Source organism: Brachyistius frenatus, unplaced genomic scaffold, assembly GCF_029030835.1.
Source record: "Brachyistius frenatus isolate BFR_SWC_R1_liver_20210118 unplaced genomic scaffold, ASM2903083v1 Contig_58, whole genome shotgun sequence".
Taxonomy (NCBI): domain Eukaryota; kingdom Metazoa; phylum Chordata; class Actinopteri; family Embiotocidae; genus Brachyistius; species Brachyistius frenatus.
Window position 1 is genome coordinate 1225566 of NW_027210657.1, and position 129435 is coordinate 1355000.

The window sequence follows — 129435 nt, forward strand, 5'->3', positions numbered from 1 at the left end:
ATATCATTTTCTTTTACTTTGTTCAATACTGATCTCTTTGCTACACCTGCCATATACAGAAAACAAAGTGAGAAAATTGATATTAGTCAGTGTATTTGATTAATGCATTGTTTAAGTATGTTCAATTCAGGATTTAGATTTTTTTTTTTTTTACACTGATTATGTATGTACCTGTACCATCTGTTAAATCAGTGAAGCAGCAGTATGGTGTTTTCAATGCTACAGGGAATAGAAAGGAATCTCCAACATCCAGTAAACACCAAGATTATATTAGCTGCTCATTTTATCAGCAAATATTACCCACACAAACAGTTTAATCTAATATAAACACCATGACAAAATCTAAATACATAGCTATACCTACTCTGAGTTAGCTATTACTTGGTATTATATATGATTAATGGACCATTACCATGCTGTTCACTGTACAGTATATACATATGTAGGCTATACCTCAAAACAATTAAGTTAACTCAGACCAATATATTAAAATCTAATATGACAATAGAACATGTGTCCACTAACTCATGTTAAAGCTGAACAGCGATTGTTTCTTTAACCATTGATTTAAGACGCTTTGGAGGTTCTTTTAATAGCCTAATGGTTTAAAAAATATATATATATTTAACACCATTTGACATTAAATATCATAATAATATCAATATTTAAGCACATATTTTCAATCAACAGACTGTACCTTTTTCTTGTATGTTTTATGTTTGGCTTACTTTTTCGAAGTTACTATAAATATATTAACTGAGCTGTAATAAAATCTCCTGTGAAGTGCGTTAAAACAACCGGTGGACCTGAGAGATTTTGGGAGATTGAATCAAAAGGAGGGCTAAATGCTGCCCCCTGGTGGTCGTTCATCATCCCTGCCCGCTCTGCTCGACTAAATCATTTAATCAGTAAATTAATAGATGAGTAATAAGCTCTTATGAGTAAAAGTGTTATCATGAAATCAATAACTGTTAACAGACATTTGACATTAACTCACTGTCGAACGCCAATCTAATTTATTATAATCTAATAATAATAATATATTATTATATAATATATTATTATATAATAATATAATATTAGTATATAATAATATAATATTAGTATATAATAATTATATTATATAATAATATAATTATTATAATGATAATATAATTATTATAATAATAATAATTATTATTATAATCTAATCAACTCGGCTAAATGCCGTTTCTTTGTTTTGCGTTGCATTTAAAAAAGTTCTGCTCTTAACGTGTCTTTCCTCCCATGTGTTTTCCTTCGTCTGCGTCCCCATGGCAACAGCGTTACCACGGAGGCGTTGCCACGGAGACCGCAGTTCCATCCGTCCCTCCGTCCTACCGTCTGGGCTGGAGGCGCCGAGACACGCTGCCCTGACGATACGTGTGGGACTGTTCATCACAGACTCTGCAGCTCTGAGGTTGTTGTCCGGGTCCAAACAATTACTGAACGGCATTTTCTTATCAAACCCTGCAGCGTGTCCAAATGTAAAATTAACACTACATGGGCAATATAAATGAATCTGTTGCTGAGGCTGTTTGCCCAATCACACAGTTCCTATGAAATGGTATTAACACCTGCTTCAACAGCTGTTTTTGCAGCTTTTACGGCTTCTAGTATAGAAGAAAAATGTTGGAAGTATTTTGTTTTTGTGTCACACTCAAAATACATATTCACCAATATCATAGCTGGATTAAGCTCCGCTATATGCTCCTGTCAACTTTAACCTTTAACTACGGTTTCAGGGGGAAAATATCATGATTAATACTCCGTGACCTTTATAAGATAGCAAATTTATACACAAAACATACAATCAATAATGTTAATTGTAATGTTATTTGTTTCGCAACCAACTACACAAGAGCTGCTTACACATGATGGTGTCAGTAACTGTTATCCAACACGTGTATGATGTGTAATTACATTACCATGGAGCACTTTTACATTTATGATCACTGTGCTACTTATGTAAAGGATGTATGTAAATGACCCACCTTAAAGCCTGTATGACAGTAATCCAGACTTTATCTATATATTACATTATATATATTATCATATATTATATTTAACTTTAATTTAAAAAAATTAAAAAAAGATTTTTCCCAGCACATATTCTTGTTAAATAGTCAACCCGTCTCATTTAGTGACCCACAAAAATGAAACCATCTGCACGTCACGATCTGGATTTCTATTGCTGAATGTATTTATTATTTAATAATTGATTCATGCTCATTTATCCATATTAATCCTCAGATATATACTGTATGTTGTAGTCTGTCATTTGATGCAAAAACTCCGTGCCAGCAGTGCCTGTCTTCAGCATGAAAGTTTTACAAAGAATATTAAAATCATAATGGGTTTTATGGTTGCAGGCATTTTGATGTTTTACATATTCAACACAAATATTGAGACTTAAATTAGTAAGTTTTCCTTCAAGCGGCACTTTTACAGTTGTGTATTTTTCAATAACTCAACACACGTGACTGTCTTGTCAGATGAATATGAAATCATATTCTACAGTGAGTCCTCGATGTCTAATGTGCTCAAAGAGTTATTTCCCAACTTAATTCACCGAAAAATGAAAAAGATCTGAGCAAGAAAACACAGTAAACAATGTAGAGAATGTGTAGAGACACGTTTTCTTTTCTTTTTTTACAAATTGATACAAATACACAAGATACAGATACAAAACCTTTGACTGCTGAGTGCTGCCCATGTGGTCCAGCATTGAATTGCACCTGATGTGGCAGAAGAAACACGAATAAATACACACATGCAACCGTAACGAATATCTATTAGCTGGAATGCACAAAACCTCCCAAGAGCTGCTTGTGGAAACGGACGACAGAAAAACACATTTTGTTCTTGTGTTTTTTTTTTTTTCAAACAAGTGATATAAAATGAAAACGGGAGGGGAAAAAAAAATAATGGGAAGTGATTCAGTGAAAGGTTTCAATATCTGCTTTTTTCCTCTTAGCAGTGACACACTCCTGAGACCTTTGTGAAGGAAATGGATCAGTTCATGTGAAAAATATTCAAGTCGGCACTCAAAGGAGTGGCGATGGTTATTTTACTTGTGGTCTAGGAAACGGGGAGGGGAGGGGGGGGGTGTCTCGCTAGGAGCGCTGAGAGCTCTCACACAGCTTTGCGGTGGTACTCTGGGGGGGCAACCTCGTAGTCACTGGCACTGAAGAGGGTGGACGAGTTCTTTACCAGGTACCTGAAGGAAATCGACAATTGACTGTCATTGTGGAGCGAGAGAAGTGGCTGCTGCTGAAAGCTCAGTGGTCGTCGTGTTTTAGATTACTTTCTAATTACCAACAAACATCTGGCAAAAGGAATTTTGAACGATAAAAGGGTGAAGCCTGTTTGCCTCTATCTTTTTGTAAAAAAAAAAAACTGTGGAAAACCGAGGAAATGACCATACTGTTGGCAGGTTAAGGCAGCTCGAGGCTAAATCTCCAGTGCTTGCTGCAAAAAAATGTACAAGCTCTACAGAAAATAACACTTTTTACTTCAGAAAATGTCAGACAGCTTGCTTGTACAGTGTTTTAATAAGTTAATTGTCCCTTCTTCTGGACAGATAAATTGATGTGTCTGGTCCTTTATGAGTATGAAGGATAATACGCCAGATGACAAATGAGAATAGAGCTGCAGTAAAATGCTGACGTCCGCATGAAAGGACAGTGTAATTATTGAAGCGAAAAAAAAAAAAACTCTGCATGTTCACAATCCATACATTTTCTAGTCTGATGCTCGAGCTGAAGACTTCAGTTCCATATGAAAAAAAACAAACATCAAAACTCTTATCTTTATTTTTGCCGATAAGCCACGACCTACAGACTGTGCACTTTCTGAAAATGCAACATAAAACGTGTGCTGTAGGTAATGTAATGGTACGAAATGTCACCATTCAACTGCCTGAGAACTGCATTTAGCTCAGTCAGTGTATCTGTGTCCGCAAGTGGGATTCAGAAACAATTTCTGTCTTTGTTTTGATTTTACATAAACGATCAAAAAGATTAAAAAAAAAAATCAACTATTTTCAATATTCATTCTGATAAACTACCCAAAAGTAAGCTCTATCAGTCATAATGCGCCGAGACAGGTGCAGTCAGTCTCGGCAACAACAAAAAAATACTCTCGGGAGCAGAAAATCTATTTCATGTCTTTATGTTTTAAAGCCTGACTGCACTAACAGACTGTGGCTGTAACAAGACATTTGAGAATCAGCGAAACATGACATGGAGTCTCTGGTGGTCGGCTGGGAGTTAAACCTTACTTGAGGAAATCTTGGAGGTAAGTGAGCAGCAGAGCCAGACTCTTCTCGTCTAGTGGAGTGTAGGCCAGCATGGCTCCGATTCGAACTGTTGGTGGAAGAAAACGGATGTGAGAAGCGCTGCAGAGGGAGACGGCAGGCTGAAGGAGATTCAGGACTGATTTAAAACTGTGTGACTGTAAAACTGCGTCAGAAAAGAAAAACGCCTATGTTTGTTTGTCCATTTGTTTGCAACCACAGATTACAGTAAATGTTCTAACTATTACTTTTTATACTCCAGCTGAAAAACATTAAAACCACTGACAGGTGAAGCGTGAAGTTTAAAACAACAACCCAACAATAAATCCTCCATTTGTGAGGATTATCATGTTTAATTGTAATTCATCTGATTGAGAGAAGTATTGATTTATTTAAATGGTCATTTTTGGAGACTGTAATTTGCGGTGCTGTTAAACTGCACTGGGTTATCCTGAGAGGTGTTCCTAATATGTTGTCCCTCTGTTGAAATGAATTGGGTCAACAAAATATTAGGAACACCTCAGAGTACAGGTCAAAATCAGACTGAATAGCAACTGAACATTATAATCCTTGGGTTATCGGTGAGCTGTCGTATTAATTGTATTTAATTTAATTCATTTAATTGTATAATTATAACTGACTGGGTATTTTTGAATTTGTGTGATCAACTGTAAACTTTTACAAAAAACAGAAAGTATAATGTTGCCATGGATACACCGAGTTGCTCTGTGAGCAGCAGGATGAGTCCGGTTTTATAATTTGTAAAATTACATACGCCAAATTACCTATTTATACAGACTTATTATCTTGTAATACGGAGATGAAAGGAAGAGATCATTTCTCTGAGAATATTTCTCACTATAATTACCAGAGCGGTCTTTTGTGACTGCAATGCGCCTCAGTAGTTTCCTAGTTAATTCTGTAAATTAAATACCTGAGTTCCTTTGAAGGTTTAAAATGTAACACTGGAGTATCAAATCTAACATCAATATGACAAGTTAATTTCAAAACCTGTGTTTGCTTAAATATTTGTGAAATGAAGAGTCATGTTTTTAAGAGAGATCAGCTTCATTCTTCCGTAACTGTGCCAACACATTGAGCTCAACATCAGATATTCATTTCTGTTCATCCTCCAACGGTTATGCTATGCTCGCCTATCATTAGATCTTTGTATCTAATGAATAACATCTATTATCAAATGAGCTAAATTACCATTTAGAATCCAGATAGGTCATTTTAGTCATAAGAAAAATAACTGAAATTATCAATAATTTCGTGACACACTGTTTGTTGACCTGAGTATAATTGTGGGGTCTTGTAACTGTGCATGCGTTATTTATGATGCGCACTGTGTGTAATCTTTAATGCCTCAACAATATTGATAGAATAATGTGGTCTGAGATCAATTTGCTGCTTGTACAGTGGAGCTTATTTTAGACAAAGTTTTTTTTACAACTGGACAAAACAGCTAAAAGCAAAGAAGAAAACAAGTATTCCATTTTACAAGACTCACTTTAAATTGTTAACTTGAAGTTTGCCTGCACTTCAAGAAAGACGATTATTTCAATGAACTTTTGAGAGCAATGATGCTTCAATTTGGCTTCTCAGTCGTCGACATTTCTTTTATAAAGAAATAGAAAAGAACAAAAAAAAAAAAAATCAAAAAAAAAATCAAAAGAGTCATAGTTATTTAATAATATAATTTCATTATCTTTTAATAAGTCACTCTATGGAAGACAATGCCTCAGTGTTGGCATGTGTGTGTGTGAGCTGCATGCATGCTGATCGCCTGTGGCGGCACTTAATGTGTAAAACAGAATGCAGGAGTTTCACGGGTCTTTACCAAAGAGACGCAGCAGGTGTGGCGCTCCGTACACCTGAGACATCGGCATGTCTGGGTGTTCAGCTAGGATCTCGGCATACTGCGGCCTCTCAAACTTGTACAGCAGCTGAGTGCCCAGCATGACGTTGAAGTACTCCCGAATCCCCGCCACCACTTCGTTTACTGCAAATTCCCTAAGAGGACAAAGAGTTACATATTTGTCTGAAGAGAGCTGCATTCGGAGGTGACAAGGAACTCTGACCCAGATCTATTTACTTATTACTATTATTATTATTATTATTATTATTTACCTTAAATTTGTTCTTGTTAATTATCTGAGACAGCACACGAATGCACCAGTCCTACAAGACTCCGTTACTGAACAACGACACCAGAGCTTAGATTACAGCAGAGGTACTTTTCATTGTATTTGAAGAAAGAATCTAATTTTAGCGAGTTCATTTTCATAATCCACTGAAATGAATAAAACCAAAACGCAAGTCTAGAAGACAGAAAGAAAGAAAAAAAACATCTATGCAGAGGAAAAAGGAACACACAATCTGCTGTAAAATAATCATAATCATTTAAATGCTATACAATTTCACAGGGTGTAATTAAGGTTGAGGTAAACTGCACAAAACTGTCAGAATCATTTTCTTTACAGGACACCAGGTTTCTCTACTTTGACATTATTCAGAGAACTACGGGGTGTTTACTTACTTATTGTCTGAGTTTCCTTTCGATTTCTTGTAGTTTGCATAGTCCTCCAAGACGGTCTCTACATTCTTCTTAGCGGGTAGGTGAAATAACTGGGAAGCAACGAAAAATTATTATTTTAGTCAAAAACCTTCAGGTTGGTAAAATTGTCAAAACATCAACACTGAAGGTAAATTACAAGGATCCCTACATATTATTTCTTTCTTTTTTTTTTTTTTTTTTTTTAACCAGGAAGTCCCATTAAGATCAAAATCTCGTTTACAAGGGAGACCTGGCCAAGAAAGCAGCTGTACATATTCACAAACATTAAAATGCAGCATACACAACAAAATATACAAAATCCACAATAAAACAGCAAAACATGACCTCTTAAAACTCATGTTCTTCGGCTCACGTATAAAGCGTGTCTCTCGGACTGTGTTTTTTCATCTTTGCAATGTTGCCAAGATCTTGGACATCCTGTCTCGGTACGATGTGGAGAAATCTTTCCTTGCATTTGTTACTTCCAGGCTCCACTACTGTAATTTGGTATCGTCAGGGTGCCGAGGTCGCTCTCTGAAAGGCCTCCAGCTGATTCAGAAGGCTGCTGTGAGAGTGCTGATGGAATTTCAGGAGGGAGGGCATATTTGCTTTATTTTAGACTTTATTAATCCCACAGTGGGGAAATTTAGTCGTCACAGCGGTATAGAAACACTTTCATTGGCTTCACACAAAATCAAGAATAGATTCTGCTCCTCACATACAAAGCTTTAGAAATCAAGCTCCTTCTTACAATACAGATCTTTTTGTACCCTATTATCCCAAAAGAACTCACCGCTCTCCGGATGCAGTCCTGCTTACGATTCAGAGAGTTTACAGGACAAAAATGGAGGGAAAAGACTTTTGTAACTTTTTAAGACTGAGCTCAAAACGTTCCATTTTAATAAGGTTTACAATTACGGCCAGCTAACTTGACCTTAAACTTCCCCTCGTTAAGTTCTCCAGGCATTTGTCACTACTGCCTGTTGTTTTTGACATTTCCTTTAACGTTGATATTTAATTGATCAAGATAATATAACATGTTTTAGCATGTTGTTTTATTATTCCTTGACTTTGATATTTTAATGTAGTGGTTTTTTTTGTTTATTTGTAAAGTATATTGGGACTATGTTCCTTGGTAATTTTGCATAAATAAAATAAATATTGTTACATTGCTCAGCTAATGCCTCCTGTGTATTGCTCTGACTTTGAAACAATGTTAGTAAGTTTTGGCATCATTTCAAAGTCTACCGAATTCTAAAGAAAAACAAAAGAAGGAATTAATCTGCACTTTTAAGCATTTTCTGACAAAAGAATCGAGGATTTTTGTTGATTTTTGACACGTTGTTTTTCCACTCTTTTTTTCATTTAAAGATCATTAAGTTTACAAATGGTCGTTAATTAAGTATTTCCATTATTAGATTTCTCACAGGTAGTTTTTATAAACAAGATACATCAAATATATATACACACACACACATATATATATATCTTCTACTTTTGCTGTGTTGTTTGTTTCACCTGTTTCTGTCGGGTGATGAGGTCCCAGTCGTCCACCAGCCAGGGTTTCAGCTCCTCGGGGATCTTCACCTTCACCTCCACACGGTTGGTGAACATCTCTTCCTGAACACAGAAGACACACACATGTAATCACATCTACAAAACATTTCAAATTTCTGTTACAAAGACACAAACAAGAACACAAAATGAAAAGCTTTACTGCAAAAACTACTGTGTGATGAGAATTTTCCCAAATGAAACAGCAGGAAATTGTGACTGATATCAGCTTCAATACACACATGAATACTGTTATCTTTTGTTGACAGCCTGGTTTGTGTCCAGTTACAGTAATTATTTCTACTCTTAGCTGCATGCTATCGATATTATCTTCCGTTTTCCTTCTGAGGAACATGAGGCTATTCTATTCACCTGAGATGGACCACATTGTGAAACTCTGTGGTGAAAGACCTACTGTGACCCACAGGGGACATCGGTCACAATCATAAAGGGAAAAACTGACTCTACAAAGAACTTGCTGCTTGAAATGAGAAAGATCAAGGACCGCTGTAGAGCCTTTCATTTAAAATGTCACTGTCATTTTAAACACTTTCGGGCCTTCAAACCCCGATATCTCAATATTTTATTATTCTGCTCACACTTCAGGAACAAAGCTCAGCTGGCAGTTTAATGAAATAATCTCAAGTCACATCATCAGTTGTGGTTTGCGTACAAAAGCCAAGTGGTGAAGTGGCTCCCAAACACAAAATCTTTTCCAGCTTTATCCACAAATAAAACGCCATGCCTTTAACGGTCTAAGCAACATAATCGTGTAAATGTGGCTCCACAATGTTAACTGATGATACATACACTCTCCACGGTTGGGTCAACCCGAGCCCTCTTCTTCCGTGGTCCCTGGGGCGGTTCTCCGCTGCTGGTGCCTTCACCCGGCCCTGGGGCTGAACGAGACACCCATCCACAGCTTATGAATTATGTAGAAGTGTTTTAATAAAAGTTCCGTGAGATCCAATTGGAAGGTAGTGAAAGCATTTCCTTGTTCGGAACAGATCCATAACAGGATCTCTAAATACCACAGTGATTTCAGGCATAATGGACGAGCACGTAAACAACTGCTTGTAATGTATTCTATATCCGTGGCTCCCAGAAAGCAGCACTTCAACATATGTTATTTGTTAATAAAAAAAATTCCGGGTGATTTTCAAAGAATCTATCAGCCTCTAATTTAGTCAGAGTCATGAAGTACATCTTACGTATACTGTATTGTTGTTAAAGTACTCACAGGGCAAAAGAAAAGGCAAATACAAGCAAAAATAAATGTCAAAAACACAGACGATGGGATGTCTTTGCCATTTTTAGATATTTTGGTATTAGCTAAAATAGTGCATGAGCCTGTGGTTCAAATATTCAAATGTTACTGTCTAGTTCTGGTGTACTATTAATGAAAAACGTGTTGAGTACAAATATTTTACTTACTCTTCTGTTTCGCCTTTTTCACTTTCCTAGGATGCAAGAAAAGGACATTTTAAGTGATACTATGATATTAAACATGTTCCTTGGTACAGACTAGGGCTGGGAAATATCATATCAGTTTTGTTATATGAGACTAGAGTGAACCTAGTCAGCTGGGACAGCCTCCAGCCTCCTGTGACCTTGATCAGGAAATAGATAATGGTTGGATAAGAGACTCAATATTGTCTTCGATGTTAGATATTGTGTTGTTTTTTTTTCCTGTTTTTTAAAGGCTGCATTACAGTAAAGTGAAGTGATTTTCTGAACTTACCCGACTGTTGTATTATTTGTTTGTAGCCACTCAGTCTTTATATCCACATTATTTGTCAAAAATCGTATTGGGTAAATATTATGTGAAAGCACCAGCAGTCATTCCTACAATATTGTCGTGACATCTGTAGCGAGGAAGTTGGTCAAGTACATTGTGATATTAGATTTGATCATCCAGCCTTAGTACAGACACCACATCCAGTCCAAGCACGCATACATTACTCCACACAGTTTACTGTCAGATGAATTGACAAGAGGTAGGAAAACACGCTGGACACTTACAGATCAACATTTTTCTGCTGCACAGCAGCAATCTTCTTGCTCGGTGCTAAACCCCTCATCTTTCCCTCAACATAATGGTCCCTGGAAAAGAAAAAAGAATTAGTGAGGATTGCTTTTACTGACCATTTGCACTGTCCGAATGTTTTAACTCATAAAGCAGGAAAAAAATAAAAAATAATTTAGGTTTAAAATTGAGTGCAAATGATGTTGTTTTGTTGAAGCCCTGTTAGAAAATGATTTACAAACAATTAACATTTATATAAAGTAAAAAAAAATGTCTCAAAAACTCTAATCTTTTTTGCACAAACAGGTACACTTACTGATTGGCCTTTTGAAGCTCTTTTTGTTTCGCAAGGTTGCTGTCCACATATTTGAGAACTCTGCTTTCAGGAACCCATTCATCCCAGCTGCAAAAGAAATAAACATCTTACACCTTGAAGCTGCAATTGCAAGGAGATATTATTCACATCACATACATACCAAAGGGAAAAAAACAAACAGCAAAGACAGAAAAATCTAACTGTATCTACAGAAAGCTGCTCACTTTTTGTTCCATCCGCTGTAATGAATGAAGTATTTAATCTGCTTATCCTTTATGTTGATCTTGACACACTGAAACGAGGAAACGCACATGGCTGCGTTAGTCGGTGGCTCTGTTTTGCAGCAGTTAATGAACAACCAATACACCAAACAGAGAGGGAGAGAAAGCAGTGACACAAACCTTTGCCTCATAAAGCAATGGCCCATGAAAGCACAGGACTCTTTCACCTGCAAGGAGGGAAAACTAACGTGAGGAAGGAAAAACAAAACAACAACGCACCATAATACACCGAATAACCACAACATGTTCGCGTGAAACAACTCGACATAACACAATGAAGGTTTTCAGCTACGTTGTTTTTGTTTTTTTTAACATAAATGTTTAACCGAAGGAGCACAGCGACTCTTTTTGTGTCACTTTAACGCAGGTTTTTGTTGTTGTTGTTGTTGTTGTTGCAGCCAATACACAGCATTAAACAAGCTAGCTAACCGTTAGCTTAGCCTTAACGTCTGCTTTTTTTTTTTTTTAGAAGATAAAGATTTTTTTGGGGGTGGTGGTGGGGGGGGGGATATGTTTTAATTCAACTCGTTCACATTTGTTAGGCTATAATAACCGGCGACTGGCGAATAACTTCTTTTGTCGAGCAGCAGCAGCAGCAGCAGCAGCAACAACAACAACAAACCCGCCCCCCTTTTTCCAGCCGTTAACGAGGGCATCGTCCGTGTTCAGGGGTTGTTGTTGTTGTTTTTTGTTTTTTTTTCTTTCCGGGTACCGACCTTCTTGAAATTTAGGTTTAGGGTCCTGTTTTGGCGCCATTCACAGACTCAACTGATCGAATCTCTGAATGATCAAATTCGTGCATCGCCAGAGTCCATTTCTTCTTCCAGGCACAAACACCTCCGACATCGGCGCCAGGGCGAAGGAGAAGCCGAGAATGGCCTGCTTTGCTGCGGGTCACCTGACCACCATGAAGCCTCGGAGCTGCGCTGCGTTCACGTGCTCCTCCCGAAACTCGGAAAAAAAAAAACAACAACAACCAAGATTTATAACGGAATATCGAAACCAAAATATATAACAGACTTAGCAGGTGTTGTTTCTTACATTGTAAACACAACAATATTTTTTTTAATTTAATTTGTTTTTTTTGTTGTTATTTGTTGATACCCGAGCACCGATTGCCGTGTTGTTCTTCAAGGAATTATTATTCCGTTTTATTATTATTCACCTTAAACAACTGCATTTTTTTTTATTTATTTTTTTTGGAGGCTTTATCATATTCAAAAACTCGTGAAAGTTGGTACACGCGTCTCTCCCGGTGAAAAACTTCGTGTTTTAGTGGAGTCGCGAGTGGGCGTGGCCAAGGAATTAAAAGTTATCATAAGAATTATTTTTCATCGATAGGTGTGCCCGTTTCAGCCAAAAAGTGACCCAAAAGTCATACCATAGCATGTTGTCCAAAATAATTTGGACTACATACATATATATATATTTTTTTTATTATTATTATTATTATGAGGAAGCAGGGGCTCGAACACCGACCTTCTTGCTGGAGGGGGGGAGGTGGGGTAACAGTACTAACCACTGCACCACCTCTTCCCAGGGGCTTACCTCCATTGTGACAAATCTTTGGCTCACTGCAACCTATAACTCCACCGCCCACAAATATTCATTCAAATGCGACCAAAATTGCCGCAGACATTCTTTGGTTAGTAGATATACGTGTTTTCAAGGGGGTCTGCCGTGATATTGAATATCTTCCTTTAATGTGTAGTGTATGCAAAACTTTTCCTATTTCTCCAAACATTTCAACTTCACTAAAAGTTGAATCACCATCAACAGGCCGAGGTGGAATCTGAACCATTAATATCAACCTTGGTGAAGTCGAATCTTTTTACCTGTTGAGTTCACCAGACTGTCGGTTGAGTCACTGGAAGCTCTGAGTGAGCTCCGTGAAACTCTTTCTCCTGCCGAGTCTCATTCTCCGGCGCCGAAGACAGTCCAGCGGTCTATGACACCGACTCCGAGCTGGAAAACAACCTCATGAAGACAAAGGTTCGCTTAGAGGGACTTGCCCTCGGTAAACCATGAACCTCGTGTGTCCCTCTAAGGGTAAGCCACACAGCTTGTAAGTGCAGTCATACTACTACTACAACAAAACAAACAAAAAAGTCCAAGAGACTTTTTTTCTTCATTGTTAGAAGTTGCCTCCTCACAGTATATAGTATATAGTATAGAGTATAGCCAGGGCGATGCGGCTAAGTTTGATGTTTCGCCGTGACACAGGAAGTTGATGTTTAAGGTCAAACGATGCTCCAAACGTCGTGAAACTTTGCACACCTGTCAGAGGCACCAACTTTCATGACTTTTTGAAGATGTTAAAGCCGCCAAAAAAAAGGCATTTATTTTTAAAGAAGAATAAGGAGCGAGATCGAGCAAAAAATTAAAACCGCAAGCGGGAATATACCGACCCTGTCGTGCTGCACGTCGGGGAGCCGGCGGCCCCGACCCGCTGGATCCCCGACGTGCAACTGGCGAGGGCCCGCAAATCACTGCTTGCAATTTTAATTTGATATTATTTTGCTTGTTCACGTAGGTATATCATCTGGTACTGGATTAATAACACTTACATGGTGTTGCTGTTTCTTGTACTAATGGCGGGCTCTACTGGCTTGAGTGATATCTTTATGTGAGTGACACGGTGCCCTCTGTTGTCCAACCACCTATCACTGTTAATCTAATTTCTATTGATCACAAACTAGCAGCTTCTATGGGAGGGGAATTTCTTTCTACACATGCAGCATGACCTTCGACCTATCTTGGCACCAAAAAAAGGTGGTTTTAGTGTGACGTGTGTGAGTGTAAGATTACCTTCTCCCAAGGGTTTCCAAAATTCACTAAAGCGTTTTTAAAAAGTCCTAGTCATGAGAATTGTTTTCATGTTGAGCAGCAGAGTGAAGAAAGAGGACATTTTTGTGGAGTCACCCCAACAGGGTTTCTCAGCCTTTTCTGGCCGCCAAACACTTTTTTTTTTTTTAGGTCACAAATGATTTCTCATGAACTCTGAACTTCGTGAGTTGTCATACTGTCATGTGAATTGAATCACAACATACTTCAATGTATCCGTCATGTCATCATCTTAATATCAAACTGCTAATCTAATTTTCTTTTTCACATGTTTTGCAATTATACAACAAGCGGGAAGTGACTTTGAATACTAAGATATGTATTCCAAATGATGAAGGCCACTGCAGAGACACCATTTCAAGCCTCTGTGATGGACTATTTTGGTGAAAGATATAGAAAAACCTACTGAGTTCCTACCAGCTGCAACTGTAAACCAGCTTTCACAGCAACAAACATAACCTGAACCCGACCCGAACTCTAACCCTACTGCGTAAAATGAATTACCCTTCCAAGACCAGTAAACATCTTTTAAGCCTTTCAAATCGTGTTTATCAGTTACTGAGGAGGTAAAGTGAGCTGAAATGGAAAATATACACTTTATGTAAAAAGATCCCGGCGTGGTTATTAATGAGGGCCTGCATGTAAAACGGCCCCCAAAAAATAAATGCGTTGTGAAAAATACTCAAGGGAACAGAAAAACAATGTTCAAGACATCTGTCAAACTGATACGACTGTCAAATAAAGCCCTGAGAGCCTTTTACATTTTACTCCATGAACCAGCAACTGTGTTTCACTACATCGCCGTTAACCCTTTAAGCCCTCGGCTAGTTTTGAAATTTTATCATCCACCTTATTTATTTTAACCAGTGACCGCAGCAGACTTGTTTTTTTGTTTTTTTATGGTCTCATGGCCCAGTTAGTTTTATTTTGAGACCCTTTGAAGTCACTAAACTCTATATTTAATTTTACCCTCCGTGCATTGGCCCCTTGATGTTAAGAGCTTACTGTTGACTTTCAAGACTCTCCGAGGGCTCTCCATCCTATTTAGCTGACCTCATTGTTCCATACCAGCCGGAGATCCTCAGACAAAAGGACATTTATCTCCTGAAGCATGGCTGAAAAACAAAGGTTGAGGAAATTAGGTCGACAGAGACAGTGACATCTTTTTAATCTCGCCTTAAAACATATTTACATTAGAGAGCCTTTGCTGATGTTAGTTGATTTTAGTGATCAACTTCTTTTTTTAATTTTTTTAATTTGTTTTACAGTTGTTTTATATGATCACTGTGTTGCTGGATTTTAAGCCTTGTTTGATTTTAAACGTTGTTTTTGTTTTAATGGCTTGTTTTATGTGAAGTGCAATATAAATAAAGATTATCATTATTATTATTATATGGAGCAGATTGTAAGGGTATTAAAGGGCTCTGAGGTCAATTATGTTAGGATAAATTCAATTGAATTCACATCGACCAGCTTATATCAGTAAGATATTACTTATACAGTACATGACTGCAACACAATAACTTATCAGTCAAAAGGACAAGTATTTTTACTTTTGATACTTAAAGTGCATTTTGCTGATTATACTTTGGTCTCGCTTTTGAAATTTTAAATGCATGACATTTAGTCCTAATATTTACGTTGTTACACAATATACTGTATCATCACAGATTTTGAGGATAGTAATAAAAATAATGTTAAATATCTGCCAACTAGCTGATGGCTCTTTGGGACTCATCACCTCGTCAGTCCTTCCTTACAGCATTCCTGATGCCAAAGATATCACAGACAACAAAGAAGAAGACAAAGCTGTCATAAACTGTCTGAACAATTGGAAAGAATTTCAACATATATATATATATATATATAAATTCTATATATATATAAAAATTCTATATATTATATATATATATATATAAATAGAGCTGCTCTTACATTGTTCGTGCCTCTTGCCATTATTCCTCCTGTTAAATTACAGTGTTCCTGTTATAATAAACCTGAGCCAGGAACATGACTCAGTAAAATGCCAGCGCTGTTGAAATTCTTTATATATATATATATATATATATATATAACTTCGGGGAATAATTTTGGTTCACTGGATAATACATTAATAAATCTGCCAACGGACAATAAAACAAGACACTTGGCTCCTTCACAGTTGTGTTTGTGTATCTGTAGTTATCCTATGAAAGTATACACAGTTTGAAAGTTTGAAACAGTGTAAAAGACAGCACTGGAATTAATACTCTTTATTTACCATGCAAAAAATGGAAATTGCCTGTTGAAGGTTTTTGCATCATGAATATCTGTAACATTTACTGAAAGGTAGCACGACAGGAACCGTAACCAGGTGTCTTTTTTTCTCTCAATGGAATATAAATGTACACACTTCATATATGGATGTTAGTGTGATTTTACTTCTTTGCAATCAGGGACAATGATTTATTGTTGCCAAACAAATGTTGCACAGGTGCATTTTGGATGTGTAGATAAATTTATGTTTTCCAACTGTGAAATAAAAACAAAAAAAACTAAGGAAATTGGTCCTTTTGTATTTTATTCAATTCAACATTTTAAATTCAGGTCAGATGAGTCCACAGTCAGTGTCCAGCTGTTGGATGTGGATGGATGTGTAGCTTGTGGTCACATAATATATATTCTGTGTGCACGTGTGCTGCTGCAGCTCTCAACCCCCATTCAATAAGGCTATTGAGCGCGTGCACTGCTCATGCAGGCAGACACTTTCCTCTGATATATATTGCAGTTTATATTGGAGGATTCTTGAATACAAAAATCCATCACAATCTGTTTTTTTTCTCACATGTTCGCTGATTGTTGAATTCATCAGCTTCTGAGCTGCAGGAAACTGCTCAGCTTCACATCACTAATTCATGAGTCAAAACACCTTCTGATAAAATTTTACCACCTTTTAAAGACTTTAGTCATTGATGACTACAGCAGACACACGTGGAAATTGAGTACATTTTTATTATCACACATAGAGGTTACAGATGTTTGCGTATTTACAATAATCATGTTACATACATTGTTTTTTTTTTTGTGTCCAAACTATTGAGTTTATCAGTGGAGCGTAAATGAATGATCCATGTTTCAAAACATGACCTGGAACTTTCGCCACTTTTTTTCAGACAATGAAGGTGGAATCCATGATTTTCTAATCAATATATTTATCTTACACTGGTTACACCTAGACATTCACATATGGATGTAGAAAGCGTTTAGCCACTTTTCAACTGTTCGGTTCAAACGCTGGCACACCAATGCGTCGGTAATTTTCATGCGCAATTACGCACGCAGTGTGGATCAGAGACTCCACATCGTGATTATTTAACAAGCAATGTCACGGTGGTCACATATGTGATATTTTTACAAAAACTAAGAAACTCCTATGCGTGTAATCCTAAACCAGCTACAGTCGTTTTTGTATAGAAATTAGCCACGTTACGCAAGGAATTACAAGACTTGAAGCGCTGATGAATGTAACACTGCTGTGAACAGAATCGAATCCTGTCACTACGTGACTGGTCTTGATTGGGCTTTCTGAAAAGCCTCTTCTCTGTGTGCCATCTGTGCGCACCAAGTGCGTCTTGGTTACTGTTTGTCACCACATTTCGCGCTCTGTTAAATCAACGACAGAGCTCCAACACCACTATTTTCTGTGTGTCAGACCTTTCAGTTTGTTCCTAAACTCCTTCCTCATGAGGCAGTAAATGATCGGGTTCAGGCAGCTGTTAGTGTGCGCCAAACACACGGTCAGTGGGAACACATACGTGTGGACTATGTAGTAAGCTTGGTCCCAGTTTGCAACGTTCAGTTTGACCAGCACACTCCACAAGGTGATGGCGTGGTTTGGCATCCAGCAGAGGAAGAAGGACAGCACGACGATGGTGATAGATTTTGTGACCTGGGATCTCCGTTTGGGATTGCTTGTTTTCAAACTCCGATTGCGGATAAAACGCAGCAGCATGATGTAGCTGATGGACACAATGGACATTGGCAAAACAAAACCTACAATTATTTTTTGTATGTGATAAACTGCTAGCCAATACTGTCCACCGGGAAACCTCAGTAAGCAGAGTTTTTCACCGGTCACGTTGCTGACTGTTGAGAAAATCGACGTCGGCGCAGTCGCCAGAGTCGCCAGTGTCCAGATAATTACGCAGATCCATTTAGCGGAACAAGACTTCTGCACAGTTCTGTTGTTCAAAGCAGATGCTAGTGACCAGTAGCGGGTCACACTCATGGCAGTGAGGAAGAAGACGCTGGCGTACATGTTCATCACGGTGACCGAGAGGATGATTTTGCACATGGCGTCTCCAAACGGCCAGCTGAAGTCCAGCACGGTGTCCACGGCCCAGAAGGGCAGCGTGAGAACAAACTGCAGGTCCGTCACCGCCAAGTTGAGCACAAAGAAGTTCACCCAGGACTTCCTCCTCTCTTGTTTCACCCTGATGAAGAAGAGGACCAGCAGGTTGCCAACCAGACCCGCAGCACAGACGAGAGAGTAAACGAGGCAGATGAGGAACCTCAGGATTGGGCTCCCGTCAGCTGTCACGTCGATATCCTCCAGGTTGCTGAAGAGGTACAGTTCCGTCAGTGATCTGTTCAAACAAACGCTCTCATTTTCTTCAGCCATAATGTCCGCAGCTCTAAGAAACTTCAAGACAATCTAGATTCCGGTGTGCAGTTTATATTTAACATTTGTGTCCAAACAGAATTGGATCTTGAAGAGCCACAACAGTGATGCCATCACAACTCCTCTGTCTGTATGCACTCCTCCCTCCTGTCCTGTCATCTCCCCTCCTCTGCTCTCCTCTCCACGACGCGTAATCATCCTTCATCCCTGCTCTCAGCTCTAAAGAGAATGACAAGAACGCCTCGCCCACCACCCCTCATATATTCAGGCTGCGGGTGGGGCTGAGATGTTTATTGATGAACATTAGGTTTGATGCGATCAGTCTTGTGCGTAAAGGAGGCTCCTCAGAGCGCGAGTGTCTCCCATCACTGTGAAACCCCAAAATAACCTTGTAATTAGCAGTTTTATTATTACTTTATAATTAACTCGTTCATGTTAATGTATTGCTTGCGTCGCAGCCAAGAAGAGACCAGATGGAGTTTAAAAACGAGCGTGCTTGACTGATTTTGGGTTCAACAGCAGAGGAAAAGTCGATTAAAACGACTCTCTGCTGCCACCCAGTGTTCATTTTAAAGTGTAGCACGTTAAACTGCACTATGTTCCTCCAGCAGAGACGAAGCCCATTTTCTAAAATAAGTGGAAACACACAGAGAAATAGCAGAATGCATTTTATTACATCTAAACTTTTCTACATAAACAGGTAACATTCAATAAGTAAACAATTTCTTCCAATGCAGGTAATAAATATTTTTTTTCACTTGGTATATTTGTACAAAGTGACATGGGTCTACTGTACACTGTCTTCTTCTTTCCCTCCTTGAAAAGCCTCTTTTTTTTTTAAAAACGATTTTTACTCAGATCGGAGCTGTGAAACAGAACCTGTGAATGTTGTAAGGCAGTGAGTGCAGATGTCGACTCGAGTCTGAACTTGAGATCATTTTCAGTTGTGTGAGACTCTTTATTGGCCACAGTCATTTTTTTTTTAATAATAGTACAGCTTCCATTTTCTAAAAAATATATAAATTATTTTATTCTCTCGCTCTGAATTGACACACAAAAGCATACAAACGAACATCAAACACCCACGTTTGGATCTGAACTTTCAGTTTTCAGGGTGCCACACAGACATAATTTACACATTGTTTACTTTTCCCTTTTATTTTTGCAGTCATGACAACCAAAGAGTTGAGCTGCTTGTCGAGGTTGCCTGTGGAGTCTTTGAAAACACCATGAAGAGTAACTACTGATAAAAGTGGCCTTATTCCATTCACTTCACTCTGCAGATGCTGGTTTTGGCCCCGTGTCCAAACACATAATGCTTCTGCAAAAAAATGCTATATATATTTATTTGTAGTCTGAAGTCAGGGAGGGACTGAGGTGGCTACAGCCCTGTGCTTATCCATCCCTGCATGCAATATGACATTTTCGAACAAATAAAGCCGGTTTGTTAGAGAGTGAAAAAAAGAAAATCCAACTCACGAACAATCTGCTTGTCCCTAAAACAAACATTTATACGAATAAAACACACAGGAGATAGCGGTGGACACCTAATGAAGGGGAGGAGGATCTGACTTTTTGGTAATCCCATACAGACCCCTGTGTGTAGAGTACTTCAACAGAAACACATTCAACACGGTCTGCTCTGTCACTTCTAGTACGTCATCATAAATCTGCTGCATGAGGACAGAAGTGTCAATAAATTAAATGGTGATCAAATGCACTCAGTTACTGTGACCGTCTCGTCAAGTATCCAAATACTGGTGATTAATACTCAAACTAACGTGATAGAAACTAAAGGATCAACATCTTCATCAGTTTAGCGGGTCAGGTAACACTTTGTAATAAAGTACAAACACACACGCTTCAATAATTCCTGCCGCTCACCATAAAGAAATGATCAACTCACTGAGTCCGTGTGACGAGTCAAGACGGGTTTAACTCACAACACAGCAACCACATTAGATTGGATCTAATGTGGGTCATTGTTGTCGTCTCCAAAATATCTGCTTCTCGCATGATGTTTTTCTGGCCTGTGACCAATCGACCTTCTGTAGCTGTGATTTTACTTCAAGGACGTGTTTTCTATGATGCACCGCGTGCCGTTTGCCTTCAGCGTCGTCATGTAACAACACAAACTAACGTCACATCAGTAGTTAGCACTCTTCTGAGCATTTGTAAACAATCTTAGGATTAGATAAGTCTTCCTTTTTTTATCTAATTTAAGAAAAGTCCGCCTTTTTATTTCACACAGTTCAATTCAAATTCTTGAAACTTGATGAGCATAAATAGTTCAAACTTGTTTAAATAGCGTTTTTAGATGTACTTGTACTTTTTTATGTTGTTAAAATGCAAGAAGGCATTATTTATCAATAAAGAATGATTTTGTGAGATAAATTTGATTGGCTAAAAAAATCTGGGTCACAACTTAATGACTGAGGAAAAATATGGGTCCTGAGGTTGGACCTGGTTTAGGATTCACATCTTTCTGAATTCATAAAATGATACATGAACACATGTTTTCTATGGGCGGGTATCAGTCTCTCTGAAAACAGCACCTGCTCTAACAGAAATACAAAGCTTTTAAACTCAATGCAAACAGCTATTTATGTCATATTTAAAAGCTAGAGGTAAGCGTCTTTTTTTTGTTTGTTTGATGTTGTTCATATATTTTTGGTGTTTTTGTTGTTGAAAAAAAATATGTGTACCAAAGAGGAGATGCGCTAAATCCAAAATCCTCCTACAGGTGCCGGCTGGTAAAACGGGGTGAACAGACAAGACACGTTTACGTCAACAGTTTTCACTGTAACGAGGTGACACAGATTGCGCAGCCTCGTGAGCCGCTCTGTGAGGCTGTACTTTGAGCTAAATGCTAACGTCAGGATGCTTACATGCTGATGTTCAGCAGGTGTGACATTCGCCATCATAGTTCAGCATTTGATAAACAGCAGAGGTCGATGGGAATGTATTTTGTTCCGCAGGTAATTGGGTTAATACATTTTTGGAGAAACTAAAATTTTGGACCTGATGGGTGTGATTCAATTGTCAGGGAACAATAAATATCTGTACAAAACTTCACAATAATCCATCTGGAGGTCAAGTCTTCTGACCTAAAGTTTGATAATAAAAAAAAAAAAAAGGAAAAATAAAAAAAAGGGATTTATATTTCTGGAAGAATCAGTTCTGCTCTTCTTCTCCTGGATTCCAGCTAATATGGTCAAATTTAAATTCATGTATGAGGTAACTGTGAGTGAACCATTAGCTGATGATCCATTCAGTGCTAACTGAATACATAAACTCCCAGGTACCTGATCATTTCTTAATGCTAAGCAACACAAACTCACAATAGTTCATGAATTCATTCATACGAAAATAAATCATCGTGAATCATGCACGTACTGATTAAGCAGGCGTTCTGTGCCCTTGTTATAAAGAGTTACCCGAGTCAGCTCCCGATAAAATAAACAAACGCACTTCCACGATGAATAATCACAAGATAGCTTTTGGAGAAGTTGTGCTGCTGGCAAAGAATAATGACACGTATATTAAATAAAGTCATATCAGCACAGCTCCCGAGTGGCAGTGACTCACACTCTCAGCCGTGGACCTAAACAATTTGTAAAAAATATAATATACAGAAATAAGAATACAAAATAAATAAAATACTGCAACAATGCAGGAAATAAACAAGACTTGTTCCGGAAAAATGACTGAGTCGTTTCAAGAGACGGGGTTGGTTCCCATAAGAAGAAACGGGGAATAAAATAAAAAAATAAAAATGCCAAAAGCAAAGGGGGGGCCGGGCGTTCAGGGGGGGTCATTCTGGGTCATCTACAGTCTCCCACTTAGTTGTGGAGGGACGGGACAGGGGACATGAGGTGGAGGGGACGGCTGTCAGGAGTGATTATCTCATGGTGGTGGGGATAATTAGACTTTGCCCGTCTCCGACCTCTGGAAGTGGAACATCGAAGAGAGACTGATAACGGGACTCTGGGAAAGTTTCAAGGACACCGAGGGGCGGTGGAGGGGCGGGCAGACGGGGCAGGAGGGGCGCAAGGTCTACTGTGTGTCACCTGACCGCAACATGGCTCTGTTAAATAACTGTAACGGAAGAAAGGACCACGAGTGCGTCCCGTCGTAGAATTGTACAATACATTCATGAGAAAACCCTCTCGGCTGAACGACGTCGAGGTGTCCTGAAATCCCCACGTCGCACGCTGACGACCTCGTAGGGAGTTTCAGTTCCAGACAGGCCGCGTATTTTTAAGTCTTCTGGCTCTGTGCCCTGTCTAAACTGGCCTTCTTTAACTGCGGCACTAAACAGCCTGCTTACACCAACCTATGCTTTTCCACAAGTGTTTTTTTTCTCAAAGCTAACTCCCGAGACGGTTAAAAATATCAGTCGGAGGTCGAATCTGGTTGCGGGTGACCATTTAAGACATGAATTTAACTTTCCCAAACGTGCTGCGAAGCACGCACATAAACAGGCACTAGTTAAAAACTTGGTCACATGTTACGGACGCCTGTGTCTTTAAAAGGGCCCGACGCTGCTACGACAGCTCGGCCTTCGCTTTTTAACAGTCGGCTGAGCAGACAAGACACAAAGGGACAGAGTTCACGTGTCACCGGCCGAGACTGAAGAAGTGGACACTTGACTGAAAACACTGTGGCACACAGAAGCAACTGCACTCTGATCTTCGTGACCCTGTTCACGTACCGTACCTTATCTTATCTGATTTTTAAATTTTTTTTTTTGGCATTGTGCAAAAAAAAAGGAAACAAACTCTTCCAGCTCAAAACTTTAAATTGGCAAGTATAAATAGTCTCATTTCTAAATGCTGTATGCCGGCAGAGTCTTTGTAAGGAAATCAAGGAGCGAAAATGAAAAACCAGAGATGGCTACTTTCCACCTACACACTCCCCACAGCATTAACCTGAAGGTCAAAGGGAATGCATATATATCTATATAGATAGATATATATATAGATATATATCTATCTATATATATCTATATATAGATATATTTATATATCTATATTTATAACTGTTTAAATATCATACATAACTTAAAAGCATAATAAAATTATTAGCACATGAATAAACTGTAAATTCAGCGTCTGAAAAGTTCTCATCATTGAAAAGAGAATCGATAAACAATGATTTCAAGCAGGAGAAAAAGAGGAGAGAGAGAGAGAACTGAAGTTTATACCGAAGAAAAGCAAATAGAGAAATTCAAAACTGAATAGAACTAAAAGGAGAAGAAAAAGATAACCACATGGCAACAGGCATATGTATAAGCTTATGTGAGTGGAAAACAAACTCAGTCCTCCACCTACAAACAGCGATTAAAGCAGCGCACTAGACTGAAAATGTCCCCGATTCAACATACAAAAGTAAAAGAGGAAAATATATTTTGTTCTCTGTACACGGTGCCACTCCTTGTTTTTGTAAAAAAAACAAAAACAAAAAAAAAACAACCTTCCTTCTTTGTGTTTTTGCTCAGGTAGCATCTTTCCTGTTTGTGGCAGGTTGGTACCGGTGTAGCAGTGACGTGGGTTCACATGCTGGTCAGGTTTCTGATTTGAAGTCACTGTACCAACACCAGGCCCACTGCTGACCCCTGTAAGTGATGACACAGTAATGTACTCAGGTCAGTCCGGTGAAGGCAACCCTTACATCTGTTGCCCTCTCTCATTATTAGTGCTCCTCTTGAGGCAGTCTCGTCATTACGACTCCACAAACGTTCAGAGTTGGATGACTTGTGTCTAGTTTCTGGATCAAAACATTACCCTGCACTCAGTGTGTGATTGGGTTTGTTACTGGATTGTAGCTGGACCCAGGGTCGTTGTCGTGGCTCATCTTGGGTCAGTCCAACGATATAACGTCAGGTATCCCGCCATAAATAGCTGCCACGGCTGCTTCAGTGCTGCTCCGGCTGGCCACCACCCCGGGATGTGTGAGTGATGAGTGTGAGCCCGAGTGTGTGGAGTGAGTGTCACGGAGGCTGCTGGATGAGATCAGGCTGCTGCTGCTACCCGAGTTACTCGCCCCGTTGGTCGGCACGGTCAGCGAAGTGGCCGAGGAGGCTCCCGATTGGTCGAGGAACAGCTGGGAGGCGGAGGAGGAGGTGCTGTAGGGCAGGAAGCGGTTGAGAAGCAGCTCGTGGTCGTCGGAGGCCGAGGCGGCGGCCGCCGCCGCCATGACCATGTTGTAATGCTGAAGGGCGGGAGAAGCACAGAGTGGAGGGTGTTAGTGAGACAGCTCCAGACTGACGGTCACTGCAGCGTCCAGGCGGTCGGCCTTCAGTTCGCGGTTACACTGAAATCTGTGACGCATCAGATCCTGACAGTGTTGATCGGGTTTAGGCACGAGAAGTGAGGACAGTAATATCAGGACAGGTAACAGAATCAGTGACACCGGCTCTCACAGTTTGGTAGAATAGATGTTCCCGCCCTGCTGCGAGTTGGGAGTTTGCGTCTTCCGCAACTGATATTTCTACAGTTAGATTACGTGGACGCAGTAATGTGTCAACTAAAATAATGGCCGTTGGTTAAGACTGTAGTGAACGTTACTGCCTGCTTATCTTCGTTTCTCGCAAGACCGTGATATGAAGAAAACAACCACAGCAAAACAATATGCTGATGGTATTTAGAATGTATTTTCAGGACAGTTTGTGGTCAATAGCTGCACTAAATATCTGTTTTAAATTGGAAAAAGTATTTTAACAATTTTACTTTTGTCACATTAAAATATTTGTTTATCTTTTTAAATCCATTGTTAATGTTAATCTGATACATTACTTCTTATTCACTGACACAGACATCCCTTTATATAAATCAATCACTTGCGATTTAGTATTGAATGTAAGATACTTTGTACATCCAGCGCCAGTTTTCCAAACACTAGACTGAAGATCTCGACTGTCCCCAATAAATCACAGCATCAAATATAACAGCATAACAACAGTATTTACCCAAATCACAAAAATATATATTTAACAAACTCTTCTGGTATCCAGCTGTGCAGGAGGTTTTGATTTTATTTGTCTTTGTTTTGAGATATCTGATTCTGCTTCCTCTTTGGTGGTTCTCTGCTCCGGGCATAAAAAATACAACATTTAAAAAATTCAGCAGCATCTTTCTGGAAGCAATGTCCCGTTAATCCACAGCAATGAAGCAGCCTTCACAGGGATCGTTTTGTCGTGAGAGAGTAGTGCTCAGAGGGAGGTCTGAGACTAACCAGGGTAAAAGGGGTTTCTGATTCTGGAAATGTAGTTGCAGTTGATTTCTACTTAATAGCGTCTGATATGAATAATATGAAATTCTATTCAGTGCACCGGGCTGGAAGCAGAAATCTCAAGAGGCAGACATCTCAAAAACCAAAACAGCTGGATATTGAAACGCTTATGGTTAGTGAGACAATGTATTTTGTAAGTGACAACTCCCATTTGTCAGACGTCTTTCTCTCGTGTCTGCTTAAACAGAGAGAATACAGCCTGCGGGCGGTAAAAACAGGAACACTGTGTAACAGAAACATTTTATGGGAAATTCCACATAACGTCAGGTTTCAAATGTATTTTTTGGTTATTTCTAAATGGCTGACTCTGCAGGAGGGATCTTCAGTCACTGATCTGGGTACTGCAGAGAGGAAGTTTGTTTTCAAGGGACAGAAAGAGCGTGGTTTGCTGCTTTGTTTTTTAGTAAGCACAAGAAGAGTGCAGAGTCAGTGCTTTTATATTATCTTAAAATTAAACACTATCACCGAAAACAAGAGTGTTTAAACTACAAAGTTCAGCATCATTTTGATGTACATGAGATGATGCATTGTTGTACGTACCTGATGATTGTCGCCTTGAAGAAAAGAGAAGAAGTTCAACTCTGGAAATCAAATACAGTCAGTGGTCAATATTAAAAGGCAACAACGCATATGGAAATACATACATGTATTAAAGTAAATAAAATCCAGAAGCATATACTGCTAGAGGAGTATAATTTTATTAAAAAAATTTTTTTTTAAAAATGGATTGTAACAAAATAATAAAAGGGTGAAATTCGGTTATTCTAAGACTACCTTTGACCTTGTGAACGTATTAAATTTCCCCTGAAGTTCTCTAATACTTATAATACTGCCTTAATACTACCTCCACACTGTGGGACTTTATCCCATTTAGTTTAAATGCTTGTTCTGACTCTGTCTGGGGCTGCTGTAACGTTTTTTTTTTTTTAAATGGCTGCATAAATATACCAAATTACATTGTCATCAAAACAACTGCCCAGTGAACAATGTTATAAAAATTGGGACCTACAGTGGAATTTTAAATAAAGTTAGAGAAAATTTGAACACTTGGGCCTACCATGAATGTGTGGAACTTTTGTCGACCCCTTCTGGCTGTGAGAGTAATTACAAAAACACTGCAGATGCTGGCGGTGTGCTCATTTGATGTGTGCCTAGAGGTGTTTCCCCTGTTCAACACAGGAGCTTATTACGTTTTTCTGCCACACACTTAGCTGCTGCGGCCTACTTATCTCCGTCACATTGGTCACAAATGTTGAACCCCCTCCCCTGCAGCTCTGGCAAAACAATCACTGCTGGGTGACAAAATGCATCACTACCAGCGTGCCAGCACGGGAATGTCTGACCAGACACCCGTTTTAAAAACTCTGCAGATGTTGAAATACAAAGAGATTTATCTGGCAGAGGGGAGTTTAACCCATCATGGCCAGATGCCAAAAACATTTGTGTTTATATACCTCACAGAAAGAATGCAATGTTTGTGTGCTTCTCTCTCTGGAGGTAGATGTGACGTGAGCGCATTTTAGATGATCTTATCAGACCTTATTGCCATCTATGGCTGCAGTTACACCACTGATTGCCAAATACTGCAACTTCCTGTATCCATTTAAACCAAAAAAAAACAACAACAACCCTCATTTCAAATTAAAAACCTTCTCATGTTTCATACATGTTAGAGCCAAATACTAAATGCAATGCAACAAGTTTGTTTGTTTATAGATTTTTTTTTTCTAAAATATTGAAAAACATCACAGCAAATTAATTATTTTTATTAGACGTTCTTCACAGTAGACATTTTGACTTGTCGCTGCAGGAAAAGCTCAAGTGTAATAATGATGACCACATTCAACGTCCTGTTTTTGCACATGTCGGTTTACTGGGACACTTAATAGAACTGAGCCATCATTAATACACCTGTGCTTTCTCTACAATAACAGTTTAAAATGTCTGCCGTGAAAAAGGTCTATCAAAGCAACAAGTTTGGGCTGGTTTTTTTTTTCATGTTTCCATCCCCTACATCAGTGGAGAATTAAGGTTTTAGTAAACATTAAGGATTCTGTCAGGATTTAAGAAAACCCTTCAGATTTCAGGAGGTTGTTCTCAAACAGTGACTTTGTATATTTTAAGGCATCCCGTTCTATTTTCTAGAGGGCACTTAAGGTCATAATGTGTTCATCGGCATTATGTGAACCCGTTTGACAAGGCCTTAAATGTAACACGCGTTCATTCATATGTAAAAGTACCACAGTGCAGCTTTAAATTTGTGTATTATGTATTCGAATGTCATGTTACTTCCACATGGTTGTTTTGAAGACTCTCTCTCTCTCTCTCTCTCCTGTCTGCACGTGTGTCATTACCTGAGAGGTCGTTGGGGGTGTGGTAGTACGGTCGGTAGTCCTGGATCAGTGGGGGGACAGGAGGGATGTAGCTGGTGTCCATCGCTGGCATGCTGGGAGTACGGCTCACAGGGGAGGCCTGGTGGTGCAGGTTCAACACACTGGAGGCGGATACAGAGGAGGAGGAGGAGAAAGAGGGATGGCGAGGAAGAGATAAGGGGGCCACTTAACTCACAATTAGCCTTTTATTTCCTGTCATATCTGTCGGGTAAATCACAGAGCGTTCTGTCTCCTCCGCTGAACTCGAAACACAAACCTCTGAACAAGAACACTCACAAGATTCATTAAAGTCAAATGAGGCAGCAGATGCACTTAATGAATTTTAATTTGGCAGGAAATGCAGCTGTTAAAGTTTCAGGGAGAGTTCAAATGTTCAGTAAGGTGTGTTTTCGGAAAAAGTTATCTAATCCTTCCTGATCCTGAGGGGTTTGTCAAGCATTTAATTCCATCTTTAAATCTTCTATTTGATTGGGATTATGACCGGATGAACTCGAATCCCGGGTTCATGATGCTTTTGTGCAAAAAAAAAAAAAAAGTGAAGGGATTCACGTTTTTTTTCTTTTGCAAATTCACACATCTCATCACACTCAAATGTTTCTTCGGTCAGCACACTTGGGTACCTACTGAGAGCGCTGATGTGAAATGTCAAACGATACTTGTGTGTTCGAGTGCAAAACTCATGAATCATTTAACATCTACACAACACAACAGCCCATAAGAGCAGCTGAAATGATCCTCAATTTCACATTTAATGAGATTCAAACTGTCCTCGGAGATGAAATCACAGTCCCAGGTGTGGGTCTCACCCTTTGTTGATGACGGGTGGCGAGGGCGGCGACAGAGAGGGACATGCCCTTTTGATTGGAGGAGGCAGCGGTGGAGGCGGCGGCGGCGGCGAATCCTGTTCTTCGTCCTCTGAGGAGCTGTCTAGTGTCAAGTCAATCACTTCCACTTTCTTGCTGTTGCTGCTGTTGCTGCCGCCGTGGCTGGACGACGAGGAGCTGCGCTGCTCTGAGCCTGCAGACGTCCGACACGAGCCTGCAGGAGCAGCGTCGTGTATTTGTGTTTGTACAAAAGTGTTTATGATTGACAGACTAGGCAGTAAAAAAAAAAAAAAAAAAGAAACACGAAGCACAGCTCAACACTGTGAGGGTGCTCCAATGCACAGACGGCTCTCATGAGACAAAGCATGTTTGTTACTATAGAGACGGGCAGTTTACTCAATGGCTTTATGATTGATGCTTCACCAAATTAAAACTGACAATGCATAAACAAAGAGGGGACCTAAATGTACATTTTCTCTCTTCTCACCACGTCTTTAATCCTGTTTTTTATTTCCATCCTCTCCACATTGTCTTAATGTAAAAATCACACTTTTTCTTTCTTACCCCACCCTGTCAATACTCATCCTTTATGCTCATATCTCACCATCTAGTCCGTTGTTATAGGAAGCAGAGGAGACCTCCTGCACTTCCTTCTTGGACCTCATGGGGGCCCAGCTGCCGTCCTCCTTAAACTGGATCTCATCACAGTCCATGCAGCTGTTGAGGATCTCCACGAAAAGCCTGAGAACAAACGCACACGTCACACACAGTGGAGGGAAAGTACACGAGCTCAGCACAGTGGAAGAGAAGTTCCACTTTAAATGAATACCATTTCCTAAAACACTCCACATAAAGGCCTTTTGATATTCAGTGATTGTTTGGAACACAAGCATCTGGTTTTCGGAATATTTCTGACAAATTTCTGACGTGACCGACAGTCTCTGCTGTGAAACCAGGCTGACTGGAGCTGCTGTCCTCCCCAAAGCAACAAACCAAAGCTGCCCTGAAGGCCACAGGATGCTCATAACATGAAGAAATTTAAACAAGCTGTGTAAGCATTCCTGACTTATGCAACTGGATCGCAGCATATTAGTTAAGAAACAGTTGGAGTGGTTCATTTTAAAAACCATTTTAATGAAACGAATTAACCGTCACGTTCAAAAACGCCTCTCTGAAGTTCAGCTTGAAGATTCTCTGCGTTCCTAACAGGTCAAAGAGGTCACGTGGAGGGTCGGCCGACGCACCCGTCGATGATGAGGTGCTCGTAGGGGGCCTTCTTGTCACAGACGGGACACACCCAGGTGGGCTTCTTCTCATTCATCTGGATGTACAGTGTGGCGTCAAAGCACTGCAGGTGGGAGCATGTCAGCGCCCGGCATGGGATCATCAGCCGCATCTTCCCCAGCTGCACGGTGAGCACAGACACATGTCGTCAGGGCATGAGGAGGACACACGCAGCAGGAGGGAGATGGGGGATGGGGGGGATGAGGGGGGGGGAGGGGAATGGAGGGTATATGGGATAAATAAATGTCACAGATATGTCAAACCCACATGGAAAAGAGACACGATAGGGGCCGAGAAGACAGTTTGACAGACGGATCGCGTACACGAACATCATGAGCTACGTGCATGAGGGCATGCTGAGTCACATACAGAGAAAAGAATGGACAAACATGTTTTGACACGACCGAATCCCTAACCGCCGTCTGAAATTCATGACGAGCAGTGAGAGTGTTTACCGGGCAGAGCAGCGACACTCGAAGGCTGGTCGTGGCTATTTCACTGTCTGGGTCGGCTGTTAGCTTCTCTTTGACTGCAGAATAAAAAGGTAAAAGACACAAACATACAAGGTCACATTGTCCCACTGTAACTCCACTCTGTAAATAAATTCAAGAGCTCCGCATGCTGTCCGTCCACCCTGCACCTGAATCCACTTATCTCATTTCCCATACGGAGTAAAATACATAAATATATCATCACCTGACTGAATGAAAAACAGAAAGAACAATAGATGTGTTTCAGGCTCGAGCTTAGAGCAGATTTCCAAACCTCACTGCACACAATGCTCACCAGGAAGCATTATTCATTTAAGGAGCATAAATCACATTTCACTATAAAATCATAAAAAGGTAAAAACATGTTGCACAGACTTTATAAAACTATATAATGGCCAGCTAATATCTTGAATTTATGGGGCCGTAGACACAGATAAGTTATTAACGTAGTGAAAAAGAGTTGGGACCCAATTTTCTTTTCTCTTAATACCATTTTCTAAAACTTCAAATTCAGGAAGTCTACATACATCAACTCTGATCTGACACCCATTATTTTCTCCCTAAATTTAAAAATCTGTACACATCACTGCATAAAACCCATTTGAGTAATTTTTTTTAAAACGTAGGATAACATGAAGCCACAGTTGGTTGTGGTGCTGAAAAACTAAACTGTGACTCAAACAAATTAAATTACTGTCGAAACCCTGATTTGTTGCCACTTTCCAGTAATTTGTCTGATTCAATTTATTGGATAAGTTCATCTTAAAAAAAAAAAAAAGAGTTTGATGTTCTTACTGAGCGCTCTGGAGTGGTCTGGGTTTCTGATGCCTTTTGCCCGTAGTCTCTGTAACAGCACCGTGGACGACTGCTGCTTCACCAAGTATACTGCCATGGAGTAGCTCTGTGGACACAAAGGAATACAGACCATAATGTAACAATGTGGAATACAGAGACCTTGATCCAATGACCTTGATCAGCATTACTCAATGTAGCTTCAGATGCTCGCCATCAGAGTAGCAACCAACAGTGACAATTTGTAAACTACCATCTTGAAGCCTCGAGTAATTTTGGCTCTCGCCATCTTAGCTGTTTTGGAGCCAGAAGAGATCATAGTTGGATGAGCTGTGGAGGAGTGAAGGGCAGATCTGACTGAGAGCCCGAGGACACTACAGCCTGCTCACCGTTACAGGAAACCTATCTGCTACCCAGGCATGTCAATCAAAGCAGACAAGCCCCAAACATAGCTCTCTTAGAGGCCTAATATCTAATTAAGGATGGGTTAATTTTCAGAAGGACCACCAGAACACTAATCAGAAGGAGTGAATTTAGCGAACAACACCATAATGATGTGTGGAAAATATTTATTGACATTGTATTTCATGAGAGAAGCTGATGCTTTTTGAATGGGAGTCTATTGGAGCCAGAGTTTTTTTTTTGGAGCCAGCCTCTAGTGGCCGTCGTTGGTATTGCACTTTAATGCATTTGAAAACTGACTTCGCTTCTAATGTCTTTCTAAGATCCTGAGGCTATGTCCATTTTCATAAACAGACTATGCTGCCACAACAGTCTTCCTAATGTGAAGTCAATGTTTAGCAGAGCCAGAGACGGAAGAAGAGTGGGAAGGAAGAACTAGGGCACCGTACACTGATAGCAGGTTCCTCTGTTGTGAGACGTCTCCTTTACTGCCCTCTACCGCCTGTCACCTTCAGGGTTCACTCAGCATGCATCTTCATGGGAATGCTCTCCCGTACGTATTTCTACTCTGCTCCTCCAATTAATGCTGACTTTCTCTTGATTTTCAGCCATGAATAAAACACAATGTCACCTACAGGCCTTCAAACTGAATGTAAAGCTTCTGTAAATAATGGAAGTGTTCTTTCAGTTTACATCTATTTTATAATAGACCGTTTTCTGTTCTGTCATGTTTGTGGACCTTTTCCCTGTCACAGGGGCGTGTGCGTGTGCGTGTGTGTGTGCGTGTGTGTGTGTGCGTGTGGCTGAGCACAATAACTTGTGATGATTCTTCATGCAGCGACAATAATCCAGTCAGATTTGGCAGGTTTTTTTTGCATAAATCTGCATATTAATCCGGATTAACAAAGATTTTCATGAATTTTCTAACAACTTCTTTAAAATAGTGTGTTCATATTAAAACCATCCATACATCATTCAGAGACAAGTGTGAGGATAGATCAAATAATGTATGAACAAATTATGTAATTTGCAGATTTGGGTGGATTGAATTAATAATTATTTGCATGATTAACTCAATAATAAGACAAAATATAAAATGCAAAAAAATAAGATCATGACAAGAAACTGGAGCCCAAAGTAACACAACAACAAAAAAATTGTTATTTTGACTTATTAACCATGAAATATTATACAAAATAATTTCAGAATTACAGAAAGAGAGAGAAAAGCAGGCCAATTTCTAAATTTGGGAAGCTAAAACTAGAACATGTGTGAATTCAATAATTAATCAAGCATCCACAGTGTCATCAATCATTTAGAAATTGTAAAAGGCTTCTCACCCTTCCGATCTCAGCGGTCCACGACACCACGATGGTGTTGGGGACTGTGGTGGACAATCTGACCAGTGAGGTAATGTTGATGGGTCGGCTGGGCCGCTTGGGCTCGACACCGTTTTTGGTTGGAGGAAGGTAACCCTGGAATTCAGAGATAAATATCACAAACATTATCAGTCTCATGAAGATCTAAAGTTTTCAAATCCAGTGGCACGGCAAAGATGTTTTATCGTCTGATCGTGTGGTTGATTCAGTGCTGCTCACCGGCAGGTTGCACGGCTTCCCGTTGACTTTCACGCACAGATTGGGAGGGAAATGGTCTTCCTGAGGACAGCTCGTCTCCGACAGGCAAAACCGCAGCTGAACCTGAACTGAGAAGTCACATTTGGTCCCCGAGATGTCCCTTTAAAAGATAGAAACAGATTTATCCCCCGCACATACGCAGAAACCGTGTACGTTAATGAATTATTTACAAACAATTCCGCAGCCTGCGCTGAAGGAGCCGTGTTAATCTTACATTGAGCTGCTGATTTGCTGAACTTGCTGTGGCGTTAATGCGAAGGCGAAACACGTCTCCTGAAACCGCTGGCTGTTGTCTGACGCTGCAGAAAGAGACAGAGATGGAAGAGGGAGAAAAATAATTAATAACAGTAAATATTACATATAAAAAAAAAATTGAAAAAGGAAGGAATGATGTTCATCATTCCCACATCCACGGACCAACCATTACAACACATAGTAGGTACAGGAAACCACTCTGTTCATTTAAAACGGCAAGAAAACAGGTGTCGACGTGTGCGTACAGTATCAGATAGATTCTCCTTCATAAACAACAGGTTTATTCGGAGGACCTTGAATGCATGAAATGACCACCTGGATGTCAAAACCAGGCCTCACACTGAGGTGAAGAAGAAGAAGGAGAAAGAGTGTGAGCTCTATTTATAGACCCACCCGCAGATGCTGGAAATAACTGGTGCTACTAACACGGCCTCCATTAGAGACACAGCAGGTTCACGACAAGTTTGTGTTGGGAGCTGTGAGGGTTCAAACTCTGTTTTAAAGGAATAGTTCAACTTTTTGGGGAAAATATGTTTCAGTATTTTCTATGAGAGGGAGATAACAAAAAAAAAAGAAGAAGATTAATAGCATCATAGCTAGAGGCGTTTATCATATCTGTAGATTGGGATCAAGGCAAGCCTGAGTCTGTCTAAGAGTTACATACAAAAATATTCAAACAACGCTGTTAAAAAAAAAACTCACTTACTGTTGTATCTCGTTTGTTTTCAAACAGAAATGTAAAAACTGCATTTTTAGAGTGAGTTTTGTACAGGAACGACTTCTTGATGAACAAAATTTGACGCATTTCACACAAAATAACAGCGAGTGAAGTCAGAAATAAAACTAAAAACTCAACAGTTCATCAGTTCATTCAGTGCTGTATACTATTTATAATGAGTCTATTGTTTGATGTTTTTTGAGTTAAAATGTCTGTCATCCATGTCATGGTAAATTCAGGTTTTATCCAAAGGTAAATGTAACATCTTTTATTTTCTTAAAGACATTTTGACTCATCCTAAAGGCTTCTTCATTTCTCGAGTCCAGTTTTGAGGCTGCCTTCAAGTTTTTCCTCTCTTTGGCAAGACACAACATGTGAACTATGTTCTGTTGCTTCACAGTATGTATAATGGTAATAAAGTCCTGAATCCAGTAATTAATCTGTGATTTAATGTTGTTTTTGTTCTTTTTAAAATAAAAAAGTAACTCTGGGCTTTTTAACGCCTGAAGACATATCTTTCTAACAAACAGCAAAAAAAAAAAAAAAGAAAGAAAAAAAAAAGCAGGTTGACACATTAATTTGATACCAAAGACAATCCAGAAGCAAATATATTATATTCTTTCACTAAACCAGATTTGAGGATGTCTTAAACTGCACTTTAACTTTTATCTTATTTTTAGCTTGCTTAAGTGTTTGAATGACTGGTTTTAATGTTTTAATCTGTTCTTCATTGTTTTTAAATGTCCTCTTCTTTTGCCTTATGTTTTGATGCGGTTAATGGATTTATGTGAAGCACTTTGAATTGCCTTGTTGTTGAAATGTGCTATACAAATAAATTTGCCTTGCCTGCCTTGTATTTGTATGGTATTCTTCCCTGCCGCGTCAATTAATTGCCAAATTGCAACTATTTCGAGATTTAGCTTTCAGTATCAGCAATGTGTTAGTCCCATAAAAATCCAGTTTTCTATTTCCACTGTGAGACAAAGAAGAGATGATTAACTTCCTTCTCAACAACAAACAGGTTCAACAGTGAAACCAGCTAAATTCTCCAGAGAAACTGTCTTTGTTGTGCCGGTACAGGCTACAAAAACCATTGTTAAAACACTGTGATACTTTATTCCCTTTGTGTGTGTGTGTGTGTGTGTGTGTGTGTGTGTGTGTGTGTGTGTGTGTGTGTGTGTCGTATTTTGTGAAACATAATTGCTGAATCTCGTGGAAATATTTTCCTGATGGCTGAAGAAGTGAGGAGGCAGGATTTGTGCTTTAATTTCTTAAAACAATGCTGAATTGTCGCAAGTGGCTGCTTAAAAAAACCCACATGTACACACACACACGCGCACGCGCACGCGCACGCACACACACACACACACACACACACACACACACACACACACACACACACACACACACACACACACACAGCAGGATAAAGTACATAAAGGTAATTTCTTTCCATGTTGGCCGTTGAAGGGGACAAAGTCTGTTGTTCCTGTGGATGATTACTGGACCAATCACGTTCCTCCTCTCATCGGCCTTTCTAACAGCCGTTAATTTTCCCAGTAATGACCCATCTCTCACCACCCACACGGTGTATAATTTGTATGTCGTGCAATTTATTGTGCGTCTCTGCTCCTGTGTCTTCTGAGCGGCAGCCTGTGCACTGCAGAACAAAATCATACACGGGTGTGCTTTCGAACAACAGTCTTCCTCCTCTCTGGGCACACAGGTTATAAATAGAAAGTGCTCTCTCACTCTCTCACTCTGTCCTCGCTTGCTCTACCTCTCCCTATCTCTTTCTCCCTCTCCTATCACTCTATAACTCACTCTCTCTCTCTCTCTGGCAGTGGATTTGTTTCTGGTGTTTCAATGTGTGTGGTTAGGAGAGATATGAGAACGGTTGAAATGAGCTATGATTGATGTCTTCCTCTCTCTTGCTAACACACACTTACTTCTACCCTAACACACACACACACACACACACACACACACACACACACACACACACACACACACACACACACACACACACCCTCAGTGGCTTCTTGAACTCCAGTGGTCTAAGATGCATCTTTTAAAAAAAAAAAAAAAAATGGAAAAATGACATTGTGCCACATTTGTAGTGTATTTTTTTTTTTTTTTTTTTTTAAAGCAAAGTCCTTATAAGGCCGCTCGTGTTACACAAAAGTAAAAGGAAGAGTTTGACGTGTTTCTTTTCTTCTGTATGGCTGGAAAAAAAAAGAAAAGCGTATGGTTAGCGCAGCTTAGCATAAACACTGAAAACAGGAGGAAACTGTTAGCCTGAGTCTGTCAACCAGGACAAAATGTGCCTGACAGCTGTGCTAAAGGTCACTAATGAACAAAGTTTGTTCCCCTTTTACAGGAGAAAAAAAACAACAACCAAATAACATAATGGAAAGAAGTGAAGCTTCCACCTGCAGATGATCTACTTTACGTGAGCATCAATAAAAGGAGGGTCTACATAAACTACCTCATAGTGCTGCATGACTGAGTTTATTTTTGTCATAATGTTGCAACTAATAGTAACAGCAGTTATTGCCAGGCGTTGACTTGTGTAATTCATCGGTATGGTGTCTGGTCAATAGGTAACCTGCCTGGTAATTGACAGAGTTCATTTAAGACCACGAGCTCTCTGACTGTTTTTGTAACTCATCTGGTCGCCAACAGAGTGAAGCTCCACACATTAACACCAGACAACTGAGAGAATATGTAACTTAGCACATTATGAACAGAACAAACACATGTCCCTCAGGCTGGTCACTCAGTCAGATGCTGCTTGTTTTTGGTTATGGTTATTATGTTATATGCATTGTAGCTGTATGTTGACTTGACATAACTGGGAAGTATAATTGCTGCTTTATACCGACATATACATTTTGTGTTTGTTTGCACTGCTCTGGCACAAGATCTAACAGAATTTAATTACCCAGTATCCTGCAATTACCTATAATGGCCAAAGAGGCCACTATTATAATAATATAAAGTTAAAATAGTCTTGCTTTTGAAAATAAATAAAGTCTCTAAACCTCTAAAAAAAAAATGTACCAAATGCTCATTAAAATTGCATATTTACAAGTTTTTTTTCCAAGATATAAATCCCCTAATGCTTTAAGGCGGCTCAGATATAACTAACAGTTCCCGCCTCTATCTCCACCGAGCTGTCCGCTGCTCGCCTGCAGCTCCAGCTGGCAGCTCCGACCTGCAAATTGACAGGATTGGTTCCTCGGGTTTGTGATGTATGAAACCTCGTCTGTCTGTATCGGTGTTTTTGAGACTTCCGTTCGTTCACCGCAGTTCCAAAGAGGAAATGCTCTGCCACAGCGTTGACTGTTGATATGGCTCATTGTTCAAGCAGTGATATGGTAACAAGGTTAGAAACTTGATTTTCAATGGAGGGGGTCTTTAAGTTGACGACACCACACACAGAACAACTTCAATAGATGAAGTTTCTACTTCTTCACTGAGATAAGAAATAAAATTAATGATCCTATGAGCAGAACTCTAATTACTGTTACGAACATTTTTGGCACGGCATCCAATCTTATTTCTGTTTAATGACGCTTATGAGAATATGAACATTAATAAATCATTGGGACATTAATTTTGAGATGCAAGCATAATTACATTAAATAAATAAGAGCTTCTATCGGTACAAATCTCCAACCAAGCATCTCAGAGTAGCAGAGGCTCGTTTGACTCGCTGGTTTAAGGTGCAGTCATCGGAGGAGAGGGGGACAGCTGAGGGCACGTTTCTAAAGGTGTAACATGGATATTACAGAACTGAAGGAAAATGTTCTTTTAACGCTGTCTTGAAGAAAATAAGGAAGAGCTTCTTTGCAGTTTGTGATGGATGTCAAGCTTTGAAGCTGCTTTGAAATGACATTGTCATTGTCAGGAATCAAGGATTTAAGAGTGCAGAGCCAGGTGCAGTGAGTGTAAGGTACAAAAACCTGCAGACTCTCTGTCCTTCATGGTACACAGATAGAAACCCCTGCTGCTCCTGACACTATGCTGCATTTTACATTGTTTTCTAACCGTAAAGTGTAAACTGAATGTAAGGCAGATGGTGGGAGGAGTGACAGATGGGAAAATGACCTTCAATAGGTGGATGTTTACAGTGAGGAGGAAGTAAACCAAGGAGGGTCCAAAATATACAGGCAGCTGCCGTTTTATTGGGTCTTGTGTATAAATTATAGAGAAGCATTTCTAATATTTTTTGTGCATCTCAAACACAGGAATGGTTGAAATTCAGTATAATAATAATCATAATAATATTAACTACAGCCACAGTTTGTGGTGCTGTTGAAATGCACTGGGATGAGATATCTATTATGTCTTCGCTGATATAAATGGGGTGGACAAAATAATAGCGACACCTGTCGACAAGAATTCCAGTGTACTATTTGCTGCAATACCCAATATACACTCGCTGGTCTCTATAAATAGGTTAGTTATTTTATTAATGTGTTTTATAAGGAGGTGGAAATGGGACGTGATTGGTTGGGATATCCTCACACCACTGAGCCAACCATTAACAAGGAACTGCATGCTGAACAACTTTGATGTTTCAAATTTTAAAAAAAGGACACGCTGGGTCTGTGATGATAATTACTAACTAAAAAGTGTCAACACTGAATAAACCCAGTACATAACACAAACTTTGTACCCTGCATATTTATGTTTGGACTAGATTTATGTTCCAGTTTAATAGAGCAGTTTTAGTTTCAGTTTATTTCTTACAATACAGTAGTTCTGTATGATTTTTTTCTCTCGTGTTTTTTTCCCCATATAAATGTCTATTATTGTCATTTACCTGACACAGAAGGAAACACAACAATTACATATGACAGTGGATGATATAACACCTGCACTTCCACTTTAAACAATAGAAAGAGGAAGCTCTTGTGTTTAGCTCAAATGCGGACGCTTCATGAATCTGACACCGAACATAAAAACAATCAACTTCAATCTCGTCTTCACTCGTTAAACACAACCTTCGAACACATATTTTTCTGTCCATTGTCTTTTCGCCTGTGTCTCTCTGCTTCTTCACTGACAGTTTCTGCTGCTCTGAATCACCTGTAATACCGCACTGTCATTTGTTGAGGGAGAAAGTAGGAGCGCTTGTTTTGATGTAGCTGAAGTCCCGAATAAAAATGTAGCAGAACTGTTCTCATTTAGAAATGACCTATGATCCTATAGAGGTATGAATTGAGATTGCGTTTTAAATACAATTAATCGTGCAGTCCTACAATATAGTGACATTTTCCTATATTTTCTACAAAATTACATGCCTGTACTAAATGTATTTTATAGTGAAAATAAAGGTTTAAACTAATCAACAGACTCACTTGTGGCTCCCAATGTCAACTGGTTAATGAAGTATGAAATTTCTGACTAAGCCGACTTAAAAAACTTGAGTTCTGAGTTTAGTTCTGGTCCGAAGAGAAGACGTGTGAGCTAAACAGCAGAGAATGTGCTCTATGGCTCTATGGCCCGTCCTCAGCACAACAAAGCCCAGCTGGAGTTTATTAACTTGTTAGTGGCGTTGCTACTTTTTCTCTGTTTGGTACACCGCAGGCACACACACACACACACACACAAACAAACACACACACGTATGCAGAGAAAGACACACACACATAAGGCACAGCAACATTCACAGGCAGAACAATGACAAAAATCCTTTCAGCGTCACTCAAAGCGTAACTACAAAACTAGAAGGATCCACAACAAAAGGTCAGATGTGGATGTCGTGCTCACACTCACACACCCAGTGACAAGTGAAAACTTTCCAGAACAGTAACTCGCTCTCTCCCTAACAACAGTTATTACCTTTTATAATCCGCATCGGGGTGTTGTAAAGTTACATACTGCTCATTTAGACATTCCAGTGTTCATGTGCTGCTCAGACTGCCGTTTAACTTTCCTGGTCGTTTAGCTGGCCCTGCTGTATCTATCAATGTATAGAGTGCAGTAGGCATTTCACAATGTCTTCGTGCACTATAAGCCACGCCCAAGTCGACATAACATGAAGAGTTGAATGTAGTGCCGCTTAGTTTTGAGATCTAAAAGAGACACGGATGTTTACAGTTATTAGGGTTTGGGTTTGTTTAATCAAGGAACTTGTGGATATAAAGATGCACCAACTCAGACAGAGAGAGGGAAATAACGCTGCTTTAAGAGGCTCAGAGGCATGGAAGCCATTTTGTGCAGCGTGTTTATAGTTGAGTGCAGCCAAGGCTACTTTTGTTGATGTTCATTTGCTGTGAGAAGGCTGAGTTGTTTACAGTGAGATAAAGATTTTACTCGGGATCACGCAGGGGTCGGAGTATGAGCTGGTAAATCTCAGGTTGTGTTTTGATGTTGAGTGAGGAGGCGGCGGTTTCTGTAGCGCACATGTTTGGGAACACCACCACCAGAAGGAGCTGCTTATAGCTGATAATGTATGTGATACAGTATCTTTACTGAGGAGACATATTCCTGCTTACAAGCAGAAGCGCAAAACAAGACGTACAAGACAAGTGATTTGAACTGATTAAATGTGCTTGCTCAAGGACACTCCAGCAGGGTGGATAACTTGTGATATGGACTTGAACTCAGGACGTCTAGCTGATCATGATATCCTGTTAGTGGTGCCTTGTGACATGTAATGAAATCAAATAATTAAGTGTATATTTGACGTTTACTCTTGCCGAGTTATTCCCAGATGGCCGAGGAATGACACACTGGATTCGATCTATTTATGGAATTGTTAATGTGATCTTAGATGATTGCCATACCTCAAATTCTTTACTCAAACATTTATTTATTCAAGATCTATCATACTTTACAGTTCCTTCTTTATAAAAGTGTGCATGTAATTAAGCACTTCCTGCAGATCTTTCACAATAAAATCCTCCAAGTAAATTGCAGGAGTTACTGCTTCTGAACTACTGAAAGTGTTTCACCTTAAAACAGCAGCACAGAACAATTCACACATCAAAGAGGAGCAGATCAGGAAACAGAAAGGCTTCTTTCATTAGAAAGCCTGTCTCTGATGACAGCCTGTCTTAAATCAAGGCGTGGTTCTGGTCACCTGTTTCCTATTTGGTTTGGTTTATTGACTAAATTATAAAATGCAGCATATCAGACATGACGGGGGGAAACGGAGATGAAGTCCTGGACTTACTTCCATTATTTGCGCTGGTGTTTAAAGCCTGTCCACCAACCTTTATCAAATGTAATACAGTATTAGAAAATAGTAAGTAAGTGAACTTTATCTATAAATCACTTTACAAAACCAGAGTTACAAAGTGCCGTACAAGAAAGTTAAAAACAAGAAATAACACTATAAAAACCAATATAAAGATATCCTAAAACTACCCAAACACAGAGGTCAAAAACCAAGAATCAATAAAAGCTACACAGAAGGAAAGTATTCATTGAAGGACAAAGTGCTTACAAAACAATAGGCACTAAAATAAAAAGAAAGAAAGAGGAAAAAGTATCTAAAGGCCGCAGTCATCAACTTAATCAGACTGGCTTGCCATAAGCACTGAACTACACATGAAAACTGTTTAAGAGGGGAAAAAAAAAGTGTGTCCCAGACTCTAATGAAAATAATTTGTGTGAGATTCAAAGCATATTTCATCACAACCGAGGGGAAGTTAACAATTTGAGCTGGTGGTGCGCGATGAGACGAGTGCTTTGTGAACCATGTGCTGTGTGTTACTGGATGGATTTTAGTGTGACTGCTCGAACGTCCGTACAGCTGTTCAGTAATCAGTAAGGAATCAGGAATGTGGCATTGCAAAGGAGTTTGGAAATACTGGCAACGCTGTGGTGACATACCTGTGTGTGTGTTATTATGTCACGTTCCCGTTCGATGTAAATGCATCCTTATGTAGTATAAAATCAAACACATATTGTCTCACACACTTCACAGTCACACAATATAAAACAGGCTCACATACAAACAGCCTGACGTGTGCTGAAAAAGTAACTCGCAGCTGAATGAATGCTCGAACAAATAAACTTTTCTGTGGTCGTGCTTTATGTCACATTACTGTTGGTTACATATTCAGATTGTGATCGTCTAAATACAGCACAGGCAACAAAACTGAATTCAGTTACTGGAATGTATTTTTATAAACTGTATGTATTCATAATCAATTCATTTAATTGTTTTGTTTCTGCTGAAGAGGCATTAGAGCTTCATAATACCCAGTGATAATCAATATGATGTATGGAGCAGAACTAGTTGTGCAAATAACACCATTAATGTTCCTAATGAATATTTAGAGCTATATTAAAGTAAACACACAGTATTTGACAGCTGCACAACACGGATGTGGTACGAATATGAACTTTATATCTAAGAATTGTGGAGCTACAGAAAGTTCTAAGAATGAGGGGTCTTTGACTGTTAGTTGGATAAAACAAGCAACAAGCAACCTTAAAGCAAAAATGATTAATCAATCAATCAATAAACCAATCAAGAAAGTCATCGGCAGATGCTGCTTCATCACTCCAAAATCTACTCAAATCATCCTCTGTAGAGAGCTGAATGTTTAATAAGTGTAAAGTTTGTAGTAAGCGTCATTTCTTATTTATAGTGTGACTGACGCGTCAGGTCCTGCCACCAAAGTAAACTGTCGGCAGTGCTGAAGGTAGATTTGTTTTTCTCCCAACTTGACCTTTAAAAAAAGTCAACTATGACTATTACCTAAAACCTCATTTCCGCTGCTGGATCGGCTCGGCTCGGCTCGGCTCACTTATTTTAGTTTTCCATAGGTCGAAAGTTGTGGATAGTACCGGCAACTGTTTTTGATATCACCTTACGAGGTTCGAAGCGAGCTGAGCCGATACTAAAAGGTAAGGTGTCATGAAGACAATGCAGACCTCTGATTGGTCAGAGAGAGTAGACACAATCACTGCAGTACCATGCAAACTCATCACGGTTAAACAGGCCGTATCTTTTATTCACTGAACGGCTCAATTAAGGACAACCTGCAACACCACGCTGTGGTAAATCAAGGAGGTGCAGATGTTCCTCTATTTGTGTGTGTGTGTGTGTGTGTGTGTGTGTGTGTGTGTGTGTGTGTGTGTGTGTGTGTGTGTGTGTGTGTGTGTGTGTGTGTGTGTGTGTGTGTGCTGAAGATTACGTCACTGCAGCATCATGTAGCGTTGTTACTACAGCAACACTGCATTGAGGGGGTCACCATCTGCAGTGGAAAATAAATCCAGAAAAGCACACGGTTGGAAAAGTGAGTAGAGTTGAGTAGAGTACAGCTCATACTGACAGTAAAAACAAATCTCATTTATGACCCCCTAACAATTTTCCAAGAAGTTTTTAAGATCCAGAGTACAAAAATAAAACCATGAACTAACTGAACTTTGACGGCAGCGATGTTCAAAAGACTTTATCAGACATCTCTACCACACGATTTTCCTCCACAGCAATCTGCTCGTATAACGAGTCATTATGCTCCAAATGCTCATCAAACGCGGAATGAGCTCGCATCCTTTTCCTGAAGATATGGTGATTAAATCATGTATAATGCATGTGCACCTCAAAGATATCCATTATGAGTACAGAGGCATAGTTCTCCATGGAGGACGGACAATGATGGAGATGAGAATGGAGCACGACCAGTGAGGTCGCCATGGTAATAAAGGAGAAGCTGGTGCAGACTGTTGACCAGTTTATACTGGCTCGGCTGACTAACCTTTATTCGCCCGACTGATAAGACTCAGCAGAGAACACAAGACCGCACAGAGGTGGGGGGGTGGAAGGATGGGGGCCGGTGAGGGGCGGCGGGTTAATCATAGGGAGGCAGGATGGTGTGAGAGTGATAATAACTACATTTACATGCGCACAAAAAAAAAAAAAAAAACCGGTTACTGTGAGAAATCAGGTTAAGGCAGGAAATCGGAGAACACATTAACAAGCGCCGCAGCTCCTTCGGTTACTTGCAAACCTGACAAACCAGCAGCTGATCAGTAACCATATTTCTCCCCAACCCCGCTCCCTAATGTTCGAAACCATGGCTGACATATTTTAATCTCATTAATGATGTATTCTGCAGCAGCTCGAAGAGTTTTTAAGCATTTGGACTGACGTTGCAGTGAGAGGACTCACTCTGTAGTGCGAGAGCAAGTCAGGTTTCTGATATCAAGCTACATTACAAACCTCACATTTACTGATAGTTTCTACACTTCCATGCATCACTGACTGCGTGATGGGATGTGTGTGGGAAATGGATAGAACACAAATCCAGTTTTATACACCTAAACACTGCCAAGAGAATTCCAGGCAAATCCACTTATCAAGAACCAACAAACCCTCTGCTTATTGAATTAAAGGCTCTAAAATTTAAGGACTTGGTAACTCTTAAAATAGAGCACATCGAAATTCACATAAAGTCAAAAATAAATTACTGCCTTAAAGAGTCCAAAAGTTTTCAAAACGAGGGAAAGCCAACATGAAAGGAATACGGATATAACTCTGGTGAGGGGGTGAATTTATGGAACAGTTGCAGTGAAGAACTGGAAAAAAGAAGTACGAATGCTTAAAATTAATTTAGAGCTGCAACTAGAAAATGATTTCAAACAGATTTCATTATTAATTAATCTGCTGCTACTTTTTTCAGGTACTGTTTGGTCGGGAAAAAAGAGCCTGAGGTATCAAATGTCTTCCGACCAAAACCTACATACAGTATATTCTAGAGCCCGACCGATATGTCGGCTGGCCCGTTATAGCGCTGGTATTACAGATATATCACGATTACTAACTGTTACTGAACATAACTCCAGTTCAGTGAGTACGTGCGTATTTTGTTCAGCGGGGGCGAGAGGTCCCGTTGGGGGGCAGAAAAAGTATTTATTGTTATTAAATTATAAGTGAAGTTTACTGTTTCAGTGCACTGATGTCAGTGGAAACAATAAACTGTAAATTATCCTGACTCCATTACAAATCTTTTCATAAGTGTTTAAAGTGTTTGATGACCACATTTGAGGGATCATTGAGGAAAAAGATGTGTTATCATGTACTGTCAATACAGTATATGTATAGATATAAATAACATTGGCCAATATACTGATATAGGAATTTTTCTATTTGCCCCAAATGTCCAGTATGAGCCGGGCTCTATTTTAATTTACTAAAACGATTCCATGTATGGCATTTTCCCAAAGAAGTTAATCAGTTATGAAAATGGTTGCAGAACTATTAACTAAATAACTACTATTGCAGCTGGATTGTAAATCGCTTTGGATAAAAGCGTCAGCTAAATGAAATGTAATGTAATGTAAAAAATAATTTAATGAGCACATATTAAAAATATATGATCATAATACTGGTGTTAATACGGCAGCCATAGCTCTGATGTCAGAGAGGTTGTGTTTGTAAAGAGGAATGCAGCTTTAGGGTCCCACAGGTAGAAGTGTAGGAGTGCAGGAGTGTAGGAGTGTCTTTTTTGCTGCATTTTTTTTGTTGGTTCCTCCTGTGCCAGATTTCTTCTATAAGTACTCAAAGACCAAACAAATATCACATTTTTCTGAATTTCAGAAATAATCTGCAGTTCAGCTGTGAAAACAGACTAAGATTTATTTAATCCAATTTTAGATACAAGGATTCAGCGACCAAGGAATAATTGTTTAACTGCACAGCGTTACGTCTGAGATGCTTTAAAAAGCCTGTTTGAATCCTGGTTGAGAACGTACCCGGGCAACAAATCAGCTTTCTCCAGCAAAAAAAAAAAAAAAAAAGCGAGCAAAGAAGTGGGGGAAGGGAAGTCCGAAAAAAATAAGAGAGTGAGGGAGAGAGGAAGGGAGGCGAGGCAACAGGAGACACAACAACAACAGGGGAGAGAGAGGGAGAGAGGGACTGAGCAGTAATCAGAAGATCAGACAGAAGTACAGCAGACAGGAGACAGAGTCTGTGAGAGAGTGTGATCACTGAGTGATGAGAGCACAGCTGACAGAAAGAAGAATCTTTCCAATGACGGTGGGAATTATGATTAATTAAGTGGTTTCATTTCTCCCCTCCATTATTATTAGCACAAAGAAGGTCGTCACCTCAAAGCTGCAGCTGATTTCCATCTTTTGAGGTGAAATTTAAGCCCTGAGTTTCGTGTAATGATGTGCAGCGTCTTCCTCTCGGTCTCTCCTCCCATCACTCATCCTCTTTCTCTCGCCGTGCTTCTTCTGAGAACAACACGATCGACATGCATTATTTATTGGAAAGTACATTTCGACTCGCACACACGCAGACAGGAGCGCGCGAGGAGGACGACGCGAGCGTGCAATTCAGATTCAAATGAGGGGAAGGTGTGTTCTGCGGGCACAGGTGTACGCCTGTGCGCTTTCATCCCTCCGCATGCAAATCGTGACCGAGGACGGCCGCGGAGACAGAAGACGGAAAGGACGGAGCGTGTGCAGGAAATGGATGGAGCGAGGAAGGGAGAGGCAAGAGGAGAAAAGATGGCGTGATGACAGAGCTGCAGGCGCTGTGTTTGTACAGACATCTGCAGGCAAATTAATCACGAGGTGGTCTCTTACTCCATTAAAATGCTAATGTAGGAAAATCTAGACATTTCCATATATTTGCAATATATCCCAAAGCCCGAAGAGTGTTATTATGCTAAGTGCAGGCTGAGTGCTGGATGTGGACCTAATGCCGTGACAAATCTAACCAAGATAAAGCCAAGATTAAAAGTCAGTTTAAGTGGTGAACTAAAGGGCAGACAGGAAACACGACATAACGCTGAAACGCTGCACCTTCATGAAGTAAGACAAGAGAAGATTCTGGATATTTCAACTTAAAAGCTGTGAAAAAAACGAGTTTCTAAAGCGTGTCTGAGTGGTGGCCTCCTAGAGGAAGAACAGTTTAGGTTATTTTACATGTAAGCCTCGTGATTTGTGTTCGCCTCCTGTCTTTGGCTCGATCTGTGTGGGCCAGCTGGGAACAGGTGAGTTAGCATTTATCTGTTCACCAATCAGGATAATGACATTTGAATCTAAATCTGAGAACAGTTGGTTGTTTGTTTTTGGTGCCACTTTTGATGAAATCTGATCAAACCAAACCCACACAGCCCCGATGAAGCGGATATGAGACGTTTTTGACTGTTACACCTGTCATAAAAAAAAAAAAAAAATCCCCCCAAAAAAGTATTTTCCAAACATAAACTTTGATTGTTACACACTTCAACATGTAAATGTAATAGAACGGAGAGAAAACAAGTTTTTCAGTGCGTGCAATTCTTGTTATGAGAACATAGCAGCAACTGGCAAGGAAAAAATACACAGTTGTCATTATCTTTGGCATAAAAATGCCTGAGAGTAAAAAACACTTTGGCAAAATAAAAGATAATTAAATACAATCGAAAGGAAACAGTTTTGAAACTCACATGATAAAGATCTTCTCTAATTCAGGATTCACCGAGCAGGAAGTTAACATGTGATGCTGTTAAGTACCGCAAGTGAAGAACTATTTTCCAAGCAGCGCTCGAGAACGCCGCCTCAGCTAAATAACTACGTTCCTGCCGGCACGCGCTGCTGATGGTCGACATGCAGTGATTCATTTATACGCGATGTTTCCGCACTGATGTAAAATTGGTCTCGCAGCCGGATATATCTACGTACAATGAAAATGTGATGACAATTCATCATGAGCCAACGTCCCGAAGCAAATTCCATCTTAGCAGTTCATATGAAACAATATGAATATCCAAATAAGAGCCGTTATTCTTCGGTAATGCAGACTGGAATTATGCAGCAACTGGTTCACTCTAATAATGACCTCAGAAAGCACAAAAAGAAAAATATTTCATATGATGGTTAGAAGCTTGTGACTACATGTACGCTTTCTTACTAATCAATGGAAATAAACACCCAGTGAAGTGTTACCGCTGTTAGGTTCAGTCTTTGAACAACTGCAGGAGAATCTGAGAAGGAACATTTTCCAGCTTTTACTTTTTTGGATGAAGGAATGCGTAAAGCACTCAAAATATTCCCCCACACCCTTTGTGAACTAGCTGTGGCCTTTGTCTGCTCTTAACTCTCGTGAGAAATGTGCAAAAGATATTATTGCAGTAACTTTTCCGTGACCCGTCAACACATTAGCAGGCAGCACAACACACCGGCTCAGGCAGGGAGCCTTTTTATGCAACAGAGGAAACGAAAATGTCAATGTTTTCAGTGGCGAATGCCGCCATGATTATTATGGCAATAATATAGTGATATAAATACACACTTCCTCATAGATTTTTTTTTTTTTCAGCATTTTCACATTTATTAGATAGTTTGACGAGAAAGATACGAAACGGAAGCATGTGTGGAGAAGGTAATAGGACATGTAATTACGTTTCCTGGCCAAAATTGAATGGATGTTGTAGCTATATATTACTTTTACCACTAGGTGAGATGTAATACCTGTATTTACCTAAATGTAGATTAAATATATATCTGGCACATTGAAATAACAAGTGTCTTTTAAATTCAGCTAAGCATATTATTTATAAACTCACGGTTCTGTTTCAAAACTCTATATTAACATCTGATGAAAGGATATTTTATTGATTGAGCAAAGATGGGTCGCTCTGAAAAATGTGGCATCTTGTCAAAAACTAATCAAATTCTTGTGAGAATTCAATATTACTCACAGAAACTTGCAATATTTTTGACACCTCCAGGGCAGCGGACACAAATTGTAAACACAACATTTTCACATGACATCATTAAAGGACGCTTTTTTTCCTTGTCGCTCGGTTTTTGGTCTCTGCCTGAGGCAAATATTTGGCTCTTTAGCTGCTAAACGCTCGACTATGTTTACTTGGTAGTTGCTGACTTGGTCTGTCTGCTGTTTGGCGCTGAGCAGGCGGTGCACTGTGGTTTTATAGGGCGTTTTTTCTGAAATGATGCCCGCTGTGACCGACAACAGCTCAATCATTACCGAACCAAAACGACAAAGTTGCAGCTTAACAGCTAAACGCTTCTTTGGAGCCTCATCGCTGTTTTTCTTTTATTCCAGTTCTCATTCGGTACAAAAACGTCTAAATTATAAAGCCATTTCAACTATTTTGAAAGCCGACATCGCCTCTCGCACAAAAAAACACGCTCGTACACGTTTCCTCACCTAGACTGGTGGGCTTGATGAGTTCGTCCAGCATGTCGTAGAAGGGCAGCCGCTGGAGCTTGACATCTGGGTGGACTGGGTGCAGCGTGGCCGAGGTGGGCAGGTGGTGCGTCAGCCCCGTCAACTCGTGTTTCCCAGGGCCGAGCAGCGTGAGGGGCAGTAAGGCAGCAGGCGACGGGGCTCCGCCGTGACCGGCGTGACCCTCGTACGCCAGCTGTGTCAGGCCAGCGGGCAGCGCTGCGCCCCCTCCTCCGACCACTCCAGCTGTGGCCGGGTGGTGCGGCCCGGGCAGGGCCAGCTCCGAGTGGGAAATCATTTTGGCGGGGAAGCGTCGTCGGTAGAGCTCTTTGATCTTCATGTGCACGGCGGGGCTGCAGCCGGCTTTCAGCAGATGCAGTGCCTTGGTCAGCAGCTCATGCTTGCGTCCGTGTTTGTTGCGCCCAGCGTAGCCCAGCAGCACCTGCAGCTCCGACACCCGCAGGCTCATCACCATTTGCTGCGATTGAGGAAGGGATGAGAGACAGGATGAGAAATAAACTCTTGAGTCGCAATGCCAATACCAGTTGCTTATGACTAATACAAATGACTAATGCAAATTGGGGTAAATACCAATCTTAGCGGCAACTAACAGGCAAGTTAAATTTAGAGAAGTAGTTGAAGTGTGTAATAATCCTTCAAACCAAAATCTGTTACTCAGCCTGGACCTCCTGTATCACAATTCATTGTCTCACCAATCCCTGAGGCAACAGACTCCTTTCAACTCAGCCCCCAGCGTTTTTCTTCCCTCTTTAAGTCTGAACATTAACTAAACTTGTGAGACTGTTTAAGAAAGGTTTCTCTACGGGGTGGAACTTGAGTGAAAAGTGCAGCAAATCAGGAGAATATCTGAATCAAGCCTCTCTCTGCCAGTCGAGGTGATTCAGAGCATGTAGTAAAGATGCTGTGCAGCTACGACCCTCTGGAGGTGTTCCAGCTACCGTGTTGAGAAACAGGGCCGAGCCGGGACACATTAGGCAGGTTTACTCTGTAGGACTTTCATACATACAGACTCAAAAGTTGTGGCAGAGTTGGGTTGCTTGTTCACTGTGAACCTGGTGCTGCAGCCTCGAGTCGCTCGATGAGCCACAAGATTTAAAAGACATCTAGTGGCAGTACAGGGGAATGTGGAGAACAGCTCAGTGCGAGCAAAAACCAGGCAACGGTCGACTGCTCTCGACTGATTCCCACAAAAACACAAGCACAGAGATGTTGTTGTTGTCTTCAGGAGGGGAGAGGGAGAATCGCTTCCTGTCTTGATATAGCACTGCAATGCCTACCAGTGTTGCCCATTTTTTTGTGTGATTGCTGTCTGGTATAAGGTTAAACAACATAAACAGTCGGAAAAAAAAAGAAGCATTTTTGCACTCAAGAAACAAACCGTGCAACAGGAAATTAAAAACGTCTTTGTGTGTTAGTACAGTAGCTCTGTGCAGAACTAAGACGGCTGTCCAGTCGGAGCAGAGTGCGTAAATCAAACGTTAAACGTATCCGACAGAGCTACAGATTTACGAGAGTCCAGAGACGGTCTACTACAGTCTACTACTTTTGCATGAACAGTGTTAGTCTCATTTCGCATTGGAACATTTGGGGATTGACGGTGGATGAAGACACTTGGCTGCTTTATTTTCAAACGTGTTCAAGTATGAAAATAAAAACAGAAAATAAAAGCGTAATTAGATGAGTTGCATTACTATTCTGGGGTTTTATCAGGCTTGACATTGGTGCGCTGTCTCTCGACAATACCAGAGGCTGGGCTGAGTCTGTACATTGAAATACCTGAGCTCGGCACAGCTGACAAGTTTGCCTCAAACACTGTACAGTTCTCCTCCTGACATAACAGCGTTTCATTTCACCGCAGTGCATACCATAAAAGTCTCTGTACGAGAGGAGCTTAATTCTCTAACCTGTGTATGAGAACAGCACCCATACAAGTACAAGTACACAAAGCACTCACAGTGCAGTTTTTGTTTCAATGCAGCAAGTTTTTTTTTTTTTCTTCTTCTTTTTTTTTTTTTTTATTGGAATGAGAGAAAAAAAAAACCTTTAACCAACAAAGAAAAGATTTTCTCCAGCTCAATGTGAGGCTGAAGCTGCACCTCCCAGGGGGTCGTGGGATGGAGGAGCTGCAGCAAGAGCACGGGGGAAAAGTATTTAGCTTCAAGCCCAAACTACAGCAAGCACAAGCGGTATGCAGTATGTATAAACCAGTATGTCTAAGTAGACTAACTTTTAACGTCAGGTAAATCTTCAGACTTTAAGTAAAAAACCCCAGTAACTGTACGTCAGCATTTCCTGCAAAAAAAAACCACGAACATCCCCAATTAAAAAAAGAGGGAGGCACTGAAACGAGTAAAAATCTTAAAGGAGCAGTGTGTATGATTTCAGGCAGTCCCTGACATTCACAAACGCTCCCGGCAGGGCCAAAGGTTTACAACATTTGAATGATTGAACACAAAATGAACAAAGAAACCACTTTTGCTAATGCAGGAGGAGGAGGAGGAGGAGGAGGAGGAAGAAGAGGAGGAGGGGAGATGAGCTGCAGATGTGTAGTAGGCTGATGGAGGAGGTGTGTGGTGAGCACAGAGCAGGCAGAATGAATGAACGCTGACTCAGTGATGAAGCGTGCTCGTCGGATGGGACAGACGGAAGTTGTGAACGAATGAACACAAAGGGGATCGGGACTGGATCTGGTTCAGGAGTCTCCAACCAGTCGATCACCATCTACCTGGAAGAGTCTAGTAGCTCAGATGAATAAAGGTTGGAGACCCCTGATTTTAGAAGCACCGAGCAGTAAGGTTGCAGATTACAACCCCCTGAACACCTTTTGCCTGACCCTCCCACCCAAGCTCCTCCTGAGAGCCGGCGTTTGATTTGTCCCTTCTAGGCTACTATAGAAATGGTGCAATACAGCACCCTGTAAACAAGAGGACCCGCACCTGGTGCAGACCTGAAGTCATTCTAAGAGGATTAAAAGTGACTGCACACTCAGTGTTTCCCACACATTGACTTAACTTGTGTGGACCGCCGAGGTATATTGACGGCTGCTCAAGTATAATTAGTTACCCATTTTAGCAATATTTCCCCCCCAAAAATTTGTTATTTGTCAGAGAGCAGCACGCCATCAACATGATCGACTAACAAGCGGCCAGTCTCCCCTGGCTCTGCTTCACCGCGTGTCTGCTCTGCACAGTGTGAGCAGGTGTTGAGCTCTGTCCTTTGTGAAACACGCAGAGATCAGAGGACAGAAAGAAACGGGTAAACGCATAAATTAGGTCAATAACATAAATACAACATTTTTGTCTGGAGCACAAATAGGAAACATAAACTAGGCTTAGGCCAATGCTTTCTTTTTGTTTCTGTTTCATTACTATTTGACGGAAACAAAGACATACAGCTGAAATGTGAGTTACGCACACGTTCTTTTATCTAACGGTGTAGGTGGGTGAAAACGTTCTTATGAACCCTCAGCAGCCATCAGTAGCATCCATTAACCATGCAGTCAGTACATGTTCCTAACAAAGCTACGAGACGGACCTTGAAGAAAGAAAAGTCTTAGCTGCATTGCACGGGCTACAAAAATGAACACAAACTGTATCTGCACACGATAATCAGATCTTTCTTTCTTGTTACTAACACACAGACACAAACCTACAGGGCAGACTGAGAGAGTCTTGGACAAACTTCCTCCCTTCATCTCCTGTAATGACAGAGCAGGGATAAAAAAGCACAGACGCACACAAACACACGCCCCTTAAATGACAAAGCACTCAAAACTGTTGGTGCCCAGTGAGTCCATTTCCGTTGAGCTAATCAATTATATACACATGTACACACGGCGGTTATAATTTCTATGTACAGAATATGTATTCTGCAGTGTCCATACAGAGGTTTAAGCCTTTCAGCCTTCAAAATTGTATTTTTGCTTGTTATAATGAGGCATATTCTTCTTGAGCTACACTGGGGTTCTGCATTTAATTGACATTTAAAATGACATATATGAAGGCTGTAGGCTATTTCTTGTGACCTAACCACAGCGGCAGATTTTTACACTTGAAAAATAAATATTAAGAAGCACAAAGGCCACTTTTTCATTGCTGGAACAGATTTCATGTAACTAACGATCCTCCTGTTTGACACTGATCCCGCTAAGGTTATTTTTTTTTTCTCCTTTAATATCTTCAATTAGGCCATTTGAACAATAAATGTTTTGAAATGAATATTGGATCTGCATATCAAATTTGACATACATTAAGAAAGACATACGCCTTACCTCACACATGAGCTTTTGTTTTGCTTTCTCTGAGCACTTTCATCATCTTTTGACTTGAAAAGCTGCCGAGCCTCTGTTGTTTGTAATGTTGGAGAGGACAGAGCCGTTCTCTACTTCGATTTTCTTTTGTGTGAGGGGCCCAGTTGTGAAAGAAACTTCTCACTACTGGATCATTAAAACGGACGTACGATATCAACAGTGAGTCTGAACGGAACTGAAACCCCGAAAGTGTCGCAGTTTACAGTAAAACCTGTTTCACTTTTGTACATCGAGCTTTCGGTACCTGCCAGTGCCGCAAGTACAACCGTTTTCTGCTTCAAATAACAGCATGACACTTCATCTGAGGCCATCCAGAACCCGTGTTTGTTCTGCTCTGTAGCAGTTTTAGTCAGAGATATTTTTTAGGATTTGTTAAACTTAGTTAAACATAGAAGAGGATCTATATGAAGACAAAGAAAATAAAATATATTGTATTTGTAAAATGTGAAAAATAAATTACTAATAGGCAGAAAGAGAAGAAAAACTGTAGTCTTAAAGCTATTTTCCTTGTCGTGGGTTTTACCTTTCCACTGCCTCGGTATGTACAGTAAATACATCCAGAAGTATGATAACAGCAGATAGGAACTCCACTGTAATGTTAACATACTTTCGGATATAGAAAACCTTGGCATAAGCATGTATACGTATGCACTATTTGCATAGAAATAGCATGAAATGAAAAGTTATATCATACTTTCTGTTTCATTTGATTTCAAATTCAAAAGAAACCAAAAACTTCCTTTTTACTCTACGGTGAGAGTTTTGGGATGACCCAGTTTATGTGTTTAGTGCTGCAGGAAAGGACCATTTTACACAATCTGGGCTCCAACCAAGCTTCACACTGCTCAAAGTGACAGAGCAGAGGCTGCTGTTTACAGACCAAACACTGCATCTTGTGTACAGCTGCCACATATGCATAACCATACGCGCACAAACACACACACACACACACACACACAGAGTTGTGTTTCCAGCACTTCAGAGGACATTACACTGATTCGCATTCGTTTCCTGAAGACTTGTCCTAACCCTAACGACTAGTTGCCGAACCCAAACCATACACCGAGTCATTTTCACCCTAAAATGTCATGATTTACGTTGAGAGTACACAAAAGAAAGTCAAGTCCCCACATTGTGACTTTGCAAACAAATGTATGTCCCCACTACGTAAAGAAAAAGTACACACACACACAGGAATACACATTTTACCAGTCAAGACGTAGACCTGTTTTTTGTCACTACACACAGTACACACAGTAAAGGCAAAAACCAGGAGGCAGGCGTCCATATGTGAATGTAATTCTGATGCCTTTGGTCTGATCGATGCTGCAGTTATAAAAACACATCAGTCAAACACAGACGGCTCCTGCTGCAGGAAGCTCAATCACAGGTGCAGCACGCAGGCAGCAGCTGTCTGTCTTTGCATTTTCACAATTCGGGCGTATATATATTTTTTTTTTTCCACAAAACAATAATCTGGATTTGAATTCAGTATTATTTTGGTCACTATCCCAAGATTTGAACGGCACTCTGGGACTCAGCTCATTGGTTCGACCCAGCAACTCTCCTGCTGGCGACAGAAACGACCGCTTCCATGAAATATGCATGTCCAAGACGAGAGGGGGGACGTGAAGAAATGATGACACTGGCTGCCCACCATTTTTCTCTCTCTCTCTCTCTCTCTCTCTCTCTCTCTCTCTCTCTCTCTCTCACACACACACACACACACACACACACACACACACACACACACACACACACACACACACACACACACACACACACACACACACACACACACACGACACCCCCCTCCCACTCTCGCAACACAGCAAATACACAAACACACACAAACAAACATGCACGCACACACGCCAACATTGCACTCACAAACACACACAAACACATGCACACACACACACACACACACACACACACACACACACACACACACACACACACACACACACACACACACACACACACACACACACACACACACACACACTTCCACCACACTGCGGATGTGTAACATTCCTCTGAAAAAGAGGGAAAACAAACAGAGGAGTGAAAACAGTGGAGGGAGGTGTTGGAGGGGAGATAGATGACCAGTTCACTCCTCTCACTCGCTCCTTTTCTTGTTCTCTCTTCTGTCAATCATTTTCCTTCCCAGGACAGGTGGCCTCCATCAAACTCCCCCCGTTTTACCGACCAAACACAGCATCTGAATGACACGTGGCTCCCAGCTTATTTTACCGAGTGATTTATTTGACAAGTATTTTTTTAAGGGGAAGGGGGATGGGGAGAGGGAGGGGGTTGGGGATGGGGATGGGGATGGGGATGGGGAGGGGGATGGGGAGGGGGATGGGGAGAGGTTATTCAAACACAAACAAAGCTATTTCTTAATGATGATCAACTGATAGGGGAAAAATACAACTTTGTTTGTCGTCTTCAGTGAGTCAAAAGCCACATTTTCTGATCATCTCTCAACAAAAGTGACCGGAACAGTTTACCATCAAGCTCGACAACGAAAACCTGTACAGGCTCACATTTAAGAAGGTGGAATCAACAAATGTTTTAGCCTGGTACTGCCAGACCCACATTAACTTCATAAATATATGGATCTGGCTACGCTCCATTAGGGATTGTGTCCCATCGTTGCAGCCCAATGGGCCGAGACCTCAGGTTAATTCTGACACTACTGGAGCAGCCTTTAACCAATCAGCACTGGCTACCATATGATGTATGCTGTAAACAACCATACACTGTGTATAAAACTGGACGTAGCCTCCGGGTCTGAGAAGTGTTGCCGATGTGGAAGTCCCTCAAACTGGCCCGTTGGCTCCAGAAAGCCTCCGGCTCCATAGACTCCCATTCAACTTCTCTCATGAAATACAAGTCAACACATTGTTTCCAGATGTCATGATGGTGTCATTCGTTTAAGTCCCTCCTTATTATTAGTTTTGTGGCAGTCCATCTGAAAATAATCCCATCATTGTTTAGATATTAGGCTTCAAATGCTCGACTGCATCGTAAACACACTTAGCCACGCCCACCGGTCCCTGATTGGTCCGCCCTTCACAGTGGCTGAGGGAACCTTCATGCAAACAGGGTTTCTAGACTATAAACACAGAAAAGATTTAAGATGTGAGAGATAGGCAGGTGGAGCCAGGCTGTGTTTTGACTGCTCAAGGATGAATTTACATGCACTTCATAAAGAAGCAGTGGCTTGTTTAGTCATGACACTGTTCAAAGCATCTGAAAGGAAATCATTGTTTTAAAGTAATATCAAAGAGGCATTTTGACATTACAGTGTCATAACATTAGTAAAGATTGGGCATATGTTGCTTGCTGCTCTCTTCGAAGACATAACTTTGAAAAGCATTTTAACTTTATACTCAACACTTGCTTAATTCTAAAACACAAACATCAGCATCCCATTATTGCCATTTCGACTGCAGTGAAAAGCCACGGTTTAAACAAAGCATGTTTGTGAGAGAATGTGCTCCATTGTATTGTTTCACTGACACAACTTGACATGTAGGTGCAAAGGGAAGCTGCAACTAAAGGAGGGCAGTAAAAGAGGGAGAGAGGATACAACACAAAGAGATGAGCTGGAGGTAACAGGGGAGGTCTTATACACTACACACACAGCACAAATATCAGTGTGGTTTTTTTTAAGCCAAAGTGAAAATTGTTGCCTCAGACTTACCAGTCTGTGGGATTTTTCACAAATATGAGTCCAGTAAATTTAAATGTGACCCAAAAAAAAAAACGATCAGGATTTACCGCTGTCGACTTCTCGTCAGAATGAGCACGAATCTGACCAACACGTGACATTAAAACTGAAACCTACAGGACCAGAAAAACAGGTGAGAAGCAGCAGCAAGGATTGCTTCACCGGCCGCAACTCAGCTGTCAATCCATTCAAATAGGATTGACACGTACGGTTACACAGGGACAGGGACAAGGTGGAGACCACGGATAAGCTCCGATAATAAGACAGCATAGATTAAATGTGCAAAAGGACATCCACAGAAAGACAGCAGCTTTGGAGATGTGTTATTGTCGGTTGAGTCCAAATTCATTTATATGGAGAAAGGAGAGCAGTAGAGCACGGAGGAGGAAATTCTGGGGAGGTTTTTCTTACAGTGGTGGAGGTGAAGTTGTATTTATCAATGAATTTCTCAACTCTGAAATGTATATAAGGAACGTTCGATGCAATGAAATCCCTTAAAATATGATTGAAGTGACAGAAGTCCATCTGTCAGCAGGAGGAGGATCCAAACCATACCAGCTGCCTGTTAGACCAAAGTCTGAGAAAGTCCCTCCCAAGGCCCTGATTTAAATCCCATAAAGCACCTTTGGGATGCGATGGAAAAAGAAACAGCAGCTTGTTGGTGCTCCAGTGCGAATTAACTGAAAGCTGTGCTGGATGAAACACGGAGGAAACTTTCAGCCCGAGATGTTGTCAAGCACAAAGAACAGCAAACTCATCGTTACCGTGATCTTTGCTGAAGCCACTGTTAGGTGTCCCAAACATGTTTGGTCTTCATTTGAGCTATTTATCATTTAAATTATGGATTATTTATATTTTTTTGCAATGAATAAGTATGTTTGCGCTGTATTTCTTTTTAATAAATGTCATTAGCTTTGACATTGTGTCGTCTAATGCGCCGAAATTCACATATTTTTAAGTCCAGTTTAAGCGTCTAAATCTTTGTACTGCTGAGCGTCGTGTCATTTACCTCCAGAGATAATGACATGACGCTCAGTGGAGGTGCCTCCAAATGTTGTATTTAAACCACAAAATTCAACAGCTAATAACAGATGAAACCACATGAGAATAAAAGCCCAGTTCAACTGCACTGTCTGAGCAAATAACATTGAAATCTATTTACAGAAGGTGCAGCACTGTGTAATGTGTACTGAGACGTGCTGTTTCCTCTTCCCAAAACATCTGTAGCTGACTGACCAAACTGCCCCTGAGACCTCAGGAAAAAACACTGGACGAAAACACTGGACACCTGACTTACAAACTAACACAGGTAAAACAAATTTTTTTTAAAGTCTTACGAGATATTTTTCCATCTCTGTTTGACAGTTCTGTCGTAGAAAAGTGTTTCAGATATGGATTAGTTAAGGCAGTTTCCAAAATATAAGCTTTCAGGTATCATTACTCTTGAAAAAAAAAACAAGTTGATCACGGGTTGGTCTTCTGTGCTGCGATAAATTCAATATTTTCTACCAGTGCAGTTGTCTAATAAAAGACAGAAAATAATCAAATGAGAATAAGTAAATTGTGAGTTCAGCTGTTTTGGAAAAAAAGTACATTTGACCACAAAAAGCAGGAAGGAGGTTTAATGAGCTGAGACTCAGAAGAGTAACCGAGCTGATGTCGTCTGTGATGCCGTTTGATTGTTTGCTGACTAGAAAAGAAGGAGGAAGATAATATTTAGTCGTATCCTGTTGTTTCAGCGGTCCAGTGTGAAAGAGGAGGTTTACTAATTGTCCAAAACATGGAACCGATAAATGTCTTTTATAGAATTAGCCACTACATCGTGGAGATTTTTTTAGCCTTCAGTTTGAGCTTGGTTTCGATGATGGTAACTGAACAATGTCATCTCGCCCAATATGTTTAGATCAGAGTTTCTGAGTTGAATATAAGACTTTTTCAAGACCTTGTGAACGTGCAACTGAATGCCACTATAGACAGTAAGACAAATAATTATTTACTGCATTATTATATCACAGTTTTAATATTCCCCAGCGGTAAAGGAAAATAATTCCTCTGCACTAAATTAAATTAATGGACATGGGCCTGCATTATCAGAATAAAAAGGATGAATTTATAAACAATTTAAAAATCATTCATCTCATTTTGATAAAACTGGCCTGTTATGAGACATTGAGTTTCCTAACTCCCGCAGCAGGCACTAGTTTAAACGCATATATTAGGTCTGATGGGCAGAATAAAGCTCCACACAAAGGACTGAACAGCCTCCTTCAGCAGAATCTCATTTACAACATTTTACAACCAACATTACTGCCAGCGAGAGAAAAAAAATATTCATGAATTTTGCAAATTAAATTCGAGACATTTTAGACTCTTCTAAGGCCTTTTTGAAGGAAACTGAATTCAGTGCTTCTGAAGACCTGCAGACAGCGAACAGATTCTCGTCAGACTGGACAGCAGTATGTGGGGGAATAATTTGCTGTGTCCAGAGCTGCTGAGAATGATGGATGGAGGGATGATGGGGGATGGGGAGGAGAGAGTAAAGCAGCTGAGCCTCCAAACCGAATGAAATTCTCCACAGCTCCGGTGAAAACATAGGGAGGGCGAGGAGAGGGAGGGCGAGAGGAGGGTGGGGGGGGGAGGGTCAGGAAGGATGGGAGGAGGGTGGTGGTGAAGCTGGAGGTGGCAGCTTAGACAGATACATCAGCTGAGAAGATCCACACATCTGTGATGGTCACACTGCTAATGCTGCACTGATGAAACGCTGAGCTTTGTTTTATATAAGATAGAAAAAGAGTGTGGACAAGAGCAGATGCCACGATCACAGTTCATACAATATATTTTCTAAATAAGTAACAGTTCATCCATAATGTAAATATACTCAGGCATGGTTTGCAGACAAAGCAACTGCTTGCAGCATCGACACACTTTTAATAATACGACCTAATGCTTCCCCAACATAGGAACACAAATATTTCTTGGATTATTTTACGTTATGACCATCTGATTTAAGTAAATCCAGCTTCTTTTAACAGTTTTGTTCTGGGCGGTGGTGACATTATAAATACGATAGACAGGAGCCTCAACCACCACAGCTACAGTATATGGTCTGGATACCAGCCAGAGCTGCTGCAACAGAATTATCTCTGCAGGGACAGAAATGTCTTATCAGACTGATCCAGAGTCTAAAATGAAACTGACTTTAACTGCAAACTTTTCTGCCCTCGCTGCCCTTTATTGTCTTGATAAACTGTGAAACCAAGAACATGCCTCTCGCTGTTTCTCAGGGACCAAATTGAGATCTTCAAATGTCTTGTTCAGTCTGCCCAACAGTCCAGAAACCAAAGAAATTTGGTTTGCAATGATGATGAAAACAATTCTTGTAAGTCCTCACACTGAAGAAGCTGGACTCAAAGATTGATTTACTTTTCTGTTAACTAATAGCTGCAGCTCCAATTTCAAATAAGTGTAATCTTTAGCTTGGTGATTGAAGTTTCCTTTCCAAAATGCATGTTGGGAGTTGTAGTTAACTTGCCTCAAGTTTTATGTCTGCAGACTTGTCCCTTCAGATATATTTAACAAGGTTACTCAGATTTTGTACTGTTGATTCAACAGGAAGAGCTTCACGCCCGCCCAAGCCTTGGAAGTGCCCCGGATGTCTGTGATCGAATACTGTCTGCAGAAAATTAGCTGGAATTTTACTTCCTGGACACCTGAAATAACACACATCCTACTTCTTAACTCAAAAGGCAGTCAGAGCACTAAACAAAACAAAACAAAAAGGCTTATCATTAGAGATGTTATTAAAAGACCTCGACACGTGCACAACTTACCCCAACATGCAAACCAACTCTTGCATGCTCGGTGTCTTGTCTCTCTCTCTCTCTCTCTCTCTCTCTCTCTCAAGACGCACACTCACGCATACACACCGAGTGACCCTCACCTACACCGTAAACACACCTGTTAGCAGGGTCGGCTGCAGCGGAGCCCTAATGAAAGGAAACAGGCAGCACGGAGGCCCATTTGATGAGGACAGACAGGTTGGAGCTGGCCGGTGGCCGAGCTGCCCTGAATGGGCTGTTTTATCTGTCAGGAGAAACACCCGCCTCCAAAACTGCAGACCGGCTGGCAACGAGCTCCACTTTCTGAGAAAGTCCTGATCAGTGCACGTGACCAGCTCCACATACTCTCCCTTGTGTTATGATTTATTTTCCAGAGCACCGCTCATCTTTTATTTCTCTATTTTAGGGACAGTAGTTATGTCTGTCTGTCTGGGTTTTGTTTTAAACTCTACCTCATCTGAAAAAAATGACTGAACAGCCTAAACTGTCCACCAGCTAAGTAAATATGTGTCCACGTAGTCCACTATGCGTTAGGCAATGAGAAAAGTCTTAATCGACCAAGTGTTGATTAGTTGTTTAGTCGCAGGAGTAAAAGAAAAGATGCACCTCGTGAGAGGTGTTATATATAACTTACAAAACCTTTGATGAAGGCGGCGTTGTGGATAACAGGTGACGTCGGACCAGCAGACCTTCGATTTGGAAAGTGAGCGACTCTCACATGTGAAGAGGAACATTAGCAGCACGTAGCTGCAGTATCACGGCAAAGCGTGAAATAGACACACTCGCCCACGACAGCAAAACGTGAAATAGCCACGCTTCGGCATCTCTAGGTGTGACAGTTTCAAGTTTTGTAAGCGTGAAACTTAACTTACATGCAAATGAAAGTAACGGAGGACGATGTGAAGAAGTACAGAGGACATTTTTCAGCGGCATCGGGAGGCAGGAGGGCCGACCTGATGGCATGAATCAAAGACTGCCATGCAGGAGTGAGAGGTTCAAATCCAAGCTTGAGCTGTTTTTCGTTTCCTAACCCCAACCATGTTTTTGGTCACAAACCCCAACAATGTGGTGATTTCCTAACACTAACCATGTGTTTTTTTTCTAAAAGTTTTATTTTCCTGTACATCACATGGCTGTATGCACGCAGAAGGTTTTATTTTCCTCCACTACAGGAAAACGTGAAGCTGTCAAGCCAAGAGAGACCAAAGCGTGGCCGTCTAAGGTTTTGCTGTACTGGAACAGCATGTCTATTTCACATTTTGCCGTGACACCGGGTTGTTGCAGCGGTGATTACGTTTCTGAAATCAGCCATAAAGTGTGCAGATAAGTTCGAGTTTCAGTAAAACAGCTCTCCAAATGTTGTACGCTGCCCGAGAAAAGAAAAATACAGATACAGTTCATGCAACGTTACGAGAGTGTCTCTGCAGCTACAAGCCGGGCAAGAGACAATCCAACGGATCGGCTTGAACGGATAACTATTAGCCGACAAAGAGAGTCTTTATTCGGGGCAGCCCTAATTATAATATAATCAGCAAATCAGATCTTATGTATCAGGAAGAGGGTTACGAGGGTTGCAACATTTATTTTCATTAGAAACCGTCTGTTCATTATCTCTCCTCTTTATCTGTTGTTATAAAAAAAAAAAATCTGAAAATCGTGAAACAAATCCCATCAGAGTTTCCCAAAGAATGATCAGTAACAGTCCAAAACTCAACGACATCAAGTTTAATATCACAGAAATCATAAGAAAACAAGAAAATATGTATTTTTGATAAGCTTGAACGGGTGCATTTTGCCAATTTTTTTTTAATCAAATAATCAATTAAAATACTGAACCAGTCTATAACTTTGATGCGGATTAATTTGATTGTTCAACTGAGTAATTTATTGACTAATTGGTCCAGTTCTAATCAGTCTTGGTCTAGACTGTATGCCTGTTCGAAAATATCAAAACAAACAACATGCAACAGAAATCCTAAAGTAACAAGAAGGTATTTGATATATATTCTGTCTACAGGTAATTATGACTTTTAGTTTTAAAGTCATTTTTCTTTAATAATTGAGTCTTATTTTTTCCTTGTCAATCTTAATATATTTTTCTTGTATATGTGCAGTTGTTTATTGCTGTTATTAAGTGTAAATTACCCTCAAGAAATTACAGTGTTTAAACTTATGGTTTCATGTTTTGACGTATTATTTTTCAGAGCTCAATAATAATAACATTAACAAAGACTTTGTTGTATTCAAGTGTCGCAGTAAGTCATAAAAGTGACAGGGAACGAGCATGAGCAAAGCGGGGCGCCTCAACAAAACCTAATTCAGCCGTCAATACTTTTAGATTTACACCCGCGTTATGTCTTCAGTAGTTTTATCTTAAATTTAATCACACAATCAGCAAATACACACGTTCACAAAGGGGATAATACAACATGTGCCAACAGGACAATTAACCAAATACACCCTTGCCCCCCCCGCCCCCCCCCCACACACACACACACACACACACAAGCAGCCTTCACTAAACATTTCAGTTATCATGCAAAGTACTTCAGTTCAATTGAGCACACACACGCAGAGGGAAGCCACAAAGACGTGCATGCCACAGAGGTATGACGCGCACGTGTGTGTGTGTGTGTGTGTGTGTGTGTGTGTGTGTGTGTGTGTGTGTGTGTGTGTGTGTGTGTGTGTGTGTGTGTGTGTGTGTGTGTGTGTGTGTGTGTGTGTGTGTGTGTGTGTGTGTAAAATCTCATATGCACCGTCCAGCCACATGACTATCCTATGACGTGTGCACAATGACACTTTCTGCATGTGTGTGTGAACAAATCTGCGAAGAAGCTGAAGAGCCGAGCAGCTTCTAACCTCCGTGTTGGAGGGTCTGACGCTGAGTGTTGATAACGATGATGGACTCCACTTACGCTGAAGAAAAGATAGGTTACAAGATGGAAAAGGCCTGGAACAAATATAGCCTGCATAGGAGTAAAAATTTAGGTGATGCTTTTTGTGGGGCTTTTTTTTATTTTATTTTTTTTCACACTGCCTGATGTGACACAGAACACCCTAAATATTTTTCCTCCATTCATGACGACACTGAGAAGTAATGCAGTGAAACACAAGTCTCCCGACCACGCCTTCATACTGACTCAAACTTACAGCCTTCAGCAATATGATGATTTTATGCTTTAAACCTTCAGGAAAACATCAGCAGTCCTCTTGGTGCACTGAAACATCCATCTCTGTGGAGGGAAACATGTGGATGGTTTTTAGGGCTCAATTTGCAATCAATTTCCTAAAACAAACCCTCCAACTGTAACTCCATGAGGAAATCTACCAATTACCAGACACAGTGGTGGGACAGGGTCACACTGTAAGAAAATGCAAGCGGAGCGCAATCAGCATCATCGGAGTACAAACTAACACTTTCTGACAAGGATCTCATGTTTAAGCTGTAGCAGATGTCCAAATTATTCATCCCTTTTAGGCCTTCAAATAACAACAGTGTGGTACGGTGTAGATGGGTATTATTTAAAATACTCTCAGATTAGGGCAGAACAATACCTGTATTAGAGAACTGGTAGATGTTATATAGAAAAACCTTTTCTTCTTTCTTTACTGACTCAAGACAAGCTGCTGCTCAAAAGCTTTGCTGGGATAAAATCCAAGTTTCTATTTCAATCAAAAACTGATCAACAGATTTGATGCAAGCTTGGACTCGTTTTCAAAATTCTCTGCCAGTGTGGACGCTTTTTCACAAGTATAACAAAAATGTCAAGGTTTCGATAACAGAGCCCCATTTAGAGGTTTTATTGTGAGCGTTCTTTAAGACTACAAATGTTGAACTTTTCCGTCGTGCCTTTGTCTCGCTGGTCTGCATTACAAACAGGTGAGCTGATCACAAGTGCACATGAAAAAAAAAAAATCAATGAAGAGTAAACTGAAGCGCTCGTGTGCCCACTCTGTTTCTCTCTCCGTCCTCAGTATACATTTTATTAAATGATATCTAAACGTCAATATGATTAAATTAAATTTCCATCCCCAACAAAGGTGCTCTGTTCTCCGGAGACCGGCAGCGTCCGACCAGAGTTCGACCCGGAGTCGCAAACAAACGTCGGCTCGTGAGCGCCAACCGTTCAGACCGCGTCGGTTTAACCCGTGTCACGGCGTCGGACCGGCTCAAAACCTCCACCGGTGTTCTCCATAGGCGGCGCCGGCCCTTAAATCGGGACCTTTAGCCAACCGACTTGGTTTCTCTTTGAGCTCCACATGTTTGCTAGCAGAGGGGGGGGGGGGATGTGCTGCACTTCTCTCGGTGTTGAGGAGGTGAACAGTAATGCAGTTCTTTGGAGTCCCTGGAGACTGGGAGATGGTGAGGCTAATAATGTTGTGCCAAGCAGTTTCTGCAAAGGTTCTGCAGGATGTGTGTGTTTGCGTGTGGGTGTGTTGAGGTTGTGTAGGCGGATGGGCGGAGGAGGGGGGAGTGGGAAGGGAGGGCGGGGAGGAGAGGGGGCACACTACCTGGCCATTATATAAAGCTCCCACTCTCGGCTAGAGGGCTCTGTACTGAGTGCCAGCTCCCTCCTCATCCTCCTCCCCTCTTTGTCCTCCCATCCCCCCACCTCTTAGCCTTCCAGCTTCTCTGACTCAGGCTTAACTCTGAAATACCTCCGCCCGTTGTTTTTCTCTCCCTCCTGCCTCTGTTGTATCAAAACCACTGTGCACATTGTGGATCAAACAAAAGACGGAATTTGGGACAAAAAATATGGCCGAGACTTCTCCTTCCCCGAGCAGGTTCACAACAAGCCGCCCGGCTGGACTGAGTTCAGAATGACTCCTCTTTTAATCATTAGTACGTGAAATGCTGTGCCACCACACCTGAGACTACTGAGGTCTCGTCCCAGCTTGCCGCGGGGCAGATAGTGAATCTGAAACCGGGCCCCTTCGATGCTGAAATGGCACAAGTTGTGATGACAGAGGCGTTTGTGATCTGGCGCCAAAACGGTGCAGGTACATGCTGCTGGTAGCGGCCAAACGACACGGTTTCGTTGCCATGAAGGCGGACAAAGACAGCTGGCGGGAAAAGCTCTGACGAAGAATCGTGGTGGCAAAGTGGCACCAGCAATTAAGCAGGAGCAAAACGCCTGTTTGATGATCACCCACCTCACCCCACTGTTGAGGAAAGAAGGAAGGAACAAGCAGCTTTTTTGAGGCCGAGGACAAAGACACTGAGACACCAGAAATCTCTCTGTACCGCCACGGTGAGAAAATGAAGACGAGTCGAAAGACACGAAGGCGCCGCACTCGCCCTCGACGCTGCACCCTTTCCAATCCTGCGGAGCTGGCAGGGGTCGGCAGACAACAAGATGAAGAGGAATAGTAGAAACGGTAGCAGCAGACTGCAGGCTGTGCAGCAAACACGCCGGTGGTCGAGTCGGGAGCGCAGGCACATTTCTACGGTCAGAGTGGCCTCGCTGATGTTGGGCTGCACCTCACGACTGCAAATGCATTGCTTTGGTCCGGTCCTGGGCTCCATTCAGAGAAAGGAAGGAAGCCTCGACGGGGGCACCGGGCCGAGGCGCGCTGAATGAAGCCTCCCGATTCAAAAATCCGCTCCGCCTCATACCTCGCAACAGCTGCACGGCGGCGAAAATGTGCCGCAAGTTGTGCAATACGGTGCGGAAAAAAGAGATTTCTGAAGAGAAATATAATAAGGGGGATAAAACATGCTGAAGATACAGACTCTGTTTAGCAGCTTTCCCCCACGACGATAAAATTAAAATCCTTAAAACTCGTCAAATCTGACACTTGGTTGTATCTGCTTCTGAATTTAAGCCGTTTCAATCCCTGATTTCCATATTCCTGTTGTTTCTCTCACTTTAACAAGCACATAAAATGAATATGAACTTAATATTTAATTTAATCCATTTATCCTTACTTGATGGTTTGGCATCTCACAAAAAGCCCAATACGCAAGTTAACACGTTTTTCGGCGGGCTGCTGCAGAGCTGATCTGTCTCTGCCAGATCTACTGAAAAGTGTAAAAGTCATTTCTGGAAATACTTTGCCTCTGAGGCAATACTGATTGACAGTAATAAGACTTTCATCATGATGGTAGATTTGGGAGAATACTTAGAACTGCAAAGAAATGGACATCTGACAAGAGTCAACATTAAGTGGCAGTTGTACACGAACTGTCATTTATGCTCTTTCTCTATTTTATTTTGGTTTTAATGTTACTTGGTAGTTGAGTGTCAACTATGGCTGCACGATTCTGGTCCAAATGAGAATCCCAATTTTTTTTTTTTAGGGCTTCTCACCGAGATCACAATTTTTTTTTTTTTTTTTTTTTTCAATACTAACGTTTAGTGCACTCATTTACTTGGTACAAAAGAAAACTCAAAAACAAAAATGTAATGGTGCTGGATACAGGTCCAGTGTTATGTCAAGTTCTGCCTACCTGCCAATAATTACACTTACCTCTCGAGATATACCTCATGTTGAGCCACTTTATCACAACAGTGTGAAATTTCACACATTTCATAATAGCCTAAGTAGAAATAACTGTGGATGTATGACCCGGCAGCTACAATCAGCTCTGCTGGAAAATGCGTGCACCTCTAATCACTCGATAATAACACTTCAAATCAAAGGACGATAGGAATAAAATGGTTTTTATCCCATTTGTGTCCCTTCTTGTCTCCATTTTCACTGATCAACTAATATCAATAATAAAATATCAAACAGCAATCTGAGGAAATCTATTATTATTACAGGCGTAATAAAGCTAGCACGGGCTCCAAGACATTACACTGGGGTTTTCATTTGTCATGGTTTTGAGCTGCTGGTGCCACGCAGAGCTGATTACTGCACAGAAATGTGCATAACAGACATGAATATGTGCTGAATGTAGAATAAACCACTGGGCTATGATTCCACAGGTGAGCAGTGAACCACCATCATCAAAATAATTTCACTTCCTTCAATCTTCCAATCAGAGCATACGAATCTGTTTTCTTACAAGTTCAGAGGGATTTTCTGCTCACGGAAAATCCCAAAGGATTGTTTGGTGAATCGGTGTCTTGCGAAGCGTTTCCTCAGGTTACAGGTCACCGGAGGGGCTACGGCATGCGATCGTTGTTATTATTAGCCATTAACCGATCAAGCTGGCTGCTCGCGACACAACACAAACATCTTTACCAGTTGGTTTCACTCTCGCCGCGATCACGTCAACACCTGAGACAGAAGGACGCAAGTGTCCTGAACTGACATTCAGCAGATGCAAGAGGAAATGGTTTTCCAGGAAAGGATGAACACACCTGGGCTTGTGCCGAGTCCCGCAGGGCTTCTTTTAAGTTAATGACTTAATGACAACATTTTATTCAAATTTTTTATTAAATTGACCTAATGAAGACATTTATTGACTGTGCTGTTTGGCTTTCTAACTAAATCCATGATATTCATGTCAATAGATGCTCCTCAAAATGCTGCCTGCAGAACGCTCGAAGGTAAGTGCCTCGAGATAAACAGCTGGTTGCACTAAATCATGCACCATTAAAGCATTGTAGAAAAAGGTGGCACAACAAGATAATCACATTAAAAGGGTGTCAGTCAAAGCTCGAACTGTGGAAAATCACGTTAAAATAGTGATGGAAATATGACATCCGTGTTCGTTTCATTCTGCTGTTTTTGTGCAGACGAACTCGTGACAATTGTTGATTTGTTGGGTTTCTCTCTATAATGTTGTAAAGTTCTGTTGTAAGGACTTTACGGTGTTAAGTGCCTCGGACCAACTTGTGCTGTGATTTGACGCCAAGTAAAGAAAATTGAATTGAAAGAATCTCAGGATTATGTGCAAATGATTGGGGCTAGATCAAATACTCAAGATAATGTCGTAATCGTGACATCTAAAGGTGGGACGTGATTGTTCTGTGCACTTTCCTTGAATACTTCTTGTTTCCTTTTATAAAGGCTGCGACATCCGGACAAACACCCTTGAATACACACAAGAAATACAACATCTTAAATGTCGATATTTTACTCTATAGTCACACTCAGCATAATGCAATAATCAATGTCTGGTCACACACACCAAAATATCATTAACCATCATCAGTTAGGCATTAATTATCAACGTAAATTAAAATATGTTTCCGTCCTGTGTTGCAGAAACTATAAACAGGAATTTTCTATGTGACGGCAGAAGTTTCAGGAAAAACCTTCTTCCTAATTAACTTGCAAATGTATGCAGGAAGGTATCCCAAATCTTTTCTAAATTATTGTTTCTATTTGGGTTACCTAAAGTTTAGGTGCTATCAAGCGTTATGACGTCTAACATACTGCACCAAGATACAATTTAGACTCCGGATAGATTGGAGAATACCGGCCAGCCCTGATGAATATTATGCACAAAAATGTACGCCACGCTGCAGCAGGACAGAAGTGAATTATGAGTCACAAATTACAAAAGTGAGAGTGTAACAAACTCTGCACAATAATTGAACAAAGCTGCGGGTAGAGAGATTTATTAACTTTGAGGCGAATCCAACAAACACGTCCCAACTCCAAAAGCCTGCAGCAGGATAAAGAAATATTCTGTGATGGCTGGCTTTCCACAAGACATTTCTTATTCATGTTTCGCTCTTAATTCACACCTAAATCTCTGATATTCAAAAACCTGCCAGGAGGGTGGCCAGCGACTGAAATGCACGTCTCCCTCTTCCAGTTGGAAAAGCACAATTGAACTCCAAACTGCTGCCTACCCATGTCCATCTCAAATGTGACATGTTTCCACGGCAACAGGACCGGGTAACAAAATCACCACAGGAGTTAAGAAAAGCTCCGTCTCCGGAGAAACCAAACAAAAGTCAATGGCCGCGGACGACGTGTGCTCTCACGGGGCAAAATATCAGACAATAATAGAGTCTGACTGCGGCTTTGAACATGCAGAACATATATCAAGTCCCCTGATGTGACAGAGCATGTTTGTTATCTCTATCTGGCAGCTGACCTGGTAAACTTCACTGAATATTGAGAACAGGGAAAAGGCCAATAAATCTTCTACAACAGTTTGTTCCAGCTGGTTCAACACTAAACACCTCTGACGTCTCTGCAACACACAGGACGTGCAACATCTGTATCATGTTTCGCATTTTGGACTTCACGCCATCTGCTCTGCGCCGCCGCGCATCTCAACTCTGGCAAGATTTCTACCTTTCCGGGAGCTTTCACGTCTCGGATGGTGCTTTGAAAAGCTCCATATCGAACTCTTAAGGGCGAGCGCGAGAACAGATCGACACCTGAACACCACAACTGCAAACACACCAGCATGTGAGAACGCCCATCATCCACTTTCGTCAGTTCCCACGTGAGCGTCTGCTTCTCTTTAGACTGAAAATTAGCCGACGCGATAATGACAATGACAATAAGAGAAATAGGCAGGTGTTGAAAGGATGTAAGGGAGCAGGGAGAGGGCCTATATCATTAGGGATTAACCTAGCCACAGGCTCTACAAATAGACTGTCTCCACCTATAAGCCGCCAGCGCACAGACAGTTATTTGTATTGCCAGGTTTCTGCTGCAGCGGCTCCGGAGAAGAGAGAAGACAGTTCAAAGAAGCCGAGGCGGATTGGGGCTCCTGCGAAAACAAAATGCGATGCAACAGGACGCATTTGGGGGGCTTGGCAACATCAGAGGCTTTCACGAGCACAGATTTTGCCGGCGATGACTGCAACACAGCTTTATGCACCAATTCACGGTATAAAGTATAATAATACACAGCCTAAGGGAACCTTGAACAAAACACGCAGCTCTGCGAACCAATATCGGCGCCGCCGTGATTTCAGGGAGGTTTTTACGCCAAACTGCTTCATTTGGTTTTGGCGCCGGCTGCTCTCAAAACTTGAATTCAATCGGCGAAGTTTTATGTGATTGTTTTTGCGAGACGTTGACAAGAAGAAAAAAAAAAAAAACATCGTGATTTTCTTTTTAGCGACTACCTAATGAAGAAAGAGTCACATGCTATCACTTCCTATGACAATGAGCAAAGTAAGCATCACAGAAACAGCCGGCAATATTTTAGTTCTCATCTTTTTCTTTTTTCTTTTTTGTTCTCTGAACCTGAAAACAAAATCATTCCTGAGCAATTAAAAGCGACTTAGCCTTACAAAACAGACCGTCTGTGACTCATTAAGAATAGGCTGCATCCTCTGAAATAAATCATTTTTAAAATAATAATAAATCAACACGTGCTGTATACACAGAAACAAAGTGCAATCCACAACTGGAAGGATGTATAAAACACACGTCATTTTGTATAATGAGACCGACCCATGGGGGTTATCTTGCTAGCCTGCTTCTCTTGAGAAGACAGAATTTCCCATAAACCACCACTACTTCCCGTTTTTGCTGTTTTCTTTGGTTTACCGTCGAGGGGGTTCGTTTTGGTGATGGGGGGGGGCCTGCTGACGGTAAACGCAGAGTTATTTTTGCGTCTACCACAATGTCATCAGCTGAGCTTCTATTGAGAAAGCTTACGTGTCAAAATCGTAAGAACTTTGCAAATTGCAAGTCCCCAAAAATATTGTGGAGGCTGTTTGAATTTGCATGAATTGATTGCGATTTCCTGAAAAAAAAAAAAAAAAGTGTACTATACAATCATGAGCCAGAACAGCATGACCACCCGCGCCTAAAATGCCGTCGGTCATTCGGAGGCCTCGCCCGTCGTATCCGACCCCAAGACGTCAGCATCCGTTTAAAGTCGTCTGATTATTACGATCAGGTATTTATTAAGTTGCTCAGCTGCCAACTTCTCACACATCCAACACGTTCTCCACGTGCATATAAGAAACCTTAGCGTGCAATATTTAGATGATTAATAAAAGTGACTGGTCGTGATGTTTTGGCTGAAATATGAGGTGAAATGATCGGTTTACAAGTAAAACTTCCAGACGTGTTGTGCGTTTCTTCTTTCTGGAGTATTTTTTGAACAGTTCATCAGATAACAGCGGGAGCTTGAAGAAGTCACCTTGAGATTGAGGACACAGCGGAGGTGTTTCTTCACTATTTTCTGATATTTTTTTTTTAGACGAAAGCAATAAAGCAGACAGGTCAAAAACTATCGTGTAATACAGCTGAATCTACGAATTCATTAACAGGAAGTTAATCAGCAACTCATCGGATGATAAATTAAAAACTCCAATCATTTTTCACAAAGATACCGATCGTCTTCTGGTTTCAGCCCCTCTTATGCGAAACTCTGCTGCTTTTCTTTGCTTCTTATGGGTGAACTGAATCTCTGCGTTTTTGGAGAAACACTATTTCCTTGACAGTTAATAGAAGATCTTTGAATCTATAAATAAATAAATAGATCAGTCGATAACAGTAAATGTTACCATGCGTCTTCCCCTTTCATGAATTTTCTCACTGCCGTGTGTTTGAACCCCGAGAAGCTGCAGCACGAGCAGCCGAGAGCACGACATCACAGCCAGTTCGGTGCTGATGCACCGAACGAATCACCGCATGGTGCAGCAGAGACACATTCCTTCATTAAAATAACGCACATATTTATTTCAGGTGTAAAACAGCAGTAAAATGATGATATACCGGAGTTACTGCGGCTGATTTATTCATTTAATCATTTTACGTCCCAAAGAGTATATCCACATATTAAAAAAAAAGGGAGAGAGAGGAGTGGGGGGATAAATAATTTGGAATAATTCTGAACATAAACATGTTTGTTTTTTATTATCATTAATCTCTCGTTGATAGATCAGTTTTACTGGTGTGCAAATGCATCTTGGCTCAATGCATCACAGCCTCAAGACCTACTGAAAAGTCAACATTTCTGCTTACATACGTTAAAACGAAACAAAGCATAATTACACATTAGTCATCAACACTGACAAGTGTGTCAGCGTGCTGCATGAAAACGATGACAAGCTTATAGTCTTAAAACGTGCCCTTGTCCTAATCCGGGACTCTAAAAATAGTCTGAGTGAAGGTTTAAACTGGGGTTTGCAGTGAGCTGAACTGAACCAGCTTCAGACATTTGCTCTGTAAGTGACAAAGTTCTCATCCAGACAGGATTTATTCTTCAATTTAATCCGATATAGATACGCGTCTGCTGCTTTGTTTTCTTTTTCGAGGCTTTCATTTTTTTCAGCAAATAAATTTAAAAAAATGTGACATGGTAAACATGAACAGAAGCTTCAGCTTGAAAGGAAAAAAGAAAGATAAAATTGGTAAGACTTTGGTCTTATTTTCAAGTTGCGTCAAAACTATCGTGGGTGTACAGTGAATCAACCCAAACTGTGAGCTGACTCTATTTTTACACCCTAATCAGTACGTTGTAATGTGTCGTCTGATGTCTTCGTCACGGTTTTGAGTGTGTTCACTTTCTCTTCAGCAGCATCGAGACTGCGTTCAGTCAATATAAGGTGTCCTTCGATTTTCACACTTAAAACGTCGATACATCTGTTGTGAAGTCACCATCATTTGTGCCTCATAAACCGGAGAATTTGCACGTGACTTCTATCTGTGGCTAAACAACAAACAAATACAAAGAATACAAAAATAAAAAGACAAAAAAAAAAACATCTGGCTTGTTATCATGCGAGACGTTCAGGGAACGACAATCAATTGTGGCATAATGTGAAGTGTCTTGGGAACATCTGTAAACCGCAGCATCTATTGACAGTCTGCTTGTGAGGTGTTTAGAGGAACATCTGTAAATTGTAGTTGTATAAAATGAGCTGGGTTACACTCTCCCCCTCAAAAATGCATGAAAACTAAAGATTTATATTGTACTGTAATTTTCTTTTTCCTAAAATGGATTTTATAAAATTGGTAATAAAAAAAAAAAGTTTCATTAGGCAGTTGTTAACGAAAACCTTTTAACGATATTGAGCCCCAGTTCGGAGTCTCTTTGTAAATCCAAATATTGCCTAATCTTTTGGTTGCAGACTCTGTTTTCTTATTGAACAGTGCACTGACTAAATTTTTTTTTTTTGGTGTTCAATTTTAAGTTGAACTCTTTCAATTCACGGGAGTCATATTGATCCCAGAAACGCTGCAGTCAAACCATCAATTCCTCTGAGAAGAAAAAGTCCACACCAGCATTTCAAACAGATTCACTGCCTTCTTTTGTAGATCTAACACTTGAGCAGAGATCTAACGAATACTCTCATTTGGGACAAAAAGAAAGAGTACTCTTCAAAAACTATGACCCCCCCCCCCCCAAAAAAAAAAAAAAAGAAAAAAGTAATCACACCAAGTCAACAAGCAACAACATTCAGAGTCTTTTCTGCCTCACAGCTTTTCCAGGTGTTGAAATTTGAGTTAAATTTCCTCTGTCAGTCCGTTTGCTGCTTTTCTGGTCCTCGGGAATTCATAGGTGATAGATGACAATTATTAAATGTACACTTCACTTCTTTTGGATTCGACACGAAGCCCTGAGGCCACTTCGTCACATCCTGCACCTTCTACTGTTGTATGATGCTGCGACCAATATATCATTGAAATATAAAAAAAAAATATGCATCTATAAAACTTGAGGTATGTGAAGCATCATCAGCACTTTATCATTACCGCTCAGTCAACACCAGTCTAGACAAGAAACCTCCTCCATCTTTCATTTAACAGGTGCATCATCCTACAAATCTCACATTCATGATCTATTATCTAATATATTATTCTATTAAAAAACAGGGATAAATGTCCAACGCACTTTGCTGGAGCTCGAAAGCATATTTGTGTGACCTGCAGTGAGAATATTCAACCAACCGTAGTCAATTCATTGACTGACAGGAAATCAATTGGCAGCTATTTCAATAATCAATTCATCGTTTCAGCCAAGAAGAAATGTGAAGAGTTCCAGCTTCTCCGTTTTAAAGGATTTAATGCTTTCAGCGTTCGATGTGGGAGTAAACTGGAAACCTTGTGAGCTTTTAGATAAAACAAGCAGATTTGTCGATGATTTGGATTTCCGACTTTTTACTGGCTACAACAATTTGTTCTGACAATGAAAATAACCCTCCTGATACTAAAGCCTACCTCCAAGTAGAAAACACAAGACTGTGAAAATAAGAAAAAGCAAAGCACGAGTTTGAGAAGTTGCCCACAAAGAACTGCACAGGGGGAGAAAAAAAAAAAAAAAAAAGCTAATTATAAACAGAAACTGGGGGGGGGGAGAGAGAGAGAGAGCTTCACACTAAGACCACATTTGGCTTGTGACCAGATGCAGAGGGTGTAGCTGCAAACCTGCAGCTGCAAACCTGCTCAATTCACTGTGAGCACAGCAGCTGGCACAAAGGAGCAGGTATAGATCCGTAGATCCCGGACAGCCAGTGGGAGCACGCTGGATGAGGAGGAAGGGGGTGGGGGGAGGAGGAGGAGGAGGAGGAGGCTAAAAATAGCCCCGAGACTCTGATCAATAACTGCTAGATAGGCTCCCAACTGTGCTCCACAAAGCTAAAAAAATAAATAAATAAAAAAATCAAACCACAGCAGTCAAACAGACCCAGAGAAGCAGGTGCATTCAGGTGCATTCACCCTGACGGCTGCTGATGTTCACGGGGACCGACAGCCTGAAGCAGCCGCCGGTGCACCGTTACAAGGAGCGGTCCGTTATACCGTATCAACAGGTAACGGGAGTCACAGGTGTCTCTCTCCCCCGGACCCCCCATCCCACCCCCACCCCCACCCCCACCCCACCCCCCCACCGGACCGGGTAACGTCACTTCACCTGCGGACAGACTCTTGCTGGGACAACGATGCGCGGCATCGATATCAAGTTTATAGTCATAAATAATCTGCCCATGTGGCGTGTTTTCAAACATGAAACCGACAGCGTGACGCCGCCGTCACGTTCAAACCGTGAAAAATAAAAAAAAATTAAAATTAAAATTAAAAAAAAAAAAAAAAAACTCAATTTTCCCTGAAAAAGAATCCTTCAAGAAGACGCGCAAGAGACAGCTTGTCAACCCACGGAGGAAGAGTCCGGGTGTGAAAACAAGACACGGAGGACGGGTTTGAAGTGAATGCCGCCCTGCAGGAGCTCCAGAAAACGGTCCGCTTCAGCCCGAACCAGCGCGTCTCGATATCAACATAAACACGCTGGTGCGAAGCTTTGGCGCTCGCGGATTCAATCAAGTCGCGGGTGCGTTTTGGGCGCAAAACACCAAATCCGACAAGATCGCGGCCCCCCCCCGAGGTTTAAGTCGCTCAACGACTGGAGGGACTCGACAATCAAACGCTTTGGAACCGAGTAAATTTATAATGATTTCAGGCTGCGCCTTACCTTCAGTTCCGCACTCTCCGCCATCTTCTATTTTTTTGCGCAGGCGTGCTGAGGTGTTGTCACATGATTGGGACGCGCAGAGCGCCGCGTGAACGCGCGCACACAGCGACAAACGGTGCGTTCAGGAACACGAGCGACGGGAGGAAAAACGGCAGCGTCGAACGTTGTGGAATAGAATAGAATAGAATAGAATAGAATAGAATAGAATAGAATAGAATAGAATAGAATAGAATAGAATAGAATAGAATAGAATAGAATAGAATAGAATAGAATAGAATAGAATTAATTTACTTTAAAATACAATACAATATAATTTCAATAACTGAGCTTCATTTTATGGACCTTTTAATGAGATTATCAAACTCGTAAAAGTAAAAATTTTGACTTCAATTAAAATTAAAATAAAAAAAATACCAAACTTCTTCTGACCTAAAAATGCAGCATAACATATATATATAAAAAAAGTTGTTTTAGTCAATAATTTGCATTTTATTATTTAATGGGATGTTACATCACTTTTTTTTTCTTAGTTTTGGTATTTATCAGGGGTGCAAACAAACAGTCCATCGTTATTGTCTGTACTTAACAATGTGGTACTAAATTCTCCTGATTTCAGGATTTTTCTGACGTACCTCATCGAATGTCTCACATCAAAATGAAAATTCAAAACTAGCTGATTTCCTATCCCGTGAGCCCTGTTTATAGATTCGTACTTTGTATGACCACGACTTGATTTTTGTCAATTCCTAACATTAATCATTCCCAAAGATGAATTATTTTCACACAAAATGAACATTTTTATGAACTTTTCAAAAGCTGCTGTACTTGCACTCTGACCTTTGACCTGTCTAGTTCCACTTTGTCTTGATGAATCAGATTTAAGAGTTGACCCTATCATACAAATACAACCTGGCTCTCATTTGTAATTTTACTTCATTTTCATAAAGAAGCTGTCAGAAGAGAGAGACATTTTTGAAAGTTAACCCTCGTGTTGTCCTCGGGTCAAAATGACCCGCAGCTGTGTTCAACCGAGTTCTATTTTATTTCTATATTTTAATATTTTTTGGGGATCATTGGTCATCATTCTTTAAAGAAACCCTCACAGCCTCCTTGTCACCAATGATCCCAAAAAATATGAAAATAAAATAGAACTTGGTTGAACACAGCTGCGGGTCATTTTGACCCAACGACAACTCGAGGGTTAAAGATTTTCAGGATAATTCTATCAAAAAGTCTGATTTTGTTAGTGTGCACGAGCTGAATTTTTTGCTGAGCTCGTAAAAACTGCATGAAAACCTGAAGGAATCTGATCCAGGTATTAGTACAATCGGTAGTCAGTTTATTAGGCCTAGCTAATATTAATCAGTCTAATACAACAGTCCTGCAATAAATCCAACCTTCATGTCTTCGAGAATCAAATAAAACCTGCAGTTTTTGGTGGTATTGAACTGTACATTACTGGCAAGTGTTTCCATTATTTTGTCCACATACAGGAGCGAGGGTAGGCGAAATATAACAGAAACCTCTTCCCGTATAATGTAGCACACTTCAATAACACCACAAGCTGCAGCCTCCAGAATGACCATAAATTCATCACTTCTTAAAAACAGTTCAAATATTCACAACATTACAACCTTCACGGAGGCTGGATTTATTACAGGATTATAAGACTTCAATTGTTTTAGGTGTATCTGATTACTCACCATCCTCTACGCACTTGTGAGCAATAACCGGATCAGTTTTTGCATCCAGCAGGAACAACAGAAAGATGAGCAGCATGTCGGTCAGGCGCAGCGTTAGACAACTTAAGTGAAAACACCTGTGTGAATGAACTATGGTTGCACAATTTGAATGATCCCGTTATAAAATATGATTCATAACTATTCATTAAACCAAGTTAGAACAATAAAATACTGCTCATATCTAAATTCATCAGTCGTAATGAGTCAATAATTTAAAATGACATGAAATCGAGAGGGCTCACTTTTACTTGCAATACTTTCAGTACATTTTTCTAAATAATGCTTTTATTAACCCTCGTGTTGTCCTTGGGTCAAAATGACCCGCAGCTGTGTTCAACCAAGTTCTATTTTATTTTCATATTTTTTGGGATCATTGGTGACAAGGAGGCTGTGAGGGTTTCTTTAAAGAACGATGACCAATGATCCCAACAAATATAAAAATATAGAAATAAAATGGAACTTGGTTGAACACTGGTGCGGGTCATTTTGACCCGAGGACAACACGAGGGTTAAGTGACATTTTGAATGGAGGGTACATAGAGTAAACATTGAAGTACTTCTACTCACAGTGAAGTATCTAAATACTTCCTCTGCTACAGCAGTGGGTAAACAGAGTAGTGGCTACATTTTGACTGATCTTTTCCTTGGTAACTCATCCTGTGTTTGACACATCCAGGTCAGTTTAGTTATGATGGAGAAGACCACTAGCTGCATGCTTTCTTTTGTGGCTGAGGAAGGAGCTTCCCGAAGGTTGGAAAAGCTTTTGGAAAGTGAATCGTATTCAGGACTGAATGTCAACCTGTGCTGCATGATTTTATCTGATCTTTGATTAATCTGTCTCTTACCTTGGCCAACTTTTTTTTAATTGCTAAAGTGCACATTCCCTTCAGTGGGATAAAATGAAGCACTGTCAATGTGTTCTTCGGTTGCGTACCCTTTTATAAGATTTGAACAGCAATACTTTTGATGAAAACCTTTTTTTGTAAAGTATATGTACGATACAAAAAATGAGAATGCAAAACAAACCAAGCGTCGTGTCCCTCGTAAATTGTTTCTATACATTTCAGCCTTGCATTTTACAATTAGAGCACTAAAACAGTGAAACGGTGGGATAAAATGCCACATTTTTGGATTCAACATATTTTAATTTGACTGCCAGAGAAACATTTTTGGATTCAACATTTTTCTCACCAGAAGTATGGTAGGTAGGTATATACTTTATTAATCCCCGAGGGGAAATTTTTTTGGAGTATGGAGAGTTCACTAAACCAGAAAACAGAATTAAGGCTTTAACTGAATTACTAAAATCTGAAAATGAAAATGTAAAACATGCTAATGTTCATATTCATTTGATTACACTTTAATCTCTATACATCAGTTTTCAGTGGTCGGATTAAAAGGTGTAGTGCAGATAAAGTCAGTAGGTGGCGCCCTATCACTTCAAATGAAGATGAGTTTATCCTCCACATCCTCGTCAGTGATTTTCCTCTGTAGTCTATTTGTTCTTAAGCAATGCTGCTTCATATAATGGTTTTATATTTCTATAAAAAAAAAAATCATTATTACACCAAACACATTAAGCTTTGTGCCCAAATCCATTATCAGAAAATGCTCGTTCCCTCGAGGTTCACACAAAGAATCTATTGACAAACTAGTTCTGCTGCTTGTTTCATACAGAAGAGAATCACAGAGGTTTCATTATATCATTATGTATCGCTGCCATCTGTTGTATTGTTGACAGCCAGTGATGGGACAGGTGTCCACTGACCACATGTTTATACAAGCAAATAATTAATCACCAAGGCAGACTGCAAATACTGGGAGACAATTGTCCAACAGGAGGATTAAATATTGTTCTTCTTTTAAAACGTTTGATAGCAGATGGATTTGGATGTGGATGGATGATATCGGTTTATCAATTTACAATATACATAAAAAAATAAAGATTTATGGGTGACCCCAGTGATACAAAGTAATTAGGAGTACTCTTATTTTAATTATGGTACTACCCGTGTTATGTATCATATATTACATTTCAAAATATATGAATGTGGTACTTTTTTCCTCCTCTTTATTTTACAGGAAAAGTTACTTTTATAATTATAAAGATTATGATCAGTTTATAAAACTGGATGAACTTTTATAGATTGAATTACTCAATCAATATAAAGGAGCAGCTGCGACACTGACAAGTGAATGCATCTATATTAATGATCCAGCAATTTTAGTTAAATATCACACAGGGCAGCTATTCGACATAAAAAGTGTTTACTTGTGATATTTTCAGGACGTTTTTTTTCACTTGTATTTACATGTATTTTGTCCACCGTTGGCTATTTCACCAAATTAAACCTGCAACAATAAAAAAAAAAAAAAAAGTACTTTATCATATTGAGGCAAACGTCATACAAACATCGACTTCTGTCCTATCGCAGTCCTGCCTGTTGACAAGCAACGTTTTCCAAAAAGTGGATCATTGTATGTGAGAGAGGAGAACATACTGCACTGTTTAAAAATCACTTTCTTTTTAATTTACATATTTTCTTGTCTATATTTGTGCATATAAATCATTTTATCATCATTTTATTGCTTATTAATTTTATTCTTATTTTTTCTCTTACATAAACTTACAGGTTCAGCAGGTAATATAAATATATACAATTAAGTTGTTGTGGTAATGTGTAAATTGTGTATTTTTTCATGCAGTTTATTACTTATGTGTCATACACACAACAGGCACCAGTGTGTGCAGCAGCATGGGAACGCGACACATTTTTAATAAGCCACATAAGTGTGGCTACACATTTTTAAGTTGCATTATGAAATCATCATGAAATAATTTATCATCACAGAAGCCAGCAGCATCCAGGCTTTTTGTCTTTAAACTCACAACAGACCAAAATCACTCGAATAATGAGGCATTTTTTTCCACATATCACCATGGATGGATTACTGAACGGGACAACTGGACACAAGTCCAAGAGGTCAGGTGGCTACAGGGTCCCCAAAAAGACACAAAACAGCAAAAAAAAAAATGAGATGCAAAACTTCCCCCCAAAAAATGAAAACGACCACAAAGAGACACAAAATAACCACAAAAAAAATGCAGTATGATGACAAAGAGACACAAAACAACACAAGAAAGGTGCAAAACTTTATAAAAAAAAAACCACAAAATGACCACAAAGAGATGGACAGTGACTACAGAGATGCAAACCAATAGCAAAGAGATACAAAATGACTGCAAGGAGACACAAAACAACCACAAAAAGATGCTAAATAACCAGAAAAAGGTGCAAAACAATCACAAAAAATGCAGTATGATGACAAAGAGACACAAAACAACCACAAAGAGATGGACAGCAACAAAGGAGATGCAAACCAACAGCAAAAAGATGCAAAGTTACTGCACGGAGACACAAAATAACCACAGACAGACACTGAAAAACCACAAAAAGATGCAAAATAACCTCAAAAAGATGCAATATGATGATAAAGACATAAATGAATCACAAAGAAATGCAAAATTAGTACAAAGAGACACAAAACAATTACAAAAAGGGAAGAAAAAAAAAACCATGTATGCAACTGTGTCATTTGTAGTTGTTTTGCATCGAGGGTCTCATTGTCACATAATCCATCCATGCTTGTCACCACCTTTCAGCCCTCATCAGGTTTTATGAAGTATCAAACAGCTAAATGAAGATAGAGAGAAGCAGCCAATCATGTCCACTGTAGTTCAGTTGTGTCGAGCTGTGCAGGCCTTGTTAGCATTCAGTGGGAATGAACTTTGCCACGGAGGGCAATTACATTCAGAGAAAATTAACATTCATCGTGTGTCAGTGACATTATGTGAGTATCTGTCTCAGTATGAAGCATCCAGGGAGCCAGAGCCGTGTAATCAATATCTATTAGTCCTCCCATCAGAAGAATTAGATTTCACTCTTAGATCAGCCTGCTCCCCCGACTCCACGTCAAACATTGTAAGTTGACTGGACGCGTCATGCACTGATGTGGCCGCCTAATGAAAGAGATCATGTTGAACTCAAATACAATAAGAGGAAATATGATCTATGTGAGGAGGCGTTGTTCTGCGCGGAGGCCAGCAGGTGTCAGGCTCGCGTCGATGAAAGAAACCAAAAGGTCAGCAGAGAGAGTGGCTTTCACATTTTATTCATATTGACATGGGTACATACATAAATGGGAAAATTATAGGTAAAATGTGTCAGAAACCAGGATTTGTTTCTTTTAAATCTGCTCTTTGTGGGTTTTATTTTAAAATCACAAACCAAATTCAGCAAATGAGAGAAAATGAAACCATTGGTGTAAGTGACAGTTTACATGTGTTTCAGTCTTCTTATAAAAAGACCATCACATGACAGGTTTTCGTTTTTGTCTGTTGTGACTCTCAGACGCATGTCATGACAGAAAAAAAAAACCCTGAAACAGAGAAAATGATTTGTGTTAAAACTGTACATGATCTCTATAAATAGCTCGTCGTCACTTCCAAGTTTGTTTGACACACCAGTCGGCGAAAGAAAATCTTTTCACGTCTAACCTGAAGGGCTGTCGGAGTAAGTGCTCATAATAATGTGCTCTATTTAAAACATAAAGTTCCTCATATGTTTCATCAAAGAATTTGGTATAAGACGGCATGGTCCAATTCAGAAAAGTTGCCCATTTAAAGTGCTTAACAACATATACACTGTTACAAACAATCTAAACAATAAATGAAATCAAATGCAGATAAATAACAAATATATGAAAAAGCTCAACATATTCAAACGAGCAACGAAATCTAAATCATGAAATACAACTTAATATCACAAGTATACAAGCAATTGCACATCGTCACATGATATATATGTGTATATAGTGTTGTTTTTTTCTTTTCAGAGTAGCTAGAGAGCAGACAGCTTTGATTCTGTGAGACTCCTCGCTTGTGCAGCTTCAGATCAACAATCCTGTGATAAAACGAACTCCGCGTTTCGGTAAATCCGGATCTCTTCGACACAAGAGTTCTTTCTGAGGAGAACGTCGCTGCCTGAACTTTTTCCTCCGAGTCTCGACGTATTCAAGTCAAGTGGTTAAAATCAGTGGTGTATCTGTACAGCAGGTTGGTAAATCCTTGGGTTTACAGGTGGCAGGTGAACACACGAGAGCTCTGGAGGCGGGCCTGTGTGGGTGTGTGTGTTTGCTTTTTGGCTGTGCTGGGGTCGGGGCGGGGCGGGTCGGGCCGGGCCGGGCCGGGCCGGGACGGGGCGGGGCGGGTCGGGACGGGCCGGGCACTAGGGAGGCAGCAGCGGGGGTTTGAAGGTGCAGGCTCCGGTGCACTGACGGGGGGTGAGCATCTTGCAAGAGAAATGGTGAAGGGCGTCATGAGCTTCTAGGAAGGAACGAGTCCATCAGTGAGAACATGCAGACAAACGTAGACACTCTCATAAAATATGGCTGAATTAAACAGGTGTGAGTTGCTAATTTTGTCCCTGATGTTGTAAAAACGTCTGTCTTAAAACAACACTCACATGCATATATATATATATATATATATATATATATATATACACGGTCATAAAGAGCTCTCTTCTTATCATGATTTCAGTGTGAGTGATGGGGGATAAAATCCACAGTCGCTCTGAGTAAAAACATCTGAAGTTCAACTGAAGCTCACCAGAGACTCCAGCGGTCAAAGTCACACGTATCCAGTGTGAAACTTAAGCATAAAATGTCCTCTTTCTACGTTTGCATCCAAACGCTGAACAAATTTTAACCCAATTTTCCAGAAAACTAGTAAAACAGAAAGAGAACTAATTTGCATTAATTAAATGAAACAGCTGGTGGAGCCAATTCTCCAGTCAGTGCCATTAAACCACTGCAGAGGAAGACTTGGACGCGAGGACATGACGTAATTAGAAAAGCACCAGTGAAACGTCAAATGGTCGAAAACAAAGAGGAAATGTGGCTTTTTTTGTTGTTGTTGTTGTTTCACGGCCACAGTCTCCTTATTGCTCTTTACATATTTGTGCCATTATATTTTCTTGTCTTTAGTGAACGTTTAAGTCCATTTTAGTTTGGCTCATCTTGCTTGTGTCGATACATCGTGTCAGTATCGGCAAATTGTAGAAACTTTTTTCACAATATTTTGAATTTGTTTTGTTAATTATTTTCTGCATTTCCACACATTCTTTTCTTTTTACACAAATTGAAAAATGTGCAGAAAAAAAGTCAATGGAAAACCAGTAACAAACAACGTTTCCTTGCTGAGCTGTGATGGTGGGTCACCAACGAAAATAAATTTTGGACAAAAAAAACAAAACCAGCATTATTTATAAAATAGATACTTGATCTGATTAAATCAACGTAGCTTTGGTGGAATTTGAATATTTTACACAGCTTTGTTCCAATCAATTAAGGACTCAATTTCTTTCCAGCCAGCACAAACAGAAAGAACCAATAATGTGACCGATAGCTTTCAATGTGAGTATTGCTTTAAGACTGACCTGAAAAAAAGGGTGAAGGTACCTTTTAATGGTGTCTTACTGTAAATATCAATCAGATGTTTAATAATAATAATAAAAAAAAGTAGCACTTGCATATTTATGTTTATAAAAAAAGTACATGTATTCATGTTCCTTGCTGGACCAGATAAAATTACCTTTCAGCTTCTGCTGTATTGCATAACGAGCCTTTCTCTCTTGGTCCAACTCGCTGCACAAAGTGTCTATCAAAAATTAAAACCAATAAAAAAAATTAAAAAAATAAATGATGAAAAAGGAAACAAAAAGAAAATGTGAGTTTCTGCGTAGCATCCGCAGTGGAGGAGTGTAATGTATGCCGTTTGCCCCTATGGTATTTAGAGTGACCCCTCCATGTACTTGAACCCTGTATTTAAACTACTGTAACATTAAACCAATCCTTTAACGGGTGGCATTAGTTGCTGTCTACTGCATGTAACTGATACAAAGCTACATAATGGTCTGTCTATTCAATTTTCCAGAGCATGATTTAGGAGAAAATAACCTTTGCAAACAAAACAGGGAGGTTTCAGTTTCACCTTTTGAAATCGAATAATTTACTCAAACTGCAGGAGAAAAAAAATGATGGCTTTTACAGGAAAAAGCCGGGACACAAATCGCCAATATTTCAATATGCAAGTGTCACTTTTCCTCTCTGAGTTTACAGGCTGGTTGCTTCAGATGGATTGATGCTACCTAAATGTTTTTGTGGCTCAGGTTTTTTTTTTTTTTTTTTTTTTTTTCCCACCATAAACTTAAAGAGCATTGATCTACATCTGCTTTACAGTCAGAGTCTGTGGAGGCAGCGAGTACAGAGAAAGAGAGAGACCAACCTCGAACAATCTGCAGCTGCTGGACCATTTCCTCTCTGTAGGACAGCTCACGCTTCATTTGATCCTGAAAATTATCTGAAGAGTACCGAAGGCCGCGTCAGACGGAAACTCTCTGACATTGTGGGGATCAATTTAAAGGCACATTCATGCATTTAAAAGGGCAAAACATCTCCCTTCTTGTTCTATAGGCTGCCAACACAGGGTCTAAACAAAGGTGCAGAATTCCAATCTCTCTGTGGCTTCCTCTTCCAAAATACACTCACTTTTTGTCCTACCTTTTAAATGCTGAAACTCTCTCTCCAACTTCTTCCTCAGCTCCACTTGTTCCACAAGCTGCTTCTGCAATTCCTCTGCAAATAACCATTAATATCAACACAAATGAGCATCCAGAAATCATAAAGAGATCCCACTCTTTCCTCCTTCAGACTCGACCCTCATCTAATTCCCATCAGTTTGATTCCACTTACTATGATATATTTTGAATTTGTGCACATAAAGATGGATGTGAGCTCAGTAAACCGACTTCAGGTGCGTTTCCATCCTTGATAACAACCATTTTCACTGCTTTCCTCTCTCGCTGCCACAGTAATTGCCATGCATTGCCCGGAGGTGGAGACGATAATAATGGAGTCCCAGGGTTTTTCCAAGCGTTGTAAAATAATTAGCTGGCGTGCCTCGGGGTTATGGCTCTGTTCGTTAAAATATTAATAGCCTCTAAACGATTTCCTCTTACAATAATAAGTCAAAACTCCTACATCTCGTGATTAAGTGGTTAACAACTCTGAAAACACTTTAGGCCTGAAAAAAAAAAAAGAAGAAGTAAATTCACATTTAGATTTTGGCACGTCATCTTTAGCAGGCCGTGGGCATTCAGCTCCGTTTAAAACGAGCTGCAATTCAATGTTTAATATTAATTTAATACATTTTTTTAAAACGTTTAATAGCTAAACAACCCTGGGCACATGATAGAGTTAAATTAGGGTTAATCAGAAATTCAACCTAATTAGTAAATAATGACTTACATTTCGTAAAATGTAGTTCGTTAAAATTAATTAAAAAATGAATAAGTGGTCGGTATTTGCCCAAATTACAATCAAAATATGAATAATTGCTGGTAATTATTATCACTTTTTTTTCTCTATTATTTCCTTTTGAGCCTGAAAAAAGCCTCTTACCTTTAGCCATGTTCTCTAGTTCTCTTTCATGCACGCTGATATCGATGCGTAAAGCTCCATCGGCTGCGCAAAAACAACAATGCACAACATTTAACCCACAAATTCAATTCAATTCCATTTTATTTATATAGCACCAAATCACAACGCAGGTTATTGCACGGCACTTAACATATTAAAGTCCTTACAGCAGAACTCTTTTTCATCTATATGACAATGATAAAATAAAAAAATAAACATTCTGTAAAGCAAATAATAGAGAGAGAGAGTGTGTGTGTGTGTGTGTGTGTAGATTTTACATGTAAAAAAATAAAATAAAAACATTAACAGGATGATTTAAAAACCTTGTCTGTCCTTTGGCTCCTGATAGGAGGCTGCGTTGCGTTGGTGCTGCATTTCTGACACGTGATGAACACCTAAACACAAACAAGCAACAAACAGTGTCAGATAAAAGACGCAGGACGCCTCACTCACGCATGAATAACCTAGCAGCATAAATCGGTTCAATAATTACCGTTGGATCTGCGGGGGCTGCTCGATTGTTTGGACCCGAACGACGGAGGCTCGTTCAGAAGCACGTGGCCGTCCTTTTCATGAGCGTACACCTGTAAAAACGGAGCAGACAATCGTGGTTAATAACGGACACCAATTAGACGCCATTTGCTGCAGTTCTTCACAAAATTATGGCTCCTTTATTTATTTATTTTTTTCTTCAGAAACCAGGAGAGCTGCAATTTGTTATGAAGACGGTTAAATGGTCCTTGAAAGACACAAGGTTGTGCATTAAAAAAAAAAACCCACTGATGATGGTAAAATATCTTGGAAGACACCAAAAGCATTTTACTTGGAATAAATACAAAATTAAATCCCTAATAATGAATCAATTAGTCTGATTAAAAACTGGGGAAATAGACCATACATTTGTACAAACTGATTTTAAAAAGGTAATTAAACGGTTTCATGACAAGTTTTCCAAATTCTTCATGTAACATCTGTTTTTTTTTTTTTTTTTAAATCCAGGCCAGTTGATCTTGATTACATATTTTATTATTGGCCTCCTCTTTTCTCATATTTTCTACCACTGAGACATTTCACTTGCCCCCCCCGCGGGGATCATTAAAGTTTCATTTCATCTAATCTTACTTCATGAAGAGGGGAGCCATTACGCATCTGCCTGTCCTCATCTGATGACCCAGTGTGAACGGAGTCCTCTGGTGACGCTGCGGCTGCCCCGGGGCTGGAGGCATCAGGCTGCTCCTGGCTGTCCTCACCACCCGAGGACACCCGGTCCGGAACAGGGGGGTCATGGTGGTCCACTCCCGGCGAGATCTGGATCGGGTCGTCTTCGTCTGGTCCTCGGTTGGACTCCACGTCCACGTCCGGGTCGTCGTCGTCGTCGTCGTCCACCACGCTGTCCCTGTCCGGTGATATCGATCTGTAACTGGAGCTCTCGCTGATAAAATCCGGGGACAAGTAGCCAGGGCGCACGCTGTAGCCGTCCCGGTTGCCGTAGAGTTTGGCGATGGTCTCTGCGTCTTTGACGACAGGTCTGAAGGCCGAGATGTAGCTGATTTTCCTCTGGGAGGTCTCGTCCCCGGACTTGTCCTCGTCGTTCCTGGTGGAGGAGGACTGGGAGCTGTTGCAGCGGTCTCCGCCGTCCTGCTGGTGGTGAGGGAGGTGGTTTGTGTCTTTAGGCGTGTTCGCGCTCCGGTCGCTTTGGTCTGAAAGGTCGAGCTCGCTCTGCCGGACGCCGGGCAGCTCCGGAAGAGGTTTGGGTGGAGACCCCGGGTAGGGCGGCATGGGTAGGCCGCCAGCTGTAGGCCAAAACATGGGGAAAGCAGGATAGAGAGTGTCCTTCGCGCCAGGCCAAAAGACACCCGAGACATTGGTTTTGTTCGCATCAGGCAACCCGTCGCTCTTTTTTTGACACAGCCCATAACTGGGGAAACCATAAGGATGTGGCGGGAACAGAGGTGGGGGGATTTTCTGGAGGATGCCAAAGCTCTTGCTGGGCACTGGGATGACTGGGTAGCTCCGCGCGCTGCTCGCCAAACTCAGGTTATTATTCCCTTGCTCCTCGTCGCAGCGTAAAGTTTTGTGAGGGATCTCCGGGGACCTGGTCGGGGCCAGGCTGGACGAGGCCTGTGATTTCATCGCCGAGGACATTCCCGATCCGCTCATGGGCAGAGTCCTCTTTCGGCTCCCTCCGTTGAACATGGCCTTTACGTCCTCCCACGCGTGGTTGATATCCTCAGACGGTTTCTTTTCCGTCAGTTTCAGGTGGCGTCTCCACGAATTGAAGTTGGCCGCGTCCGGCTGCAGATACTTGGACTCTGGGGTGCGGTGGGAGTGGAAAATGAATTTATTTGGAGAGAAATACATGTTGCAAAAGCTGCACTTGATGCACTTTGCTCTGGAGCTGTTGTATCTGGCGGGTATGAAGCTGCCTCTGCTGCCCCAGGCGCAATCATGAGACACATCGAAAGCGAAATTTTCTGGTAGCTTTGGGGGGCTGTGCGCCCCCAGGAAGGACTTGCAGAGCCTCTCAGCCTCCCGTTTGGTGATCATGCCGCAGCGCCTGGAGGAGATGGGCATGGCCCCGGCGCGCCGCAGGAGCTCCAGCTGGACAGGCGTGCACTGCACACAGGTGATGCCCAGAGCCACCCGGCGGTTGTGTATCTCGTTGTAGCTGTAGTTCTTCAGCAGGGTGTTAGAAATCTGCGCCAGGCAGAGTCTCTCCTTCCCGTCTATGACCAGACACACAATGGGCACCCCGTACAAGGATGTCTCACTCACTTGGTTTGGTTTGAGGGAGCTGGGGCTGGAAAAGCTCTGTGCGTCCTGCTTTGAATTCGGGGAGGAGCTGGCGTCTCGTCCCGCGTCTCGAAGCTGTCCGGGCATCGACTCCATCCCTGGAAGCCTGTCAATCAAAGAGGAAACTGGAGTGAACCGGAGGGCCTGATTGAGAAGTGTGAGAAACATCTTCAAATTATTCGGTTTGTGGGAAAACAATTGTGACTGTAAACAAAACAAAAACTTAAATATGCTTAAAATAAAATATGTTGTCTAAATTCAACAAGGATGATATGAGGGTATTGTCATTTTAATCCAGACAAGAGATAATAATTAATTAGGGCATTATTTTTTGATTATAACATTAATATATAGTTAAATATATGATAACGTATAGTATACTATATAATAGCCTACTATATAATATAGTTGTTGTAGCTGCAGTAGACGTGGCTCCAATAATGTTGATTTATTGTTGATTTTGGGTGCAATAAATAATAATAATAATAATATTATTAATAATACAGAAAGCATTTTAAAAAGATGACCAGATATACCTAACGTGAGTCGTTTTCGGGAGTTTTATGCACAAAAAAAAAAAAGTGAAATCGATCATAAATCTCGTTCGTTATTTCTCGTATCGCTTCATTCCTGCGTGTTTTCGATCTCCTCTTTCAGTGATGCAGTGTCCTGCGCGGAGGTGGATCCGCTGTTCCTCTTTATCTTCAAATCGGCTCAGCACTTTGGGGGAAACTACTTAAGAGTCACATAAGATCCTTATACGCGGATAAGGGCAGAAGGAAAATGCAGCCTGAGCTGCGCCAATGCGCTTAGCGGAGAGGAAAAGAACAACTATAAGCTGCTTTGCTGGTAATTACACAGATCTAAGCCTGCGTCCTCGCATTGTTAATAAAAGACTAGCCCTATATATAATTAAAGCTTCTGCTCAGATTAGCCCCAGCCACTTGCTCGAAATTAGGTTGAAGCAGGGCTATCTCACGTTCACCTGTGCATACTTACTTTTTGTATGTGGTCCACTGAAGGAGGCCGCTAAAATACACGCAAACAGCCCGCAGCTGCTTTTAATGTTGCGTCCGAATAACTGACCTGAATAAATACTGTTTTAACGGGACTGATAATCAATATCGGGGGAAAAAAAAAAATCAAACTGCATGCTAAATATTTTAAAAAAATAATAATAAGATGAAATAAAAAAAAAAATAAAAAATACAAATCTGTTAAATTCTCGTTTAATTCTGGTGTAATTGCTGATGAATTAATAGGCCACGTACCTTTTTCTCCTGAAAAAACAAAACAAAACAAGACTCCAGCGGGGTTCTGGACGAAAAAAATAATAATAAAAAAATAATAATATAAATATAGAAATTAAGGCCAGTCCAGAGCGGGACGATGGCAAAAAAAAACAAAACAAAAAAAAACAAGTCTGTCTGACAGAAGAAGCTGAGCCTTTATTTCAGTTTATTCGAGTTCAGGCAGCAGCGCACAGGACCTCCATCCTGTTGGAGCCCGGGGAGGTGAATGGCGTGAGGACAGGAAGCACATGGCACCTCTCTCTCTCTCTCCCCCACCCACCCCCCCTCTCCTCCCTCTCGCTCTCCTGTCACGCTGATGTGTAATAGCTCTCTCCCTCTGTCCCCCCCCCCCTCTCTCTCTCTCTTACAGACATGCTGAGCCACTGAACACCAGTTTTGATGGGTTAATCCACAATTTTGCAGCTAAAACGCGCAAACATGATTAGAAAAGAAATCACGCTCAATTAGGCCCCACGCTGACCATGAACGGAGAAACACTTCGGCCTCGTGTTTATAAATGTACTTAAGGGGCATCATGAGGTGCAGTCTTCGAAATATCTGCGAAAAGACACCAAAACAGAGTGAAATTAGAGCAGCGATCATTTCGACCAATCCAGTCAAGGACCCGTAAGGGGGGGGGGGCCCACGGACCCCCTTTTGGACATCCCTGCTGGTCTTTATCTCATCAGGCGCGGTGTGTACGTTAAGGAGCAGCTCGTTTGTAATCTCGTATTATTTCCCACCGCAGTTGAACCGTCGTGCAGAGGCAGCAGCGAGTGGCTCGTCGGAGGGCAACATGCATGACAAAAGGCCCGCGCTCATTTATCGCGTTACGCCGCCATCTGTCAGGCTTCCACGCAAATCAATGCGAGACCTCGGCGACAAAAGGAGAAGTAAGAAACGAGGAAGTGATCGGACAGAAGTGGACATGGAGGCGTTTAAAAAAAAAACAACCGAGATGAACCGGGATCCGGGATCCGGGATGAGCTGCTGCTGCTGCTGCTGCTTCAGGCCAAACTGTCTCTCTCTCTCTCACACACACACACACACACACACACACACACACACACACACACACACACACACACACACACACACACACACACACACACACCCCTGGAGACCCGGATTTAGTCCTTTGAATAACCGGATCGATGGCTAGTCGGTTAACCGAGCTGAACAATGTTTGGGGAAAGGAACAAGTGGGATCTGGGAAGATAAAAAAAAAAAAAGTAGATTTGAGTTAATCGTTTTCCCCACATCGTGTGAAGTGTGATGATGAGCAGCCACACCTTCCAGCAGGACCCGTCCTCTCCTCATGGTTTCCACCTGCAGCAGTGACCTGGTTGTATTTAAGAGGCTGTATTAAAGGTGAAAATAATGATAAATGTAAATGCGTGATTCTATGTGAAATAAAATAGACCCTCTCCTCCATCCTGTGGTCTAATTCGACAGGCCAGGGTTATTGGTGTCATTTTGATTATTTAGAAACTGCACTTTGTACCAAAATACATTGATATCAAGTTTTCCACTAAAGACACATTTTAGTGAGATTTGCTAAAAAAAAAAAAAAAAAAGTTAACTAAATAACCCATTACAGGTATGAAGCAATATTTATTCATGATTCGTATTGATGTTGTTATCAAAAATAGTAAAAAAAAAAAAAACTCTGCCACATCTGTCTCACTGCTGCACATCTTCACGTCTGCTGCTTTTTCAGCATCTGGAGTCAATCATTATTTACAGCAGGCATGTTTGTCATTTTATTTGTCATATCTAAAAAAAATAATTTAAAAAAAAGGTATTCTGTCAGCACTGATTTCAAAGGCGTGAAAAATGTGGAACAATCGTTTTCTTAGTCGAGCCACAACAATCAGAGAGGACTCAAACCAGCATCAGGAATGTCTAATTATCCAACTTCTCAATCATTTTGAAAGTGTGGTGGACTTCATTGTTCACCCCTTTGTGCTTTGATAAGACAATATTCACCAGACGGGACAGTATACAGAAGATAAGGCTGCTGATAGTTTTCATTTTCTCTCACGAAATCTCATTAAAATGCTCAAATAACCCAAACGAGTTCCCTCTGATGTTCCTCTGATTTCTGCTGTGTCCAAAACTGTTGTTTGTTTTGCCCACATAAACTGTCCTGCTGCTGTAAATAAGCACTCACTAGTACACCAAATGTACTGTATATATTAATCCGCTGCTGAAAATAGTCCCCCCCCCCCAAAAAAAAGCACCATATAAAGCTGTTTCAGTGACATTCGCTAAAAACAGCAACGTGAAACTGAAAAGTGAAAAATTCTGCCATTTTGTTTGAAATATGAAATGTATATTTGTGATTTATTCTTAACGATATTTCAAGAATTTGCCTTTGCACATAAACTGGGAACACATAGTATACAGAGCCGGACTGAATTTGGTCTTTTTTGTGGGATTTACAGACAATAAGGAAGTAACAGAAAAATACCGGGGTTACACTGTCATCCATTGGCTGGTTACTCTGTGTTTCTGTTGAGGGGTGGAGGGTTTGGAGGAAGAGGAGGAGGAGGAGGAGGAGGAGAAGGAGGGGGGGGGGGCAGCGAGCAAAGTAGACCCGAGAAAGTTTCAGTCCGGCTCTGGCTTCAAACGGATGGTGTAAATAAACAAATATCTGTCAGAGAAAGGCGACCAAGAAAAGACAAACAAATGGTTAATCAGGTTTTGAACAGTTTGTCATAAATAACACGAGGATAGCTTTGTGTGTGTGTGTGTGTGTGTGTGTGTGCGCGCGTGTGTGTGTGTATAAAGCGTGTATGAGGAGTAAGAGGTGAGTGTGTATGAAGTATCATCAGCCCGTGTGCAGCCCGAGCTCGCCAGTTTCACCTCCCTGCAATATTGATGCTGAACCTGATCCTAAGCGCATCCTCTCCTCTTTCACCATCAAGAGGCTTCCCCTGCAGCCCCCGCCAATAATTACAATTTTATACTGTAATTATTCCCCTCTTCTTAATTATTTAGACCGCCGACTTGAATGCAGCCATTGTCGCTGCTTATTCCGGGGAAACGTGAGCTGACGTGGCTGGATCAACAGCGAGGAGTTTTTAATTAGACATTTCAGCGGTAATTTTAGGCGAGCTCTTTATTATTACTGTTGGATACAAATTACCAGGCCTCATTGATATGCGCTCAATTGTTTAAACAAACCTTTAACCTGAAATATTAATGCGCTGCAGGTTTAAGTCATTAGGAGTCCCAACTCACCAGGTGAACCCAGACCTGATGGATTATTTACCACGACGGGAGAGTTGGGTTTTCTTCCTTTGAGATGTCGTTTAATAATCGTTTTGTGTTACTAATTTTCACCAACAAGGCTGGAAAGTTCCGGGTCGAGACACTTACAAAACACACATTGGAAGTTCTCCTGTCCCTTTTTTTTTTAGAAAACTTTGGGAGATATTTGCTCCATTATTTTGTGCCATTTTACCTTCATTATCTCTTTATTTCATTTTTTTTTTTTTAACTTCCGTCTTTACTTTTTTTTTTTTTTTTAATTCGTTTTCATTTATCAAGCCTCAAAGTGATAAGAAAAGCATGAAAATCAGTTTTTCCTCCCTTCTGTTAATTCTGGAGCACATCCCACTTAAAATAAAATAGCAAACGTTGGACTGAATGATTTTTACTTGTTGTATTTATTCCATTTTATTTCAATTTGTAATGTATGTGACTGTTTGAGTGTGACTCTAAAGCATCTCTTGTGTATTGCACTTTGAACTGAAATGTATTATGCAGATAAACTTGCCTTGCTTGACCTTCTCTACAAATAATTTTGCTACTTTACGATCGTAAAAGTCAACAGACGTGTGATAACGATGCTGATTTGGTGATTAAAGGGAAATATTCTGCTTGTTTTTTTTACTTTAAACTTGATTTATGTATTGATTTATTGCCTCATCAGTAAAGATAGATCAAGTTCAAACTTCTTATTTGGTCCAATCGACTGTAATTTTATAACTGTTCAATGAAAAATAACTTAATGGAAAAAAATAACGTGTCAAAACATTGTAACATGCACTCGTGTCTAAAAACCTGCGCGTAAAAAGAGGCTTCGGATGGAAAACTAACCCGTCAGACTGTAAAACAGGCAGCAGGAGAGTGTTTTAATGCCTCTCGTTTTTGATTTGCCTTTGAGGGATTGAAGCTGAAGCCTGATCATATTTTTCTGTTTCATCTTTAATGGCACGACACTTGAATTTTGTCATATGATGTAAAAAAGATAAATCAAGCGCGCCTCAATCAGGACAGGTTTAATAACAGCAGCAATTGAGGCCAAATGTTTTATAATTAACAGTTGTATCAGCACCCCATAAAACCATGACCCCTATAAATCCCATTTTAGAGACCGATCAATCCTCCTCTCGGACTAAAGGGCCTATTGATCCCCCCGATGCTCGGCTCACTTAAACGCTTTCTTCGTAGCCTTTTTTTTTTTTTTTTTTTGTTTCCAGTGAAAAGAGCATTTCGATTGCACTTTTTTATTGGAGGAAAGATTCCGCCGAGAGGAAAGCGATGGCTCGAAAATTAAACGGTGACATTTTAATTACAGGACATTGATAAAGGGATCTGGGTAATGGCTGTATACAACGCGGCCACTCATTGTCTCGCCTGATGTGCTAATCAAGTCGGACTACTGTGGAAAAAGGTCATCGGCCGACACAAAGCAGGGACGCAGCTCGGTGGGGATTTGGGAATATGAAGGTCCCGGACTGGCAGAAATGAAGACGCATCTCCAAACAAAGCGCGGTCAATATCCCGGAGAGAGGCCCGCCAGATGAGATCACGGAGCATCCAAATATTCATTCCAGACATATTATCACTATAGGTCACACGAAGCAGCGCCATAGATCATCTGATGCTACAATTTACATGTCACACAAAGTGTTTATGGCAGGCGGAGCTGCCGCCGGCGCTGCTGGACTGACTGGTCGCCGTCAGCGCTGCCTGCGGGGCTGCAGTTGAGTTAAACCAACACGTCTGACAGGGCGCGTGCGTGAGCAGTCATGTTATCATGTCAGATTTGAGGTTCACACAACTAATTCTTAATATTTGGGGTCTTGTCTGCAGAATAAAACCAAACAGTGTAAAAACGCCTTCCAGAGCATCCAACGGACATCCGGTGGGAAAATACTGAATCCTTAAAGTCTCTGAACACTTTGGCAACACATCTGAGGTGTGACCTTTCCAACATGAGCTATTCAAGACCAAATAAGCGACAATAAAAGTTACAGTCAGAAGAAAACATTCTTATTTTGTAATATTTGACTCAGGGTCAGATGATCTACCTATTTAGGACTGAGAGGCTGCGATCAGATTTGGAAACATAATTACTTGTCATCGCATGTTGATTCAAATGTTATTAAACTCACAAAATAGGTGATTTTGTTCACGGGGCCTTAAAACACGTTGAAATCATTTCAATTCTAACGGCTCCTGTGTTAAAGATGTAAAAACTCACCATTTGTAACATTCAACTGTAAAAATATATTACGAGTATGACCAGATCACCCTGGTTGGAGCTCTGGACAAAAAAAAAAACGTCGGAAGGAAAAACATTCGTTGCAAACGACCTGAACTGCGGCACGATGGCTCTTTGGTTCTCCGACATCACAGTGCACCCAGTGCATGCAGGACAACTCTCTTATTGATCCTGCAGCAGGTGTTCAAGGTTGTTTTGTTTACATACTACAGTAAATGTGACAAAAGCAAATGATTTCCTGCCTGGAGTCTCAATGAAGGATTTCCACAGGTGCTGTACTGTGCACTGCTGACAATGCACTCATCATCCTTTAAACAACTTTCTTAAACATGAAACACTTTACTGGGACTTTGGCAGCATGAGGTTCAAACAGTATAGACACAGTTCTCTTTCGAAATGGAGATTGATGTCGCGAAGAAAAAAGAAACAGCATTCTGGCTCGTCGTGGGTATTTTGTTGTATTACTGCCTTTAGTGTACCTCAAACAAATAATTGATGCTTACATTGGAGCATAAAAGGGGTCAGGTAGAAGGTAATGCATCTGGCACCGCAGGAGGATCAGGGAAGGTAACATCAATCATAAGATCCTTAAACTGAAGACGGATTTCATTTAATGATCAAATAAAGTGGGGAAAGGATTTCTGCGCAATCATATTGTATCAAAGTACAGACAGGCTTTGAAATCACACTGTCCTTCTGCTTTCTGGGGCTCCTTTCAAAAACTTCATAATAGATATAATACAACTCAGCATTGACTGACTGCTTGCTGTTTAGGTGTGTGTCAGGGCCCTGAAATGCATTCAAGGTTCTGCTGTTACACGCTGCTGCATAATTATTAAATCAGCCTGTCAATAGATGTGCGGCTGCATTCACACAGAAACCTGTATAAACGGCATCGCACAAGGTCGCGGGCCAAAGAACAACGTATGACTTACATTAGGAAAACAATAAAGCTGTGAAGGCCACGAGTCTGTTCCTGAGCCCAAGCAGGACGTGAATAAATAACGAAAGTTGTATATTTACATCTTATGGCGACAGCAACTAAATTATTTTGCGATCTTGACATTTTCTTGTTTTCTTAAGCTCTCCGCTATCCGGTGGACAAAAGGCAGGTTTCAAGATTATTTTAGACATTTAAAAAAAAAAAAAAAAGTGATTAAACAGGATATCTCGGGCCCTGCGGAAATAAAATCCGACGTAAATGCAGTCAAAAGGCAGTTGTTGTTACACACGTCTCAAATATACCAATCAGACGCAACAATCAAACCACTGACCGATGAAGTGACTGATTTGCTATGACGCCTGTCAAAGGGAGGGATGAACGTTCAGTTCTACATGTTGGAAGCCGGAAAAGTGGAGAAGCGGAAGGATCCGAGTGACTTTGACAAAGAATAGACGTCCTTCTGCCGACGGCGGTCTCGATGATGCACCCCGACACAACGGTCGGAGGAACGTGGGTCGGCGTCCGAATTCTCCAGATACCAATCCGATCGGATGTGTTGGAAATACAGGTCCGATCTACGGAGTTCCTGACACCACACCTCGCACGACTTACAGGATCTGCTGCTAACGTCTCGGGTGCCTGGTGCGACAGAAGTCCTTCGGAGGTCTCGCGAAGATCAGGCCTCAGCAGGTGGGAGTTGTTTTGGGAGGAGGGGGAGCGGCACGACGTCAGGCAGGTGCTTTTAGTGTCGTGTCCGGCCTGAGTATGTGGGCCGACGGGGCTGAACGGGCCGACCGAACCTGCCGGGGAAACCGCACTAACCAGCAGGTCAGAAGGTTACAGTGAGTGCGATCTTTTGAAACAGTCCGGGCAGAGAGGAGCTTCGGGATGGAGGAAACAGTCGGACTCTCAGAGCGGACACGTGCTCGCCTCGGGACGACGTGTTGGGACAGACGCAGGATGCGCGGAGGCAGCCGTCACGCGTATGCCGACGCGTGGTTTAAAGCTACGATATCTCCGTTCTTACTCAAGAAACCGCTGTTTTGTGTTTTGTTCATGTCCTTAGCGCGTTAGTAAACTCACTGTACGTAACACAATGTCTGGCAGGGATTAAATGGAAAAAAAAAAAAAAAAAAAGGGGGGGGGCGATTAGGTCGCCTTGCTCGGTCCGAAATTTCAACTAAAAAAAAGACAAAACAATATAAATGTTTGACCAGCTGATGGCACTAGATGTGAAGTCAGGGGATTAAGAAAGTGTTTAAGGTTCATCCGGACAAGAATACGACGGTGTACATGGGGAGCGTGAATGTTTGTTTAAAACGTCACTGCAGTTCGTCGAGTGGCTGTTGAGATATTTCAGTCCAAAGCCTGAACAATCAGTAAATGACTGAAAAAACACAAAAGAGTTTTTGTAGAAATGAAAACTGCTCATCATTCACTTACATCAGACGTCAATCTTTTTACATAAAAAAACCCCAAAAAAACCCTGAATACCATGGAAATAAAACACATTCACCACACTGACATTACACCCATCGACACGTGATGCCATTTCTGACTCCCATAATGTTTTTGCTCGGCTTTCTTCTTTTTCAAAACATACTTTTGGATAAATTTGAAAAAAATGGCCACATTCGTCAGTCATTTCTAAACATTCTTAACATTTAAAGACTTTATAATGAATGTATTTGGTATTTGTATTTCATTATTGCCTGGTTCATATTTGTAAATGTGGAATTTATGAAAGAATTTGTAATTTTGCTTGTTTAAAACACTATTAATTCAGCATTTTAACATCTTTGTATAACATTCAGAGGCTCATCAGGATAACACCAAGGTTAGTTTGTGTGGTCTTTTAAACTAAAACTGATGAGTTTGAGGTTAAAATTCGATCATCAGTAGGTCCATGTTTTTACTTTCCCTGCCTTCATAAAGTAAAAGTGACTGACTGTTAATGTATGCAGTTATTCTCCTGGAGGTGATGAAGTTCATCATCCGGAGCTGGAGATTTGGGAGTGATTCATGTTCCGTTATATGCAGAACTATGACGGATCTTTTCTATTCAGATGTTTTAAGTAATGGAAAAAGAAACCGCGGGATGTCCTTGATGCTTTAAGAGAAAAAACAAAACCACCTGAACACAATCGTTCTATTGGACTGTATCAGTGCCTCTATGAACTGCTTTTCACAGCTTAAAGCACAAATTAATAACAAAGAACAAAGCAGATGTTAATTAAAGGTTGACTGAGATTAATTATGAAATGCAAATTATAGTTGAACTTAGAATAGTAAGGTGCTTACTGTCTAAATGTCAAACTATTAATGAAGAAACCATCATTTTTCGGTGTACTGTAAGAGCTGGGGCCGTGTCACAAAGGTCCTCCAAATCTTAGCATAATTTTAATGAAAATGCCATCAGTTGCCAGTTTGTTCGGCTAAAACTAACGAAGTCCAATACAACAGTCCTGCAGGAAAACCTGCACTCAGGAAGGATGTCATTTTCAGTTTTAGCTTTGATTGGACTGCGTGTTCGTTTTAAAGATTGCGGTTTGTAGCGCTGATGAATTTACAGGTGTTTTGAATTCATTGCCGTTCATATCAGTGAAAGCCGGTTAAATAAATGAGAATATTAGGTCCCGTTTGAATTTGCTGCTTCTGGCCCTCGTCTCGTTTTTTCAGTGCGTTGTGGAACAATTGCGTCCACAAACACTACACTCAAAAAAAGACATTTAAAATGCATTACTTACGTCTTTAAGTAGTACACTCTTTATGTTTTGCCTATTTAAGATTCCCTTCGAATTAATGGGGAATACAGAATTTCCAACATTTCCTAAATAATAATCACACCTATAAGCTGTCATTAACAGACTGCAGGTTCATCCACACCTCCACAAGACCGTTTGAACTAAAAAAAAAAAACAGACTGATGTAGGTCGGTTGCATTGCTGCTGTATTAGAGTACATTAGTTAAATAAATACTCAGTTTAATCTCTTTTGTGACAGATTTCAAAAGATCCGGAAGGCGCTGCACTTCTCTCAAATTCAAAACATCAGGGTGAAAAAGGAGCAAGCTGGCAGAATGAAAGAGAATGAGCGCTATTAAAGTCCAAAAGATACTTCTTCCAGATCTACAAATGAATGAAAAAGTTTATTAAAGTGAGCGTATGAACAGAAATACTTCTCAAAACTCAAGAAAAATAGAGAGAACACCTTTTGACTGATGCAACTTCATTGTTGTGTCTTCATGAAAGCAGCAAAATTCAATTCCCCTTGAAAATAAAATGTAGATTAAGAAAAGGTCAAATGTTAAATAAACAACAACATTAAAACCTGGAGAAATGTTTAATATACATTTTATTTAGTATGGTTGGAATACATACAGAAAAGGCCATATTCAGCCAGTAATATCACAGCTCTAATATTTCTGCTGAATCTCATCACTGACTTAATGCTTCATGGTTTGGGAGAGAACAGAAAAATAACAGGCAACAGGTAAGCAGGCTGAAAAAAAAAACAACCCAAAAAACATTCCCACTTCTACAGCAGATTCATATTTAAAACCCATAATGAAGTGCATTGCCAAATCTTTAAACACATGTGTTATCTGTTCAGGAATACAAAATACTGTTTTCTTTTTGGACTAATTTGAGTTGCAGGAATATGTTACCTTGCCGTTCATGTTTAAAACACTCTTCAACTTCTTTATTAAAATGACCGGCATCCTGCGCAGACTTTCTTTTCCCAACTTAAGGTAAAAGTATAATAAAGTACGTAAATGTAAAAAAGCTTTTCGTTGACTCGCAGCTTTCTGAGGAAAATAACGGCACGACTGAAATGTGTTGATGTGAGAGGGATCGTGCGTCTTCTGGTTGTGTCTCTTACCCCGCTTCAACGCAGAATAAAGGACGCTGTTATAAACAACGTTCATTGTCACAATCGTAATATTCAAACCCTTGACAAGTAATTTAAGGTGGTCCGGGATCACAAATCAGAACCCACTTGGTAATCTGTGTTTTTGAGTTATGAGCACAACCAGTAGAGGGCGCTTTGAGAAGTTTCCCTCCCACATCAAAACCCGATAAAACTTGTTTAGGAGCGGAAACCTGAATCCGCCCAGCAGGCCGTTGTGGTAACGTGCCTTATATCATTTTCCTTTCTCTCAGGATATATTTGCATTTAATTACTGTGTAAGAAATTAAACCAAACACGCAAAGATGGACATTGATTCAAATTGCGAATTAAAACATTAAAACTGCCAACTTCCAAATCTTAACAATGAAACGGTTTTTTTTTTTTTTTTTTTTTACCAAATCTTTCAATTACATCTTCCTCAGTTCTGGAAACAGCTAAGTGGACCTTCAGTTCAGGATTTGACACTTATGGAGCCGCCAAACAACCTTCGATCATTTTTGTTTTTCTACATGTTGCCGCGTACGACAGCGATGTCCATCGAAACCCCTAAAAAAATAAAACAAATGTGGCTAATTTAATACGCTCGAGCAGCAAAACTGCTACGTTTCGATTTCCCCGTTCGGGAACACAAAGAGGCAAAACGATGCAAAAAAAAAAAAAAAGACTAAAATTATAAATAACACGCTGGAGGACACGTTTGGTTCTCGCGCCGCGCGCGTCACCGCGCCGCGGATTTGTGAACGCGACGGCGTTTAATTGCACTTAAAGCGCGACACATTTCATCGGCTGCGCGTAAAGATCTCGTCACAGCAATTCGTTATCGTCGCTTCGCCCGTTACGTTCTCCCTCCGGTCACGAGAGGTCCGTGTAATTCACCGTTTGGCCCGTCTTTGGTCTTAAGCGCACCGTATTGATGTTTTCTCTTTTACAACATGTCAACGGATCTCATTTGGCAATCCAATGAAATGCGTTTCTTCTGTATTTTTTTTTTTTTTTTTTTTTGTTTAAAGACATTTACTGGTTGCAAAACGGAAGAATTGTTTTTGTTGTTGTTGTTTTTTTTAGGGGGAGGTTATGCTTTCAAGTGTGCATAGCTTTTCTTACTCTGAATGTTTTTTTTTTTGTTGTTGTTTTTTTTAAAAAACAACAAAAAGCTGCTGATTCAGAGTGGATATCTGCTTTAGGACAATTTCCTCCCCAACTGTTCATTCAATGGCTTTCAGCGTCGGGTGAGTCCGTGCAAAGGGAAATAAAAGATGTGCAACTGAGTTATAAAGTGTTTTAAACAGAAATAAAGCCTGGTTCCTCCTGACGAGCAACACGTTTTTTTTGTTTTTTTTCCTGAGCGAGCTCGACAATCAAGAAAAGATACGTTCATATTTCTTCCCACTCTGTAACTCTGCGGTGCTGCTTCAGACTCACTGGTCCTGTACAGACGCTGCAGTCCTGGAGCTGAACATGGATACATTATTTATCTTTTTTTTTTGGGGGGGGGGGGGCTTTTTTTTTTTTTTTTTTTTTTTACAGTGACAACCAAAGTCTGCTGAGGTAATAAATTACACCACTGGAAAAAACAACAACCAGGCACACCTATGGGCAGTTACTCACAGGCAGAAACCTTAACATTCACCAGAGGGCTGTCAACAGCAAAGCACGACACAGTTATTTGAGATCCCGTCGCAGGAGCAGAGCGCGACTCCGCCGGCGCGCTGCGGTCTCGTGCTTCGAAGCTGTTCGTCGCCCCCCCCCCTCCCCGATCCTTCGAATGAGGACGTTTATCTCCGTTCATCAGACTGATGTTCGCCGCAGATCCGCGACAGAAAACAACAAAAAAAAGAAGAGATCTCTTTTTGGATGCGGAGATTCATTTTCAGTTCGGCGGACGAGACCTCCTCGACCGTCACGGCGCACAAGTGCTGATAAATAAAGAATTACTCGCGTAACATCTCGTCCTTTTTTGTTGTTTTTTTGTCCTCGTATGTTACGGTGCATGTGGACGTACTTGATCCTGGAGTCTGCGATAAGTGTTCGAGCTGTCGTTGGGAAGACGCGTCTCCCGGTCCGTCGTTGGCTCGCCGGCGGGAGGACGTCAGACGCGTCCCTGAGCCTGCTGAGCTCGTCTCTCCTCCAGGCAGCAACAGACCCACATGGACACCACCTCCGCATTCCCATCGTTATACTGTATGATGAAGGAGTGCTCCTGCGAAACAAAGAGACGAGAGTTCAGTGGCTTATTTGGTTAATAAATAAAGAGATTGAATGGAAAGACATTAAATGGGTTTTCATAATAATTTCACATTTCTTTTTCAGACTGAAACTCCCCGTTTAAATGCATCTCTGAACACATTTTCAACTGCAGTTTTGTAAGTCTTACGATTTAATCGCCATTTGTACCTTCCAGTTACCATTTGATAACACATTTCATATCTGAATAAAAACGATAAATACCTTTTGCTACCCATGTTACTCCATGTGTGACCTTCAGAATAACTGTCACATCTTAAAATGAACTGAAGTGGCTATAAAAACACAAGTAATGAGCTTTCTCGTAAAAACAGAAAAAAATGACGCCGTCTAATAAAAATGTTTATCCCCATTTTACAATATTAATTTTTTATCATCAAACAGATTGAAGCCACAAACATTATTGCGCCTTAATGTGGAGTGTATGGCTTAATTGTATTTGAACAATTATTCTAAATCACAATTTATCAATAATGATAAAATACAAAAACTCAAGAGGAACATCGTTAAACCCTCTTAAATAATAACGTCCGACAGATTTGGTTTAAACACATAATGTGTAAGTAATGGGATATCAGGGCATTTTGAAGAAATATATTTGCAGTTTAATGATCTGCGTGAGTCATAGCAGGTTGCGAAAAGAGCTTTGTGATAAAAAAAAAAAATACAAATACAAATAAATTATGCTTCTGAACATGAAACTGTTTCCTCTGACAGTTTCGACCGTAATCACGATTGCTTTTCGTGTCAATAAATGAGCTGTAGAAAACCCACAAACATCAGAGCTGTCTGGTGAGCTCATTACTCCGTTAAATGCTGGCAGCGTTCACTTGTTACGGCTGCAGGACTGAAACGGAGATGTCACATGTGATATCTCACTAACAACAGTCCACCAGTCACCGGCCTCATCTGGCCGACTGTCTGGACCTGAGCCGGGAAGGGTGGAGGGAGGGGGAGGAGGAGGGGGGGGGGAGGGGTGTCGCAGAGGTCATGGAGGGGTCAGAGGTCAGGAGGTTGTAAATGAGACAAATCAACTCAGGATAACCATGAATTTTATTTGAGGTGCCGAGATGTCCAATTAGGTAAACAGCGCTCCGGCCGGCCAGTTTCAAATGAACTTGTCAACACTGATTTCAGCAATATCTGTCGCTAACAACAAGGGACTGTCACTCTCGTGCACTTGTTTCCAGGAGTTCATTTCGAAGTAGGACGATCAATCGCAGCAAAAAGAGAGACTTGCGCTGGGCTATTTCGTCACAATTAGAACTTCAGCATGTATCTGATTATTCGGCCAGCGTTAGCTTCGAGCGGATATATTGATTGGCGTGCACGTCAGCAAATAAGTAAAGTCAGTAATGCAAGTCCGAAGTGTCGAAGATTTGTCTCGAGTCGTTTAAAAACACTCGCGGTTGACTGGTATAATTGCAGCCATGCAGTCGGTTAGTCCATCAGAGTCTCGATATCTCTCCAGCTGTTGGTGGATCTCTAACTTCAGTGTTACTGACGTCAGCGTGAACAATAAACTGTAAAATATCAGCATCCTTTACATATCTTTGTCGCACACGTCAAAATGTTTGATAAGCACAGTGAAGGGATTATTACAAAAGAGGTGTTTATATATAACGTATATAGAAGGAATATATTCTAATATTCACTGTGGGTCGGGCTCAAGTGAACGTTTGTGGCGTTTTGTGAAATGTGTCGGCACATTGAGTGTACGAAGAAAAGACGGAAAGAGTCTAATATGGACTTAGCACGATTATGAAGTAAATGAAGACATTTTTCTTATCAGAAGTGAATGAAAATGACATCAGCTTTAGGCGCATGTCAGTGAGCAACACGTGTCTTCCTTTGGCATCTTGGAGACAGAGAGACACACACACACACACACACACACACACACACACACACACACACACACACACACACACACACACACACACACACACACACACACACACACACACACACACACACACACACACACACACAGTGATGAACACATGTTAAGTGTTACGTGAAGTTACGAGATGTGATAATGACTAATGCACGAGTTTGACTCAAATTGAATCAGAAAGTGAGTCCAAGGTGAGCAGTGTTGTTGTCAGCTCTTTCTTCTGGGGCCGTTAAATACCCCCCGGCAACAACCAAACTGGTGCAGACAATGTAAGATTAGTAACTAAGTAGGACAGACTGGGAATGATGGTCCACTTTTTTCCTCCTGAGGTCCTTCGTCTCCATTTGTGGTTACACAGAAAATATGCTAAAAAAAAAAAAAAAAAAAATTAGGATTATGTTCATGAATATGTTATTAAGTAAGTATGTTTCTGTGGTATCATGATTACTATATACAATCGACTGAAATGAATTGGTTTGCTGATTATCTGTTATTCTCTCTTTGCTCAACACTGTTACTTTTAACTGAACATTGAATAGTTTTATATTTTAAAAGAAAGTGGGAACACTTTGCACTGTGCTCTAATCCTGCACAAACTACAGAGATTGTTAAGGACTGGGGGGGAGCCCCATCAATCCTGTTGTCCTTCTAATGGGCAGCTGGGGTTAACACAGTCTGAGGTTAATTACTCTCATATCTGTGCGTGCGTGTGTGAGCGTGTGCGTGCGTGCGTGCGTGTGTGTGTGTGTGCGTGCGTCAGTATGAAACGGGTGGAGTGGACGCTCCTGGGTGCCCCTATGTGCTGAATACCCATCTCATCAATCATTCTTCCTTGCCTCAGTAGAGAGGGAGGGATACAGAAATAAAGAGGGAAGTCCTGAGTGATGTTTTTAAAATCAAGCTCTTCAACCTCTGCTCCAGAAATGAACCCCGACAGGCCAGAGACATCTACTGGAACTCGACCTGGATGAAGGTGCTCGTCATAACGCACACGCTGAGACATGGTGGACGCATTAATAGCCACGCTAAGGGGCTCTCTATCTTACAGCCGCCGCAAAGCGGTGCCGAGCACAACACAAGGGTCTGGTTTCAGACGGACGCAGCTGGCATGTTCCCGTGCAGCACCCGTCGTTGGTGCGTTGCTAACTTGAGGCAGCAGGCAAGCAAAAGACCAACCGCAGCCTGGTCAGTGAGGTGGGATTTTACTTCTATTTTAAGGGGGCATTGTTTAGGTTGTTCAAAAGTTTGAAGCCAACAAAGACGAGAATTTAAAAGACACCTACGACACAGAGAAAAGTGAAAGCATCTTTGACTCCGTGACAGCTGGACAAACAGCATCTTTCAGTCAAGTGACGTGATCAGGAGCTTGGAACGCTATTGAGTGTGAAGATCTCAGTCATCCAGGTCATCCAGGTCATGGCCCATCTAAGTGATATCCAAAGGAGACTTGAGAACGTTTCGTCTCATCCAAAAGGCAGAAAGGTGAAACTGAAGAAGGCGGTGAAACATCTTCAAGAAACTGAAAGCAGGTCCAGATGCCTTTTGATATTTGATATCACTGAGATCTTCACAGATATCCATCGTCCATTTTTTCTAGCTGGTTTATCTTCTCTTAAATCCACCTGCCTCAAGAGTGTTGCGGTGATACATTCATGTTCACACACACCGGTATATTATGATCACATCCCGTTTCTCTCTCACACATAATCATCGAATAATTAAATTACCCGCAACCTAAATTAAGTCTGAAACCTGTGAGGCAAGAGTTTTGAATACAAAGTGAATAACTACTCTTTAGTTAGGTCATTGAAGGTGTTTGGCTTTCTGCTGTAGCGGTGCGTGGACAGAGGTGAGATGGGGGACGGACTCATTTAAAAGTTACATTAATCACAGTCTGGCCATATCAAACTGGGATAATCACCTGCAACTGCTCTGCTCAAATAGAAATGGCCTAAACCCAGGGGAAATTCTACCTAACTCTTTAATTGTTTGAAGCCTTTGAAGGGTCTGTTTAATCTAAGATTAATTTATGCGATTTTAAATAACTCTATGTATGATTAATACGCTCAGAAGAAATTAAAAGGAGTTTGAGGCAATTATAACAAGAGACTGGTCATCACCTCATTAGAATAGTGTTGGAGGAAACATGGTGTGTGGGTGTTTGTGTGTGTGTGTGTGTGTGTGTGTGTGTGTGTGTGTGTGTGTGTGTGTGTGTGTGTGTGTGTGTGTGTGTGTGTGTGTGTGTGGGTGAGACAGAGAAAAGGGTGAAGAGGTAGATGGAATAACTAGGTCTTTACAGATTTGCATGCTAATCACTGGCTCCCTCTGGAAACTGGCTGGCATTGGTTGGTTGGTGTGTGTGTGTGTGTGTGCGTGTGTGTGCGCGTGTGTGCGTGTGCGTGTGTGTGCGTATATTCTGGTCAGTCTCGGCGCACAAGGAAACTGTAGAGTTACGATGGCATTTCCCCTCATAACTTAAAGCCGTAGCGAAGAACATTTAAATTAATATCTATTACAATCAAGCCTTCACCAAATGGGCTCACACAATGCTGATTAAACTCATCACCGCCAGATAAATATCTCAGTGTTTCACAATATACAGAGTTTTCACATCTGTTGTCTGGTGTCACATCTCTGAGCCGTCTGGATGAATGCAGACTGAGCAGGCGCTCCAGAGACTTCTGCCGGCCGAGCCGTCCAACTTCCACTTTAGCTGTTTGCTCATTTTAATGGGGGTAAAATATTTCAATGGTGCTTCTCTTCTGGACGTTCGGATAAAATGAATCCACATCTGACAACATAAAAAAAACCAAACTCATTTTACAGGGCTTGTGATGCTTTTTACTTCATATATTCACCATTTATCCACAATTCATCCATCGTTTTAGAGCCACAACAGCAGCGATGGCGTCGGCTTCGTTGGAGTTTATGACGCAAGGACGTGCCAACAGTGGTTTTGTAATTACTACCACTGGCAGAAGGACTAGACTCTGGTTCTGCACACATTGAGTGCTACTTTCAAAACCATCTGCTGATCTGCAGAGATCCACCGAACAACGAGCCACAACACTAAATGTTAGCAACCGAAATGGAAAAAAAGCACAAAAAAAAGACGAGAAACAAGAGAGCAATGAGAAGTAAGAGCGTTATTATTCTTATGGTTTGGTTTACTCCCCAAACAAGTATACAAAAGGGCGGCGGCCAAGATTCACTCTTAAAGCTAGGTAGCTTTTAGCTTTGGTTGTTTGCACCATGAAACACAACTGGCAGGTAAAACTGAAGAAAGACAAAACAAGTGGCCGTCCAGACGAACCGAGGTAGCTTGTAGTGAGCAGGTTGATGGTAATATGTGGGACTGTAAACTGGGAAAAACTGGAGGAAGTAGGAAAAAGTAACTTAGGAGCTCCTTAAAAACATCGTTGGTGTCAATGAACTGTATAGAAAACCATTTCCCTTCTGTCTAATTATCATTTTACTGATAAAGGTACCACTTAACTACATGTGAAAAGCTTGTTTAAACTACACTTTTTTTTTATAATTCTCTACTTTCTTTTTCTACCATTCAAAATGACGTTACTGAGGATCTGCCGCAGCACCACGCTGTGGTCCCAGTATGTGTAAATGGGGTTTACGTCAACGGAGACCCATGGGTGAAAAGTGAAAACATTTGGCAGGGAAGGTGCTGACAGGAAAGTTTAGGGAGGAGGAGACACCAGTGATTTGGCGCAAGTCTGAAAAGAGGTGCAACGATACGTAAGCATGCATGCGAAAATCCTTTTCACACATGTGGCAATGTAAACACGAAGACGCCTATTCCTCAGACGATTAAACTGCTTCCAAAGTTTGAGGACACATGATAACTACGACTCATGCCCCACATAGCCCACTTAAAGTATTTCCCCCACAAAAAAAAAAAAAAAAAAAAAAGACAGGTATAGATGAGATGTGTAATTTAATACGCATCTATAAACAACAGTCAATGTGACACATTAACTGACCCGAATTTTTGAAAATGAAAAATGTATTATTGAGTTGTTATATCAACTACTTCATTGGTCTCAAATTTGTTGCTCTGAGCGTCTGACACATTCTGTGTGTCACTAAGTTATTCTGTGACTAAGGGACATTAAGATTTCTTCAGTGGCTTGCTTAACGTTTCTATGAGAAGGACCCCCTAACCATCATCAATGAGCCCCCCCCAGGGTGTGTGTGTGTGTGTGTGTGTGTGTGTGTGTGTGTGTGTGTGTACGTGTGAGTGTGTCTAAACTAGATTTGGGGACAAGAGGGGGTTCCTTTGTGAAAAACTGAGGGGCTCATCTGGTGTCTCTGGTGTTGAAAGGGGACTATGAAATTTGTGAGTGTGTGTGCACGTCTATGAATAGAAAAGCAGAATAGGGAAGCTGCATTGACAAGGGTGCTAAAAGGCTGTGTGAAGGCTGCTGGCTGGGGAACGAGGGACGATGAGGGAGTGGGAGAGGGGGGTTGGAGAAGAGAAATGAAATGTCCATCAAATCACAGTCAAACAATACAAGGTTGTGGGTATCGTTATTTTTCTTTATCTTCACATATGCACACAAATACATCATCTACTCTTGCACCATTTGTATTTTCAACGTATGAACAAGGGGTCTAAAACATCGTATCTTCTGTCTTTCTCACCATAAAGCTTAATAAATAAGCCAAAAGGTGATGCACAGACACCAAGCCTTGTATAAAACGAGAAGGGGGGGGGAGGAGAAAGACAGCCTGCTTAAAACCAAAAGCAAGAAACCTCAGACAGGACAGGTCATTACCAAATACCTGTAGCTAACGTCCTGGGAGCGGGCCAGTGGAAAGTCTCCTCAACTGACCAACGTCATTAGCTTATGATGACAGGATAGGGTGTCCACAATGAAAGATGCATTAGTATAAGGAGAGAAAAACACACTCACTTTCCTCTGATGGCTCATCATGTGATTCTTTACATAAGGAGAAAGATCCCTCACTGATATAAAGTGAGACGTAGAAGCGAGACTGCTCACATAATTCCTCTTGATTAAGTAGAGTGACAAAACGACTGGGTTTAAACTGGGTAAAGATAAATTCAACACTCCCATCGGTACCGCATTCCTTTTTTTTTTTTTTTTTTTTTCCGTGTGTTAGATATCTACAAGCCACTGATTTACTTCTTATTGTACATCACTATAAATTCACAGGGAGAAAAACTAAATATCACCAGAAATCCATCCAAAGTCCATCAAAATGCCTCATTTATTTGTAAAAGAAGTAGTAAAGATTAAGCATGTGTCAATTAAAATAATTAAACTGTGGGATGTTTTGGGAGAATACGGTCTGTGAGGGACTTTGGTTTGTTTCACTTCAAGGTACGCTGTGTGAGTTTTGGATCACAGAGCTGTAGAACAACGTAAATATTCCTGCATATAGGTTTTTTAACCACGAGTGTGTGTGTGTGTGTGTGTGTGTGTGTGTGTGTGTGTGTGTGTGTGTGTGTGTGTGTGTGTGTGTGTGTGTGTGTGTGTGTGTGTGTGTGTGTGTGTGTGTGTGTGTGTGTGTGTGTTGGTGAGTGAATGCTGATCGCCATGGTAACGTTTGTGTTTTTTTTCATCTTTAGTGGTAAACTTTCTGGTACATTAGGTGATTTGCTACTTTTGCTACGTTTCAGGTTTGACTGGAGATCTTTTAATTATCTCGTCGCCTCCTTCTTTTACTGTGTTTTTAGGTTGTTATTTATGTCGTCTGGCCTGAGGCTTTTTTGCACAAAAGACAAACAGAATTGTAATTTTAATTTATATGTTCAAACATTCAATGCCAAAAAGTGGCTCTTCTTCTTCTTCGTAATCGTATTATTAAACTGTGATTATACTTATGCTTCAATAGTGGAATGAATGAACAGAAAAACACAGATAAATTGTAATTATGTGAATGTTGGTTAATGGCCACCTAAAGTGACATGACTGAGACAGCCCTGGTGTTTAGAGCAAAAAGTATAAAGTACAAAACTGATTAACAATTTCATTCATTATTACTTAATAAGGGTTTTTGAGTGCCTCAGAGGTTTTCTAAAGTCAACCCTTGTGTGACAAAACATGTTCAGACCCTCCTGCCACCACCAGACATGATGTTGGGTGGATGTTTCAGTGCAGCAGGTTTGTGACACTGCTTGGGAATGAGGGAGATATATACAATATAACAGCATTTATACATTTATCAGAAAGTTATGCCATACATTTTGCCACCAAGTGGAAATGCTTGAGCTCTTGCATTGATGTTTAAAAGCTACACCTCATAATTAAGTGAGGACATTTCATGCTACTTCTGTTATCTTGAATATTTCTGTTCTGTTAACCTTTTTTTCTTGGTAGTGTCCTTGCTCTCTCTTCCTTTATTCATACTGGGAAAACCTAAACACAATAAAAAGCTTTTTCTTTCACCGTGGAAAGCCCACAGTAGGTAAAATCATAAAGTGAATATGATAAAAATTTTCATAGCACGAGCAAAGCATCAAGTCCAAGTAGTTGTAACAAACGGCATCATGATTCGGGGACAGAACCCATCATGAGCAGGCGTGCAATCAAACAGCAGCCCTTTAAGAAAGGTGTAATAGGATAAAATGCCAGAGACAATAATGAACGTCAATAAAAGCTACACCAGTGATTAGAGAAACCACATGCTGAAACCTGATGAGCAAACTACGAGGCGAGTTTGTAAAACAACATTATTTGCTCAGTGTCTACCCTATTGTGTGATTTCCCACATTACCTTCCACAGATAAAAAGTGAAGGCAAATGGTGGCATTTTCTGTGTAGCACAGAGAGAGAGAGGAGAAAGGGGGAGCACTGGCTCGGTGCATTAACATACAGATAGAATAGGTAAAGAGTTTTAATGTACTCAGGAGGCTGGGGGAATGGAGAGGCAGAGTGAGAGCTGGGGAGGAAACAGGGAATGAGGAAGAGGAGAGAGAAAGACAATCAGCGGGCTGGTGCCACAAAGGCAGGCATCCATGACCTTATATCTCAGTTCATCATGGGCAGGGAGAGAAATCAAAGGCCTACAGGAGGACAAAATATAGGTAAAGGAAAGACAGGCGGGATTGGAGGGAAGGAGGGAGTCAAAAATAGAAAGAGAGAACTGTGAAAATTTGAAAAAGAGCACAGGGATTACAATGAATATGAAAGAAGTGGGGCAGTGGAGGAAAATGGAGGAGAGCGAGAAAAAGGAAACATGGACAAGTGCAGAGTTGAAAATACCATAATGTGAGCGACAATGACCCGAAGCATCTGAAAACCAGAAGGAAGAAAAAGCACTGCACGACTGAAAAAGGAAGCTACGTATGATGATGAAAGGAAGGCAGAGTCGTGTTTACTGATTCTTCCCAACGAATAAGAACTAACAGAAACCCAGAATCAGACATTTGAACCTTGTGGTTGGAGAAAATAATCCCCTTCAAATTGTTCATCCTTGATGTACGTCCCAACTGAACCCTCTCTCAGCTGCCACATGAAGCTTTAACATACTTTGTTTTTGATTGTTTTCATTTAAATACCAAAAAAAAAAAGACAATAAACAAATAAGAAAATAATCTGTGACTGATGTTTAGTGAAACCTTTGTCTTTGCATTATCTTGTGAAGGAATAAGGCTTTAACTGGCAAATAAGAAAACCATCAAAACAAACTGTGGAAAAGCTATTATAACAAATGGAGGGTCTCTGGTACGTGTGAATTTGCGATTTCAGGTCAGGCGCGCGACCAGGTGGGTTTTCTTTGACATCCAAGGGGGTTGTGCACCGAGAATTTGTCCCAATTTGTCATAATGTTATAACAAAACAAGTCCAGAAAATGTATGAACAAATATAGAGACAGACTCAAGACAGGTGAGCGGTGCCACTCAATAAAAACAATGGAAGTTGTGTTAAAACAAAGATAAACAATTTGACCAGCACACTGCAAACACAAACTGAACTTCCATTTAATCTGGAGGCATGAAATCCCTGCCCAGCCAACATTTCCCTTTACTCCTCCTTTCTGGTGTGAGACTGAGAACATGCAAACTGTTAGCAGCTCTGCATTTACACCCTCCACCCCTCCTCTCTCTGAGGACCTAACTGTCGCTGTCCTTGGTCCGAACACAGAAACCCGAGTGTGTTGCAACTCTTAAAAGGCAGTTTGTGCAAACTGCTGGTCTCGTGTGCAAATGCTCGAGCTCAGTCCACACTGAAAGGGAGGCAATGCGGCTTAGATTGTGTAGAACTGAAAATTAGTGAAATCTCTTCCCTCGTTTATGAAACTAAAGTCGTACCACATTAAATGTTAATTAAGTTGCTGCTCTTGTTTGCTCACTGAAAAAACTAAATCACAGCTCAACCAGTAGGTCTCAACCAGTGAGAATCAACGTGAACTATCGTTGACACATTTTACACACGGTAGGAAAGATATTAGTGCAGGTAAAGATGGTACCACACACACATTCCTGTGCTTTTGACCATGTTTTGCTTTTGTTAAAACGGGTTTATTTTTAGTGGCACCTTTTAACAATGGTGTATTTTAGACAGTCCACAATTTGACTTCAGACCTTCAGACTGTCTTAGCCCTGACGATATTTAAAGACACCTTATTTACCTCAAACCTCAAAGAAATGTGGCTCCTGTGTTTCATCTACTATTGCTAAGGGTAAAAAAAAAAAAAAAAAACAGAACAAATAGACCTGTGCTGTTATTCAAACACAACATGTTTACAGGCGACATCACCTTATAGATTATGGAAACTTTTCTTTTTGCACTGAGTTTGATCTTTATATGTTTGTTTGTTTCTGGATTCTGCCACTAAAATATACACACATTAACTAACTGCTGTTATTTCATGTCAAAAAAAGTTACAATAATTAAAAAATTTACATACTACATTACGACATACATTCAGACTCTTGCACATCAGTTCATTTGTTTATGGCATGAAGCTTTAGAATTTCTTTTGGGTTGAATATTTAAAAATCCCTCTGGTATTAGCTGCCCCACTCTTTTAAGGTTTGTTGCATGAGATTTATAGGAAACGGATGGATTGTTGGACTATGCAACGTATTTCCTATTCAATTAGAAATTTTAACATTTTAGTTAGGAAATACAAGATACACTCTGTCAAGGGCCTATTTGATGTAGCTTGTATAAGAAGTAATAATATTGTCCAAGCTAGAAAATAGTAAGTGTGCATCTAAATGGCCAAAAGGAAAATGTAATTTATAATAGAGTGAAATTGACCAAGTAATTTATATCTATGAATACTAGAACACAGCAATGTCCTTCCCCGTCTCATAAATGAGACATGAACGTGAGAGGTCCCTTCCAGGATCTTGAGAACGAATTATGTTCGTCACAGAAAGACGTTGAAATGATGAGTCGACACAGCGCCGGGCTTTGTTTCTGTTTGTACAAAGACAGGCGTGCGCACACACCCACACACCTAAAAATAATTTCCTTTTGTCAGTTTGTCAAATTTTCATTAGGCTATAAAACTTAATTTTGTATACCAGAATGATTTGAGTCTTGTACAACAGCTAAGCCTGCTTTATTCAGGTTGGCTCCAGTGCAGTGAATTAAATGAATTAATCCTGAAGTAGGTCTCAGTCCTACCTCAAGGTTTCTCGCTGACCTCTCTGCCTTCTTTCATTGCAAGCAAAAAGTTCATTACGGTTGTTTCCACACGGCAATGCCAACTTGGAGGGTCCTTGAACCCGAAACAACCTCAATCATTGCAAAAAATACAATTGCATATTCCAAAAGCTACAGAGATAATAAAATTATGCTTAATTGCATTTCTATTGGACTGCATGAACATGATCACCCTCTGTACACATTTATTGAAAATGGGTATTTTGGGGTCCTTGGAACTGTTTGAAGGAAGGCTTAGTTTAACTTACCATGAGGTTATTAGGTGCAGGTCTCTCTTTAGGGTGCCGCCGCATACTGAGAAAAAAAGAGATACAAGCAGTCTGTATGCAGCCACTAATGAAACTGTGTTTCTAAGTTCACGAGATGTTTTTGTTCTAACTTTCATTTCATGCCTATTTTGTATTCATAAATGAATATTCAAGAGGAGGCTTGAAACAAAACCCTTCATGCCACAGAAAGTGAAAGAGAAGAGTTACTACCCACACAGCGCTCACATTTGTATGTGTGTGTTTCTGGGAGCGTCCAGCGTATACATACGTGATCCGTCAGAGCGACCTAAATCGGGGACCTTCTGCAGTTGGTCATGTAACTGGTTTATGCATAACAATGAAAGGGCCGTGAGCGTGTAACAATAGTGTGGGAGAGGACAGTATGAGCGCTGCACCGTGGCAGGGCAGGGCAGAGCTCCCGCACCTCAGTCGGTCCTGAGAGAGAGGTGCCCTGTCTGAGTAAATACAGCAGCCATGGGGGGATAAACAACAGCTGGTATAGTCAGCTAGTGAGTGCAGATGTGGTTTGGGTGTGTATGTAGATATTTGTCTAACTGTAAAGGTTACAAGAGGCTAATGAATCAGAGGCAAACACAGAGTAAACACTGTAGTTGTCCTGATGCATTAGATAAATCAATCATGCTTCATATAAAAAGAACAGCTTTTTATTCATTATCAGCAGCACTGAATATCAGAGCTATTAGCCAAGATAACCACAATGCATTAACACACACAGGCAAATGCACTTTAATCCTATTGTGTATCATTATACCTTTGATTCATCTGCAATAACTTGGCTCATCTAAATCAAATGCAGCTTGTGGCCTTTGTGATTGTTCGGTCTGGCTCTGTGGGGCCAGAGATGGTTGACGGCGCCACACATAAAAACTAAAATCACAAACAAATACATGACGCAGGCAACAGAAAATGAAAACCAGTAGAATTCCATTTAAACTCCTTTTGGCGTTCGTCTCAAAAGAACGAACCCTTAAAACCAATAACAGCTACTGACTCACCACTGAGTGATGAAGTGGACGAACTTCTCGCTGAACTGGCCGACAGGAAGATCTGGAGGATCCTGTGAGGAGAGACAAAACAATTGAGAAAGCAAGAAATATGTTAATCTGGGATGAGATATTCAACTCTGCATTTAATGACGAATCCTGAAACAACTGCACATGATTTGCATGAAAAAAAGACATAAAGGATGGTTTACATCAAGTCATTTATCTGAACTGAGATAAGGGTTTGTCATACTAAATGAGGTAAACTTAGACTGAAAATATTAATCCCAATTTGAACTCAATACCTCAGCACCTCAGCAAGGTTTCTACGAGCTTTCATCTCCATTTAAATAAAAGACAAGGTCTCAAAAGTGCTCAAGTTGAATGAGATCAACTTCAACATTTATCGGTGTCATTACCGGTACAATGTATGTTCAAAGAGTATAGACCGCTGAAGAGCCTGGATTCAGTGAGGTTCAGAGTTAAGTACCTTTCTTGTATAAAGACTTTAGTGTCTGACCTCAAGGCTACACGCTGCGCTCTTTATCCCTGGGACTCATGGTAGCATTGAGTGGGGATTGGCAGTAGAGTCGTAATGGACCTGTAACACCTGCTGGGTGACACGGAGTTTGCCTTGCTTGCTCAAGCCGTCAACAAATACGGGGATTCAAAAGGTGAAAGTGCAAATGTAAGAGAAAGCGTTGCCACCATGGCTGTACAGAGCGCAGTGCAGAGAGGAGGAAGAACATGAAAAATCAGTTGATAACAGAACTAGGTAAAAAAAAAACAACAACAAAAAAAAAACCTGACTGTGTTCCTGCATATTGTTAATTTGGATTTTGCTGTATCGAGTCATGGGGTTAAAATGCAAAAGCTCCAGCAGGCTTGGATGGATTATTTTTACTTAAGCATTTCATGTGGTAAAAACATATTCTGCTCACGGTATGTTTCATGACTGAATTGGGAATTTTACAATAAGTGAATTTCTTTCACCTCAGATCACAACATTTTCAACCAATCAACGTGAAAAATAAAACTCACAGGGACAATTAATGTCAGGACCAAGACTAAATTGCTACTAGAACAAAAAAATAAGAAGCTGTGTGTGTGTGTGTGTGTGTTTGTGGCTTGCAACATGTTGTCAATGGAAGTTCTATGAACCACCGTGTCATGTCAAATGTTTGTACCAAACTCACCCTCACCTCATGACTCCATCCATTGTCCTACCTCTCACCTACATTTCCCACCAGACCCGTCACCTCTTGTGTGGCACAGCTTCATACCCCACTAGGAGCGTTTTGTCTACTCGTTATTTTATTTTTTTTACTTCTTGTTTTGGTCATTTTTCTGGCTTATTGTGTCTCTAGCCTGAGTAAACGTTATTAAATGGTTTCTTTTTTGTCCATTTTGTTTCTGCTGTTTTTTTCTTACTTTGTGCTGTAGCCTACAGATAAAGGTGATACAGCTTGCTGTGTATTTGTTGGGATTCTGCAGAGGTTGCTGTATTTTGAAAATGGACCGCTTTCCTCTGCTTGACTTCCTGCCCAGCTGACTGACCAGATCTCTGATGCGCTTTCACCAAAATAGAGTTTGAACCCATCTTTAGCACAGTGATGCGCCGGGACGCTTCTGGCGCGCACCGCAGAGCCAGAACGCCATTTACACGGAAACGGTGGAAAATAGCCTTCTTTTACCACCATTCACTTTTGGCATTAAAAGCTCTCAGTAAAAGCTTATTTCTACTCCTGACATATTTGTAGAAAAAGTGTCAATCACTGCTCAGCAATAGCAGTATCAAATTAACAAGAGCCAAGTGTTAAATTGTGTGTTAAAAAGGACGAGGATCAGAATTTTCCTTTGGATTAGTAGAATATAAATCTACCGAGATGTATCGCGATACTTTGAAATACTGCATTCCAACACAACAGCATGTGTGCGAGCCAGAGATGTTTACCTCACACACAGGAGGAACAATCTGAAAATATCAAAACTAAGTTAATCAGTAGGCAAATGGTCGGTTTAGGTCAAGATTTAAAACATGTACAACAATGACATCCGAAGATACGAACAAAGATGTGAACAAAAACAACACAAACTACTCAGATATGCACAAAAATCATAAAGCCTGGGACCACAGCAAGGCATTTATTCAAATGCCTGGAATGAAACCTCTTTACATTTGAAGCCCTGCTGCGCCATTAAAAACACCTCTGGGCAGTGTTCGCCATTCCTTAATGCTCCGATCGGCAGGCTCCCGCAAAGCATGATGCATGAACCCATTTAAATTAACAAAGGAATGGGTTCCTTCTAATCTCACTGCACTTCACAGTTCTGCCGCCGCTTGGATGAGCAATATATCATAGCACATACACATATACAAACACGCATGCACAAACACACATGCACAAACACACAAGCACAAACAAATGCCCTTGAGCACTGCACACCACAAGCCTCAGTATACACTCCGTTTAGAGGGAGAGCCCCAAATAATTTGCTACTACTATATTATGGTGTGTACGCACGCACACACACACACACACACACACACACACACACACACACACACACACACACACACACACACACACACACACACACACACACACACACACACACACAAACGCACGCGCAGAGAGAGAGAGAGAAAACAAGATCAATTACAGCCACAGTATGTATAAAGTGTTGACTACACAACTCATTTATGTGTTGTGTAGGCTAAATCTGATACAAAATCTCTGTCTGCACTTTCCCCACATATCTGCATGCACATGCACCTTTTTGCAGACACAAACACACACATTTATGAATGTATTCATGTCTCCAGCTGAGAGGAACACCGCTGCAGCTTTGATGTGGCAGCGGGCGACAACACAAAAGACAAGCAGGCTGATGAAAGTGGCTGGTCTGTGTGAATTATTCCTCTGGTTGTCAATGTGCTCCACTAAGAGACAGAACACACACTACGAGGGTACAAGGGTACAAGTAAATATACATGTCATTGCCATGAAGCAATTATTAGGCAAAATTAGATCAGTAATTACAGGCTTGAAAATAAAGTGGGAGTTCTTTATTAGCGGAGCCACTTGCTATTCAACAAACAAGAGGAGAGAGGATCATTAATGAGGGAGGACAGCAGACAGATGGTAGGAACAACTGCAGAGAACTTCTCATTCAAGACCTCGGATTGACGAGGCTAGCATGTGACGCCACCATGGACCAATACCAACTAATGTTTACAAAAAATACACTGGATTATATCTTATGGTTTTGAAATTAAACACACATGAGTTACCTCATAAGCACAAGCCTTTGGCCTCAATATAACTTAAGTCTTGAATCAATGACAAACATATAAGTTCTGAAACATGGGTGAGTGTGGTTCGGACTAGTCCTTACAAAGGAAAGATCACCGCTGTGTGTATCTCTTTCTGCGATAAAGCCTCATATTTCAAGGACATTATATTATATTGGGGTTACAGCCTCTTTTGGTTTTCTCCAAATACTCATCCAAGTGAATAGAAACTAATCAAAGCTGACTAAAAAATGCAACCCTCATCATTCAGGGATCAAAGAGTTTACTGTCTTTAAACCAGAGTCTATGTTTTGTGGGCTGAATGTGCAATATAGCTTTTGTTCACTTTTCAGACTCCATCTTAGAAATATGCATTCAACTATTTTAATTCTAACTAATTTCTATCAAAGAATCCACACAAACAAAGGAACAGTTTATACACCGACATGTTTTTCTAATTAATTTTTCAAATTATGTTGTGTTGGCTTGGTGGTCGAATCCATTTAAAGAGATCTCTCTCGGCAAGTTCACAAATGTTGAAAGATTTTTTTAAACTTTGATGCACCAAGTCTTTCTGTCAATGTATCTGATAAACTGCGACCACTTTTTCTCTTCTTTGTTACATTTATCTGTATGTTTATATCATAATTTTCTCCTTACCACGTAACATTTATTTCTGAATTGTGGTCAGACCAATGTTCCTGTGAAGACTTCTTTATATTTGACATTTACTCAACTGGAAATCATAATCCTTTGTATACCTGTTAATCTGTGTGCCTACCTATTGTTGAACCTAATGTTAATCTCTGTATTTATTGAGTCTTTATTTTGAGCCTGCCCTCCTCGGCCCATTCCTCACTGTGTACATTCATGAGTGATTTAAAAAGAAAGAAAAAAAAGAGAAGCAGACTGCCACACACAGTGCAGCACACACGCACCAACACCTCCAGTTACAATAATATTAATGATCCACTCACAAGAGCGTATTACTCATTCAGCCATTAAAGCAACTTTTAAATTCCCAGTGGATAAGTCACACACAATATCAAAGCATCACCACCAAAGGAAATAACAAAATATTTGGATCACATCTACAGTGTAAACTTAATGAACAATATTTACAAAATGTCAGTGAGTCAAATGTAATTCATCACACTGCCCACAATATTGAAGTCAGGTGTGTCTAAAACTACCTTAGCATTAAATCAACTCCTCCGTGGGATACAGGCAAACGCATCGAATTGTGTATTTATTTGCGAAATACAAATAAAAGAAAAGTCATCTACAAGTTGTACTCTGCTCTGAACTAACAACTAACTGTGAACACGCTGCAATAGATGAACTGTTGTGAGGAATTACAGACCTCAACCTTCACGTTCTCTACGAGCGACTTCATGTTTCGAACGAGAGCTTATCCTCTTGTCCCTTCCTCCAAAACACTGTATTAGCTGGGACAGTAAGGCGGCGCTGCCTCGCCAGGGACAACAGAGAGCGTTCTCTCGCCTCAAGGGGAGACGGCAAAGGGCACGGGAAAAATAGTTTGAGTGATGGCTACGTCTAGCTGACTAATGAACAGTTCAGCCCAGGTCAATCCATTACAACCGAAAGCATTTAATTATTAATTACGGCCAATCTATAGGCAGTTAAGGACAAGTGACATTGTATGTTTAATGTGCGATATGGCTGGTGATGAGGGGGTGGCGGGTGAGGGGTGGGGGAGTGGGGGTGGGGGTGGGAGGGTGAGGGCTGGTTTAGGCTCCAAATGTTGTTGAGGCATTTGGGTTATTAATGCGTGTCAGCAAAGAAAAAAAAGAGAGCGGAGGGAAAGGTTGTGATTCCTGCTTGTGATAAAAATGTAGGGAGTGTGAGATTATTTATTCATGTACAGAGCAGCATATCGATACATCAGGTAATGAAAACTGTTGAGGTTGGTCACCCTGTGTGCTCGCCTGGTGTTTGAAATACTTTAACTGATAAACTTTGTGTGTTTGGAAAAGGAAAGAGCACGCCACAGCATCTTAGAAACGGATGTTACCATCATAAAGAGGGTTGTAAACTGCCAGATATCATTTATCCTGATTTCATCATATACCGTTGTAGTGTGCAACTGCTTCGTCTAGTGTTTATGAGATTTGTTCAGGTTTGGGTTTTTCGTTTCAGTGTGGAACTGTTCAATCATTGGAAAGTAGAAGAGAATGAATTTAAGATTTGAAACAAAACAAAACAAAACAGAGGGCACCTGTATTTTACAGAGTGAATAGATCTGTTTGTTTAAATGACTTCTTAAATCATGTACTTTGTTGTGCGTCTGCTGACTTCTTGTGCAAAAACAAACAGCCAGTGCAGTACGCAGCCTGGTCCTGGTTAACCACATTTTGGCCTTCTTTGGTCCTGGCTCTGTAGGATACAGAATTCAGGGCTGTGTTTTGTCTGTGTGTCAGTCATGAGAGGTCCCACCTCTACAGTAATGTGCATGTGCATATGTGTATTGCCTGAGGCAGTTGCGTAGGGTGAAGGGTTGAGTGAATGGGGAGCAAAGCCGCCTGAATGGTTTGCTTCATTAGGAAACAAAATATAAGCTTTCCGGGCCATTAGGACTGACTTTAGATGCAAAAGCACATAAGACGACGACTCACCTCATCAACGATGCATTGCAGTAACTGGAGAGGCTGGAAGAGGAGAGGCACATGGAGATGAAGAAAGAAAAAAGAAAAAAAAAAAACACGTTAGACTACATGGAATTTCTTGGCAATAAGGAAAATCAATAGTGTGATAAAAAAAAAAAGAAGAAGTATCTTCCTAGATTAATCAAATGCAGCGAGCTCGGGCAAAGCCACCCTTCAGCCTCTCAGTGTTTTTATTATTCTATAATGCCACCTAATGTAATACCAGCAGTTTAAGCATGATCTAATATTTTGTTGCAAAAACACAATTTGAGTGTTTTTCTCAAATGGGAGAGTCAACCAAGAGTAACGGACGATACGGTGGGAGACCTCTAGCGTCTTTCTTCCTCTTCCACTGAAATCAAACTTACCATTAAAGATCCTTGATTTTTCTGAATCTGCAGGGCAACACAGAGAAAAAGAGACGAGGCCATATGTAATTAGCGTGTCATAATCAAGACGATGCACTTGGACACATTATGATCACGAGGAGAAAATTATTGCTTTCCTGTTGGCAATTTGTGAGTACGTGTTGACACCATTTACATAATGAAAACACACAAATGTTAATGGCCTTGCTCTCATTTGTGGAGAATGAGGATAAAAGATCCACTAATGCAAATTTTCAGAGGAGCACTTTATTTCTGCCCTCCAGGTTATCTAGATATGCTGGGATGTAGAATATCTGTTACAAACAGTATCAAGGAAGCTTTATGACGAGCACGCTCAGTGTGTCTGTGTCACAGGTGCAACGATGAATTAAACAGGCGTACATACATGATGACAAAAGGTGTTGTTAATTGGACTGGGCAAAAAAGGGCAAGAGGACAGGAAGCAGATCTTTAAAAAGGTGAAGAATCCCAGAAAACTGGTGCCGAGCTTAAAATTCAGGGGAAAAACATCTGTGGTGTCTAGTACTTATTTGATTTATTACTGTAGTCACAATCAAAACATATGAAAGGACGCGTTCTTTATAATATTCGCTAGAAAAGAACTCTTGTTTGGGAGATGAAGACACTGCCTTTGTCTTCAAATGTGTGACGCTGCAGTGAAACTACTGAAAGCAGTTAGTTTTCCTGTTTAAAACCCCAAGGGGCTGAATTTATAAGAAAAGCCTGTTTTTAATTTCTGAAAAACAAAATTTATAACTTCATCACACAGACTAAATAACACAAGGCTCAAAACCTATAGGCTCAGCTAAAAGTCTAATAATGTTTGGTAAATAAATTGCTCATTTCTCCAGGTCTTTTGACAGTGCATTAGAGCACTTATTGATTCACTCGATTAAATACAGGTTTTCACCCTCTGTAAATACCAAGAGACTCCTAAACTGCCTCTATATCCAGTTTTGCCTGATTCAGACACATTAAAGGCAACTATGGAAAACTAATTTGTTCAGAAATAATTACTAGAACAAAATTGCATGCTGCTCCAGGGGTTGAAATTGGATAGTGGGAAACTAACTTATTCAAACGTAATTGAGCGCTTATTCTTGTACTGGGTAGCTTGACCACATATCAAAAAGGAAGGTTTATTTATCCCTCCCTATCTTTCCTTCTTGACTGAAACTCTCATCAGTGTGTGCTGATAATCTGGTAGAGATGTCATTATCTGCATGTTCATCCTGAGGGTAAACATTGTTTAACGTGATATGTAAACGAAGATTTTCCGATGAGGCCTTTCTTCAGTTTTCTGAAATTCTTGAGCGCTTCTCGTTAGTTGAAAATAAAACGGTATGAAAACAAAAAGTCACAAAAATAACATTTTTAGATGTGAAATTATTTTTAGAAGCAACTTAATAAACACTGCTTAAAGATCTGAAGCTATAAAAAGATGGAAAAGGGGAAAAAGAGAGGCCCTTTCCTCTCTTCTTTTCTTTACTGTTGGGTAACACAGTGGCGTGCTGGTTGTTGGTCTGCATGTGCTACAATGAAATTCTAGGTTGTTAAAAGTCCATGCGAAGTACTGAAGCTCTTCTCTGATCTGCTTCAAACTGACAACCTGTCATCCTACAATTAGACTATGTGGTAAATTTAGATTTACACCACCTGATTAATTAGTCACAGAGGAAGCTCTATCAAGTCAAATTATCACGTATTAAAAACATCTTATCGGTCTTTAGGAATCCAAACAAAGATCAAACTGTTCAAAATGTTTGAGTATGTTCAATGTTAAAGTAATCTAAAGCCTGAAAGTAAAGCCGAAGGCAGTGAAATATTTCTTACAGAATGACACGTGAACAACCGAAGTGTAAAAGAGTTTGGAGCTGAAAAAATTACAGCACACATTGTTCACAACACACAGTACACAGTAGAAATGGATACTATTTCCTTTCCATTTCAATTGAAAAAAACAAAACAAAGGGAAAGCGTCTATATTGTTTGATGGACGCAGCGATGTGTAATGGAAATTGCAGAAACATAAACAGAAAGGACTGACGTTGTGACGACGGTGTTTCATCCACAAATCCATTCAAATTTGAGAAAATATGACAAAATGAAGAGAAACAAAAACAACCAGAGAGCAAGCAAAAAGACAACAAATCAATCAGAAACAATAGTGCTGGCGGCTGTATACACATCACATCAGGTCTGGTGTCTTCAAAGACTTTCAGAGCGAGCCGTGCAAAACTCCATTAACTCCTGACAAAGAATGCAAATGAATCGCGACATGTGGTGAAGTGGAATTAAAGAGACCATCTCTAATCATGACAAACATGATGACTCTGCTGTGCGTGCATACACACGCAGACACAAACGAATGAATGAAAGATAACGCATCAACTAAACAACATCCACGAATAAAAGCAAGTGGAAAGCACACGCACGTTTCCTCTGAATTTCAAAGGGTGAACAAAACACCCCAAACACTGCTTAAATTGTTGTTGTTTTTTCTAAAGTGCAAATCACGAATGCCCCAAAGCCAAATTCAACTTTTATCAACTCATTCAGTATCTTCCACTAGTCTACAGTGGCGATTCAATCTCTGTCGCTCTCTTTTATCTTCCACTTCTGCCTCAGCCTGTGCTACAACGTTCTCTGTGAAGTGTAGCAGGGGGTTTTGCGCAGACAGCTGTGCCAGCGTCTGCAAAAATGACAGCTTAGGCCCGAGGACGTTGGCTGGCTGCGCCTGACGAGCTGGATCCAAGCGCTCTCGCCACACTGCTCTGCTACAGCCTGCAGGTGAACTGTCTGCAGTGCCATATGGAGTTAGGGGAAAATTAACACCGAGATGAGGGAAGCTGCGTGACGGCGGAGAGCCGAAACTAAAAAAAACAGAGCTGTTTCTCATATTTTGTCCACCTCTCATATCAGCAAGGGTGAACTAAACTACCATTCACACACTAACAATTAACATGATAATGACAGTATTAAATGAGGGAATCAGACACGCCTCAGGCTGCAGTCATACACACACACACACGCACGCGCACACACACACACACACACACACACACACACACACACACACACACACACACACACACACACACACACACACACACCACTGTGTGACATTTACATCACTGTACAATTTAAGTGCTGCATAAATACACCTTTGCTGTGTTGCACTTGCAGTTTGCTTTTCGTCATGACGTAGGAACTAATGATCAACACAGTGAAAATAGGTGACGAGCTACATCAGTCTCTAACACAGCTGTTCACCATGTAAACATGCAACTAGGTACTAAATTAATTCTTGTCGGTTTTTTAGGAATACCATCTTTAAACAGAGGCAATGGACATTAACCTGTAAATTACCAATGACCTAAAAGACAACATTTGAACGCATATATGCTGAAATTTCTGATATCTCAAGTTATCCAGCTCCAATGTTAAATAAATCTGTTCCCTCTTTGCCAGGAAGGATAATTGGCACCTGATAAGAAGCAGTCACTCAGACAAACACTGGGCAAATAGTGCAGGACTTACAACACACTCAGCTTATTTAGTCAACGACAGTCAAGTTTCAATAGATTGATGGAGCTGTCTCGGTGTTGCATACACTGAGCACACAGGAAAACTCCTGTCAAACTAGTGTCCATGGCTGAGATGTAAACATTAAAATCCCAAATTTCCTTTCATATAATTACCATTTTGGAAGCTAAAATTTTACACAATCATAGTTAAATTTAAATGGGAAACTCTTTCAATCTCAAATATGTCCCATCGCATTCTCGTGATGGTGGGTAGCCAGGAGGTAACCTGAGGTAACCAGATTCAGATTGCTCAGCTAGGGATTAGTGAGATAAACCCATCTTAAAGGACTAATTAAGACTTGATGGGGATGGGATTGGGAAACTACTTCTGTGGTCGGCAATTACATTTGAGCGGGATTTTAACTTAGTGTACCAGAGAAAAAGAACGAACCCTATTGTAGCTTTATACATTTAAAGTTGTATAGCAACAACTAATCTGCATAAATCTGGATGAGAGGGAATAGAAGCTCCAAGTTGGCAGACATCTTAAATTCATTCAGGGGTTATGATCAGTGTCTCTCATTACAGAAAGCAAGAACACTAAAAGAAAATTAGAAAATTAAAATAATATTACAAAGAGGTTTAGAATCAGGTGGGATCTTCTTAAACCTCGTTTCATCAATCTGATTAAAAAGTTAATTAATACAATCTGCAGCAAAGACACTGACGTTTATCTATCACGAACACCGTTAATGAGATCGAAAACTGCAACAAGAAATCAACCCAGCAAAAATGATTTGAAGGAAAACTGCTCCTATCAAAAAATCTCAGCTTTTCAGATATAAATCAGTTGCATAATGATAACGGTGAGCCTTAAATACAAGTCAAAGACAACATTATAAATGACTTACCTGTGGATAGGGGAACATGCCAAGCGCCAGCTGTGTAGAGAAGAACAAATAATCATAAATGCCTGAGTATATATTGAAACAAAATACATTTAATAAATTAAATAAAAGAAAAAACAATTCTGTAAAATGACTGGAAACATTTGTTTTAACCACCCTACTAACGGGTAATGTGAGAGCGTGTGTCTATGCAATATAGTGCAATCAATGATATCAACAAAGTTGCCGTAAAAAGTCAAGTCACTACTTATTTTGACAAATTATAAGCTTCGGAAAATAAATCATTTCTTGAATGTCCACTGCATTTCATTCTATTAGACTACAGAGGAGCATAATAATTTTTACAGTATGAATTATATCTTTGTTCACATGCATTAATGTATGCACGCCCTTCCACTGTCTGTCTTAACGGCATGAAATTCAAGAAGGAAAATGGTGCTGAAGCCACTGAAGCATGCAGAACTTGAGACTTTCAGTCTTTGAGGTAAGCTTAGTGCCCACCTGCTGATAACACTTCCTCATCAAACAACATCAGCTATTAGTTAATAACCCCCCTGCAATTACCACCTGCAGAGAACAAAATAGAGGGATAAGGAGAAGGAGAACAGGATTGTGGGATGGTTGTATGCAATGTGTGTGTGTGTTGGGTATTTTCGCTGGGGGGTTGGGTGACAGTTCTCCCTGACATTTGGCAATTCACTCGGGGTGGGCATTTTTCATCTTGGTCAAGGGCAGCTTAGTGGCAACATTACGTTATTAAAACGTCACAACGCTCACCTCTTTCCTTGAACATAAATAGACCAACTAGCAGGCTAAAGATCAATACAAACTGAATGGGACTGAGAGCCATTTCATTTAGCTTAATGCACGCATCCACAGTGAGAAACAAAGAGAACAGGCTCCACTGCTACACAACTCCATCTTCATCACACGGAGATCATGTCAATAATTCTGACACGATTCCATCACTGCGATCTCATCCATTATTGTTAGAATTGCAGTGATATTAAACATTATTGACAAACAAAGGCTGTGCAGGAGCCCAAATCATTTGTTATACTGCAGAGGGAGAGCTGCAGACACAAATAGATGGAGAATCAATAGTCAGTGGGAGGAGAAGAGACCAGGGAAGTGTAATACTGAAATTAAAATGTTTGAAAACACGGGGTGTCAGTCAAGAGCTCGATCAACGCGATGTAGACAGATGACCAGAGATACTGATGCACACACACTCAGGTCAATGAGCAACAAGACACACACTACCATTTATTAGATTTGTACTGTCTTTACACACTAGAGGTGGTTTTTTCATACGATTGATTCACAAGTCAATATATTTTTTCAAACTGTTGTTTTTGTAACGAGTACTTTTACACAAAAAGCAAACATTACACTGCGAAAAAGTGACCTTATTTTTTTTTTGAAGGGAGGTTGATTTTTCTGAGCTTTCGCAGCTCATGTAAAGGCATCAACCAATCACAGTGAGGAAGTGGACATCACAACTGCTAATGACACTATTGATTGTTTGTGTCTCTGGTCACCAGGACTAAAAGCACAAAAATGACAAAGTATGAAGTAGCATCATTGAACAATTAGTCTATTAAGGTAGTTAGTAGTTTGTGTAGTTTCCTTTTGGATGTAGTAAAGTTGGTAGTAAGCAGGTAGCGAGCAGGTGTTAGAGCGAGTTGGGCTATTGTACCAAAACCTCTTCCTTTCATAAGTGAAGAGGAGCACGACAAGATCTTGTTTTCTAACAAGCTGATGTGAACCATTAAAAAAAAAAAAAAAAAAAAAAAAAAAAAAGTTTAACAGCTGTCGCACATTTGCATCGCTGCCG

The 129435-nt window shown here is 40.6% G+C and overlaps 5 protein-coding genes across 9 annotated transcripts in view; all 5 read right to left on the reverse strand.

Annotated features, from left to right (window-relative positions):
- Positions 1-2634: 2634 nt before the first annotated feature.
- Positions 2635-11950, reverse strand: LOC138625013 (mortality factor 4-like protein 1). Of its 2 annotated transcripts, none has more exons than XM_069705665.1 (12): positions 11769-11946; positions 11173-11219; positions 10996-11063; positions 10772-10858; positions 10452-10532; positions 9864-9889; positions 9240-9328; positions 8394-8495; positions 6858-6946; positions 6159-6331; positions 4301-4385; positions 2635-3238 (listed from the first exon to the last, which is right to left on the reverse strand). In XM_069705665.1, exons 1-12 carry the CDS (start codon positions 11806-11808, stop codon positions 3154-3156), a joined length of 972 nt encoding a protein of 323 aa, XP_069561766.1. In that variant the 5' UTR covers positions 11809-11946; the 3' UTR covers positions 2635-3153. The 2 variants fall into 2 exon arrangements, 1 of the variants encoding a protein (XP_069561766.1); XR_011311200.1 differs by lacking the exon at positions 2635-3238 and adding an exon at positions 5829-5935 and having other exon boundaries at positions 4298-4385; positions 11769-11950.
- Positions 11951-16435: 4485 nt separating this feature from the next.
- Positions 16436-18775, reverse strand: rxfp3.3a1 (relaxin family peptide receptor 3.3a1). Its single transcript, XM_069705667.1, has one exon. The coding sequence runs from the start codon at positions 18554-18556 to the stop codon at positions 17570-17572; it is 987 nt and encodes a 328-aa protein (XP_069561768.1). The 5' UTR covers positions 18557-18775; the 3' UTR covers positions 16436-17569.
- A 3798-nt stretch (positions 18776-22573) lies between these two features.
- On the reverse strand, positions 22574-77039 carry LOC138625015 (E3 SUMO-protein ligase PIAS1-like). The gene is made up of 13 exons (XM_069705666.1): positions 76997-77039; positions 49782-50277; positions 33887-33971; positions 33634-33772; positions 33376-33510; positions 31637-31742; positions 30806-30879; positions 30311-30471; positions 29671-29807; positions 29049-29280; positions 28204-28343; positions 26390-26430; positions 22574-24769 (listed from the first exon to the last, which is right to left on the reverse strand). Exons 1-13 carry the CDS (start codon positions 77018-77020, stop codon positions 24419-24421), a joined length of 2121 nt encoding a protein of 706 aa, XP_069561767.1. The 5' UTR covers positions 77021-77039; the 3' UTR covers positions 22574-24418.
- A 6449-nt stretch (positions 77040-83488) lies between these two features.
- Positions 83489-90168, reverse strand: LOC138625079 (SKI family transcriptional corepressor 1 homolog-B-like). Of its 2 annotated transcripts, none has more exons than XM_069705763.1 (7): positions 88402-90168; positions 87773-87863; positions 87603-87674; positions 87262-87324; positions 86362-86436; positions 86087-86161; positions 83489-84124 (listed from the first exon to the last, which is right to left on the reverse strand). In XM_069705763.1, exons 1-7 carry the CDS (start codon positions 90166-90168, stop codon positions 84027-84029), a joined length of 2241 nt encoding a protein of 746 aa, XP_069561864.1. In that variant the 3' UTR covers positions 83489-84026. The 2 variants fall into 2 exon arrangements, with proteins under 2 accessions (XP_069561864.1, XP_069561863.1); XM_069705762.1 differs by having other exon boundaries at positions 86350-86436.
- Positions 90169-100954: 10786 nt separating this feature from the next.
- The window catches only part of map2k5 (mitogen-activated protein kinase kinase 5), a 55779-nt gene continuing 27298 nt past the window's right edge, over positions 100955-129435 (reverse strand). Inside the window, exons 17-22 of one of the 3 annotated variants that reach the window (XM_069705677.1) lie at positions 127602-127631; positions 123143-123169; positions 122745-122777; positions 116826-116887; positions 115789-115834; positions 100955-103937 (exon numbers count right to left, since the gene is read on the reverse strand). In XM_069705677.1, the coding sequence (XP_069561778.1) occupies positions 103827-103937; positions 115789-115834; positions 116826-116887; positions 122745-122777; positions 123143-123169; positions 127602-127631 (309 nt within the window). In that variant the 3' untranslated portion in view covers positions 100955-103826. The other 2 variants (XM_069705678.1, XM_069705679.1) reach the window with 2 other exon arrangements.

Excerpts from the sequence above, each read along its gene's own strand:
- LOC138625013 (XM_069705665.1), bottom strand. The coding sequence starts at position 11,808 with ATGGCGCCAAAACAGGACCCTAAACCTAAATTTCAAGAAG. Across the intron at positions 10,533-10,771 it reads GAGCTTCAAAAGGCCAATCA|GGACCATTATGTTGAGGGAA; the intron begins GTAAGTGTACCT and ends TTTCTTTTCCAG. Across the intron at positions 6,332-6,857 it reads AAAGGAAACTCAGACAATAA|GGAATTTGCAGTAAACGAAG; the intron begins GTAAGTAAACAC and ends TTGTCCTCTTAG.
- rxfp3.3a1 (XM_069705667.1), bottom strand. The coding sequence starts at position 18,556 with ATGGCTGAAGAAAATGAGAGCGTTTGTTTGAACAGATCACTGACGGAA.
- LOC138625015 (XM_069705666.1), bottom strand. The coding sequence starts at position 77,020 with ATGGCGGAGAGTGCGGAACTGAAG. Across the intron at positions 30,472-30,805 it reads GAGTGTCGCTGCTCTGCCCG|CTGGGGAAGATGCGGCTGAT; the intron begins GTAAACACTCTC and ends CTCACCGTGCAG. Across the intron at positions 26,431-28,203 it reads CACCCCCAACGACCTCTCAG|AGTTGAACTTCTTCTCTTTT; the intron begins GTAATGACACAC and ends TTTGATTTCCAG.
- LOC138625079 (XM_069705762.1), bottom strand. The coding sequence starts at position 90,168 with ATGGAGTCGATGCCCGGACAGCTTCGAGACGCGGGACGAGACGCCAGC. Across the intron at positions 87,325-87,602 it reads GGAGCCAAAGGACAGACAAG|CCGATGGAGCTTTACGCATC; the intron begins GTTTTTAAATCA and ends GTTTTTGCGCAG. Across the intron at positions 86,162-86,349 it reads TTTAAAAGGTAGGACAAAAA|ATAATTTTCAGGATCAAATG; the intron begins GTGAGTGTATTT and ends GGTACTCTTCAG.